At 36.4% G+C, this 128,094-nt stretch overlaps 1 protein-coding gene across 4 annotated transcripts; it reads right to left on the bottom strand.

The window, feature by feature from the left end:
* Nucleotides 1-31,899: 31,899 nt before the first annotated feature.
* On the bottom strand, nucleotides 31,900-98,855 carry gabrg2 (gamma-aminobutyric acid type A receptor subunit gamma2). 4 transcript variants are annotated; one of them, XM_038302238.1, is made up of 10 exons: nucleotides 98,353-98,855; nucleotides 81,532-81,671; nucleotides 76,700-76,767; nucleotides 68,715-68,935; nucleotides 65,840-65,922; nucleotides 64,205-64,342; nucleotides 43,250-43,402; nucleotides 40,027-40,232; nucleotides 38,851-38,874; nucleotides 31,900-35,287 (listed from the first exon to the last, which is right to left on the bottom strand). In XM_038302238.1, exons 1-10 carry the CDS (start codon nucleotides 98,496-98,498, stop codon nucleotides 35,006-35,008), a joined length of 1,461 nt encoding a protein of 486 aa, XP_038158166.1. In that variant the 5' UTR covers nucleotides 98,499-98,855; the 3' UTR covers nucleotides 31,900-35,005. The 4 variants fall into 4 exon arrangements, with proteins under 4 accessions (XP_038158166.1, XP_038158167.1, XP_038158168.1 ...); XM_038302239.1 differs by having other exon boundaries at nucleotides 31,900-35,284; XM_038302240.1 differs by lacking the exon at nucleotides 38,851-38,874 and having other exon boundaries at nucleotides 98,353-98,854.
* Between the last annotated feature and the right edge of the window lie 29,239 nt (nucleotides 98,856-128,094).

The raw sequence follows: 128,094 nt of genomic DNA, 5'->3' as shown, positions 1-128,094 counted from the left end.
CTTTTTCTTTCTTTTTTATTCGTGTTTTCGTTTTTTGCAAACTCTTCAAGAACATTCGTTTCTTTTTGCGCGTATTTTTTGGATCGTTTCCTGACGAAGAATTCAATATTCATTTTTGAAAAACTATCGAAGGAGCATAGAGACGAACTCTAACTTCTTATTGTTGAATTGTGAAAAAAAAAGAAAAAAAGGTCTTTTGTAATTTTTATGTGTTTATGATGTATTTTTTATGTTGTTATTGTTTTGTATTGACAAATTGTAATTTTTGTGGCGAGTATTGTCTTTTAAGTCTTGTTAAAGAAAAATGATTATTTTTTAGACTTTATTACAGTTAATCTTATGGCATGTGTAAAAGGTATGTTGTATACTCTCCTTTTCTCATATTTCTTATTTTGAACAAGTTTGTGAAGATAACCTTTCCTTGAACCAGATTACTAAATTTAAGTTTGTTCCTGAAAATTTATGGTGAGGCCCCCCGCATTCCACAAGCTGTCTGTGAGAGCTTATCTTGTGTTTTATGACTTTAGGAATTCTAGATGCCAGGACAAGCTTTCCGCCTTTTCTTGTTAAAACAAAGAAGCAAATGACCCCAGATGTTTGCAGTAAATAAGGGGAAGCCCTAGCAGTGTCAGAGATGGCGTTTGGTTGGAGGACAGAGGGCCAGCCCCTTTTTGAATGGATTAGATACAAGAGGATAAAGCTTTCTAAATAGAAGAAAAAGATCAGATTTGCCCTTGCAACTCTCCAAAGATGTCTCTGTACTCTTTGCTTTCTTTCCTCCTATGTCAGGTAATGGAATGTATGTCTCTGTTGTTCTGCAGTTTCTGGTGTAGGTTTGTGCATTGTCTTATTTCTAAAGTGTATGCATTGTCTTATATTGGATTAAACTCTGTAATTCTGTGACGTCAACACGCAATGTTGGTTTTATTACCAAACGCAGCTCGCCGAGTGGACCTGGGGAAGGGAAGAATCAGAAGCCAATCTTTTTCCAAAGTTAACTATGTTAGAATATTTTCTTCCTTTACAGTCTGCTGAGCATTTTTTGGTAATTTCGAGATATCTTGCTCTGGTTTTCTAATTTTATACTTGGGCTAATATTTCTATTGTGTGTTTTCTTCTATTGACATAACTGAGTTTTATGATTTTTCATGTTTGATAAGTGAAATGTATTTTTAGTTTAGTTTTTACTGGTTAAAATTTTGTGGTTCATCAGGTGAGTATTAAATTGTTGGACAGTGCAAGATACATTTGATAAGTTTAGATTATGGAGTTCAGCTTCAGACACATGTCCTGGCAGTGGACCTAGGAGGTGCTGTTTAAAAAGGGGACTGTTATAAAATTGGGCTAATGTTTTAGTTTTTTAGTATACTAAATAGTTTTTTGGTTCCTCTATTAGAAGGCTTAATCATTTTATTTGTGAGGTCTGTATGTCTCAGACCTCAAAACGGGGACTGTTAAAGAAAAATGATTATTTTTAGACTTTATTACAGTTAATCTTATGGCATGTGTAAACACTCTCACTTGAACATATTTCTTAATTTTGAACAAGGCTGTGTTAATGATTTAAAACTACTAATGGGTAAGTATTTAGAGCACCATACCATAAAATGAGTATCTCCTGGGGGCGAACATTATTTAAGCCTGCAGGAGAGATTTCTGCTTGGTTTACAGAAGGTCAAAAGTCTTCCAGAATAAACAACCAGGGATGGTGAGGCCCCCGCATTCCACAAGCTGTCTGTGAGAGCTTATCTTGTGTTTTATGACTTTAAGAATTCTAGATGCCAGGACAAGCTTTCCGCCTTTTCTTGTTAAAACAAAGAAGCAAATGACCCCAGATGTTTGCAGTAAATAAGGGGAAGCCCTAGCAGTGTCAGAGATGGCTTTTGGTTGGAGGACCGAGGGCCAGCCCTTTTTGAATGGATTAGATACAAGAGGATAAAGCTTTCTAAATAGAAGTTACAGATCAGATTTTGCTCTTGCAAACTCTCCAAAGATGTCTTGTACGTCTTTGCTTTCTTTCCTCCTATGTCAGGTAATGGAATGTATGTCTCTGTTGTTCTGCAGTTTCTGGTGTAGGTTTGTGCATTGTCTTATTTCTAAGTTTATGCATTGTCTTATATTGGATTAAACTCTGTAATTCTGTGATGTCAACACGCCTTGCTGATTTTCATATTACCAAACGCAGCTCGCCGGGTGGACCTGGAGAGGGAAGAAAATGAAAAGCCAACCTTTTTCCAAAGTTAACTATGTTAGAATATTTTCTTCCTTTACATCTCCCAAACTGATGGTTCAAAATCCTTTTTTATTGAATACCCTTGCTTGTGAACACACCGTAAGAGCTACAAAATACACAAATAAAAAACACATTAGTAACTCAGAAAGTACGTTCACTTTAAACTTTTTTGCCTCATCTATTTGCCAGGAATCATTTTTAACCTTAAATTATTAGAAACTTTTTAATCCAGACAATCCTTAGGTTTAGGGCTATCACCGTCTTTCACCATGCATATTTATTAAACCCTTTAGTATAGTATTTTATAATCAATTGTACCATGAAATAAATAAAATGAATAATAATGTAACTATCTGTGATATCACATAGCATATAGTATTGCTGAATACGCATGTAGTGGACAAAAAACGTAACTACAACAAATATAACTTAACAGCAACCTGTAAGCTCCGTGAAAGATGACTGAATATGCATTCAAAAACCAAACACTGATAAGAACCTTGTTCCCTCATCAACCAGATGCTAAGGACCTTTTGCAAATCAAAATTACTCCGTGACAATATACCTTTTCCCTTTTTTTAACTTTAGAAAACAGCTTCGCTCTGCACACCGGTGTTCACGCCACTGCTGTACAGATTGCGACAATCTATTCATGTCACTTTCCTGCTCTGGGCCTTTCACAATAAAAGCAAGGGCTGTATTACTGCTGGAGCAAAATAACAAACACTTTGGATTAATTTACGGCACAGAATATTTTATAAGGACATTTACAGTAAGTAACTTGTATGTCTTATAATGTGTGGAACAATCTCAGAGAGGAAATGGATGTTATCCCTTTCTTCAATGGCTGCAGCAAGTGAGCTGCTCTTCTCACATATGTTTGATATCCAGTCTCTTAGGTCAGTCTGGTTCTAATCAAAACAATCCACTTCATGCACTTCCTCTGTGTCTTCAGCTGGAATGATGATCGAATCTTCTGTGATCTGTATTTTTACACCTCACTGATTCCAGAGGGACTCCAAAACTAGGTCTAAGCACTGTGACTGAAGCAGGTCTGCTATTGCCCTAACAAGAAGTCTTTGACACAGTGTGACTTGTTTTTAAGGCAGTCCCACTGGCAGATTATCTTTATACAGAATGCCACATCCACACTGATAAAAGAAGGAGGAAGTTTCCTAGAGTGGTTCCCAAGTAGCACATGGGAGCATTCGTTAATGTACTTCAGATAAGGGTAAGGATTGTAGGCCTTCACTAAAGCACCACTTTTTGTATAGCAGCACCTGTACAAATCCATTTTTTAAGCCATGTTGTAATAGCATTAATGCTGTGTCTCTCTGACTGCATTTGCACAACTGGGACTGAGCAATTGTCCCCTGTCAGAACACAGTGATGTAAGAAGATGTGGCCAGGTGACTATTTGGTCTCACCAGTCTTCTCACACCTAAACCTGATGCATCATAGCAAACTACTGAGGGGCATTTTTTGGAAAGTTCTTAAAAACATGGAGTCGAGTTGGAATCCAATAGTAGCAGAAGACGTCCTCTAGTCCAATGTCTCTTATACTGCAACAGTGGGGTGTGCTGTATTTTAACAACTGTAAAGAAAAAATTGGAACTTTGTCACCTAATTCCAAATCTCTTCTCTCCTGCTTCGCTTTTCATAAGGTCGCCAAATTTGGAACATGACTTGGCTCAGGATCTCCAATATCCATTAAATCTGATGTTGTCGCTGACCTTTACACAGCTGGCTCCATCCTGCCCTCACACAGATCTTTTGAAATATGTGCACAAAGTTTTCCAGACATGAACCTCTTAGAATGACCAGAATGACAATATCAGTGTCTTGGACAGAACACTCCAGAAAAATTGGGCTGTTGACTTTTGGTTCTCTGGCACATGTAATTTTAATATGTCATTGATGCGTTGTAAAGAAGTCTTTCTAGTGTGTCAGCAGAGGCATGCCCAAACTATTAATGAAGTTTCAACAAAACATTAATTTTCTCACTTGTTCTTACTTTATCTGTTGTTGTCAATTTCTTCTTAAAGGAATAGTACTCCTGTTAGAGTGATAATTATAAAATTATTGTGTGGACATATGAAACATTGAAAGAAAGAGGATGTTACATTTCTATGCTGTGAATCAACCAGAAGGGTCATAAACTTTTATAACCTCCAGTCAGAATCACACGGTTGTGTGACTTCCATCCAGCCAGTTGGTCAATTCACACTATCTTGTTACCTGCATCCTCCTAGGCCTGCCTGTTTGATGTCATAAACTGTTAATAATAATGGCTTGGCTATGAAGTGATCTGTGTGAAAAGGTGATGGCTTTCCAAGCCAGCATCTTCTCTCCACCCAGCACACGCTGACATCACAAAACCCTGTCTCTGTGTTGATCATTTCCTTTTAATCTTTTGAACTCACATTTCTCTGGATATAACCCAATATTTTTGGTGCTGAAACTCCGGGAGTCAAGATCCAATTGTCCAGGACCGTGCGGGACCAAGGCCAAGAAACTATCGACAGCCGTCCACCCTTTGCCGGACGGAGCCAATAGGTTGGTCCAGCCCTGCCCTGGACATCCTGGTGATGACTCAAGCTGAGGACTGATCTGCACAGAAAGGGTACGCCTAAAGTTTTTTATCAAAAGTTGGTCTGGGACCATGTGCAAGCTATAACTAGTTGTAGTCGCTAGAATATTTGACGAAACCAAGTTTTGTTCACAGATCTGGGATCTGGGTATTCTGTGCGTTTGGGTCTGGGACCCTCTGTGTGAAAGCTATAACTAGTTGTAGTCGCTAGAATATTTGACGAAACCAAGTTTTGTTCACAGATCTGGGATCTGGGTATTCTGTGCGTTTGGGTCTGGGACCCTCTGTGTGAAAGCTATAACTAGTTGTAGTCGCTAGAATATTTGACAAACAGGGTTTGTTGTGATAGATCTGGGATCGGTATTCTGTGCGTTTGGGTCTGGGACCCTCTGTGTGAAAGCTATAACTGGTTGTAGTTGCAAGAATATTTGACGAAACCAAGTTTTGTTTACAGGTCTGGGATCTGGGTATTCTGTGCATTTGGGTCTGGGACCCTCTGTGTGCAAGCTATAACTAGTTGTAGTCGCTAGAATATTTGACGAAACCAAGTTTTGTTTACAGATCTGGGATCTGGGTATTCTGTGCGTTTGGGTCTGGGACCCTCTGTGTGAAAGCTATAACTAGTTGTAGTCGCTAGAATATTTGACGAAACCAAGTTTTGTTCACAGATCTGGGATCTGGGTATTCTGTGCGTTTGGGTCTGGGACCCTCTGTGTGAAAGCTATAACTAGTTGTAGTCGCTAGAATATTTGACAAACAGGGTTTGTTGTGATAGATCTGGGATCGGTATTCTGTGCGTTTGGGTCTGGGACCCTCTGTGTGAAAGCTATAACTGGTTGTAGTTGCAAGAATATTTGACGAAACCAAGTTTTGTTTACAGGTCTGGGATCTGGGTATTCTGTGCATTTGGGTCTGGGACCCTCTGTGTTCAAGTTATAACTGGTTGTAGTTGTAAGAATATTTGACGAAACCAAGTTTTGTTTACAGGTCTGGGATCTGGGTATTCTGTGCATTCGAGTCTGGGACTCTGTGTTGTAAAAAAAATAAAAAAATATTAGGCCTTAGAATAGGTGTGTGTGACTGTGTGAAAGTGTGTGAGGAAACAATCAAACCGCTGTGTTCTGTTGTTTCATACTAAAACAGCAGGAATTAATACAGTATAACTCTTGTGGATGCAGAGGCAAGAATTTCTCACCTGAAAAGATGGAAGCAGAAATTACCACAACAGTGTTTGGGTGCTGTCCTGCTGAAATAAACATCCAGTGCGTAGAATACCCTAGGTGTTTGTACTGGACTAAATTCTTTAAAAATGGGACAAGGTAGTAGTAAGAAGGAAATGCCAGGTGATGTTAGATGGATGGTGGCGTGTTGTGGTGGTGACCCAGAGTTTGCCAGAAAGTGGATTGAGAAGGAGGACTGGGATGGAAAGTTGAGAGTTGAGCCGCTGACAAAGATTCAGCAGAAGGTAGAGATGAAGTTTGTGTATAAATCAAAAAGAAAACAAGCTAAATACAGAAAAGAATTAGAAGAGTTAAATAAGTGGATTATGCAAGCAACAAATAGGGAAAACCAAATACAACAGAAGAAGGATAGAAAAAAAGCTACAACTGCTGCTGTAAAAGTTAAAGCTGATGAAGAAAATGTTGTATCCCGTATGCTTCCTCAATATCCTGACCCTAATCAAATTCAAGGGGGTGATGGGGTTCAAGCAGTGGCATCAGCTGCGCAGGAAGGTGGACATAAACCCCATCGCGGTGAATATGAACACAGCCATGCCACTGTTCCTCCTCCAGTGGCCCCACCATCGTGTGGTGATATTGGAGGAGCAGGAGCAGGCCCCCTGTCCGTGTCGTCCTCTGTGGATGGTATGGAACTCAGTGCCCCTGACCCTTGTGAGCATGAGTTGGGAGGATCAGGGGGGGATGTGAAGCTTGATTCGAAGTGTTACAGGGATGATTATCAAGTGGAGGCTTGTGGAAGGGGCCCATCTACCCCTATTTATCCAAGATTGGCTGAATTAAAAAAACAAGAACAGGACCAAGATCCTGGGGGGGGGCATGTGCTTTTCCGGTGTTGGAGGTGGCCAACCCTCAGTGTGGTCAACGCACGGGACCCAAAGATGGTTACCCACTGGATTGTGGACCCACTGTTCTTGTGTGTGGGCCATGGACAGATGCAGAGATGCAGACTGCCTGTCAAGGTTTAACTCCAGCCAGACAGAACCCAGTTAAATGGTCCGAGGATGTTAAAAATAGATTGAGAAAATTCATGGCAGAAACAGGAAAGCCATGGGCAGAAAAAGAACAAGATGACATTGACCCGCTAACTAAGTGGATGCTGAAGCTTTTCAGCGACAAAACTGTTCGGAAAACATGTAATCTGCCTAGTGCTCCTTTTGTTTCCCCACAGGAAGGCCTGAAGCCTGGAGACCGAGTGCTGATTAAAATCATCAAAAGGAAAACTTGGAAAGCTCCGAGGTGGGAAGGACCCTACATAGTGCAACTAACAACCCCCACTGCCGTGAAAATCCAGGAGAGAGACACTTGGATCCACCAGAGTCATTGTAAACTGATTAAAAACTTTCCACAGCAAGAAGCCCAATTACCTTCACAGGAACCCCATAACTAAGGTGAGGGATCTGTGGTGAAGTCCAGCTTCAAAGGGGTTTGGTTTTTTTAGGACCACTCGTCTCAACGCTGGTGAAGGAAACAACCTAACCCAGTCCTTTAAAGTCCTAGTTAATGGGTGTTTCAGAGGAAGAGCAGGATGATTTTTGATGGATCCACAGCAAGTCATCCTACAGTGCCAAGATGTGGTGGCAGCATTACAAACGCGTTGCTGAAGATTTAAACAAAACAGACTGTTATGTTTGTACTCATATTCCTACTCCTATGAAAACAATATGAATTGAAAGATGCTGATGTTTTTATGTATAAGAGGAGGGAAATGTTAGAGTGATAATTATAAAATTATTGTGTGGACATATGAAACATTGAAAGAAAGAGGATGTTACATTTCTATGCTGTGAATCAACCAGAAGGGTCATAAACTTTTATGACCTCCAGTCAGAATCACACGGTCGTGTGACTTCCATCCAGCCAGTTGGTCAATTCACACTATCTTGTTACCTGCATCCTCCCAGGCCCGCCTGTTTGATGTCATAAACTGTTAATAAAAGGCTTTGCTATGAAGGGATCTGTGTGAGAAGGTGATGGCTTTCCAAGCCAGCATCTTCTCTCCACCCGGCACACGCTGACGTCACAAAACCCTGTCTCTGTGTTGATCATTTCCTTTTAATCTTTTAAACTCACATTTCTCTGGATTAAAACCCAACAACTCCCAAAACAGGATTAGCCTTCATTTTTTACTCACCCCCATGCTGAACAACACTCTGGAGTACTTTTTTGATATCTCAAATGCATCTGGAGATCTGGGAGGCTTCTTGCTGTCTGCTGACATTCAAATAATGGAGGTCTATGGTGCCCGAGGCAGAAAGGTCCATAAAAGTCCACAAAAAATGTGTCAATATTCCTCCATACTGTTCGTCCAATGTATTCCAAATGTCCTGAGTGGGTAGAGTCCATAATTTACTCGAAACGAAGTCATTTAGAATGATTTTAGAGCATAAACAGTAGTGTATAGGATTTCCTAAAAGCGAGTTCACGAGTCTATGGAAACCGCGGCAGACCAAACCAGATGAAAGTGCGCATTCAGCGTCTGCTCTGCCGATAATGCAAGCGTAGAAGAAGAAATCTGCTGTTTACCTGTGCAAAGAAAGAAACAACGAAAGAAAAATGTCTGAGGACTTCAGTGTTGAGGAAGAGCATGAGTTCTTTGCCGAGCTGAATGCGCACTTTCATCAGGTTTGGTCTGCCGCGGTTTCCGTAGACTCGTGAACGCACTTTTAGGAAATCCTATACACTACTGTTTATGCTCTAAAAACATTCTAAATGACTTCGTTTCGAGTAAATTATGGACGCTACCCACTCAGGACACTTGGAATACATTGGACGAGCAGTATGGAGGAATATTGACACGTTTTTTGTGGACTTTTATGGACCTTTCTGCCTCGGGCGCCATAGACCTCCATTATTTGAATGTCAGCAGACAGCAAGAAGCCTCCCAGATCTCCAGGTGCATTTGAGATATCAAAAAAGTACTCCAGAGTGTTGTTCAGCATGGGGGTGAGTAGAAAAAGAAGGCTAATCATGTTTTGGGTGTACTATTCCTTTAAGCAGTAGCTATTCTCCTATCAGAGGTAGCAGCAGAGGTGCCAGCAAACACAGAGGTCTGAACCAGAATGAAAACATGATGACCAGGTGAGGGAGAGCCCTTTATATACAGACAGCGCCACAACCAATTAGATTTGGCACTTGTGTGTTACGTTCAGAGCCCACAGGGCTTACTGCCACATATAGAGCATATAGTTCGAATCAGAAATGAAAGCAGTGCAAAAACTGATTTTAACGGAACAAACCTGCACAAACAAAGCACAAAAAATGTAGACCGCTTTGTTCAGATCTTGACGAAAATGGGGGTATGGTGAACTCTGGATAACATTAACAAATATTCTTTGATATCTTCAAAATCAGGGCAGCACAAATGCTAATTTAACGGCACAAATCTGCACTAACGAAGCACTACAAAAATAGAGCACTTAAGTTCAAATTGGAGCATAATTTGGTGCTGGTGACATCAATGGACAACATTTTAATCAATTACATCTTGAACGGATTGTGCCTCTTGGACAGATCGGGTAGTGACAGCTCTAGTTATAAGTTGTATATGTGAAGTAGCTCCTCTGCAATACAAAGGTATAGCGGAGCTCGGGGCGCAGCTCTGGTGTGCCCTAAGCTGAAAGGAAGTGTATTTGCTCAGCACCTCCTGCCACAACGCAGACCTTTTGGATGACGTCATACACACTCCGCTTTGTTTTTAAAAGATATAAATATAAAAAACATAACCACGGATGTTATGAATGCTGGTGTACCATAAATGATAAATTATGAACAGTTTAGTTTGTGCTTTCAAGTGTAGGAACACGTCACTTGAATATAACCTAATGGAATATCTTCAGAACAGCTCCAAATGACACAAAACTCATATGGGTGAGTAGAACATGATGAAATAACGTAAAATCAAGGGCCCAATGTAAAAAACAAACGGCACTCCCCTTTAAACCCCATTACAGTGGGCGCTGATTGGAAATGGACACTTCACTCACGCTCCGCGTGTTTCACGTATTGTGTGAAAAACATGTGACTACTATAGCCACTAGGTGGCAGTCTGACTCCATTTCGGCGTCCCATGAGTCAGAATTACATAGGTCGAGTAGCAGACTGGAAGGGGTGTCACGGGTTGCGAGTTTATAGCGCAGAGGTTAAGCTGAGTGGTCTTTGGTTCAATAGACTGTGGGTTCAATCCCAGCTGTGGCCGAGTTGCCTTAAATGTTTTTTTTTTTTTTTATTATAATTATTATCGCTTTTTTTATAAAGTAATGAAAGTTAGAATGTAAAGTAATGAAACCAGGTTTTCTATTTTTGAAACAACAATTGGAGTTATTCGTTGGACATTCACGCATGAGCCTGTATAAAAAGAGGAGCTGACCAGCTCCTTTAGTCAGAGACACCGTGTCTGTACGTTTGTGGGCCTGCAGTCAACTGAAAAGCAGGTTTATTGGGGATCTTGGTGTGATATTGTTCTATTTTATTTTGTTTTTGATTAAAATAAAGTTAATGAATTAATTTAACATTGGGACTGCATAATCTTATTTCATGAAAATATTTATAGATAGATTGATAGTAGTTATAGATACACCTCCGATCTTATCTGAGAACTGTTATTTCTATTTATCTGCATCGCTATTATTTAATGAAAAATAAAATTAATTAAGTTGGAGCCGGGGATACGGACTGTAGCGCAACCAGAGAAAGGCGACAGAGACAGTGCTGCGGCTGGTGATGTTGAAATTAAAATCATATCCAAAGTTGATTCCTCATTAAGATAAGCCAAAGTTATTCAAAAGGGTATGTAAGAAAATATATTTTCTTTAGTTTTGTAAAATATAAGTGCCGTTGAAAGCTTTGTTTTTGTGTGTTACTTTCTTGCCGTGCAATACGTGACACCCCTCCCAGTCTGGTCAAGTAGCAGACTGGGAGGGATGTCACGTGTTGCGAACTTATAGCGCAGTGGTTAAGCTGAGTAGTGTGTAGACTAACAGCTTGTGGGTTCAATCCCAACTGTGGCCGAGTTGCCTTAAATGTTTTTTTTTTTTTTTATAAAGCATCTTAATGCACCTTTTTCCTCCCTGTTTGCACCTCCAGTAACTTCTATGCCAATATGTGACGAGTGAATTTCTCCGCTGTGAGATCAATAAAGCTCATCTAATCACATCTACTCCAATCTAAATAAATAAATAAATATACACATGTTCAATAAATAAATAAGCATTCAATTAATTACCCCCAATAAATGGTGAAATGATATGTTCTCATAATAAATCATTTATTTAAAAAATGCTGTTATGTTCCTTTTTTTTTAAATTCCTTTTAAAATGCTTAACTATTTTTATTCTTTTATTTTCTTTCAAAAAATCACTAGATTTTAAAAACACTCATAGGTTTTGAAAGGTATTATATATATATATAGAAACTAAAACGCTCGGATCTTTCTGTCATTTTGTGTGCGTGTGAAGCATCTGCAATGTTTTCGTTAAATATTCAAATAAATAAGATGGACTTTAAACTAGCAGACACGTTTGGATTTTTGCCATTTAATTTTTTTATTTAATTTTAAAAACGAAAGAAATGGAAATGGGGTTTGACAAAAACCAGAGATATGGTCTGCCTGCATTCATGAACAACTTATGTTTGTGAGACCCCCTACCCCTCAGGACCCCCGCCTAATCAGTGCAAAAAATAACGACAAATGGCTTTAGCAGGTTATTCAGAGTTGACGCGGTACTTTGCAGACAACTTACTCTCTTGTTCTCTGACAATAGAATTCAACCACCACCATTTACAGAGACCCCCTCCCCCTCACAGCTCAACTTTGTGGTTTCAACACTGCAGCGAAAGTTTCCTGATATGGGGAAGAGTGACTTGAAGGACTGCATTGATAAGATCAACGAATTTCTCCGTACAACACGCAAATCATCCCAACGACTCTCAATGTAAACCTGTTCAGTATTCATCACAATAAACACATTTTCTCTCATGCTCTTTTCCCACTTTGTGTTGTTTTAAAATCTAATCTGAAATATAGAAATAGAAATTATAGAAACAAAATGTTTCACAGCAGTTTTTTCAGGAACAGAATCAGGTTTATTGACATTGTCAGAGAAGGAGTTCACAAACTAGGGATTTTTTTATGGTACAATCGTGCAAGATGACACATATAAGGGTAAATAGAATTATAAAAATATCTAAACACTGTGGCAATATATAAGCAATATCTATACCGTATATCCAGGTCTGGGATCTGGGTCTGGGTCTGTTAGTCTACACACCACTCAGCTTAACCACTGCGCTATAAGTTCGCAACACGTGACATCCCTCCCAGTCTGCTACTTGACCAGACTGGGAGGGGTGTCACGTATTGCACGGCAAGAAAGTAACACACAAAAACAAAGCTTTCAACGGCACTTATATTTTACAAAACTAAAGAAAATATATTTTCTTACATACCCTTTTGAATAACTTTGGCTTATCTTAATGAGGAATCAACTTTGGATATGATTTTAATTTCAACATCACCAGCCGCAGCACTGTCTCTGTCGCCTTTCTCTGGTTGCGCTACAGTCCGTATCCCCGGCTCCAACTTAATTAATTTTATTTTTCATTAAATAATAGCGATGCAGATAAATAGAAATAACAGTTCTCAGATAAGATCGGAGGTGTATCTATAACTACGCAACCATTTTCATAAAATAAGATTATGCAGTCACTTGACTGCATAATCTTATGTTAAATTAATTCATTAACTTTATTTTAATCAAAAACAAAATAAAATAGCACAGTATCACACCAAGATCCCCAATAAACCTGCTTTTCAGTTGACTGCAGGCCCACAAACGTCACCCTCAGCACGGCAGAGGTCCCAAGCGCCACCTGGTGGTTGTCCGGGTACATTGCAGTTCTTTTTGAAATAAAAAAACTGGCCTCAGGAAATACAACGTGATTCACGTGGGAATCACACAGGAATCACGCAGGAAACCGTCCATTTCCAACCAGTCCCCACTGTACATTTGTAACCAGTGGCTTGCTTAGATTTTTATCATTGCATAGTTTGATTTAACCAAATTATTTTTAACCAACTAGATTGGTTGTTTTTCCAAACAATCTATTCTTAGAATATATATCCAAACTCTATCCAACTCTCCTACAAACTCCCACATCTTGACTCAACACAGAGGCTGTTTTAATGCCTGCCAACGTTCCGGGTGAGTTGAACTACTTTCCGTGGTATGGCAAGGTGTTTGATTTGTTTTTGGTATATGTATATTTTCAATTTATAGCCCTCCCTGGAGAAAACACCTCCAGCCGCCACTGGTAGTAAGTATCATCATTTACTAAGATACTTAATAGACTGGAACATTTTGCTGACCTTATTCATACACTTGAGTAGTATCAAGCTTCACTACTCTTGAGTACATATTCTTATTACCCTCTGGGATTTATTTAACTGAATAATAGACTTAACTAAAAAAACGACACATATAGTTTCTGTAGAAGTAAGAAATGGTTTTATTTAAAGGTCCGATATTGTGCAACATTTTCAAATTAAAAGATATTAACAATGAGGCCCCCAGAGAATGTTTTTGCACTATGGGAAGGAAAATTCCTCTATTAGGCCAAAAAACTCCTTATTCAGCCCTCCTCTGGACCAACTGTTTTGGCTTTCTAGGCCCTTGTCATCTTGAAGGCCATCCACAACCCGCAACCATGACAACCAGTCAGAGTTGATAAAGATAGCTAGCAGCATGGAACATTACATTAGGTGACGACCGTAGCTTGACTGATGGGCTGCTATAGAACACTCTGGACAGCTTATTCCTCTTATTACATATGGGGAATGCTCCCCAAACAAATCATTTGTGTAAAAGGTGGAGAACAGCAATGACCGAGGTAAAAGATCTTTTTAATTTGTAAAATACATACACAGGGATCAGGACAAAATTACAAAATATGACAAATATTTATGAAGTGAATTTTGCATAATATGGGACCTCCAAGCCTTTATTGTTTTGTATGTGCTAAACTAATTTAGCCTGTGACAAAGTGGTTTGGTTTGTGTTAACCACTTGTCCCTTATTCTTTTTTCTGATTTGTAATCCTTAAATTAGTTTGCAACTTTGCTTCACTTAGTATCCCGGGTTTCTTTGTGTTAGTATTATGCTGCAGTTTTCATCTATTACCATGTTTTGGTTAAAGCTATTACTTCAGGATTATTGGTTGAAATTGGATATTTTGTTTGAAAGTATATTCATGGTATTTGTTTTCCCTTTTACGCACCATTGTTTCCCCAAGTATTTCCTGTTAAATTGGCTAGAGATGTAATTGATTACCTTGCTGGGTTCTACTATTTAGAGGGTTTTCCTTAAAGTAATGCTTTGTTTGTATTATTGTTGTTGTGCTATCTCGTATCACATTGTTTATTTGGCAGACTCTTTCATTGTGTAGATGAGTTTGTAAATTAGATTCAGAATTTTATTCTTGCTTCTCTGTTTAGACTTTGTTTTTTTTCTACCTGTTTAATTGTGGCTTGGTCCACTCAAGTGCAGGTGTGTTGCCAATTGGTTATATAAGTACTGAGCTCTTGGAAGCTCAGGAATGAAAGTAAACGAGATCTGGGGAATGGTTAGAAAGATTGGGGGAATTAGAAAGGATTTTTCTTTACCTATAATTAAAGATAATCAGCGTGAAGCTATAACAAACCAGGAAAAAGCAAAAATGTTTGCTAGGTCTTTTGTGGAAGTGCATAGTTCTCAAAATGTATCCAATGAAGAATTATCATGGAGATTCAAAATGGTTGAAGATAAGAGAAATTTTAAATAGGAAAGAGAGAGATGGATGTGTTTTAGATGAAGATTTTACACTATTTGAAATGAATAGAGCTTTGATTGGAGTTAAGAATACATCTCCAGGTAAAAATGTGATATGTTATAAGATGATTGAACAGTTATCAGATGCTGCTAAAGGAATAGTTTTAAAGTTATACAATAAGATATGGGAACAAGGTGAATAGGGGGTTTTCAGTGACGTCACTGGCCAGCTCCCGGTCCGCCATCTTGGGTGGCATATTATCGTATATTAAATATATCATGTCGCGAATAGATAAGTACGCCAGCACGCTAGAGCCACCAGATCATGGAACATATCTGAGGAAATGTTCCGTGATCGACCATATGGACCCCTATGCCCTCCACGGTGCCTTGTTTAGCACTAATCCAGATGATTGGCCAAATGTAGAGCACGGTAACATAGTTCATTACCCGGTGTTCAGTGAAAACCCTCTGCACACTCTGGAGGAAATGAGAGCGTACAAGGGTCTAGAGGCTCACAACCAGTTCACATCTGGTTGGGTACGAGATGTCGAAGTGATGTACATGAAGGAAATCGCCATCATACGTGGACGGGTGAGTTTTAATAAGATGGTAAAAATGTAAACAATCCGACGCAGGGCTCGCTATGCTAGGTGGCTAACGGCCGGCGGTGCGCGAACAGTTCCAAAGCTACAAGTCCTTGGAGTCTCATGTGCAGTTTACGAATGGATGGGTTCAGGAGCTGCAGCTCATAAAGCCAGCAAACAGTGCTAACCGTTAGTGCTAACAACCACTCAGGCATGTAATGTACTTTTAACTAGCTGCTATGTGTTTCAAAGGTTTGGTTAGTAACGTTAACTGCCAAACCTCCCTAAACCCTCCGGGTTTCTCACATATTTGAGCCTTTTCCCGCTGGTTGAAATCAAGTTAAGGTGAAATTAATCAAATTAAAAAACACGGCAGAGAGAGGGAGTCCAGTACGCGGTGGTCATAGGCAGTAGTCTGAGTAGCGGCGGCGGAGACGGTCAACATTGCGGCCACGGAAAGTAATACGTCATGACGCCCAAGCCCTATTATTAATATATTCTTACATGTTTTAAATGCTTGACAGTTAATTACCTGTGACAAAGTGAGCACTGCAGACTCTGGCGTGTTCCAGCTTAACACCGTCCAAATCTGACCTGGATATCCGTGTCAGCCATAGGTGACGGCGTTGTTCAGATAGCTGTTTTGTTTTTTCACATTGATTCACGATTACGGCTGGTATGCGATAGAAAGAGCGTTGATCTCCACCTCCACGGGCCGTGCAACCAACAATTACACACGATTACACCATTTTTCACTGTCAATACTGCCTAAGGCTGCCACCCAATATGGCGGACGCGCTGAGTAGTCACGTGAGCGCGACGTCACATGAAAACCTCCTATTGCACACTAGCTGGAAACATTCAATTGTTGTACCAATAGTAAAGCCAGGTAAGGATAAAAAAGAGGTTAGACATTATAGGCCCATAGCGCTAACATCTAATTTATGTAAATTAATAGAGAGAATAATAACTGAGAGATTAATGTATGAAATAGAAAAAAGAGGCCTTTTATCTCCGTACCAGAGTGGTTTTAGGAGTGGACAGACAAGAAGTAGATCCAAATTTTTTGTTTAGAAAATGAAATAAGAAAGGCTCAGGTAAATAAAGAAATTATTTTAGCTATTTTTTTTTTATATTAAAAAGACGTATGATATGCTTTGGAAGGAGGGATTATCAATAAAGATGGATAAAATGAGAATAAAGGGAAAAATTTTTAATTGGATTAAGGATTTTTTAAAGAATAGAGCATAGTAGTAAGAGTTGGGGTAAATTATTCAAATATTTATGCTATACAAAATGGAATCCCACAAGGTAGTGTATGTTGTCCACTGCTGTTTAATATAAGGATTAATTATATTTTTGATAATATAGATTTTAGAATCAGTAAAGCATTATATGATGATGGAGCATTATGGGTGAGAGAAGGAAATATGAGTCATTTAACAAATAAAATGCAATCAGCAATTAAAACAGTTGAAAGATGGTGACATGACTGGGGGTTTCATTTGTCTCTTGAGAAAACACAAATAATGTTTTTCAAGGAAAAGGATTAATCCTACAGTAAATCTTAGATTATATGGACATAAATCATATATCGTAAGGTACCAAGGCATATGGTTTGATGTAAAACTTTAATTTAGGATACATATTCAGAAGATTATTGATAAATGTAAAAAAGGAATTAATATTTTAATATGTTTGTCAGGAAATGACTGGGGGACGACAAAGACATCTTTGGAAAGAATATATCATGTTTTAATTAGATCTGTGTTAGACTATGGATGTTTCGTTTATAAGTCAGCTGCAAATTCTTTGTTATTAGATTTGAATAGAATCCAAGCTAAAGCACTTAGGATATGTTGTGGTGCATTTAGAACCTCTCCTATTCCTGCTCTTCAGGTGATTACTGGAGAAATACCTCTGGACTTAAGGCGGATAAAGCTATCAATAAATTATTGGTTAAATTTACGAGGGCATGAGGAAAATCATCCTACTAAACAGGTAGAATATGGCCGTAACATAAGGAGTTTTGGATGGGAAGAAGAAGAAGCTAAGGAATGGCTGTCAGAGTGAAAAGTGCTGAATAAAATACTAAAGAGAAATCTGGAACCGGTGGCTGAAGCTGTTTTTTTTTTTTTTTTTTTGTTCACCTTGCAGATCCTCAACCAAACTTCTTCACACAGCCAGTTGGAGGTCAAGTACAAAAGAGATTTTTTAACAGTCAAACAGACAAGCATAGGCTTCATACCAAAATTTTATATTTTCTAGTCTAAAATAATATAACTGTTCTTAATTTATGTTTAAGTTAAATAAGATATTTTAATATTAAATCAGGTAATTTGGTAGCCTTCTTACAGACATTTTTTTATGCAGCTCTTAAGTACAATTTTAGCTATTTTAGCTGTATGTATGTTCTGCTAAAATTAAACCTTCTTTTGGTTGAGGAGAACTCTTATAGTAATCCTGAAGGTTATTTAAAAGTGGTCAGAGAGGACAGGGTTTTGAGGAAATAATGTTATGTCTTCACTTTCAGTGCCATATGTCAGCACAAAGCCTGAAGTATAAAGATAATGTGTTGGACTATTTACATTTTGAACAAAGCTATTAGGGTCTATGATAACATTTAAGGCTACACGTATGCTACAACATTTACTTTTAACACCAAATCAGATAGCAACTCTGAAAACTCATCTAAAAATCCAGAGTATGGACATGGTATACGAAAAAAAGAGGTTTTGCAATATGTATGAGGGAAACTTGGGAACACGGCTTATTGTAACACCAGCCGGTAAATGATGTGCACGAGCAAAGAAGTTCGATGCGGGCGTGAGCTGAGGAGTACGCAGGCAAGCAAAAGAGCTCTTGAGCGCTAATTGTTATCTGTGCTCATGTAGGTTGACATTCCACTCGCACGCAATGCCAAACCGAGTTTCTCTATAGCAGTGTTTAATACCATATAGATTTCTTACAAGACTGTGTTTTCTAACTAGGTGACTAATAAATTGAAATAACTAATAAATTTGGTTTTCATTTACAAAAAGTATAAAACGTTCATGATTTTTCTTTCCAGTTTGTAGTCCTATAGTGCTTTCTATATAGGTCCTTCTCAAAATATTTGCATATTGTGGTAGGGTTCATTATTTTCCATAATGTAATGACAAAACTTGAACATAAATTTATTTTAGATTCATTACACACTAACTGAAATGTTTCAGGTATTTTATTGTCTTAATATGGAGGATTTTAGCATACAGCTCATGAAAACCCAAAATTCCTATCTCACAAAATTAGAATATCATGAAAAAGGTCTGAATCAACAATTTAACTCTTAACACTTTCAAATTATTCCTGAGGCCTTTAAAACTCCAAGCCTGGGTCATCACTCAAAACCCCAATTACGGGTAAGACTGCCAACCTGACTGCTGTCCAGAAGGTCATCATGACACCCTCAAGCAGAGGGTATGACACAGAAAGATATTTCTGAATGAATATGCTGTTCCCAGAGTGTTGTATCAAGGCACCTCAGTGGGAAGGCTGTGGGAAGGAAAAAGTGGCAGAAAACCCTGCACAACGAGAAGAGGTGACCGGACCCTGAGGAAGATTGTGGAGAAGGGCCGATTCCAGACCTTGGGGGATCTGAGGAAGCAGTGGACTGAGTCTGGAGTAGAAACATCCGGAGCCACCGTGCACAAGCGTGTGCAGGAATTAGGCTACAGGTGCTGCATTCCCCAGGGTCAAGCAACCTTTGAACCAGAAAAACAGCGGCAGAGGCACCTGACCTAGGCTACAGAGAAGCAGCACTGGACTGTTAGTCAGTTTTGCATGTCATTTGGAAATCAAGGTGCCAGAGTCTGGAGGAAGACTGGGGAGAACAAAATGCCAGAATTCCAGTGTCAAGTATCCACAATCAGTGATGGTCCACTGTGTTTTATCAAGGGCAGGGTCAATGCAGCTAGCTATCAGGAGAAGCACTCCATGCTTCCATCTGCTAAAAAGCTTTATGGAAACGAAGATTTCATTTTTCAGCATGGTTTACTGACCATGGTATCACTGTGGTCAATTGGCCTACCAACTCTACTGACCTAGAAAATCTGTGGAATATTGTGAAGAGAACGTTGAGAGATGCAAGGCCCAAAACTCTGGATGAGCTAAAGGCCACTATCGAAGCATCCTGGGCCTCCATAACACCTTGGCAGTGCCACAGACCGATTGCCTCCATGCTACTCCTCATTGAAGCAGTAATTTCTGCAAAAGGATTCACGACCAAGTAGTGAATGCACAACTGTACATAATTATTTGAAGGTAGACTTTTTTGTATTAACACTTTTCCTTTATTGGCTGGATGAAATCTGCTAATTTTGTGAGATAGGAATTTTGTGTTTTCGTGAGCTGTATGCCAAAATCATCCGTATATAGACAATAAAAGACCTTTAAGATTTCAGTTAGTGTCCACTGAATCTAAAATATATGAATGTTCAAGTTTCATCATTAACTTATGGAAAATAATCAACTTTATGAAAATTTGCTTATATATTGAGAGACCTGTACAGGTATGAAAATTAAAATTGAAAAATAATATTTTTATAGGTGCAAACTCCCATTTAAATTGAGGGGTGCACAAAAAAGAAGCCCAGGGATGTAATCTAAAGAAAACAGTAATCACAGCTGAGACAAAATTAAGGTTACCATCTGTCAAGGAGTGGTCAGATGGGTCTTAATCCTGTTGGTGGGCCAAGTCACAGAGAATGTGATGAGCTTGTTTTATGGGAGAGAACTGGGAGGGAAACAGGATGATCAATGTAGTTCAAATGAAAAGTGTTGTTTTGTTTGACATAAATGTTGGTAAGAGGTGGAAGTACGTTTTTTCGAGCTAGACAGTTGCTACCATGGAAGGCACCTGAGGGAAAGTTTGTCCTTCCCCAGCTGCCTCTTGTTAATATTAAAGCTGAGTCATCTCAGGTGTGCATGTGTTTGCAAGTGCTCACAGAAATCAAGAACAAAGACAATGCTGTGTGGATGCAGATACAAAGAGAGCACATTGGGTTGTCACATAGTTACTTGGGTTTAGAAGGCAGACACCCTCTGGTCAGAGCCAAATAAAGCCTCCTCACCTGTTTATGACCTTTGAGGAAGACTGTGTGTGTCACCTCCCCAGGGAAACTGCCATGCTGACTTAAAGCTGCTGGAACAACCAGCAGACTTTACAAGGCCAGGTCAGATTAAATAGCCCCAGCACATCTTACTTCAAAATGCAGGGGAGGTTTATATAAATGCATGGGAGAGCGTGTGTATGCTGGGTAACTTAGGACAAAGGGGGATAACTTTAAAGGGTAAACATGCTGCTAGAATTGATAGACATACCAAAAACAGTCTTATTGTTTAAACGGCATGGAAAGACCAACATTTTTGTAATACCTATATTTAACCTCCAAGCAAAATAGCCCTATGCCCGATCCCTAATAACTATATGCATTTCATATAAATACATACCCAATTCCCCTTTAGGATAAACTAAAAATGTTTTATTAATTTAGCTCAACTAAATAAATTGTAAAGAACCTAGCAGGGTTGTCATAGAGATAGTATTGCAGATCCCCATAAAAATGCATATCAAATTTAAATAAAGCTTAATTAAGTGGAAAATTACAACAACATGTTTGTTAAATGATCTTGTAATGTAAAACATAAGCTTGCAAAAGCATGTACGAAAGAAGATGGCTGTTTATCAAGCAGAAGGATTTATTACATTAACTGGAAATGTTTCCAGTTGCAACTGTTGTGCGATAATAATTCATTCAATGCCGACCCAAATGGGGGTGGCAATTTAGCCATTTCATCAAGTAATATTTGGATTGTCATATATATTCCAGTATATTTGTAATAAAAGCATTCCATTATGAGAAAATTGCCACATAAAGTCCGCTTTTTACACTCAGAAAAGTTTGATCCTTAATGCTAATGCTAACCATCTTCATAATTACCCAAGCTTCCACAAATATTTCCGGTTTGTTAGGATTCTTTTCAGCCATTGATGGTCCAGTTTACACAAAGGAGTGAACAAATAACTAAAAATAAAGCTGCAGCAGTAAAACAAGTGTAAAGGTACATCTTTGTGCTTGGGCGTAATCAGTGTTGTTTTTGATTTAGTCTTAGTCTTCAGGATGAAAACTATTATTAAGCTTAATAAGCTATTATTAGTCTTGGTCGCATTTTAGTCAGTTTTAGTTGACTAAAACTTAAAATGGTCTTAGTCTAGTCTTACTCAGTTTTATGTTGCAAAAAAGTTAATTACAATTTTGATTAACAAGATTCTTTACCAAACTGACAGCTCTTGCCTAGATTCTACAATTGATAGGTATAGAATGCTGCCATGCATTTCATCATTACTGTTGAGCAGAAAATTTTGATTAATAGAATTCAAATAAAAATTTTTTTATGAATTAATGCCCTACTTTATAAAAAAATTACTATCACAAAAGCTGCGAAATTAGCAGATGTAGTTAACACACGATATTGGTAAATATATCAGATAGACAAGCTAACAAAATATACAGTTCCTTTTCACCTGGCTCTTTATCAAAAAAATAAACAGTAAGGAATCTTTTCTTTTGATATAATTTAGGGATTCCGCTTGGTAGAAATTAAAAAAAGGTTTATCACTTTTTGTGAGCTGGCAAAAATAAAATCTTAATTGGTAGACAAAGGGATTTTTTATGCTTGGCAGAAGATGATCAGCCCCATAGTTTATTAAGTAGCGAGAGCAGGAAGACCCAGAGCAGGAATGAAAAGTGCAGACTCTGAGCTCTGTGAGTGCAACGTTGCATTTCTGCACAAGTACAGCTGGAAGAACATAGTTTGTGAATTGAGCATGCAGTATCAGAAGATTCCGTGTTTTTCTCTTCCCTGCCGCTGCTGCCATGATCCATCTGTGGTCATGCAGAATGTGCAGCGCTTCACACCAGGTGGGCTAAGTGACCACACAGGATGCAGTAGCATGGCTGATACTGCTTAGCAGATTACAGTTCGATAATGCAGTTTAAACGTCTGGCGGATGCCCGCTAATTTTTATTTAGTCTTGTCTCGCTGACAAAAACTCGCACCTATGACTAGTCATGTTTTAGTCAAGATCCATGTTTAGTACAGCAGTTTTTGCTATTCATTATTTCGTCATCGTTGACGAAAACAACACTGGGCATAATGGCAGGACAATAGCCAAACAGCGTATAAGTTATGCTTGGAGTCTATGTGGTGGCATGTACTCAAAATGTAGCCAATCCTCTTTCGACAGTAGGCACCGCCAGTGGATTTTAACATTTTTTATGGGAACTGTAAGTTCAAGAATGCCAACCTTCAATTAAGTAATTTTAGATTAAAAATCCTCTTTAATACCTTTATTCTCAGAATGTGTTACTTTATTCTGGTAATATTACAACTTCATCATCTTAATGTTACATCTTTGTTCTCATTATATTACTTTATAATGCAATGTTGTTATTTAAGTATTATCATGACTTTATTCTTGTAATTCTACTACTTGCAAAACCTGTTTAAACCCGGGAAAAATCTCTTTTAGTTGAGGTGGGAACAGCTCACTGACACGTCTATACCCGGGTCAAATTACTAGGCAAGGGACTAGCATTAAAATTGGCTCGGCTCTGAACGGCATACTGTGGAAACACCAGAGCTGGGTTGACCCGCTTAATAAAGTGACACCATTGAATGCAACGTACAGACGTCAACACACTGTGCCAGTTGCTTCTGATCTATCAAGCCGAAACAACTGTTTACAGTTGATCAACTTGAAGCAGCACGTACCATGCCCTGGCTTCCTTACATGTTGCTGTCCATTGTTTACTTTCTTGATTTCTGTCGAACTGGTGACGTCATCAAAGCTAACCCAGCGTGATGGCATTGCCAGACACCCAGCTGCAGTTGGACAGAGGCCAGACAGCTGGTCAGCGAGGTGTTAGACACAGCTTTTTTGCTTGTGTGAAGGTAGCGAAATGCCGATTGTTGGTTTGAAAAAACAGTGTTAATGTGCTATTCTCAGTGGGAAAGAGGCTTAGGACAGAGGATAGATTGCAACAATTGGAGAGTAAAGACAATTAAAAAGGAAAACAGCATCCTCCTTCACCAATGACCACAGTAATATCCGCATCGACATTGGTTCCCAATATCTATGCAGAACAACAAGAAACAACAACACAAACTGAACAAGGCACAGATGAAAGAGTGCAAGTCTGCTAAGTCTTGCTAATGACTTGAATATTTTATTCATGCGTGTTGAAGCACAGAGACATCTAAAGGGTGCTGGACACTGGACCTCAAGGAATAGGACTGAATGACCCTGTGATAGGCCAATTAAAGAATAAAGGATAGTGAAGTGCTTGGAGCACAGGTCTACAATTCTGGTCACAAAGACCCCCTGACCTGTATGCTTTATTATTTATTTTTTTTCTTAAAAAACCTGACTTAAAACAATGTTAGATTAACAGGCCTCTATAGCTTTTGATGGCTGCTGAAAAGTGAATGCAATAGTTTGATTTACTGTAGGTGTTGTAGAGCAGAGATGTCTAAAATAGACATGTCAAACTCAAGTTCAGAGTCCTGCTAAGGACCTAATTATTTGATTCAGTTGTGTTAAAGCGGTGACACCTCTAAACGATGCAGGGCAATGGTCCTGAAGGACTGGAGTTGACACTTGTAATCTAAAACATTTAGGGCAGTGGGTCCTGAGACCCAGGATTAGGGTTAGACTGTACTGTACAGAGAAAAAAAATGAGTTTCTGAAGAAGCACTAAAGGAGGAAAGCACTGTGCAGCACCCCAGATTAAACATTCATTGCTTATCTTTGTGACAATAGATAAGGCACAGAATTAAGACACAAAGACCAACCTATTTATTTATATTTTATTAAGTCAGTGGTTCCATTAAATTTGTTCCAAAAAAGCATCCAGGCTGTGTTGCTAGGTTTTCCTGTATTCCGTATATTGTATGGCTATGTAGCTATTAAAAGCTTAATCTTTTATTACCCCCTTTCACCACCTTTCCTGTCAAAGCCTTTGAACACAACCTATAAAGTGCAGCAATAACAGTAAAACCTGGTTAAATCTTGATCCTGTTTTTTCTGTCTCTTTTCTCTTAGTCTGTTTTTCCTGGGTATAAAGATAGTCAGTTGCTGGTTGCCACCACAAAAAAATTTCTGACCACTATGGCAAGTCATTGTTACTATTTTTGAAGTCACATGTGCTGTGTGTGTGTGCCTGGAAACACAGCAGAGCCCAGAATGCTTGGAGCATGGAGATGACTAAGCCATTGGTGTAGATTGTAGTAAAAACTAAATCATTAGTGAAGCAGGGATGTAAGGTCACGGCCTGGTTGTCCTCCTCACCTGGTTGTTGGAATGCATTAAGACTCTTAGGGTTTAGGGTGAGAGAGGGGGCAGGGCACACTTACCCTCCCTGCAGCTTTAAATACACAGTGGTCCAACAGGCCACAACACTACAGTAGTAGCCATTCATAATGTCCCCAGTTTCCTTGATGGGTCCTTGGCTGGTCCCCTACAATTCCTTTTTAAACACCAATCTTTGTATTAAAATATTATTTCTGTCATGATTTGTGCACATTAAGATCTAAGAGCATCATCTCCTGGTCAGACCCTGTAAATCAGTGAAAGGGTGGAGTCAAGGTAAAAAAAATATGTTGGGTTCATGGAGGGTATTTTGCTGGGAGCTGCAGGGGAGTGGGCTGGCGCCTCTGCACAGCTCAGATACTCTCTCTGCAAGGATTTTTGCTCCTGTCTAAGCTGCACAGCACCGCCTTACCCTTATGGTGACCAGATCTCAAGAAAAAGAATCAGATGTTGTTCAACTGGGACACTTATGAGAGGCAATGTAGGACAAAAATGTTTTTTTCAGTTTTATTCTTTTGCGACTCACTTTTACAGTCTTGTCTTACATTGCAGTCCGCTATTATACGATTGAAAAATAACTTCTGGAAGCTTCACAAAAAGCTCTCTGAGAATCACCTGTAACTGGCTGAGTTCTTGAGCAGGGGTCTTCAATGTTTTCCAGGCATAGGATGCCAAACTGATGGCGAGATGGAGCGGGGACCCCCTAATTATATATATTGTATCAAATTGTGTTATATCAAAGTGGTCCTATATACTGGTCCAGTGAACTACTGACATGTTTTTTTTTCTCTGATTCTTTTGCCCAGTACCCCAATAAAAAACCACCCCAGCTTGCCCTACCTTGAAAAAATCTACTCTAGAATAGCCCTTATGATTTAAGTTAAGATGTTAAAGTAGCTGTAAGCATGCCTGGTTTTTCTATATCTCCCTTCAAAATAGTCTTATGTTGTACTGCCAGTATCTCCCTATTCTTCATATCTCTTATTTTAGCTTCTAATCAAAATTGTGCTCTGTAGGATTTATTTGTAGAAATTATTGTTATATAATGATATTGTCTAGCTGTTGCATAAAGTTTAGAATTTTCTAATTCAATGGTTACAGCTGAGCTACAGGAGGCAGGTGCTAAAAAGTTGGAATGGGGAAAAATAGATTAACATTACACAAACAGGCTAAAACATTTGCCCTTCAGGTGATCTAAAATATATTTGCTGGCTCGTCAGATTAACACAAAAAGTTACTCATATATCTGAAGTGATAGAAATGCTAAATTGTGAGGAATTATGCCATACATATCTATATATATAGGATCACTAAACACAGGCTATAAAAAAAACTCCAGTTTGCTATCTAGTTGCATGTGTTTTATGATAAGTCTAAACACAGTTTATTAAAGACATCCTAAATGTTAAACTTCCTCCTTTGAATTACTATATGGTCTAATATGTTGTTTCAGTTTTTCTACAAATACAGATAAATGGTGTGCAAATTACTAAAAATCAAAAGGAGTCTGTGTTGTCCTTAACATCCACACATGAATGGACTGGTGGACAGAATGAATGGTAGCATTCAGAGGGGAATACTGTCTTAACAAAGTCATAGAAAAATATAATTTTTCAGAAATGTGGTATATTTGTGAACAATGAAACGTTTCTTGACTCATAGAGCCCTGAGTAAAGTTATGGATTGCCACCCAAATACCTGAGATGAAAACCCGGATGCATGTATGTAGCAAATAGCTACCCAGCACTCCTCATATTACTTGAAATTTGTTAGACAGGTAAGTTTTCCTTCCGAAGTTCCTGAACAGTACTTAGTAGGGTTAGAGTCAATCTTTCCATTTCGTGTTAATATATGTATGACAATACATACAACACACATTCTTTCTTCTTTCCATTCCTACATCTGGCCAATGAGAAAAGTTTTGTATTTTCTTTCTCTTTTAAATAACATTACCAGTTTTATACATCATTAACATTTATTGTATCCTTCAGATAGGTGACATTGACTTTATTCTGACAAGGATTTCAGGACGTTTGATATGTATTAGCATTTTAGCTGAAATGCTTCAAGGTCTGGTAACTCAAAAACAATGTGGACAATAGTACTCTATTGGCTTCTTGAAGCACAGCTTTTATTGTTGCATTTTATATCTCTGAATATTTGTAATACATTTGTAAATATTAGGATCTGTCCTCACTTACTTCCAGGTGAGGTGATCAACTGACTCAAAATCAGTGTGGGATTATAGTAATCTATGGCTAATAGAGATACACGTCTTTATTTTTACATTTTAAAATCTGCCCATTGATTTTTTTTATAAAATTTTTATCTATAAATATTAGAGTTACTTCTCAAAAGGTTCCAGGTCATGTGATCAATTGACTCAAACTCAGTGTGGCTTTTTAGTACTCCATTTGCTTCATGGGATTTTATCTTATTAATTTTATTTTAAGTCTCTAAATATATTAATTTATTTGTATATGTAAATATTAGGATTTTTACCCATTAGCCTCCACAACAATGTCGAAATATAATACTCCAATGGCTTTATGAGAAACCTTTTATTTTTACATTTAAAATCAGCTTTTTTAAATTAATTTATATATATGATTATCAGTAATTTTGTTCAGTGTATATTATTTTTTCTCTCTCTTAATAAAGGCTGCTTTATTCATTTTGCTTGTTTAAAAAAACACATATATTAGCAGTATATTATTGGTTGGTTACCCATTGTGCATGACAAGACATGTTATAAAAAGCTAGCTTGTTAAATTCACATTAAACTTCTCTGCCTTCTCTTGCCCCCTCTTTAATTTTTATTTTAACAAACATATGAATAAACTAAGGTCTTATTCTGCCATCACTCAGTTGTGTTTTAGTTGGAACATCTGCTGGTCAAATACTTGCATACTTTAACTTCTTGTGTCTATGCTGCATTTGAAATCAAAGCAAAGGGCAAAAAGGCACCCTGCAGCACTAATGTTATTCAATTAAACACAGTTAGGCATGAGTTATTAATTTCAAAGCAGCCTAACACTTGTTTATTTTTAGCATTTGCAAAAGCAATCTATGAGTTATGGACAAACACGACATAATAATTATAATAACTTAAATAACTTATCCTCTTAATTATTTTGCATGTCCCACATGAGTTATTTGTATTAGAATAAATGTTATTTCATAATGTGAGTGCTCTGGGTACAGTGAAAGAAAAGACCAGATTGCAAATCCTATCCTAACCCTTACCCATACCTCTATACCCCTTCTACTACTCTTTCTTCCCTCTATCTCTTTGCTGTCCCCACTGACACTGACTAGGGATTTTCCTCTAGAGCAGTCATCCCCAAACTCTGTCCTCAAGGTCCCCTGTCCTGCAGGTTTTAGAGGTTTCTCTGCTTCAGCACAGCTGGTTATAATGATTGCAGTAGACCAAAAGCCTGTTAATGAGCTTTCAATTAAAATGAGCTTTCAATTAAAATCAGCTGTGCTGCAGCAAGGAAACTTCTAAAACCTGCAGGACATGGGGCCTTGAGGACCGAGTTTGGGGATGCCTGCTCTAGAGAACTTTTTGTCATATTAATGATAACTGTAACATTGTGTCTACTTTGTAAGTCGCTTTGGATAAAAGCCTCTGCAAAATGCATAAACATAAAAAATCTTATCAAACTCACATTAGCACATAGGAGAAACTCATCAGTCAAAGCTGCCTGCTTTGATTTTCTGCTTAATGCCATCAGGCCTCAGTGAATATTATATACCTGAAACACTGGTAAGTAACCATGATAATCTGATAGAAGGTGATTATCCATGTGAGTCACTTATCTGGTTTATCAGTTCAATCCACATCCAAAGACCACGGTGGAATCCAGCTGGCAGGCTGCCAAGTAGATGCAGTGGGAGCCACCCAGAGTGAACCAGATGTTGCAGTCCCAAAGGGTAAGAGGGAGTCCGAGCCAGGTCAGGGAAACAGATCAGAACAGGAAGGCTCAGAGATCCAGGAGTCGGTAGCCCAGTCAGGGGTTCCAATCAGAACAGGAACAGGCTGGGTCAGAGTTCCAGAAGTCCAACTGAGAGTTCATGCAGAATGTTGAGATGGTAACAGGCAAGCTCAGTAGTTGAGAGGCAGAACAAGGAAGGATATGAGGAACACTATGGTACGCTAAAATGCTCACGTTCCTAAGGTAAATAAAAAAAGAATACATTTTGAAAATAACACAAGTGTGAAGTTCAAACCAAACCCCAAAAATTCTTATCCTTACTTCTGCTCATCATTGAGACAAAGGGGCTCTTTTAACACCTATTCTGCACAGTGACAACAGCTGTTCCTTTTTTGATATATATTTATATATTTGATATATAGATAAGATCTGAAAATTGAATTTTGACTGTGAGATGTCTCAGGCTTTGTTAAACCTTCCTAAAGATACTAATGGCCATAATTGGCATGATACCATTCATTAGGAACGCACCACTGCCGAAGTCAGAGTACAAGTTCTGACATTTTAGCACTTGTTGATGCCAAGTACAGACTGAAGTATTAACAAAATTATGATAATAATTTCTGATATGCTCCGCAAACAAAGGTGGACTTGTACTTTAAATCTTGTAATGTTGGTCGGATTTTTTTCTGTGTGTCAATAAATGAGGGGGGGAGGGTACCCCCATCACATAAACTAAGGATCAATTTTTGACAAGTTGGGTGTAAGACTGCGTTGACTGTTTAGTGGTCACATGCTGATTTTGAAAATCATCTTGCGACCTCCTACTCTTGAGGGGAATGATCGACTTGAGGCACCAATCTGGCATATGACTAAGGTAATCCGATCTTCCAATTTATGCAGATGTCCCATATTTTTCACCTGTCCCACCATCCTATCCTGCATTGACTAGGTCAAATTAAGATCAAGAAAAAAAGAAAATATTTGCCAACCCTTTTGCCTTAATGCAGAGAGGGCAGATCTCCGATCATTTTCATAGGGCTGCGCCAGTGCACCACATCATGACTAAGCTGCTGTAACTGTCTTCTCAATAGAGTCCAGGTAAAGGATTTTAATGGAAAATAGGATGGAAACTATGCATCAACAAAAGAAACTGTGAAACGGTTTTGGCTTGGTGAGGCCAGTGACAGAAGAGAGCTTTTTGTGAAGTTTACACACTAATTTTATATTTATTACAAGGTGAATGTGATATTAAGCAACCCTGTAAAGGCTGGTCACTAAAGAACTGCTTATCCGAAATAGCCGCATCTGTTCCACATTGTCCATTATAAGCGTCCTACGTGTATTTTTGCAATTTTTTTTTTTAGATCTGGTTATTCTAGGAAGGATGCAAAAAAAAATAAAAAAACCATTGCTGTCTGTGTCTTTGTATTCATTAGATTCTCCCTAACAGAGGTAGGTGAGACAGCGTTCTGGTGCTTAGACAGGAGCAGCAGGAAAATCATTGCAAGGACACAGGCAGAAACAGAACCGGATCCATGATGAGGCGCTCTGTGCTCCTTCAATCTTCCATAGTTAGACTCTATCGCTATCTCAGGCTAGACATAGCCTAGCCTAGCTCTGGTGCTGTTTTCAAGGCAGGCTCTACAGATATAGTTCCTTATCTCTAAATATGAGCATGGCTGGCGGCTTCTCCTGGTTTGGTGGACTCTGATGTTCAAGAACAATGTCTTACCCTGCCTCTGAACCAAGGCATGCTGATGGCTTTGTTTGGCTTTCAAAAGTATAAAAAGAACTTTGATTTAACCTGTTGAATTCCTGTCCTTAATATTTTCTGAGAAATTGTCTCCTTCCTTGACAAGTCAGCATCTTAAATCTCTTGTTTTTAAGGGCTAGATTCATTCCCCCAAATATGTCAGCTACCCTACATGCAAAGAGCAATTGGGACAGCACTGCCTTTACAGGAACGCACAAACTTAGGGTTAGGGAGCAAAAGCAGTGCTAGGGGGTGTATTGGGATTGGCCCTGAGAACCCCGTGATTACAGAGCATCAGCATTTCTCCTTGGAGAGAATGGCTGCAGCCTGTCCATGATGAAGATGATGAAGGATTTTGCCGTGTGTATATATATATATATATATATAAGTCATGGGTACTTGTTGATGGTATTAAGATTATTTCTAAGAGCATTAAAAAGCATTAAATAAGAGTTACTTATATAACTGTATAAACCCTGGTATGGTAGTGGGCAGAAGAAAGCCTTTCTCAATAAGAGAAACATAGCAGCCAGTACAGCTTTCCAAAAGACCCCTGAAAGACTCAGAAAATGAGCAACAAAAATATCTGTTCCGATTGGACAATCATTGCTGTGAAGAAACCAGGCAATGTTCATCACCAAGCCAATACTATACCTTCAGCAAAGCATGGTTGGGGCTGCATCATGCTATGGGGATATTTGTTAGCTGCAGGAACTGACAGACTTATCAACATACAGATAAAAATCAATGCAGGAACAAAGACATTATGAATTAAAACATGCCCAAGAGTGCTCTTTATCTCAGATTGGAGTCATGGTTCATTTTTATCATGACAATGATCCTAAGTCTACAGCCAAGATCTGAAAGGAGGGCTTCACATTCACCTGGTGAATGTTCTGATGTTGCCAAACCAGGGTCTTGACGTTAATCCAATTAAACAGCTGTGCCCAGATGTTTCCCATTCAACCTTTGGGATCTACAGAAGAACTGCAAAGAATAAACGAAAATGTTGAGAGATAGGTATGCTAAGCTGGTGGCGTCACATTTAAGAAAGATTTTAGGTTTTGATTGGTACCAAAGGTGGAAAAGCCAAGGATTCATCAAAGGCTGTGAATACTTGTGTAAATGAGATTTCTTGGTTTTCTATTTCTAGTAAATTTCCAACAGTCAAAAATAAAAGTATGTTTTCATAACAGGGTGTTGTGTCTAGAATGTTTAATAAAGACTGTAACATAACTAATTGCTAAAAAATTACTTTCTTGATGCCAAGTGCTTTGTCAAATGTAATCATACCAGTAGCCTAAATACGTTTGAAAAATATAAAGAATGAATACGGCCAACTGCATGCAGGCAAAAGCTATCATTTTATTATAAAAAAAAAAATCACAACTATGTGCTATATCAGTGACCCTTCAACACAATAATCAGATAAAAACACAAAGCAACTTATGTTGTATGAATGAGAATCTCAACAGAATTATTTTAGCTTTGGATGTCTTTTACAAGTCCAGCATGTCCAGTGCTTCTTTTTTATTTTATAACATTGATAACAACACAAAATATCTACATGTGCTGCTCATGTACGTTGTTCTACACATTGGTCCCAAAACAGTTAACATCACATTGTAAAAAAAAAAAAAAAAAAGAGACTAACATTTATGGAAACAATGGATTAAAAGCATATGGAGGAGACCCAGTCCTTCAAAATATTTTTGAGTAATAATTCATTCAGCAAGCATGCTTCGAACTGTAAACCTGCCTCAATACATAATGCTTTAATAATTAATCTTTAAATCTCTGCATTTGGAGGTTATCAAGGGAAGTATTTGAAGCATAATATGAAAAGGTCTCTACCTTTACCTTGACATCCAAAGCACTAGACCTTTATCCTCAGGTAGAAATGTCTTCCAGTTGAACCTCTGACACTAGTTTAATTTTCTCAAGGTCTCATTTAGTCCATTTTACTTGGTTGACGTTAATTTTAAATTATACCACTGTTGAAAGAACTCGAGAGTAAACTATAACAGAAAGATTACAATTTAAGAGAACTTGAGATATAGGTCAGTTTCAAACTCCAAAGCTATTTGGTATTTTTTGGTATTAGGTATTTTTTTATACACATGTATCTCAATTTTGGCACTGTGATTATTGGTAATAAACAATCTCATGTTCCTAAAGATGTGAGAAATGGTGTATATAGAAACTAAAAAACTACTAAGTGGAACACAGCAGAATTGCCATTCCACAATTGGGAATGAAGTATGGAAAATATGATCTGTAAATCGTACACATGTAAGCTCATAGTCGCATTGAATTGGTAAAACCCATTACCAAAGCAAATAACTGAATAATAATAACTGAATAAATGTCAGTGAGAATTTTTTTTTGTCTAAACAGAATCTAAAGTTCAAAAGCAGCACAACGTGTAAGGTTGCAAGTCACTCAACAAATAGAACAGTTTGACAGGCCTTTGTGGGAGTAGTGTACATAGATCACAACATAGAAAACACAAGATAAATAGGCTCAAGTTTGATAGACACACGGAACAATTATGTCTCTTTGATATAGATGACAGCATTCTGTGTTTCTTTTATTGGGGCTATATGAGCATAAGCATTTTTTAAGAATCAAAAAATGATACCATAAACAGTATATTAATAAATAAATAAATAAATAAATAACTCATTTGCACAATCCTATCAACCCTTCCCCCATCAAGTATGTTGCATGGTCATTCACGCATAAACAATAAATATATTATAGTACTGATTGATATAGTGTAATAATGTTACAATTACAAAATATATATACCCTTTTAGAAAATGCCAAAGACTTGACAAATGTTTTTCTTCCATTTATAATTGTATGTACATAGCCATTGTTATTTACACCCGTTCTTTATGAGTTTACAAATCATATTGCAGCACAGTCATTTGCATACTGATGTTTAACAGAACTGAGTGGTATGGGGTTACAGTGCATTACATGTAGCCAAGTACAGCATTTGCTCTCATCACACATTCAAGCAAACCTTAATGGAAATAAAGACCATGGAATAAAGGCCTTTTAGAACCTCTTGAAAAATGTAATTTTGTTTGGCTGTTTGCAGAAACTCATAATCTCAATGTGATTAGCACAGAGACAAGATGATTGAAAACACATTCTACATAGTTGTTCTAAAAAAGCAGCTTGTAATAATTATAAGTACTTCACTAAAGGATGGCAAGTATATCTGCTGTTTGTTTCTAATTAGGTTGAAGCTGTCTGGACATAGATTTACATTGACACTTTACTTTTGAATGCTTAATTTGAAAACATAATCATAATTTCTGGTTGTGCAACTATCAATTGGATCAATTAGTTTCTTTGCTTTTTGATCTTTTGAGTAGTTTAAGTATACCAACAAGTTTATGTAATGAGTACCTTTAAGAACAAATAAAGATGGCCACATATTCTTGCTGAAACACTGTGCTGATCTTCTCTCCTGTTTGCAAAGGTAGTTCTTATAATAAAAATATCTTCAGAGTTTTTTAAGATTTGACGTTTTTATAGAAAAAGTCAAAATAGTTTTTTTTTTGTTTCTTTTGTAGTTACCATATTCAACAGTAGAAGACCATAAGATATGCTGGGATTGTTTGGCCTGAAAGGTGCATGCAATGGAAGCAACCCTAAATCTAACAATAGAATATATATACAGTGTTTATACAGCTGATTCTATACATAAAAATCCTTTTTGTACTCTGACTGCTCATGAAATTGTTTGCTTTAGATAATCAGTTTTTCAAAGTTAAACATAGCTCTTTTAAAGTGCCTCAGATCTGATGCCTTTGTGAATAAAAAAATAATGTGAAAAAATATTAAACTAACTGTTTCAACATGGTCATAGTCAAGACATAACTGGCTACACTGAGATCCTTTACACATTTTTTGCATTAAAATAAAAAAAAATATGTTTCACTGTAATGTTGTTTTACATCTAGTAATTGAAATAAGAGAAATTACTGTTTCACTTTATTTAAATTATCAATAAATTATGTCTTTTCACTTTCAATAAAAAAACACATTTGTTGTTTTCCATTGTATTACATAAATGTCTTACAGGAAACAGGGCCAATGGCAAATAAATTCTGCATGATTTAATTACATCTTTCAGAGGAATGCAGATACATAAAAAAAGTAAAACATAGTAATCCCTCGCAGGACCAATGCTTTTGCATCATAAGTACAATAAAACTATACCACACAAATAAAATTCAGTGCTACAGTATGTGCAATGTTTGTCAAGGTTATCTTAAAAACTTGTGAAAATTTAAAGGGACTTAACAGAAATAAAATAAAGTCAGACCAGATTTTGGGATATTTCAGTGGATCTGTTTTTTGTAAAATGTCACTTCCTGGCACTGAGCATACAGAAAATGGTGATGGATTAGCTGGGAAGACCCCATGTCTAAAGATATAGATAGGAGACCCAATAGACCAGATTGAAGAGAGCAAATGCAGTAGGGAAGAAGATGCGTGCGTATGAGTCTATCTTGGCGATTCGAATGTGCAGCCTTCCATGCCGCCAGGCTCCAGAGCGGCAATCTTCAAAACAGCAGAAGAAACTGGTGCAGTCTTTTCCATCAAGACACTCATAGCCATATTCCTCATCTCTCTCCTGCATGTGTGTGGCATTGTTCATCTGGATTGCCGTAGCCGAGCGCGGACGGATGTCCACCGTTGGTGTCTGCTTTAAGACAAACTGAGAGTTAACCACTAAAGTCATGTTATTCAAACTGTGCTGAAAGCCACTACTGACAACTTGGACTTTATTTTTTGGCAAAAATAAGCAATGTAACAAATACAATGAGACCCATAACTAACAACTTCTGTATTTAGTGAACAGCTTCTGTTGCTAATGTGAAATTAACCTTTGCTGACAACAAAAGCAGTCCCTCTTATTTACAGATCCTGCTTTTTTTTAGGCACCATCTATGTCAGTATTACCTTCCAACAACTTTTTATAATTTTTTTTTTTTTTAGCCCTGTGATATTCATTTAGCTCTTCTGGAAGTAAAAATTAGTAGTGGTAGCAAATTTTGAAATATTTAAAATTAGTATCTAATTGGTCATGAATTTGTAAGTAAACAAACAAACAAAAAAACCCCAACAACATTACACTAGTTTTGTTTTGCTGAAGAACATAAAGAATTGTTAGAAAAATCTAGTTCAACAATGGATGTCTGAGAACAGCAGCTGGCTTTTAGTTATATAAGTAAACCCAGGGTTGCTGACTCTGGATATGTGCACATTCATGTTAAACAGGATGAGTTCTTATAGGAGCACCGATCACAATGAAAAGGCAGGAAAAAAGCTTATGGACAGACAAAATAACATCATTATTGAAGCAAAATTAATAAAGTAAAACATGAATGTATATCACATTTTGTCAGTGCATTTCCCTGATTAGAACAGTGCAACTGTCACCTTTTGGACACTAGAAAAATGTCTGACTATATTGATTCATGAGCAACTATCAAGACTACTTTAACATTTGCCTTGACCTAAATGATTGACAAAGGAAAAAACAATATTTTTTAACTTTCTGTCTCCCATATTCTATAATAAAAAGGTTTTGTTATCATAGCGTGTTCGGTAAGTATGCCAATGCCCTCACTAAATAATAACTTTTCCCATCATAGGCATTATAACAAAAAAATACTATTTATGGTAATTTTCAAATCTCAAACTTCTAACAAAAAGTTATAAGTAGAGTAATCAGACTCTACGATTAGATAAAAAAAGATAAAAAAAACTCATCTGGAAATGTTTAGAACCTGATAAGTTCTGGAGCAGTTTGAATTTTAAATACAGATTGTCAAGGTAATAGTACCGAGTATGAAGTAAACCAACTGTATGACACTAAAAGCACAGGAAAAAATACCTCAGTAAGCCACAAATGCTGCATTCTCTGGTTATTGTATTTTTATTTTGCAACTTCACACTTTTCTTTATAGTTATAAAAAAGAGATATTTGGTGTTCTTAACCTTTTTCATTAACTTAAATATTTGATGCAGAGAGGTTTTTGTTTTATGATGGGCCCCCATATGTTTTGTTATTTTCACCTGTTTTGTGTTTTCTTTTTCGTGGTGCACCTGAAGTACCAGTCGTAACATTTGCAAGGGCCTAGTGCCTTCTGCTGCATGAAAAAGTTGCTTTCCTGTGCATATTTCCCCGCACTGTTCTGCTCAATCCACCTGCTTCTCACTGCAATAATAGCCATCAGCCACTAATTGACTTGACTGCTTGAGCTGGCTCAATAAAAAGTTTTGTTTTTTTTAGATTTGTGTCTTCTTTTCTTAATGAACAGGCAATACTAAAGTCAGGGTGGTCTGTTCTTTGGCCAAATTGCATTTGTTCAGTTTTTTTCTTGTGGTGTAGTGAGTCATTGGGCATAGAATTGTTTCACAAACTTTGCTGATTATCCATTATAACAATCTAGTCACAGTTTTAGTATTAGTTTGCTAGCTAGAAGAATGCACAATGATTATTATTTATTTTCCCTATGGTATCAAGAATGCATTTTTAAATGGAATTGACTGGCACATTTTCAATCCTGCCTACAATCTCCTGAAAACTAATCCTCTGTTGTGCAGATAGGCCACATGTCATTAATAAAGCCCCAATAGAGCTTTCAGACTCTATGGTGCTTCCTAGATATGCTAATACCATGATCAGGTATCACTATATTGTCAAATTGGAAGTTTTGTGCATGTCTGATAACTCTCACATTTGGGTGTAAAGGGGAAAGAGTTATGGTGCATCTACTACCCTGCTGTCTAACATCCATCATAAACCATTGACGATCTGTTTGTATTTCTAATGTTGTAGTGCAAATTTTATCTAGTGTGAAGACAGCCTTTACAACTTTCCTTATAAAATAGAAATTCCAAAACAAGGTAGAATAAACTTGATTATTTCCTGTATATAATTTGTTCATTATCTTTACACAAACATGACTGTAAAAGAAAATAAATAAGATTAATAGAGGGCATTGCTATATATTTAACACATATGCTTCTAATATATTTAAGGTTTAAATATATTAGATGCAAGCATCACCTGAATACTATTTAACTCTCTGAAACTTCTCATTATGCCCAGTCAAAAACCTGCTCTCCCTTTGAAAACTGTACATAACCACAAAAGTAAGCAAAGAAGTAAGTAATAAAAAGCACAGTAACTTAAGGCATCTATGTCCTGATTAAGGGAAAACATTGTGGTACGTTAATGAAGGGTAGCAGTACTAGTCTATGACAGAGTTTTAAAAGCGGGTTGCTGAGGGAAAAGTTGTGGGAACTCAAGCAGGAGAAACAGCAACACTGTCCTGCTGTATGACCTGGTCAAGCTGGGATAGGCTGCGTAGGTGTTTGCAAAATGAGAAAAAGTAAAAAAATAGAACCAGCGTAGTGGCACCGACAGCTTTAACCGGCTGAAAGTCACAACCCGCTTGAGATAATAAAACCAGGAACAAGCTCAGAATTGAAGAAAACATAATTTTACGCACTACATGATTCACAAATGATGTTTACTTTATGTTTTTATCTTTTAGAAAGATTGGACAAAGTTCATGCATTCTAATTATATCCCTTTGAGTTTAATAGAAGATGTAGAAGCTATTGAAAAAGAGTAGAATTTTCTTGTACTCACATGCTTTAGGTCATTTTTATATAGATTTAAACTTTTACTTCAGTATTTCCTCCAAATCAAAGTACCATTATACAGTGCATGGGTTGTCTGTTTCAGTCTGTTAAGGCTCTGCTGACTCTTTAGGAAGTGTCAGGTTAAGAAGCCCAATGAGCACACTGAAAAATTGACTGACAGAAAAAGGAAAAGAGAAAATAGGAAGCTCTTGGTTTGGCTGCTTGTTCACCATGGTAACAACAACAAAGAGTGAAACAGGACAGAGGAAGCCAGAATTTGTCCACATGGGGCTCTTTACTAAAACATTTTTGACCACAGGATATGTGATATGCCTGTTAGTGTTTCATAAGAAAACAAACAAAAAAAGAAACTGCATAAGTATGTCTGGCTGGCTGCCTCCGCACTGTGCACTGCTAAGCGCCCCTTTCATTGTAACCTTCAATACCCATTTAGTAAATGAGGAGGTGCACAGTTAGTTGGAATGCAGATATATGTGGCAATAGAGAGAGGCGTATCTGCTGTTGCGCAGAGAGAAAAGCAGTGAGGTGCCAGGGGCCCAAAAAACTTGAAATGCAGCAGACACATGCAGTTGGACACAGGCAATATACCTTAGAGGAAAAGAGCCGGAGGAGCTTTTGTCCATATGGGAGAAACAAAGCAAAATGAAACAAAGGGATGTATATACACATATTTTTAAAACAGAGAATTATAGAACAGTTAGAAGGGAAATAAAGGGGGACACAAATATAATAAGAGACACAGCTTAGATATTTTACAGGTCTTATGGAAATGACATACACTGCAGAAAGACAGATTTAAAATTGACGATCCATCTTGATTAGTATGAATCTAACTTTTTTTCTACTCAGGAGAAAAGAACTCAGAAAAAATAAGACAGATTTAGTTCATTTGGTAAAAATCAAACATTTATACTTGAGATGTACCAAGTTCTGAGCTTGTTGTGAAGCCTCGAACTTTCAATAGTGATTTTAGCTGATTTCTGTTGCACTTTGCAAACTACAGCTAATACTGCCCAATATATTTTCCAAGCCTCCTGGGTATTTCTGTGCTCATTGACTATCTATACTAGGAACTAAGGCAACATCAGAACTTGTGTGAGAGAGAGTCTTTGTAAGTTAGGGTTATACATTTATTTTTAAGTCACGAAAAAATATTAATAAGCCTCTGCATTATGCATTAATTTATTTCTCCCTTTCTACCATTAAAGATGGTAGACCACTTAAGAAAACTTTAAAAGGAGTACAAAAATACATGGGCTCTACCTTGTGCCTATTTCTCTCTCTTTCCTACTCAGAACATCTGTACCCCAATCAGCTATACAAGCATAAAGCATTCATTCTTTAAGTTTCAAATTGCTGCCTTTAAATAAATATTATTCATATCCTTTGCATATAGACTTAATAATAGGGGGGAGATTAAAGATCTTTGTAAAATATTTGACAAGAGCTTAAACCTTCATTTTGACATGATCTCTTGAGGGATTTAGAGCTCATTTAAGGCCAACACATACCACATGACCCTGGTCTAAAATCCAACTGTTACAGATGTGTGATGGATTATGAAAATTTAGTATTCACCTAACCTACTGAGTGCAGCTTTAGAGAAAGACCAATGCATTGGAAAAAGTGTATAATAATTCTTTAAAGCCTATTCAAATTATTATATGTAAGGGAAGAAAGAAAACAAAACAAAAATAACAATACACATTCCTCAATATCAATTTAGAAATACAAATCTACTGCTAGCTTTTAGAAGGAACTCACCGGGTTTTTCTTCTTCTTGTCCTTTTTGGCACTTGGCTTCCTATTGCTGACAAAGTAATGCAGCGTGCCATACTCTATGAGTGCAGCAAAGACGAAAATAAAGCAGACGGACACAAACAGGTCCATTGCAGTCACGTATGACACTTTAGGAAGAGATTTCCTGGCAATGGTACTAAGTGTGGTCATAGTCAGCACAGTGGTGATGCCTGGCAAAGACAGCAAGGAGAAATCATATTTTTTAATACAATGGCACTAAACAACTTTCCAAAATCTTTTAACCCCATTACCATTCACACTTATTACATCAGTAAAAACCCTCACCAAATGATTAATGGTTAATTTAATAAGCCATCAAGATAATTAAAGTGAAAAAATAAAAAAACATTTAGCCAAAAAAATGCTTTTCAAAACAAAATACAAGGAATCAAAATTAAACAGCTTTTGTTACCCACATATTTGATCATCCATATGGACATATTTAGCTTTCTCATACATACATTTAAACCTCACATATTAATAACCTTTTGCATTTATTATAGGATATTGTATTTATAACTAGGGTTGTCAAAAGTATCAATACTCAAAAAAACTATCGATACTGAAACGTTGTATCCGGATACAATACTCGTTTTTAAAAGTATCGATACAGTGCCACCACCAGTGGCACCTAAGCAGTCATTTATCTAAAGTGCAGAATAGAGGACAATGCACTTTCAGAACACTGTGTGATTGAATAATTCTGTGTATTTTTCAGTTTCAGACATTTTTTTGTAAGAGGTGCAGCTGCTGAGAATTATTTTTGTTTCTTAACTGGTTTGGCTAGTGTCATTGTTGTATGTGCAAAGCATAGCCAAGGAAGGAACACTTGATTTTAATTTTGTAAGTTTTTTATCAAGCATGTTTAATACTGTTCTTATTGTTTATTGTATTTATTTATTGTATTTTAATTATTCATCAAAATATTTCTGTTGAAATTTGGAGTTTTTATTCTTGTGGTATCGAAAATGGTATCGAGTATCGAATATTTTTCTTAGTATCGGTATCGAGTTGAAAAGTTTAGTATCGTGACAACCCTATTTATAACAGGAACGAAAATATGTATTTCAGAAAGGCAGAAAAAAAAATTATGGCTTCAACAGACCCTAAAATCAATGGTCAATTTAGTCAGTTAAATTTTGTTTATTTTAGTCATATTTATTTGGGGCAGTTAAAAAATAGATAGGTAATTTGAAAGGGGGTCAAAATTATGAACACCACATCCAAAATATGAAACAGAAGCTAAATAGGTATAATATATGTGTAAACATTAACACAACTTACAAACATCTCTCTTCAATTAAATACAAATTTAGAGGCATTTTAAACTCCTTTAGCCTTCTTCCAAAATGTATTTAATTTCGCATAGAGGGGTTTCTTCTTCTTCTATCAACAATAAACATGTATATTTTTATTAGGTTTAATCAAATAATTGGTGATTTCAAACAGCAGTATGATGACTCACAGGGTACTGGTATCTCTCTAAATTGGCCAATGGGCAACACTTTGCATCTGCAAAAGGCCAATAAAGTCAAAAACAGGGCAACACAGTGTTCTATGTGTTTTTTAATAAATGTACATTTAGAAAAGTTATTACACTTTTATGTGTTTGTACCAAAATGCCTCTGTGAGACCCATTTTAATTAATTAACCGTTTAGAAAACCTTCCTGTATGAGCTATAAAAGACGGTAAATATAAACTTAGAACTAATTTTCACTCTTTTCTTTAATGTTTGTTTTTTTTTACATGTAATGGTTTTATGGATGAGAAAAACTGCAACATTTACAGATAACCTGTTTATACAGCATATACAGTGCATTGGTAGTCCTATGAAACATGGTGTGTGGAGAATATAAAAATTTAAAGTACTTCACTTGTAATATGTGTATTCCTTTGTATTTGTAAGGTATTATCCTGAGCATTTAAAGTATCTATTTAGGTTGTTCATTCCAATTAGTAAAGACTACATCACACTTGCCACTGTTTTTTGTTTTACTCTTGCAAAGCTGTTTTGAAAACTTTTTTTTTCTGTACCAGTCTTTATTGATGATCTTGATAGAGGCAGAGGTTGTTGCATGAAAAGTAAATGTTTAAATAGACATTTATAAGTGATTATGCCACAGCCGCTGTATCAACAGCCAAGCATAACACCATCTCTTCCATGTAAGAAATGCTTGATATTTATTGAAGAGGATTTATTTATAAAATTAATGTGATCTTAGCGAAATCCCTCTGTGTTAAGATTAACGCAGTAGCATTTTGTTTGAACTGATATATTTTTAGATTGGCATTGAAGGATTAAGAGTTATGTCATATGTGTTAATGTGCTTTGAAATAGACAAGCATTATGTACCTCCTACATCATCTTTTAATAGCCAAAGATAATGATTGATTTGTTTTCTTACTATTATATTACTACAAGCACAATGTGTCTAAAGGTGGACGGGTAAAAATAAAGGTTTAGAAGGATATAATGCAGCAGTTAGAAAAAGGTAGAGTATGGATTTTTTTGTTTTAAAGCACATAGGGTTTTAATGTTTAGATTAATTTAATTACCTCCTGGATTTGACAATAAAAAAAACTTTATGGGACTAATTAAAGAGTTGACAAAGGGATGTGTTTGCATGTGAATCACAAGCTGCATCTTAGGATGTCAAGGACATGTTTAAAAGCTGGCAATTTTCCATGAGCATGTCATTTTTGTCCTATATTTCTTTCCATCCTGTGTACACTTAAACAACCTGCAAATAAGTCACCTGTATTTGCTGAAGGAGCAGCTCCACATTTCTCAACTTCTATTGCATAATTAATGCCTAATTAAGCCATGTATGCAAACATATGTCTCAGAATGTGCTCGTCTTCGCAGGATACAAAATATTTCTAAAATGCTGCACTGTCCCAAAGGGGGAAAAAAAAGGAGAAGGGATTTTGAAAATAAGAAAGAAGGGAACAAGGTGAAGAGAGCTGCAGGAATATTGAATTATAAATGCTACATTACTCTTGAAGCATTTCAAAGAAGGGGTTATTAAGGCCAAGATAGACTCCCCCCCCCCCCCAATGTAATAATAGAATATTACATTGGACTTTAAGGTTTTAACACTTGGTAAACAAAGAGAAAATTACACATTATCTAAGTTTGACTTCCACAGCTAATGCGGTCAGCGAGCATTTATCTTGTTTAAATACCTAGTGAGGTCCTTGCAGGTACTGCATCTTTGTTGATCCAGAAAGAGACCCAGGAGAGGACAACAATAAGTGTGCATGGGATGTAGGTCTGGATGGTAAAGTAGCCCATTCTCCTGCTCAGGTCAAAAAAGACAGTCAGCACTACATAGTCTCCTGAAAAAAGATAAAAACAACAAGATACTGGGTGTCACTGAAGAATTGGTTATGTGGATGAGTCAATCAAATGTTTTTTTTTTTTTTTTTAGATTGAAGGGCAATTCAACTGTAATAAAAACAACAACAAAACATCAGTGAGGCTTTTAACCTAGCATAACAACTGTTAAGCATTGGGCTGCAACCATCTTGTGACCGTCTATAGCCGCATTTACATTACTTACAGTGCTCGGACCAATCTCAGCACGGTTTCAAAAGGGTAGTGTAAATGGGGCTTATGTTACTGCTAGTGGTGCTTGTATATTGCACAAAAACAAAGCACGATCAGCATTGCTATTCTTTGTCACCACAAATAAGAGCAAAACATAATATATGTGTGTATATATATATATATATATATATATATATATATATATATATATATATATATATATATATATATATCCATCTGAAACCATGAATCTAATTACCTGTTTGAAAAATAACACATTCAAGAGTTAAAAAAAACAACCTAAAACTGTATGTACTGAACTTCCATATTTCCCAAGATATTGGAAATGTTCTCTCTTCAGAATTTTATTCAAAGTCCTTCCTCAAATGAAAGCTTCCAAAAAAACAAGATTTCACAGGATCTGCTATGGTCATTAAAAAGCTTTTAAAACATAAACAACAAACACATCTTGGGCATTCAGTTAATTATGCTTTGCAACCAAAACTCTTTACTGGTCATTAGCTTGGGGCAACCTTGGATAAAAAAAAAAACAGGCGAGTCATTCAGTGAACTGGAGCTGAACTTGAGAAGATGCACAATCAAACCCTATTCACTTGCCAGGGGTTAGCAAAAACATAAACAACAGCAGCCAGCAGAAGATGAGCAGTCCAGGCGTTGGCTGGTCAACCCGAGCAGATGGTAGGTGTTCAGAGATCTGAGTTTAACTGAGCCAAGAAACACCTCACCCTGGCAATATAGATCAACTGGCTTGCCTATTTAAAATGTATGGGAAACATAAATGCCAAGTACACATTAAACATGTTCCTTTATAAGGTTCTGATATAAGAGGCTTGAGGAAATCAAAAGCATGTATTGCATTACTTGGAACAAAAATTAAAACTGTATGATTTTTTTTCTATTTTCAACTAAAACAATGACTGCTACATTTGTTAAAATAATACAACAAATTAATCTTAACTTTTTTTTTTATCATGTACTCTGTTTAAAGCAGAAAAAAGCAGCAATCACAGTTTTGCTTTTTATAATAGCCTACACCATATTGATCTTTACAGTTCGAAAATGTTTTTTCTATCTCTGTATCTAAAAAGTACAGATAAATTAATGTATAATTTTCAAGTGTATATTAAGCACATTTATTCATTACATTTATTGCAAGTATTGTGTTTTTACAGATACCGGCTGCTTAATAGACATATTGTAATGGCCTCTGGGGTTTTGCTGTTTTTCTGGTGTGAGTGAGCTTCCTGTCACCGAGGATCTTTGCTGGTGGCTGAGCTGACCAGTGTGACTGCACATCTGAGAACATTTCTCAAAGAAGATGAGTAGCGTGTAAATAAGGCGGCAAAGGATCATCTCTCTTCACCAAATTATTACCCCTGACGACAGCCAGTGAACCTCAGTTCTTCTCCGATCTTCATGGAGAAGGTCTTACCTGTCCGCATCAGTTCTCTATCTTCATCACCTGCCTGCCTGCATCACCATCACTCTATAACACCAACTGAATCAAACCCCTACAGATCCATGCTACCTTCCCTTCATCTCTCAAGGAAATAAATCAATCAGTCATCAGTTGTCATCAACCATCTCCTTCCTGATCAGTCTGCTTTCTCCCCTCAAACCAACCAGTAAGTTCAACTGATGTCCTGCAGTTCTCCGTTTCTAGATTCTTGTTGCTTTTGTAAATACAAATTAAAAGTCCATGGTTCTCTATGTGATTGTGCCTGTGGGTGAAAAAAAAATACAAACCAAAATAACACACAATGCATGTAGCTTGATAACTACAGTTTTCAAACAAGATTACCTTAATATCTGTCACAGGTAATGCTTATTTATTTCTGCCCGATGCTTGCTGTAAAAATCCTTTAAAAAATATCCAAAAAGCCGAGTTTATTTTTCCTATAAGCCAAAAAAGGGCAGTAGTCTTCTTTCTGCCAGCTGACTGTCAGGGAGGAGCAACAATGTATAAAAATATTAGATTAGAATGCTAGAATGTTTAGTTTTAGTATACATTGACACAAGTTACAATCACATATAAAGTTGCAGAAACTAAAAAATAAATACATTTTTGGATAGAAATTTACATTAAATAAAACATAACTTTTATACTTTCATAGAAGAGACACCCATTTCCATTCTATCGTCGTTCAGCTTGAAAATTAAACATTGCTTGCCAAAAGTTACTATCACCTTCATCTGTTAACCAGAATCCTTGTTTGTTTTTGTGAACACTCATTATTGCTCCTGACAGTGCCATCCCTGACATTAAACAGCACCTGGGTGATCTATGTTCCTCAGCCAAATCCAGTCTGCGTAATCTTGGAGTGATTTTCGATGAGGGGATGTCCCTTGCGCTACACTCAAAACAACTGCTCAGCAACTGTTACTTCCATCTGCGCAATATCTCCAAGGTAAGGAAAATCCTCTCTCACGAAGATTTGGAGAGAATCATCCATGCCTTCGTCTCTTCAAGACTGGATTACTGTAACAGCCTGTTTACCTGTCTGAGCAAGGTCGGTCCGTAGTCTACGGTCTACAGGTCAAAACCTGCTTATGGTTCCTCGGACCCGTTTTAAAACCTGAGGAGACCGGTCCTTTAAAGCGGTGGCACCCCGTCTTTGGAATGAACTCCCCCTGTCCCTGCGCTCTCTGGACTCAGTGGACATCTTTAAAAAACAGCTAAAAACACACATGTTTTCACTAGCCTTCCAAAGCACATAGCCTGTTGTTTTATTCCCTTATTTATTATAGCTTTTATTGCCTTTTATCTGTTTTTACTTGTGTTGTTTTTATGTTATCATGTGAAGCACTTTGTGACTTTGTCTGTGAAAAGTGCTATACAAATAAAGTTTACTTACTTACTTACTTACTTACTTTATGACAGAACACTTATGGCCCCTAGCTCATTCAGATGTCTTCTAATTGATTAACACCACGCAATTAACAGTGTCAGAAACCTCTGCTGGATTCCTTCCAAAGTAAGTAACCTTCAGGGCAAAAGCGGACTGTTTCTATGAGATGCATATGTGTATCTGTGTGAGAGGATGCGTGCATTTAGGCATCCATAAGCACTAAACAAAATGTCTGCAGCTGGAAAATGAGCAGCTGGTTATAATTTTTCTCATGGGAAAGGACAAACTGTATGAAAAAATGGACAACATCTGTCCCTTTTTGTGGGTAACGAGAGGCAGGGAAGTAGATTAAGCTGTCAGAACTTGTTTGGCTTTAACTATGCAGAATTATATTCATGTTTTCTGTACCAGGACCAGGGTAGGGTGATGCTGCTTCACATGCAACTTTTTCATTCAGCTTTGATAGCATCATTTAATAAACCACAAGCAATAACCTCAGCAACCAAAATTATTGCTGTTCATATCACCATGTGTGCTTTCTGCTGATGGAGGCAGGTGCATGGGATATTACAGTGCACTGCTTTGGTGTGTAGGAGTGCAGGAGACACATGAAAGTTGCTCTCAGAGGTCCAGCAGCCCACTATTTTGTGTTTATTAACATGCCATTAGCTGGAATTCAATGCCAAGACCCCCTGACAGCTGAAAAACTGCAGCTGAATACATTTATTTATAGCTTGGTCAGCAAAATAATGTCTCCTTTACAATTCTTCACTCTTAATTATAATGGACTTTTCACCACAGGGGTGATGTTGGTTTCCAGCAATTCATTTCACTTGTTCTAGCTGCGCTTTTCACTGTGGCTTATGCCAATAGAAGTATTTTTTTTTTTACGAATATGCACCAGTATGTCTCTCAAAGTACTGCTTTAGAAGTAGGTCGTCTTACTTTACCACTTGCTGCAAGCTTATTTTTGTTGTTTTTAACAGATTTTTAACTATAGCCAAAACTAAATATTTTCCCTCAGGCATTAAGGAAAATTTTAAATAAGGCCCTTCTGATACCAGATTCTCATGTGCTCCAGATGAACAATTATGATGACGGTGTAAACTAATTTAATCCATGAGATTGTTTCATATAGCAATGATGTTCACAAAGGAAAATGTTCAGCAGAAACCTGTTTGAGATATCCACTTTAGGTCTGTGGAAGCAGAGACACATTTAAGGGCAGGTAAACACTGTATGATATTTTCTTGTACTCAGTTACCGCTCAAATGAAACAACGAAACCGCAGGTTTTAAAAGTTCACGGCTGATGATATCTGTTCAAACAGTGTATGGCGCCTGGTGGTCTGATGCGATCTGACTGAGAGAGCTGGTGCTGGTCGGACTTATGTATTTGGAAGTGAAGTCACAGAAGAAAAATATTTTCCTTTCTTGCACAGTAGATGCTCGTAGCTCTGGCTCAATAGTAGGATACGTTCATGATCTCCTCACAATAGTGAATTAAATTTCAAACATGTCTGATTTTCCTCCCATTGTACGATTCCTGATTGGGAGATGGTTGTGAAAGGCTATTCGCCCGTTGTCACTCCATGTATACTAGACCATGTGTACTACTTCATTATGCAGAATACACAATCAACATGAAACCTGGCCTGGTACAAAAAAAATAAAAAATCTCGCACAACTGTAGAAAATCAGCCCATAAGGGCCAAAAAAGTAGTATGATGTATGGCGACCATAAAAGGAGCAGGTAACCAGGTGTACTAGGGTTAATTAAAGATCCTTGTTCTATAGAGACTCACGTAGGCAAAACCGAGCAAGCAAGCACACAATTTAGCAAAGCCCAGCAGTTTACCAACAATTTCCTGGATCAATAACTGCCTGACAGTCTTGTAAAACCGAGGTCCTGTCAACATGTAGCTTGGTTTGTGAATGTATGCCAGTCGTCCTCTTCTGATAGAGGGTCTCATCAACATGAAGTGCCCCATAATACTAACTATATCTACTTGCCCTTTAAGGCCACCTCCTCCATAGCAGCTATGACTGGAGCGCTCTAACTGCTAATCTGGCTACAAACTGGCAAGCTTGTTTATGTGTGATGGCATAGGCCTTTCCTCTTAACATTGATCCAGTAATACACCAACAACTATAACATTAGCGAAATTCAGAGTTGCAGTTGTGTTTTAGGAGCTATTCAGTTTTAAATGCTCATGCAAATTATCATTCATCCAGGTCATGGCTACCACCAAACAGGCCTAAATTGAAGTCAACTGAACTTTTGCTCAGTTTGTCCAAGAATGTTTGACGGCTATCCTGGAGTCTTTGTTATATTATTAGCTTGTACTAGAGCAAATTGTAGTGTTGATGTTTTTAAGCATAGTCCAAAAAAAGCCTCACATATATATTTTTTGACCTAACACTAGTCACCGTTCACTCCAGTTTCCTTCCATTCAATCCTCATTTGTTTTGATGTGCATTGTCTTTTCTTTCTTTTTTCAATTGCATAAGGTTTTCTGTCTTGATGCTTTGATGTCTTCATGGTCTGCCAGTCTGTTTAACAACCTTCCCATGTCGTTTTGTTTTTGGTCCAGATGTGACACGCATCTGACTGTGAACAACCAACATCTTTTGCAACATTTACGCTCTTTGAAGAGTTTGATAATCCTCTCCTTTGCTTCAGTTGACATCTCTCTTGTTGGAGCCGTGATTCATGTGCGTCCACTTGGTGCAGCAGCTCTCCAAGGTGGTAGTTTTGGGGATTGAAATTTACAGGGCGGTTCCATAATTATTTTCTCATAATTGAGTGATTCTATATTTTTGTTTAAAAAAAGGAACTGTCTACCACTTTCTACCAAGTGACTACCACTTTCTTTATTGATTTCTTTTGGTGTTTCTTAAATCCTGACACTTGCCATTTAAATTGCTTTTTGTGTCATGTCTGATATCTGTTTTTTTATCTTTCTACAAAATTAAACAACTGAATAAACATCCTCTGAGGTCGGGGATTCAATAGTTTTTACCAGGGGTTGTAGAGATGGACACAAGGGGGTTGAAAATGATCTGACTCAGCACAAATCTCGCTTTTGTAATGTAAAATAGCAATTTATATTCCCTGTACACTTGAAGGAATCACATTCTCCTGTCCCAAACTAGTAAAGAAAATACATATTTTAGTCAGTGAAAGCACCCGTCCTATTTCCCCTGCTCACTCTCACAGGAACAGGATTTTATTTTCAGCCTGGTATACTCCTGTCCTACTTTTGTTACTCCCTTCCCCCAGCTCTGGCTTCTCTACCTCTCCTCGTTTTTCTGTCCTTTTTAAGCATAATAAGCTAGTAATTAACACCTGAAAGCAGAGCAAAAATCAAAGACATAGAGAGTGCTTTGGGTAAACAAAGCACTTGTTTTCCATCTCATCAACCACTGCCTGCATATAAAGTGAGACTACTGAGTGCAAAATCTAAGGAGTTTATAAAAATATGAAATGCTGGATTTAGATGGTGGAAAGAGAACAAAATTTATACAACAGGAATTTTATAAAATGTTATTACCCACCATTCCCTGAATTGTATTAAGTTTTATTGATGAAAATTTATCTTGATACAGCACCAATCAAGCTGCAAGTGTTAAAGCATTAAGTAGGACAACTAAATGCAGAAATACAACAACATAAAAGTAATATTATTTGTAAGATAGGAGGAAACAAAAACAATAAAGCGTACAGTACTAGTGACTGATTTTGACTAGAATGCTAGGATGCAAAAAAGGAGATCACAATGAAAATAATAAAGGAAAGAGGTTCAATAACTTTTTGGGAGAAAAAAAAATAGAAAAGATGTTCCAACAAAGAGCTTTTAGGTTGTTTTAGAGGTTTTTTGTTTTATTTAAAAAGGACATGTCACATAGAAACAGAGTATTTAATTGGGTAGTATGTTTACAGAAAGATCAGGTTCAGGTAGTTAGTTAAGATTTCATCACTAAGAAGGTATAAGACATTTTGTGACAAGCTTATCTCTTGTACCATCTTGGATAGTACCCATTCTGCATTGTCTGACACCGTTTCAGATACAATAATTTAAATGTTATAGCTTGTTTTTGAAGAAGAAATCACTTCTAACCCTGGCTTTGTCATGTTAAAACATGTATGTGATATACTTTGGTTAAAACCTAACAGAAAGTCTGGAGTGCGAGGATGGCATGGCTTTTTAATTTGGCCTTGTTGTGCAAATCAGAAAACCCCACAAAACTCCAGAAAGCATGATTTTTGTGCTCCTCTTGTATTGACGTCAATACTGGAAGTGCGCTTGCTATTACCATTCCTGTCTCTATGCCAGCGAAATGGGGAGATTCTAACAATCACGGACTCACCATCAGGCAGTCGGTAAGTGTTCATCTAACTAATCACCTATTGTGTAATGGACTAATAATGGTGAACAAACCACTGCAATCTTCTAATATTTCTAATGCTAAATCCACACTAATGCACATACATACTAGTCAAATTCTTCTCTTGCCCTGGCAATAACTTTACTTTTTTCTTTCTGTTTTTCATTTTTCCTCAATTTCTATCCACCTAAAACTGAACATTTAAACATGTTAACAATTTAAATAATTATTTCAGGTCTTGGTCTAAATTTGGGCCAGAAATTAAGTTTAAGAGATTGACTTTTCATGACTTTCAGGTTTTTCTTCATAAATGAGTCATCACCCAGAAATCAGACTTGGTTATGTTAAGACATGTCTGTTCGCGTTTGGCTTCAATTAAAATCTGCCAAGAAATCTGGAGTGGGAAAGTGGCTTGGTTTTGTGTAAGGGACTGTCAAGCAATGGTAAACGAAATTGCTAAAGTTGGTACTTCTATATTAATGGGAATGGATTGGTCAGAATTAGCTCTGTTTATTCTTTTTCCTTCTAGAAGCAACTAAATATGAATGTAAAGACAATTTACATAGAGCTGTATAAATATACTACTAGTTTACGACTCCTTTAAAAGTAAGGAGTGCAAGGGAAGCAGATAGGCAGGGCCAGCTCTGGAGCTCACTGAAAGAACAGCAAGAGATTGAAGAAGGAAATTTATGATTCATATTTTTTGCTGGCAGATTTTGACATGTTATATTGGTACTAAACTTAAACTTTCACCATACTTGAGACAATGTTTTAGTGGAGTTTATTAGAGTACTCTCACTTTTCCTTGTTGATGGAAAAAAAAAAAACATCCTTCTTCTGGCTTTTCCTGTAAACCTGACTGTAACCCCTCTGTGTTTACATTCCTCTTCATTTTTGATGGTTGAAGAAATGATAAAGAAATGCCAGCTAATTTGCAGTGCCTGTCTTCCAGACAGACCATATCACCTTTTCTGATTATAAGACATGCAGTGTTGAGCTGCAAAATTTCAGACTTTCAAAATCTAGCATTAGATTTGAAAACATTCAACAAGAGAGGAAATCCATCCAGGAAAATTCAAAAATTTGCATTTTGCCAATTTGTAAATGGAGAGATAAGATCAGGACAAAACCCAATCAAGATTAAAGCAACACTCTACATGGATGCTCCTTTTGGGCTACCCTATTTAAAAATTTGGCCAAATTTGTTACTTGAAAGGATCAGACCAATCAATAAATGAATAGAATATGTCACCTGCAGCTCCATTTTATGTCAAACTGAGCTTCTTTTAAACAGGAGAGCTAACTTCACTAATAGTTGTTAAAGCAACAAAACAGACATGACACTTGTTTAGGCACATTTTGGTTTGTAAGATTTAATCTAGGGGATGGTGAATGTGGCCTTGTTTTTACAAGTAACTCCATGACTTCTCAATCTGCTGCTTCAAAGTGGTCTCCTACCAGAATTCTAAACACAGATTGAAACTGTTCAATTTTGCGACAGTACAGTGTCACCAGTTGCTTTCTGGGGAGCTAAACCTAGAAGTTTCTAGAATGTACACAGTGTCGCTTTAAAATAGTTTTTTTGTGGGGAAGTTAAAATCTAGGAGTGGAAATGGCAGTTTATCTAATGTTGTTCAGTGTTGTTAAAGCTATTTTTTCTTTTTTAAATATGTAGCACATTTCAGAAATCTGTTAAATGAAAAATACTGGATGACATAGTTTGTGCAGTATTGAATTAATAACACAAAATAAATGTGGCCATAAGCCAGGAAAAACATACATTTTGTCATCATTTTAAATTGTTCCTTCCTGTGCCACTAACAAAAAAAAATTGACAGACTCACATTTTAGATTATTAAATTTGTCGTAAGCAGCTTGGACAGCTTTTTTGTCATAAAACCTTTAAAAACCCTTGCACAAGAATTTGAGCCTAATATAGTGTATAAAGGCAGGATAATTATCTGCCCCACTTCACTGTAGACACAGCACTAACAACTAAGCAGTCAGTATTAGACTCTTTTTTTGCTGTACAATCATGTGGCTGTGCTGCTTCAGTTACTGTGGCAATGCTTTCTTTATTATTATTATTATTATTTTTTAGATACTTTAGAGGTGGATACTTTATCTTGCCCACCTCTATGTAGTAGAAATACCTGGTAGCAGTCTTGTGGAGAGACAATGCTAGGCTTTACTGACTGGGTAATCACTCACATGTAGCCTTTGGCCACATTGTGAAAAGTGGTGACTTGCATTCTGTTTCTGCATTGTTTATCTTGGCAACCAGTTATCAGCAACAAACACAAACATGCACACTTGCACACACATATACAATAACAGGCAATGTCACCTCTTATTTACATGACAATCGACAGGAGAGGAGCTCAACGAGAGAAACTGTCAGCACTTCTTCAATGTGTCTTGCTTGTCTCCCTTCACTGGATGGTCAGCATGTGCCTCAGGTCTCCCCTGTCCATCTATATCCACAGCAATTTCCAGACGTGCTACTAGCTCAGTGATATTTTTATCTGGAAGTTTTTTTTTTCTCTTTTACAATCTTCCTAAAATTACATATTCTGTAATGTACTTAAAATATTATATTTATAAATTATTATACTTATATATATTATAATTATTCAAATCCCAATATGCATGAAAATGAACAAGACAAAAAACATTAAATAAAATTAGGAAGGATGTATGTTGACCTTGAAAGATCAAGAAGTAAGTTTAATAAATTGTATACTCACTTAAAATTGCTTACATCTAGAGCCTATTTATCTAAGATCAGAGACATTCACTTTGCATTTGGCAGCTGAATTATAAATACTATACAACCTATGGGACAATTTTAAATTTTAAAATCTGAAGTTGAATTTGAGCAGTTTACAATTTTGTTTATTCAAATAAACACAATTTTAGTTAATTTTTATTAATTTTGTTTATGTTCATGCTTCTTTTTACCCTCCACCTCAGTTGCTCCCACCTGTGATGTAAGCAGAGGAGGAAGGAGATTCAAGGACAGACGAGTCAAGAGAAAAGAAATTTAACAAAATGAGACATCCTTACCTCTAAGCTATTAAATTGTGGTATATTAAACACGACATGCCATATCGAGGCAGTGTTTGTCCTTTGTTTTGTTACTGCCTATAGGTGTATTATACGATATTTGGCAGTTATTAATGGTTCGAAGTAGTGTATTGATTTGTGGTATTTTAAGTTGTAATATAAGTGATAAACCTTTTAGACATCACTTTAAAAATGACATTGACAAATGGTATATTTGTGAACACGCTTATGTAATAAATTTTCCAGGCTGGAAGCAGGGGGAAAATACAAAGCAAGCAAATGTTGGAGGGCATACATTCGTAACAGAAAACCTATGAGTTTTCTGTCTGTGTTTATTCCATCTTGTTAGGTCTAGCTTTTGGGATAGTTTTTTTGTCGGGTAAATTTTCTATACATGTTACAGTTGTTTTCAGTTAGGATCTAGATTTACCCTGATCATACATCACAATGAAATATACTTAATATAAAATGCATTATTCCAGGAAAAAAGCATTAATGTTTTTATGCCTATTTAAGGTTATCATTATTAATATGCATTATAATACAAAACACGTATTATTGTTCTTATTTTTTATGCTGCATATTGTAATAAGTAGCTGCAAAAACACTAGGAAACTTTTGAGCAAATAATATGAATACACAAACAACTAAAACTAATCCACAAATTCAGTAACTTAGGTTTTCTTAAGAAGGAATATTAGGATCAAGCTAAGAGAGCTACTCCCATGTGCAGTCACCTCCAGCTTCCCAAACCTAGAATTATACAAAAGGCTATAATTAGTGTTGCGCCGATGCCATTTTTTGGCCCCGATACCGACACCCGATACCTGCCTGTGCAGTATTGGCCAATACCGATACCATCTGTTTAAAATTGATGTGTGGGTCTGTATATATGAAGAACTGTATACTACTTGGGTGTAAAATTATTAGCATCATGACTTTGTCAAGCTGCTGCCTACCTTTGTGAAGCAGGAAAACGATTAATACGAAGTGAATCCATTAGAACTTTTTATTGCCTACCTGGAATGGGTGACAATAGTTGAATAAACTTTTGGCTCTCGAAATGGTATCGGTACACTATTTGACGGTACTCGCTGATACTGATAACGGAATCAGAATCAGAATCAGAAATACTTTAATAATCCCAGAGGGAAATTACTTTTGTTACACGCTCCAGTTACAGTTTTATATAATATATACACACATCCAACAATACAGTATAATAAAGATAAAAAAAAAAGAATAAAAAGAGATATATATATATATATCTGTACGTATATCTATGCATATGTAAAAACTAAATCCAAATAAAGCGAAAATCCAAGTAAAGTGATAAATCCAAGTAAAGTGATACGTGGCGTGCAAAAATAGTGCATAAATGTCAATTACGGGGGGGCTGAATCACTTGATGGAGGCGTTATAGAGATTAATGACCACAGGTAGGAATGATTTCCTGTGGTGCTCTGTGGTCACAGCATTTTAGAGCAGTATCGGGGCCCCGCCTGATACTGGTATCGGTATTGGTGCAACACTAGCTATAATATACAAGTATGAGGGATCTTTTTTCTCCCTCAATGTTAATGAAGTTATTTTCATCCTTTTATATTTTGCTTTTTTTCCTAACACTTGTAGATGAAAATACACCATATTTTTATTTAGTATCATCATTACTACATCTCAAGTAATTATCAATATTACATTCAAATACATGACTTGGACTCGTTCTTTTACGGCCTCTCGAAAACTTCTCGTATCACAAAAAATCTGTTTCTTTTACTACAGCAGAACCAGACTGGTTTGCACATCTTACCATTTGTGCGAGCAATCTTTGTAGATCATTCACAATGTGCCCACTTATTACACATGCAGAACAAAATTGCACATGCAATTTATCTTGCCTTATTTGGAATCTGACGTTCAGCTCCATAACCCCCCCTTGGTCCTTTTGTTTATATGTGTATAAATGCCAGGTCCAGACCAAGAACCCAATTATTGAGTCTTCCAGACTATGGTGAGGTTTGCTCAAGGTATGAATACAAACTGACCTCAGTCCGAGGCAAATACAGAAAGCATATTCCCTTTGGATTTAGCAAACCAATTTAATACTACAGCTAGATCCCAATAGTTCCCTAGCCTAAAACCACTAGCCCTTACTTGCTACCACTGTGCTGTGTGACTACTGTGCTGTGGTTAGCACAGTTCTGCAGTGCAAGTGCAACAACTACTATGTAATCTTCCCTTAGCTCTCTACAGTGCAGATATTTTTATATCTAAGGGAAACATATTCCGGGACATTACAACTTTTTTTCTAGTTTTTTTATGATTTTTGTACTATATACACTCTTTTTATACTGTCTGTTCTATTTTTTATCTTTAATGGTATCTTGCTTTAACTCTTTGTACTCTATATAATAATTTCCATAATTTCCCTGAAGGAGTTATCCCAAGGGATAAATAAAGTTGAGTCGAAGTCTAAGTCTAGCCCTCAAACACTACCAACACACCCACAATGAATTGAAGCCACAATGGTCAGGGCTTCATCATCTTCACTAGCAATTAGGCCAACCCACGCTGCATTGTAGTTGTTTGGGTACTTAAGCGACTGCATGCTCACGTATGCACATACGCAGAATATGTCCAACAATAAGAGAGGAGAAGATTTTATTAATCAAAAGGAAGATATGGAAAATAATGCTGACAAAAGTGGGGAATGCTCTTAAGAGGTGTTCTATTTTATCCCTAAAAGATGTGTTTCTTTGTCCTCCAGCACAGACACCGAAAAGCTAACACCTTCTCTCCCTTGTGCCCTGTCTGCCCAAAAGGCTCCTCTCATTTTTTCACTGTGCTCTTTCTACCTCATGCAGTGAGCCTCTAAAGGCTAGCCCCGGTCAGCTGTAGCCTCTTCATGCTCTGACTCCCTGGCAGACTTCTCTGATGTACCACTGGCCACCTGTAGCCTCTCCCCAACCTTCACCGCTCTATCTGCCTGACGGTCTTCTTTGGGTGCAAGAAGAGGAAATCTTGCTCTCAAAATGAAAATGTGGGCTCTTGATTTTTCGCTGGAAAAATGCCTCCTCAAATATCCTGCTGTCGTTCCTTAGCTCCAAAGGGGGGAAACGGTTTGCTGCCTTGTCTAGGTACTGGTGCTGTTTTAGATTTCCTGCTGCTCCTGTCTGAACTCAAGAAAGCCGTCTAACCTTACCTCTGTTGTGCAGTAAAATCTGGTGACCCCAGTGATGATTGGTAAGGCAAGTCAAGGCAAGTTTATTTGTATAGCACAATTCAGTACAAAGACATTGCAAAGTGCTTTACATGATTTAAATATAAGAAAATAAAACAGAATCAAAGCAAGTAGGAAAAAAAAAAGAAAAATAATAATAATATATATATATATATATAAAAATGCAGACTCCAACAATGACGTCTTTACCAACTTCTGTCAACCCTGTTGACTTTATAGGTCCAGGACCTATTTATTTCAAACACAACGTTGATTTTTCAAACCACGAGATCCCTGATCTTGACACAATATGATACCCAATATAATCCTTAACCTTACACCACAAGATCCCTGACCTTGACATAATATGATACCCACAATCCCTTATCTTGACACAGTGTAACAGCCAAAAAAAACGCAGAAACAAAAAAGAATATTAAAAACAGTTGGACTAAAAAAAATAAAAAGTTGAACTAATAATGTTTTAGTGGAACTGTTTAACTAGAACAGTCGAAGGCAATCCTAAACATATGTGTTTTTAGTCTTGATTTAAAGGAACTCAGGCTTGGTGGGGGATCAGTGCAAGTATGCCCCAATTGATGTCATCAGAGCTACTGTATGTGTATGTCTCGAATGTTGTGTTTTGGAAGGGTTGACTCTTTCTTAATCAAGTAACAATTTAAATAAAAATCAATTCTAAAAAAATCCATAAAATACTCTATTAGCTTGGATAATGCTTGATGCGAAGAAATATTTGGGCCAAGTACATAATGTTTATTTTAGAGGGCAGCTTTTAGCTTCCCAATCAAGATAAGGTAGGAAAGCTAGACCTGCTTTCTGATATTTAGAAATTGAACTCAAGAAAGACATATGTCCCTTTTTGGTATAAACAGGATAATTTAAACAGTGCAGCTACTATTTGATATTTGAATCTATTTAATCAAATGTTGTCATTGGTGATTTTTTGTGAACTGCTCTGTGGATTTTTTTTACTAAAATTATTTTCCACAGTATGCTAGAGTTTGCACGGCTTATTTGATAAGGGATTCGGAGTCTCTATAACAATAATGGACCACTGGCATTTTGGTTTATTGCTTTTTCTCCTCCTTCATCTTTTCATGATTAAAGCAGGGAACCAGCAACAAATCCCCCTGTCTCTATGGCATCATTTATCTTAAGAAATTAAATCACAGTCTTCAATAATTGTCTTTGTATTTCTTTTTTTTTTACTTTTGTACCACGGCTATAATAATACAAATCATTAAGGAATTGGGTACAAGGACAATAATGTCCACGTTTTCCCCCATTAAAATTAAATAAAATTTCACAGCTTGAGTAAAATCAGGCAATGCATTCATTAATCTAGTCCATAGTTATACAAATAAATAAAGGTAATTTTACTTATGTAAAAACTAAATGTTAGAAATCAAATGTTTATTGAAAATTTTAACTGCTCTTTAAATTAGATTAAAAAAGGTGTGTAACTTCAAAAGTTTTATTTTCATTTTTCAATCAGCTTATCATTTAAAGATACTTCTTAGGAATAATACAGTGCTTATAAGCATAATATTTTAAGTCAGTATTTCCTAACCCTGGTCCTGAGGCACCTCAGCCTTGCATGTTTTGGATATCTCTGATCTAGAATATCTGATTCAAATGATAACTCTTCCTCCTCTATATCCCATCAAGTGCAACAGATGCCTGTCATTTATCCATATTTGTCAGAAGTTGGTTCTTCAGGAGCAAGGTTTGTACCACTTCTCAAAGTCAAATTAATAATTGCAAGTTTGTCAAACACAAAATTTATTTTAAACGTTTGGCATAAAAGCATAGCTGTCACAAAAATGCAATTCCAATTTAAACAAAATATATTAGATTGGTAGCAAGTGAATGAATAAGGTTACCCCAACTTAATTTGTGTACATTAAAAGGTGTCAAGTTCAACCATTGTAAATAAGTTGTTGTGTAAATTTCATACAATGACTTGTTTGCAATTAAAGCATCCACTTAAGTCAGAGGTCTAATCTCTTTTTCGAGTGTATTCAGTGTTTACTGGAAATTTAAATTTGGTACTAAATAATCCCAGAAAGTAAGAAAATGTTGAATCAAGTTAGTGTCTTAAAAGACTCTGCAGTGATGATCTGGATGTGCTCTTGTGATCTTTACAAATAAAAGCTTGCTCTTTCCGACTGGCAATATACAGTGCTCTGTGAAAGAATTAAAAGCCCTTATTTGATGTCATAACTACAAACTTCTTGAATGTATTTATAGCTTTTTCTAGTGTAAATAAACACAAAATAGTGTATAATTATAATTTAGTTAATGAAAAATACAGAAATGATAACCCTTCCTTCTCACTTTACATTTTCTTTTTTCTAGAATTGTATAAAATTCACAATAATGTGCTACTTTTGTAATAGTTTCATCCTATACTTTATCCTATAATTTAAGGCCCATTACAGTTTGTGGGTGTAATGTGAGAAAATGTGATGTTCAAGCGTTATAACAATAGTACAACATTTCATGCAGAAATCTCACAAATTTCATATAGAGCATATTACCAAAAAGAAAATGGTAAAAATGATTTCAGACATGTTATACTATGTTAGCATTAGGTTGGGGATATGTATTTATCACAACTATTTGTTTAGTGAGAACTCCCACTGTCCAGGTTTGTAAAACAATGGTTATGCATCTGGGAAATTCTTATGGGGCCCTACTAATACCACTGGGGATGTATAAATGAAATCAAATCATGCTTTTACAGTTTATCAGGGTAATATATAAAGCTTCTTAGACTTAGACAACACTTATTTTCATTTTGTATGCACAGTGTAAACAAAACGAAATTTTGTTTTGTACAGCTCTCATGACATTTCCATTTTCTTAAAGTGCAGCAGTGATCAAATCACAAGTGCATTTATTTGAACGCAAAATCAGCATTATTTTTTATTTTTTTTTGTTGTGTTTTTATCATTTTCATGCAGCATAGGCAGTCACAGTGCATCCAGATTTGCCCCATCAAAGAATCATGTGGAGCCTAGGAAGCTCCATAATCACAAGAAGGCTGCTGTAGTGTCTCTGGGCTTTCTGCTCTCAAACTAAATCATACAGGCGGCCGAACACAGACAACAGAGCTGCGTGGCATGGCTTTTGAAATGTCACTCTAAGAATAGCTTCTGATATGTAAAGGGAGCCCCTATCCAACACAAAAAGCACTTGTTAAAATGTGCAGGGAAGCAAATGGACATTAAAGCATGCAATAATTTATGGATGGAGGCACATACCAAAGCACTTTTGCTATTAAAAATACTTATAGACATTACTCTACAACTTATTGATGGACATCTGGAAATTTTTTTCTTGGTTAAAAGGACAGAAAACCAATAAATCTTGCTGATATCTAATCCGTGGATGGTGCCGGCTGAGAAATTTGACCATAATTTCAAAAGCAAGTGGCAGTAGATCAGTCTGCTTAAAGCTTAGAGTAAAATCCCTCCTGCTCCTATAAAATATGGGCTACATGCTCATTTCTACAATTATTATACAAGTTGCCCATTGGGGGTCATTCACTAGAACTGATCAAACCCTTTAATATTTGCACTGGTTTTGTTTTTTTTATTTTGTTTTACTATATGTCCTATCAAATGAGCTTCACAAATAAATGACTTATTACCTATTTATTTACTTAAATGCCAATCACACTTTTCTTTATCTGTTTTTTATGCACTTGACATTATAGTAAAAGACATATTTGATCACCAGATAAGCAAGGTTTCAAAATTTGTATGCATATCTAAAGAAATATCTGCAAAAATAGCACATCAGCTATCTCATGCACTCTATCAAGCACATGCAAGCCACTGCAGTAGCAATTCTTCAACTGATATTCATATTAGTATTCATAGCAATGAAGTACTAATATAATAACTTGATCTCAGACAATATAATGCTATCTGCACACATGATTTTCACTTAATTTGGCAGATGCCCGATAAAACTAATGGCTTTACCAACTGTTATTATTTTTGACAAATAATCTTACATCTTGAATACTTTTTTTTATTTTAAGTCTTCATTAGCCTGAGGTAAATGGGCACACAAAGGCTAGCTGGCTAAAAAAATTAAGTGTGCATGTTAGCAAAGACTGGGGACAACCGTGACCCAACCTCTTTCAAAACTAAAACTACACAAATTAAAAACAAACTATATTTTCATCTGTTAAGGTCAAAATAACAGTTTTAGAATTGAGCCAGAGTAAAAAGGTCATTTATTCTAAGAGCAAACTCACATGAGAAAATTCCTCCAAACCTCCATCTTGAGTATAAAAAAAAACATTCCATCAAGACTGTTTAATTGAATATTCACTTGTGGGTTTAACATTTCATGTTAAACCCACAGAAACCCAAAGAATTAGTAATAAAAAATGATTATGAAGTATCTACACACAAAAAAGGGAACAGGCTTTGGTTATCCTTTGTTTCGGATGAGGAAATTGTAAGCATTGACGCAAAATAGTGGAATTGATAACTAATAAATTAATAAATGTGTGTGTATATGTATATATATATATATATATATATATATATATATATATATATATATATATATAGATAGATAGATAGATAGATATAGAAACATTTTTACTTGCTTTTTTTATTTTTACGTAAGAGTAAGATATCATTACATTTGAACTTTATGTATTGCAGTGTGACGGCCTGGTACAAGAAACTGTCTTTTTAGCAGTTTTTTTTTTTTTTCCCAATTTGCACTTTTCCAGCTGTGTGCGACGACGTGCTGCGCTGCGAACCTCTCTGCCCTCCTAATTTACATTAAGTCCTTTTCGCCACTGTGTGATATCAACAGGAGCTCCAAGAAGCATGTGCAGAGCGCTTGTTCATCAATCTCATAAATATGAATCCCCCCATTATTGTAGCTCATTTCTATTTAGGAAATTCAGCCCAAAGCCAGATGATGCTTATATAAAAATGATGTAATCAAAGAATTTAGACAAAATTACAAGGATAGGTGACAGGACTCAAACTCAAAGATATTATATTTTCCACCATATCTATTTCGATAGCTTCTTGCTCATATACTGCCACCTCTTCAGAATGGATTTTCTTGTTTTAATAGATATTTTAAATAATGCCAAATTTTAATGTAATCTTGTCAGGTAATTGGTTCTTAAAATACTGAAAGAGTAAAATGGTGTGTAACTGTTTAAAATGTGTTTACAGCAAAAGAAAAATGTAATAATATTGCCAGTAATAATAATCATTAGAAAATCCATGTTGTGCTTGTAACATTTTAACTAACCATATCATGGTGCACAGTTCATTGCCTGGTGTTTATTTGGGATGGCTAAGTAATTATAATGCCCCGACTGACTGCTGTTGAGACAGATGTTGTGTTCACAAATCTTGAAGCAGGTCAGTTCCCAAACTGCCTGGAAAATGAGGCGAGAGGTCTCTCAGCCACAGTCAAGGTTCTTTGCTCTGACAAGGGAGCAGATGGTGGTTTGTGGAAATAACAAACCAGATCAAAAGGAGAGAAACTGAGGACCCCGTGATTTCTCAACACATGCTTATTCCCTCATAGATTCCCTTTTAAGATGCAGCATAATATATTAGAAAACTGGGAAAACGAAAAAGTGCAGGCAACTTTGAATTCCAAACACTTGTGTGTACACATTTTAGTCTGGCATTACATATACACAGTGCTGCTCCTGTACGGTTTTTTTGCCTTAAAGTAAAACTGCAATGACATTTACTTTAGCCTGACAAATTAGCTAATTTTGTATGAGACAAACATTATTTAAAAGTACTAAAACAGTGTAATATATATTTTTTTGTTATTGCTGTACCACTTATACTAAAGTGTTTTTTTTTTTTTTATATAATGCAACAGAAATCAGTAACACCAAATAAAGCACCAAATGGTTAAGCCAAGTTGCTGTCTGTCTATACCCACAATAAAAATAAAACCTTTTAGTCAGTTCTGGGTTTTATTTATAATTACAAGGGAGTTTATTCCATAAGCCCAAATTAGCTTTTTATATATGGCATGGTGTTATGTCAGGCTGACTGTATTTTTATACCAACTATTCTGCACAATAATTGCACTCTATGAGGATGATACAAATTGCTAATTGAAATCCGTCTCTCTCTGTCTGTCCATCCATACATTTATTCATCCACATTTGTGCGTTTCTGTGTGTATTTCATTTTATATTTATAACTGAATATAAATTTAAGGATTTATGTATATTTTAAGGGGGTCACCAATGTGTTGCATTATTATTTTTGGAGTCACAGACTGAAATGTTTGGGAACCTCTGCTTTATATTTCACACAGCTGCAGCAAGTTGGCATTCTTGAGCTTGAACGACGGTGTGTGGTGCTTTGTTGGGGAGGGGTGTTCACAGCATATGCATTAGCTGACTGACAATGTTAAGACATTGCCTCTGGCTCTGATTGGTTGTTTCTGACCTTGAGCGATGTTTGCTTGCAAAAGGCAGTAGGGCCACTGGGAGGAAAAAGGAATCTTTTTTTTTCACAGATTTTATCACTTATTTTACTGTCAGGAGCAAACAGGGAAAACATTTGTTTTTCATACCTACTGCACCTTCAATATGCAAGTCAGCCTAGTTTTTTTTATCATCTAACATGCCAGCACTCTCTAGGGAAGCCAGCCTACCTCCCTCTCATGATTTCTGCATAGTGAAGAAAGAAGGATTTTTAAAAGATAAGGCACCTCCCGATTTCCAAATTTTGAAGTTTTGTAAAGCAGCAGACCTCCATTTGTTGCTGCTGCCTGAATTACAATGCAGTGCCTTGCAAAGTTATGCATGCCCTTCAAACTTTTGCAAATCTTGTTCAAAGCATTTATTGCATTTTTTTTTTACAAATCAACCCAAAGAAGAGCAACATAAATTCTAACGTCCCATATTGACAATTTCTTTTGCAGGTAACAATAACATATTGCCACAGTAGCTGCAAATGCAATATGCAGGTGCGCTTCTGTTTGGGCTGTTTTAAATCTTACCTGACACTGTCTTGACAGTTTCAGTGGTGTTTCGCAATCCAACAAAGGAAAACTGGTAAAGCCTCCATGAGCGAATGTCCCCAACCTCAACTGAGCTCCTTTTCCACCTGTATGTAATCTCCTCCTTAGGGTAGCCATCTGAAAATAAGAGAACATTTGCTTAGTCATATTCTTTATAAACCTATGAAAGAGCGACTATAAAAAGCTAATGTTTACTGTTGAATGAACAATAAAGCCATTAAGATTGCAAACACTAAAATCAGGATACAGAAATCCTGGTATAACTGAGTCATGTCCTTATGTTGAGAAGATATTTGCTCCATTTTTAGGAAAACATTTTATTTTCCACAAACTACTTAACTGACCTAGAGGTACAATAATACATCATTGATTTAAGACTATGGCTGGGTGGGCTTTCGGTAATTTCATTCTACCCTTGCACACTCTGTAGTTCCTTTAATGAAAACAGTTATCTCACTTGTCTAAAACAGATTCACTTGGCTGAGCAATTGGATTATCATAATATAGTCATGTTTGTGAGTATTGAATTTCTGTGGAGTTTGGTAAAACAAGCCTACAATAAAAAGCTATTGCTTTGCTGAATGTTCCCAAGCACACTATTATTACAACTGTGCACAGTCAAAGTCTAGAGATGAGAATTATGCAGAGGAACTTCCTTTAGTGCAAACCTAAGTGCTCTCAGACATCCAATAATGCTGGTCTTTAAAGTAACACATCATTTCCATCCAAGATAGCCTCCTGCTGTTTTGCTTCTAGTACATCTGAGACATATAATAGATTGAGTCTCCTTCTGGGAAGTTGAAACAAGACAGATAAAAAAAATCAATGTCAGCAGTTTATCTTCCATTCTGGGTATTGCAGGAATAAAAACTAAAAAGTATTTTTTTAACCGAAAGAAAACGTGTTATCAAATACTCAGCTAACATTTAACTAGAGTCATAAACTGCAAAAGACGATGAAATCACTAAACGTTGTCGCTTTTGGACACATGACATAGTAATTTGCCCCATGATAAATAATCCCATGTGTTTCTGCCTACAGCTTCTGAGACCTGACTTGAGTGGGGTATGTCAAGCAACTTTGATAATATCCATAGCTCTCATTAAATTGAAATGAATGCATGTGCTCTAGTTTTGGCCTTGCTAACCTCTCTGCTTGACATCTCTTGGAGAGAACTTCTTCTAGAAGAGCATCTTAAAGTATCTAACTGCAGAGCTTTGGCAGTCTCATTAGCATAACTTACCTATCCCCTCCCCACACTGCCTACATTGGAATGTCAGGTAGTATAAGCTCTTGTTGGGTGTTTTTAGCTTTTGTTACTTAAAATAAAAAAAGTCTGAAGTGATATATATATAAAAAATATCCCAAGGGCTATACAAAAGTGCAGATTAGTCTTCCAAAGGTTTGCTAAAAACTCTTTTTGCTTCTAGAGTTCAGCTAATTAATTTCTTACCATATCGAGAAATGATTCAAATTAGGACATTAGACTATAGAGATTAGAAATCCCTGCCATACATTGTGATGACCTATTTCACAATAGTTGATCAATATGCATATGATAAAAAAAAGGAAAAAAAAATCTGGATCTGTATATGAGAATATCAATAAACTTACAACTTGAAAACTCAAGGGGACAGGAATGCTTATCCATTGGAAAGTTGTTTAGTTTAAGCTGACACTCAGCATCAATGGTTAACCTGCAGAAACAAAAACATTGCATTTAATCACCAAAAATAAACAAACAAGTTTCGGTTTTAAGTACTATATGAATACTCAGGTAATTTATCTAACAACATAACCATGCTCTTTCCATTAAAGAAGAACAAAAAATTCAAAATTCTTTCTTGATGTCAACTTAAATAAATTTGACATCAAGAAAATTCTCTTTTCCTTTACCCCTAAAGAACAGCAAAGTGATTAAACATCTGCTTAATGATGGAATGACCTTAAATTGTTTTACCCACCCATGCATTATCTATTGTCATTTATAGCCATGCTTGGAATCATAGCGCCATCGTAATTCTCCATTGCTGAAGTCATGAGTTACCCAACAAATTAATGAAGTGAAAATCTAGCGTTCTGCTCATGAGAACATCAATCACGGCTTGATTGAATCAGAAAGACTTTACTCTGTCTCCTATTATTACAGATAACGCAGTTTGGAGTAAGTGCAAATGTCTGCTGTAGTTATGTTGGACTGTAAAAATGGCAGTTTAAAATTAGATGTTTTCACTTTTTCGATGCATTATAAAGTGCATATCTTTTTTCTCCAAAACATAATAATGTCTTATGTGCAATTAAAATGTCTGCAAGAATCCCAAGAAAACTTGATAAAATTAAATGTATGTAAGAACCCCAATAATTTTATGCTTTAATACAATTTTAACTTTAACCTGAAATTCTTTTATAATTATTAGGCAATATAAACATCCTTCCAATGAAAGCTTTTGTTTGTTGTGCTTTGTATTTGGATTTTCTTTCTTCAAGGTACATGGTAATATACATTTAAATTCAATTTTGAGGAAGAGATTTTTATTTTTTATTTCAAGTTTATCACAGATATTTATAGGCTATAAACAATTTTAAATTGCCACTATATTTTGCATCAGTTTACTACGGCAAATGCCATGATTGACTCAAGGAGATGAAATCATGTTTTGATCATTTTCTTTTCTTTTTGAGCTGATTCTTGCTGAGATAAAGCTTTGGTTCAATCATTACTAGTTTGGTGAATGCTTACTATGCTCTAGTATAAAAATTAGGACTGGGATCTGCTTTGTTTTTTTACTTAAGTTGAGAAGTGCAAAATAAACCAAAATAAAATAAAACAGATAACAATAGGCCAATGCCACAGCAGGGGGGTATGATTGAAAGTGAGGGGGAGAAATAATAACAGGATAAAAAAAAAATAAGTCTATTTTAAAGTGCTGCCTACAGTGTCAATAAGGCTTTATCAAAAATTAGATTTTTCTTAATCATTTGTGGACCTTTCGTCTGTATTTTCAGAGGTACATATGAGTCTTTCAGGGTTAGGCATGTTGGTCTTCTTGAATATACCACAGTCAATCATTAAAAGTAAAGGATGCAATAAAGAAACTGTAAGAGGCAAGAATTTGTCGATAGGCAGAAAATAATCATTTGGTTAAATATGCATTTCATGTTTTTGAGCTTGTAGCTTAAAAAAAAAGAATAATTTCAAAACAATTATATTGTAGGAGTTTGTAGACTTGGCATCATAATGCAATAATTTTGTACAGGCATCTGCTGTGGACTTTCTTGGCAGTTTCATCTTGTTTTTACTGACGAAATCAAATAAATGTATCGTCCAATAAGTTTTGGCCATATCATCCAGCCCTTTGTTACACTATTGATATGGTCATTCATGTTATGGAAGTTTTTAGCTAACATCTAAAGGTTTCTAAATTAGTATACTCTACTATTTGACTAGTGCTCTTCTTGACATGTTCAGTGTTTTGTACAAGCCATTCTGTTTATCCTTTTTAAAATAATATATAATAAATACCTTAGACAATAGTGTGACTGAGTATTTCCTTGTAGTTATTTAATGATCTACAATCGAATATGATCTGTCTCTTAAACCATGTTACTTTTTTAACCTTGCCACTATAGATTCAATCCTGTTACCGTATCAACACATTAAAATAATCTAAAATTACATTCTTAGGTAATAAGACTTTAGGCTATTTTCCTTCTGATAGAATATATAAGTTTAGTCAATTATGCATTTGGGCACATGTTTAAGTTAGAAAATAAAAGGGAGTCTGAGATTTATGTCGCTTAAAGTGATACAAAATGGAATATTAGACATAACTTCCTATAATGAATTATACAGATTTTTCTAAATATTTTTGATAGTATGTTTTTTCATGATCCTTAAATTCTGGAAACACCCAGTTAGAAGAAAGAAAAATACATAAATCAAAATGTAAATGCTATCTATCTCCATTATTCAACATATCATACACCAGGAAAAACATTTGCAAAAAGATGCATCTGCCTCAAAGTCATTTAGGAGCCATTTCAAAGCATCGAATGAACACAGCTCACAAAGATTCAGGTTTTTCTGTAGGTCATTCCAGCTACAGGGAGTAGCAAAACTAAAAGCCTTCTTCCCAAGCTCTGTCCTGACCCCTGGGAAAAACAGTAATATGGTCCTGAGAGTATTTTTTGTGCAATATATTTTTATAACTCCGTACTATAACAGTAACCAGAACTTTTTAATGACATGAACATTTTGGACACTCTTCATGATTCCCATATGTGTGAAAAACAATTATTCCTGCAATGAATGAATCCTAGATATGTAACATACTTTGACTAAACAGATTTTATAAACTTGATTATTCATCATGTGTGTATTTTTATGTGTATTTGTAAGTTTAAACTAAATTTTTGATACACAAATTGGGTCTTAAGAGATCCTGATACTGATATTTCTGATTTCTGCCATCAATCAGTGTTGACTTACCTAAGCGTGTAGAGTATTCTTCCATCATTCCAGATCCTAAGCATGCGATTAGGTGTTGTAATCCAGTGGGCATCAGCTTTCTTTGAGTTGCGAAAAAAAGTGTCTGGGATCCAGATCTTTCCAACCATGTTGCTGTTGAGACGAAGAACCTTCATTGTACTGTTGAACTTTAACCTCCTGTCGTACCAGGTCTGTGCAAAAAATATGTCGATGGTGTATTCCTGACATAAACATAAAATACATTGACAAGTTAATGCTCGATTCATGAAGTAAATTGCAACATGGTACATTCAGCAGTATTTATTAACTGATCTTAATTTATAATCTCTATCTCTTGTTAGAAATGCATAATTTAAGCCGTGAGATGTTTAAATTGGATTGTTTGTTTTTCATCTACGGCTAGTTACACTGAAAATCAAGAATCTTAATAATAGTAAGATTTTGTTGAAAAATCTGGGTCATAATGCAAATATACAGTAGCAGCCATTAAAATGGCCCTTCCCAGTGAAACTGTTGCCATTCGGCAGAAATTTTAAATGGCTACTACTGTAGTTCAAAGACAGGAATTAAAAAACTAGGGATGCCCCGTTCCGATATCGGAAATGGGTCAGATATCAGTGCAGTAATGAATATCGGTTTATGTCGGTCAGCATCTAAAATTTCCCATTTAAGAAAGCTGATAGATACACTCTACTTCTGTTAAAACTTAATGCAACAAATTGGTTAATATTCAGCTGTTTTCATATAAGCGGTAGTTCACTTTTGTTCTCTATTTGAGTAATATTGTTTCATCAACCAATTTCTAACATTCCACGGCACAAAATGATTAATAAAAGTATATATGATATATGCTGTAATATACTGCATCAATATTCAAAGATGCAATATATGAATTGTATTGTAAATAATTAAATTAAATAAATAAACTAAAAAAATGATGGACAAAAAAAGCAACCTTAAAGGAAACCATTAGAAACCCTTAGAAAAAAAAAAAAAAATTCTAACACCCTTTGAGAAAAGTTGGTGCCTTTAGAATACATAAATAATCCTAAGAATAAAAAAAATACATGATAATTTAGTATGTATTTAGACAAAATGCAGCTATGCTAGTTCATACAACGTGAAGACTTATTCAAAACATAACACCATAACATGTTTAAGGATCAAGAATGGAAAAGTGTTTGATGATTTGTGTGTTAATATGCAGAAAAAACAGCTTTGTCTAAATACATGTCATGCATGTCAAAACATATATTTAATATTTGCTTTTTTTTGCTTGTGTTGAAGCCAAAGTGAAACTTAGAGAAAAAATATATTCCTTAAATAACTGGAATTACCTCCTTCAACTCATTACACCACTCATTTGACCTAATATGGCACAAAACAAGGTACTAATCTGAAAAAACATAACTGTACTTTATGCAGAATATTGAGGGGGAAAAAAAATCCCTTTTTAACGCAAGTTAGGGATGTGCCTTCCCTGAGTCCTTTTAAAGGCTCTGTGACTGTTGTTCCCCGGTGGCTGCAATATTTTTTTTTTCTTTATAAACATGCTACAATTATTTTTGGTTTAATTTCCACTAAATTCATTGTGGCAGGACTCCATACTTTTTTCTTTTTTTTTTTCTTTTTACAATAATATCATTCTACCACTTTTATTTTAGACAGTCCAAATAATTGTACATGCACACAGACTCTCTATATATATTCTATCATGGTAATAATGCCTACTTTTTGAACACATTTATCAAAGACAATTTACACGTGGGTGTGCTTTTAAATGTGAAAAATCTAGGCACAAAAACGACAAACGCAATAAACTGTAATGCAACCAAACGTCTGCGCACACACAAAAAAGCTACAATTAGAAAAGTATAATTCAATAAAAAGATTCTACTAAAAGATAGCTGATCACGAGGACTCATTGACTCTTTGCAAACCCTCACACCAAGCATGCATATAGCGGCAACAGAGAGGAAAATTCCCTTTTAACAGAAATAAACATGCAGCGGAACCAGGCTCATTGTGACCGGCCATTTGCCAAGGCTCACTGGGGTTTAAAGAGATGGAAGCTGAGAATGGCATAAGTGAAACAAGTTATTTCGCACTCAGGTCCTGGCAGAAGACTTTGATGCCGTGAATCAAAATTCGCTTGAATGAATAACCTAGAAAAAGGATTAGAGTAGTCTTCTCCCTGGGGCCCAGACACTGGTGGTGGAATAACCCAGAGGGTGAGTGGACTAAGAATAGTCTGAGAGGCATATGGATTAGATGGGATGGAGGTGGGTGAAATTTTGCTTAAGTGCGGGAGAGTGAAGCTAGGCGGGAAGATAAATAGAGGGAATCTTGAAAGATGATTGGCTTTGGAGAAGGTTGATATATTGATTAGCTTGAACTGAACAAGGGACATCACAGGTGGTTCAGGTGAAGTTGATAGGAGTCTTCCTGATGAGTTTTTGCTTAAGCTCCTTATTTGAAAAATGCATCATATGGAGGAGGTGTCTGAGGTACCTAGGGAATGTGCAATGTTTGGGGGGATGGAGTTGGGGATGTGTGGTCTTGACTATAATTAAAAGATGATATAACAGTATTGGACAGTGATAGTGAGAACAGTTTCTATGTGGCAAGTTGAAGTTAGCATTTAAGTTTAAAGGATATATATAGACCAGAGTATCTACAAAACTTACATAAATAGGGGCAACCAGACTTTCACTCAGTTCTCTTTTAAAAGCTTTCTGACACCTATCTTGGAGCCTTTGTCAATTCTGTAGGCTTGCACTAGAGGTATCTGTGGTCTTAGTGGTGATATTTTAGGCACATCTTCATTCACATTCAAAGTCAGTTGCATATCAATTATGTTTTTAAAAAAAAGTGAACAAATGTTATGGCACCTCAAATTCAAGGTTGTCCTGCCAAGACCCGGATGTCTGAGAATTTGCTGAGGCATTAGTGTAAACTACAGTTTGCATCTCAACTCATTTCAACTCAATATGGAGACAGACCTCGTTATTTTTCAAAGGTATGTTCAAGTTTCTTTGACACCAAACTCGAAACCTGCTAAATTTTGACAGTTTTGTCTGCTTTTGCTCATCTTGAAATTCACCTAACTTGCAAAAAGCAATTTGCATGGCCAGTAAAAGGCTTGCACGTCATTGAGTGTACTGATTGTTGGTTTCATCTCAACACGGCTAACAGGCATTTACAGTAACAAGAAGTTCCCTTTTTACGTTTGAAAGCCAAAGAAAGCTATCAGTGTCCCTGCGTTCACCATATTCTCCGGAGAAAGAATCAGTATGGAGAATATATTCACCTCATCTAAAAGCTATGTCTGGTAGACAGTCACTTTCAAGGTATTTCTGCCTTTTTAGCCAGTGTGGGACCCTGATGTCCTGCATTGGGAGATAAATCACTGGGACAACAGAGGGAAGGTGAGGCGGCATTCTAGAGCCCAGACAAGAGCAGCAGGAAATCAGTGCGAGAACACCGGCAAAGGGAGAGCCAAAACTGGGACAAGGCAATCAGTTGTGCCTGCCTCTGAAGTTAAGGAACCACCGTACAAGATTGGTGGAGCCGGAAAAACGGAGCCAAGCTAGGAGAGGTTGTGGCTGTACGGGGCTAGCTATAGAGGCTAAATGGAGAAGGTTAAAAGAGCACAGCTGTAGACTGGATAAGTCCACCGGGGCGCCAGTGCTACTGAAGGCGGGAATGAGACTATGGCTCACCAGGGCTAGCCTTTAGAGACTAATTGCAGGCAGACAGAAGAGGGGAAAGAAGGAGGCAATTATCTGCGCTTGAGGTAGGATGACAAAACAGTCCTCCTAGGGCCAAATTAAAATGGCTTTTTTAAAAACCACCTACAGGCCTTTGGAGAGCAATCCGCACGTCATCCTGTCAACATTTTCACTACCTCCAATTTGATTTTAAAAAGCTTGTCTTCACTGACTCCGAAAGTGTAGCTTACAACCACATGTAGTTCCTGATCAGATTTCGTGACACAAATGCAACAAAACATTTCCCATTTTTTTAAGTCCTGCAAACATTGCCTCACTTAGTTTGTAGGTGTGGCAGCAATCACATTTTCCCTAAGTCATCAAAATTGCACCATTCAGCATACTAAATGTGCCACCTTTGTCTCACTGAGCTTTGCTTCGCTATGCTTCAGAGCTGCCCTTTTGCAGACGCATTAAAAAAATTAAAATAAAAAAACAAATTTCGGGGTGAGTTTCCCTTGATAGTGCTTAATTATCACATAGACTAGAAAGCATTTTATTTGAGATGGAACAGAGGACACACTAATGAAATAACGTGTGAATGATTAATTTTTCAACCTCACCTATAGCCATTAGTTGAAACCTTTAACCTATTGTCTTCCCCTGTATTCTGCACTTTTAAAGTTTACGGTTTTCATTTGTTTGTCACAGGGTGACAATGGATGTGTAGTGGAAGATAAGTAAATAATGTTCAAGTTGAATAAAATGACTACATATCACATATAAGTGACACAAATCTATTTATAATACATGGGCTGCTAGGTGAAAAAATTAAGTGTGCTGCTCTGACTCTACTAAAAAGTAAGATAGTTGCATATGGGCCAAAATATGTGGTTGCTGTTGGGCTAAAAAATATAGGCTAAAAAAAACATAGGCTAAAAAAACTCACTGAAGCTTACAAGTTGCTGGGCATCAAGGCCATAGAGCACTGTTGTTAGAAATGTTATTTAAAAAAGGAAAACACTGTTGCCTTTAGAAATTCTTAACAGAGCAGGTGCAATTTTAAATTCTTTTACAAAGGGATTACCACAAAATCCCTCAACCTGGCCCTCTGGCAGCATTTTATCCTGTTGATTCGTTTCAAATGTTTTAGTAAAAAATGTTGGATCATGGTCAGATCATCAGATGGTGTGACGGCAGGTGTGGTATATAAGAAAAAGGTATTAATTATGCTGTCTCTTTAAAAGAGAAAAAGAGACAAACTGAGCTTTAAGTTTAAAGATAGGTTCAGTAGAGGAAGGGGTGAAAAATTGGTATTTGTGTGGAAGAGAACATAGGGGTATAGCAGACAGATATGTCAAAATTCAAGTAAAAAGGTTTCCAAATAGAAAAATGTAAAAATAATCTTTCCAGACAAAATTCTTTTCACCCAAGGGACATAAATATTGTTATTGTTATCATTATTGTTAAAAATAGTAATGACCGAAAGTCGGAATAATAACAGATCAATGATAGAGTATAAAGAATCATTAAGATGGCTCAGTTAAACGTGCAGGGATTTCTAAAGAGTAATTTTCTTTTTTATGCTCAAATTGCTGGATGTATTCAAGAGCAACTAAGCCACTTCAAGCTTCAGCAGGTATAGAACTGAAGTTCCTAATTCTTGATCTTCTTCAAACATAAACCTCTTTCTTTTCAATCGCTCAGCCAATTCCTTCCCCTGCCCCCCTCTATTATTCACATGGGGTGGGCTTGCCATATCTTAGAAATTCCTTCTGTAAAGCAAAATAAGGAAATAAATCGCAATTGCATGGATAACTGCTACAGATGCATACCCCCACACTATCTACTTTTATTTCCTCGCAAGCATTACCACTCTTGTCATTTCATTTTAGGCATGTTCTCTCCAAGTACCAAGCATTACAACCAAATGTAAAGCCATCATTCAACCTTTCATGTAAACAAAGTGCCCCCTTTATGCAAATTTTCTTGTGCAGTCAATACAATTGTATTGTGAAAACCTAATGTAAGTCCAAACACTTGGTTCAAACTGAACACATCATTACATCTAACTGCACTTATGGAGACATCATCATGCTTTATGTTGTAGTCTTCTGCATATAAATATAGATCTGCATAACAATTTAGTCTGTGTTTTGCTGACTTCACATTTGTAGCTTTTCTATGCTGATTAAAGACAAATATAAAACTAAAGAAACATCACAATACAATTAATTTGTTTTTAAAATAAAACGGTTTCATTGCGTTGCAGATTTATTGATATAAAGATGTAAATCCCTGAAAATTGGGGTTTCATGTTGAAACATGTTTGCTGGGTCTTAGTTAAAATCTACCGAAAAATCTTTTTTGTTTTGTTTTTTTGGGTGTTGGCTCTGTTCAAACAAGACAAACCCAGGAAGATGTTTTTGCCACAAAACAAGATTTTGGGCCTCCTCTTTGATTTATGTAATTTATAGAAAGTTGATACCTAAGCCATTTTTACTATCACCAAGCCCCTCTCATTTCCACCAAAAGGGGTGATTCCAACGATCAGGAACCTGCAATGCAGTTGGAAAGTGTTGCTACTTTTGTTGTGTGAGAGACCAATTAACTTTGAAACCAATGCTTTAATTCTCCATGGAGAATTTAATTTCAGTATTTGATATTGAAATTTAGTTTTTGATGCTACTGGTTTCAACTCTGTGATGGTCACATGGTCAGTAATCCCACACACAACCACTTTTCCTTTTAAGTTTTAACAAACACACAGTAGGATAAATATATTGGTTTGTTTGTTAAATTATTTTGACAGAAATAACATTAGTTCCAATTGTAGCATGTGCATTTGGGTAACTGTTGCATAATTAATTTTGTCAAATGCTTAATATTGTTTGCAGATTTTCTGGTGTTGTAGATAGTACCTTCAACTGGGAGAATGCAAAGGACTCTGGCTGGCACACTCATTGACTGATTGGGTGGTACCATCTGGAGTTCCACTATGACCTCTTTTTAGGACCCTTTAATTTTTTGTTTAGATTATTATTACTTTAAGCAAACAAAACCCATTTTTCTTGATAATCACAACTGTGTCCTCATGCTTGGCTGGCTCAGTCCCTCACATGCCCATAAGATAGATCCGAAACCAGTGTTACTGAGGTAATTCATTGTGTTTGAGTGACCAGCAAAAACCTCTGGGGGTTGGTTTGGCTGTCATTTTTAAAGGGGAGGCTGGTGTGACTACAGTTATGAACCTGTCTTCTGCCAAGTGTTAATTTTATATATTTATTATTTAATCCATGCTAGAAATAAAATTCTATAATATTCTCCGGCTTGTGTGAATCTTTTATTGATATGGTGGTTTTGTTGACCCATTTGTACAAATCCCCGAATTTGCATGATCTCACACAACATTTGCACGATCTTGCAAAAGCAAGGCTCTCGCAAAAGTAACACATAATACATTTACCTTTTTTATATCCTTTTGGGGACTAAGTACTATGTTACAAAAACAAAAGTTTAGGAAGATCGTAAATTAAATGAATATGAACAGAAGTGTTGTGCAACATTGCGTTAACAGCTTTACATTACATTTTGAGAAACTTGACCTGAAAAAAACAATACTCATACCCAACAGCCTTTGCCAATGATGGATCACCACAATATTTACCTCCCTGACGAAAATCATACAGCCGAACTGAATTAATAAAAATGCTCTAGTTATGAAATGCTAAAAAATATGATTGATTACTTATATTTAATACAGCTTCAACATTCAATATTTGTTAGTTATTTTCTGGTAGTTTGGGTTATGATTATACAATAATGATTTCAAGGGAAAATGACAAATCCTGTTTGCACTCACTGAATGGTGAAAAGCGAAATCAGAAGATTTATCTATTTTTAGTCAAAACTATAAAATTCTTAATGAAAGCAAATACTAAGAGAATTAAGCACATGCTAGAACATGGCCTTAACCATGTGCCATTTGTGAATAAACAATTTATGTTTTTAAGAAATATTTCAGAATAAATATGAAAAAATTAAGATAGAGAGATTAAGTGAATTCAAAATAGTTTAATGTGTATTAACAAAAATCAATAGTTTTTTTATCCTGCTTAATCAAATGTAGTTATTGTTCTTGTAAAGCATGGACTGGCACAGCATTGGGCGTGGCAGCATTTTTTGAATGGATAAATAAAGCTCCTAAAATATTTATAATATAATCTTCTAAAATTATTGTGACAAATTTGCATAGAATTTCATTTTTTTACTTACCATATTGATGGCATTTACTGGACCGATGCTGTTGACAAACATGTCGGTATGGATTACTGTTGGTTTGACTGTGAAGAAGAAGAGGAAATTAGACCTTGGGGAATAGTTATCTATTAGAGACTCACAGAAATAGGTTAAAACCATGATTGCTTTACATCTGCCTAAGTATACCGAGTCTTAAATGTTGACAGAAGTTTACAATGAAAAAAAATAAGAAAGAAAAGGGCTTTATTGAGTTGTACCATTTATTTATTAGTTTATATCAAAGAAATAAATGTCCTCCATCCTTCATAATGTCCAAGTCATTGAATATCTTACCCACCACCATGACCAGTGCAGAATAGACTAATGAAAGACAATGAGGAAACAAAACGGGCTGGTATAAAATTGGCAGTTTTGCTTTTCAGCCTGGCTCAAAGGCTTAACTTCATTTGCTAAAGTTTATAGATCACAAGATGTCATGTTTGAGTGGAATAAAAAGGGTTACATACTCAATTTCAAAGCTATTTGACATATGCCGAAGAACAAGAAGATTGCATTATTGCATCTATTCTCATCAAACAAATGTACTCTTTAGCTCTGGCCTTTAACAATTACCCTATCCATAAAAAAATATATGTCACCTAAAATATACAATCAAAGACATGGTGAGAAAATTTGTATAAAAATGCAAATACCATTTCATCAATTAAAAGCAAACCATTTTTAATTGGAATGCCAATGGATCTTATTTAGAAAAACATACCTTAAATAACAAAAATAAATAAAATGCTTTAAATGCTTTGCAATATTTAAACCTTCACAGTCACATACCACACGGAATTCAAAGCAACCCTAATGATGATAAGAGACAATTAAATTAGCCTTTAGATCAAAACAGCAATCTCTTACAAACCACATTCACCACTATCATTCCACAGAACAAATAATACATTACTTCATATCATGGTTGGACCTATCTGTCAGTCCATTCACTGTCTACCATTTATCTAAAATTGATTTGCCGGGTTGAGAATGGAAACCCAGACAAGAGGGCAGCCTATATATATATATATATATATATATATATATATATATATATATATATATATATATATATATATATATATATATATATATATATATATATATATATATATATATATATATATATATGAGTTCAAGGTCTGCCCTAAGTACTTAACTCTAAACAATGAGGTGTGCTGATCTTATACTTGAACCACTTCAGCTTTTACTGTAGGGGAACAGTAGCTCTAATTGTCATAGAGCTATGGACCAATTTTTTTTTTTACACTGCCATTCACAAGGTGTCATGATGATTTTTTTTTCATCCTTATGCATACAGGATGTGTATTTCAAGAAGATTCGTGACTATGCTGAGGTATTTTGTTAGGACACCATGGTCACTAGCAGGCACTACATCAGTTTGCAGCAGATTTTGAAAACGTTGGGTGAAGAGTTAGTTTGTCTGAGCAAGAGGCCCTGGTTACCAACATAAAAAGGTGAACTGCTTCCTTTGGGCAGGGGAGTTAGACTTTGTCTCAACCAGAGGAGTTTATGTATCTTGGTGTCTTAAGGGCGGATTATACTTCTGCAACCGCACACATCAAATGTCACTTACGTTTGGTCGCGAACCAGTTTTGCTGGTATGCTTCTGCAACGTCGGTCTGAAATTTCTAGGGACGCACAGCAGTTTCTGTGGGAGCCTATTCCAGAACTCGCAAAAACTTTAGCGGATGGTCACGAAAACTTCTTCGGTGGTGCCGGCGGGAGTGTTAATTTTCCAAAACAACATGTCTGAGGCATCGTACAAGTGGTTGTACTTCCGAACCTCCTTGATCAACCTTTCGTCGTGGTTATCCATTACTCGGTTTTTAAAAATGGTGCGCACTGGCACCGAATCAAGAAGGACAACCACACAGAAAGCCTGAAAGGCATACCAAGGACCAATCACAGCTGCTGTTTGTCTGCGCACTTCCGCTTGAGTTTTGCGCGGGTTTGCGACCATCCGACGTGTAGTCAGGATTTTTTTTGAGAGCACAAAAACAGATTTGATGGTTGCGGAGGCTATGCGTCAGAAGTATAAATTAGAAGTATAAATCCAAAAGTGATCATACATGTAAGGTGAAATGATGAAAGAGACAAAAAAAGCAAAGCTTCTGATTTAGAGCTTTGTCCATGATCCTTGATCTCCTGGTCCGTCCTTGATGTATGGATCATTACTGTAAGAACAAGGTCTTGAATACTCTCTAATCCTCTTAAGACAAGATTTAAACCATCCTAGTGCTGTTCATATATATACTAAGGGAACAACACCATAACAGATTTCAGTTCTTATTCACTTTAATGTTAAATGTTTCTCATGCTCCCAGGTTACCTGTGGAGTAACAAAGGGATCAGTGCTAGGGCAAATTCTCTTTACTATATATCTATATATTTGAATTTAATAAAATTATCAAACCGCATGGGATTAACTTCCACTGTTTTGCTGATTATATTCAACTATACTTGTCCATGAATCCTGATTAAACTAATCCATTACACAGACTATGTACTTGTCTTTAAGACATAAAAACCTGGATGACTCTGCTTCTGAAGAGTCATCCTGACTTTCTGCTTATGAATACAGACAAAACGGAAGTTATTGTCTTAGAACCAGAGTCTCTAAAAAAGTGTCTATTTATTTAGTCACTTAATTTTGATGGCAATAAATTTGACTGAGATAATAATGTAAAAAAAACCCTGGTGTTATTTTTGATCAGGACTTGTTATTTAAATCCAATTTTAAACAGATTTCGACAGTTTCCTTTGTTCATCTCCATAATGCAACTTTTATAAATCTATTTTCCAGAAGCTGGAAAGTAGTCTACGCATTTGTAATCTGAAGGCTGGATGATTGTGAGTCCACTAAATTTAGCAACTTTAAGATGAACATTAAAAAGAGATATATTTCTCCTATTTAACCTTCCCCTCGCTACCTTCCTATTAAATCCAGAAGTGAATGGAAACCACTCTTTCTACTGTAAAGCCCAAGAAAACAAGCTCTCTCTTATATCAGATAACTGATCGTTCCTTATGTACCTAACAGAGGACTTCGCTCTCAATCTGCAGGTTTACTAGTGGTTCCTAGAATTTCTGAAAGTAGAATAGGAGACACATATATCTATAAGGCCACTTTCCTATGTAACCACCAACCAGTTTTAGTCCTTCAGACAGATACTCGGTCTACATAAAAAATTCCTTTTTTACAAAGCTCCTGGTTGCCTAGGTTGTCTGCTGCTATCTCTATAGTTATGTTGCTATAGGCTAAGGCTGCTTTCAGCTTTTACTCTGGCTAACTGTATATGCTCTTGTTCATCCCTTTTCACCTATAAGTCAGCTCATAGCTCGTCTGCTTAACTGGTACATTTTCCAACATAGCAAGTTTTTAACAGATTATTGCTTCTATGTTACTTTTGTATGTCTGCCTCTGTCACCTTGATCCCCCAGCTGGCCTCGGCTCTTAAGCCTGAGGCTCATTCTGCAGAGATTTCTTACTGTAAAAGGAGTTTTTCCTCTCCACTGTCCCTGCATGCAAGCTTGGTGTGAGGGCCTGCTGCAGACTCAACACAATGCAGGGAAACGTCTACTGTTGCCAAACGATCATCCATGAGGAGTGAATCCTGAAAAGTAATTTAATTAATGCAATCAGCTGACAGAAACCTTAACAGGTCTGTCTCCATGACTCAACTAAATTATGTCTGTAAATTGCCTTGGGATGACATGTTGAAAATTGCGCTATTCAAATAAACTGAATTAAATTTAATAAGGGGGAAACAAGTCTTACAATGGAAATGCTTAATTCGCTGTTAGCTTTATGATGGCAGGGCTTCATCATTATAGGACAGTATGTGACAGCTCCTGATTTTAGCCAGATTTCCCAGGAATGCTGTCTCATGAATCAAGCATTCAACAGTACTCTGTATCTCCCTGTACTGCGCTCGCAGATGGATGTGATAGGCATATGCAGACAAGCAAGTCCTCCCCAGCTGTCTGTCAAAGAGGATGGAGTAAGTACCTTGTCTCCGGGCTTACGGGCATATGATGAATAGCTTTGCTTGGCATAATACACACAAGTACATTAACCTACTAAATATATTTTATAAATAGCAAGAATACCAGTCAAAAATTTTTACATTCTGTGATATCTGGAGCCTGCACAAATACAAAATACCCATAGAATGTAGCCACAAATGATTTTTGTTAAAATGTATTGTGACTCAATCTTAATCCTTTTTGTAATTCATTAAAGAAAATTGGAAATAAAAATTTTGAAATTCAGAAATACAAGTTGTTTAGAACAAACTAATCTGTAGCCCATATTAGGAGCTGTGAAAGTTTTAAAACCTCCTTGAGACATTGCTTAAAAACTAACCAGACATGTGTCACCAGTAACTATATCTCTTTCCTTGGGTCTGTTCACATAATTTATGTGATTTTTTTTGTTATTTGCATCTTATCTGTTTGTGTCTACTCTCTTCTCTCCTGTAGTGTCTTCTTTAATGTTTACTGTTCATATCTGCCTTAGGGCACCGGATGCAATTTAGCTGTTGTGCTAATTCTGGCATATTTACATTGATGCATTACGCTGACATGTTGATGAATGTGCATTGTCCTAATTCAAATAAATAAATAAATTAAATTAAATGCAATTGAGAAGCTTTTTAATTAGTCCCTTTCCACTCCTTAATTTATGGCTATAAGATATTTCTTGTCATTCACGGTAACAATTTTTTAATGATTCCCTGGAAAAATCAATCAACTGCGAAAATAGGAAAAAAATCAATTTGTACCTCCAATGTCAGGTCTGAGCTTGTTATCGTAACTATCTAGTAGGCTGTTGAGGATGTGTGTAACGTCGCTCTCGTAGACTTTTGGAGTCAGCACCCATGTCTTGTTAGACACCTCATCATCGTCATCGTTCTGGAGGGAGCTGCAAAGAGGAAAAAGGCAAACATACACATAACTATTAATTGCACCAATAATACAAACATATAAACTATCCATTCCATTGTAGGCTATGCTTTTACCAGCATCAAATCATTATTTTTACCCTTTTGTAAGCTTTGCATACTTTTGTCTACCGAAATAGATTATCTTGTAAAATAATAGAAATAAAGTTATATACAGTATAGTTGATTTAAAAACATATCTTAAATAAATTCCAGTAAGGACATCTACTGGATGTGAAATCAGATTTGTTTAAAACTGGTTTCCTACCGCTAACAAAATTCTTTATTTTGTGCACAAATTATTTTTGCAAATTGTCAAGCTTGTCATAATTAGGTTGATAAAAATAAATACTATATATGATCAGATAATAGACAGGGAATCATTATTCATCTGAAATTCTGTGGGAATGAAAAGGAAAATTGTGTTTTGACTGAAAACGTCTGTGATATTACCTAAATCCAACAGAATAATTGTTAGCTTGTATGACACATCATATTATTCACATATGCATATTGTGTAGAAGTTTGGACATATGCTTATAATTATTGTAAACAGATGCAATGGGAATTGTTACCAAAAACCCTTATGTTCCAATAAACTGCTTATTTAATAATACAAATGGCCTGGAGCTTAGGATAAGCAGATTTTCCTATTTTTCCAATAATGTTTGAAGTTAACAACAGCCTTCCAAGCAAAGTCCAGAGTCAGAGACTCGGAGAACATTTGTGGCTGGTCCAGGGTATCTCTAGGTCCTGGACTGTTGGCAGTGGCCTCACCTTGCTGGCTCAGGTTCTTTTAGTAAGCTCAAGCTCAGCTGTGCAACTGCTCTGTAGGGGCTCACTTGTTTTGTCTTTGAGGATTCCTGGTCATCCCTAAAACTCTAAGGGTTCCTAAAATGCTGTTTTTTCAAGCCAAATCGGCTGATGGCCTATGTCTCTCTGGATCAGTCTGATATTTTAAGATATGATTCCAAGCCTACTGTTTTTCTGTTTGGAAGTTTTGGACGTGCATGCATGGCTTCTCTTACCACACTCCAAAAAACAAGACTTTAATATTTGCTGGTGACTCTGAATTGCCCTAATGCGAGAGTGTGTTAACATTGCTATTAGTCTCTGTTTTGCCTTGCAATCAAATGGTAACCCTGTCTAGGTACCATGCTATTCAACAGTGCTTCTTGTAAGAGTTGTCATAAAATACAACTTTATTCTCATAATTTTGGGAATGTTCTTATTGTGACTTTTTTCTCGTAATATTATGACATTATTCTTCTAATAATACGACTTAATTCTCATAATTTTACAACTTTATTCTTGTAATTTTAAAACTTTATTTCTCGTGGTGTTACGACTTTACTCTCATAATTTTATGAGTTTATTCTCCTAATGTCACCACTTTATTCTCATAATTTTACGATTTTATTCTCATAATTTTTTACTTTATTCTCATGTTTCAACATTATTCTCGTAATTTTATGACTTTATTCTTGTAATGTTACCACTTTATGGTCGAAATAGAAAAAAAAAAAACTCTAACCAGACCCTAACACTCCGTCATAAAAATTATTATTATTTTGATCTTATTCTTCTTATTTGTAAGATAGTTGCCAATCAAGCTGCAAAATACACAAGTGACTCAAGGGAACATCTCTTGTAACAAATGTTATTAATGGCCGTTTTTTTTAGGTAGAATTGTGAGTATGCACACTCTTTTAATTCGGTGCAACCCCAGTCATGGACTCTATCGTGATGCTTTATTAATGGTGAGACCCAGTACTAATTATAGCATATCCTCTCTGGCTAATTTATTTAAAATTTTTAATTTAAATGAAGTTGTTTTTTTTTTATTTTCAACCGCCTAACAGTCTATTATAAAAAACTTCTAAATAAAGTCTGCTTTCCAATCATGTGATTCTTTCACAGTGGGAGTTTTCTTTGTTTGCTTTTGTTGATTTTTATTTTCCATCACAAGCACGTCTTATAGAGGGTGGAGCAACATACAATACCATAACATACATTGAAAAATAAAAAGGAAAAAACTATTCTGGTAATCCTAACAGCAAAAACATTTTAAATTAACTGACAGAATATAAAGTGTCCTACCAGAGACTACAAGATAGCTCTGCCTAGTGACAAAGTGAAGCAAAGCATTACCTGAAGCTTTTAATGAGTCATTTTGTCTAATCAGCAAACCTTATGATGAAAACAAGCATTTATCTCCACATCAAGTCATTACAGATCAAGAATGTACCAATGTACAACCCCCTGCTTTTCACTGGCAGAGAAAGAATAAGAAGGGACACGTTCACGGCTCACAATGAGTTTACCTGGCGATTTTTTTTTGCAATTACAAAAGCAGGTTAATGAATACAGATCACAATGGAGAAGATCAAAAATCTGAAAAATATTGCTACAAAAAATATATTCTGGTTTTATATTAAAGCATATGCCAGCACATTGCATGGGCACATTTTATTACCACATGTGTGGATGCCTGCCAATTGGGGGGACAATCAGGTAAGTTGTCCCAGGTCCATGGTAGAGCAGGGGGCTAGGGTTGTACCGATTTATCAGCCTCAATTTTCTTAATTTTTGATGATTGGTAAACGGCAGATACTTAGATGTAAAGCGGACCTTTTCCACCAATCTAATCCATCTCTGTAAAAGTCTGAAAACCACCCACTATCAATGCCTTAAACTTTAATTCTCAATCTGAGAGCAGTTATTTCAGAAGTTTATATTGTTTCAAAGACAATGGTAAATGGTTATTTTCAGTACTACTAGATTAAGATATCTTGTCTCTGTGATCTTTTAAAAGCTGAAAGTATAGGTTATACAAATAAATCAGTCAAAATCAGAATCTGCAATGTCAGTCTTTTTATAAATATTTCTAAAACTATCAGGTTTGATATTTAACATATATAAATTTTTATGCTATCAAAAGCAATTTGCAGTATTGGGGAAATACCCCCCTCCCAATCCTTCAAAACTGTTTGGCTGCTGATGCTTAATGAAGCTGCTCTAGTAAAATACATAACATTCGCTGTGCTGCAGGTAGAGACAGGAATATATGAGGCCTGAATTTTCCTCTCCATCTGTGTCATGCAGTGGCTCTAGAAATTTTATGAGGAAACGGAAAATCGGAACAGGGCTCGAGGTGAGAACGGGCTGTGATAATGTAAGGAGCTCTACATGCAGCTATGATAGTCAATAATAAATAATAAGTCAGAAAAGATGGGCATCACAAAAAATTATTTCTAGATGACCATTTAGATTATGTAGAACAATGCAAACTAGGGCTGCAACAACGAATCGATAAAATCGATAAAAATCGACTTTTAAAAGCGTTGGCAACGAATTTCATCATCGATTAGTTGTGTCGCGCGATTATTGCGTCATCCGCCGCGCCGTCATCACTGCCTCTTGACTGAAAGAGGAAGAAAAAAAAATATGGCAGAGCGTGTCAGCGCCGCAGGAGCAGTGTTGCCAACTCAGCGACTTTTCAGACCCCTCCAGCGACTATTTTTCAAAAAAGCGACTAGCGACAAATCTGGCGACTTTTTTTGGTTTCACTGGCGGCTTTTGGAGACTCTAACGTGAAAGCATGTATCGTTCCTACTCTGCCGTGGGGCGCCTCCCCCCACTCCCGCAGGAGTCCCTCTCAGCTGCAGTCAGAGCCTCAGCTTCCAGACTGCAAATGAAGCGCGCATGCACCGGGATTGACGGCGCAAATTGATCACAATAATTAAAATAGCCTGCGCTTTGTAAAGTGAAAAAAGTGATAACATGCAACTTTTTTCAAAAGAAATTAACATGGCGCGGAACCACCATGTTTGTTTGGTTTTAAAGTGGGGAAACGTAACGTTAGTTTCTCAGGTAGCTCATCTGATGCTTTCCTTACCGTGTTAGTAGGTTACAGACAGTGATAAGGTTGGCTACTTATTTTACTTTTAATTTCATTTGAATTAGCTTAAGCAGCGTTTACATTTACTTTATAAATAAATTAACTTGCAAATTATGAGGGCAAGGCTTTTAAAGTTTAAATCTTCTGGCAAAGATAAAGTAAAGAAGATCCTGCAATTTATGGAAGTAAAGCAGAATAAAATCCTGCAAGATCAGTAATATGTCAATTAATTATATGCCACATTCCCATGTAAATTGGAGTCTTTGGAGGATGTGTTTTTTAGCACCCCTAGTTCTCTCATTTTTATTCCAAATACAATTTATAATTTGAATCACAGGGCTATTTTTATCTCTATGGTTCAGTATTTTCTCAAGTAGCAACTTTAACTGCTATACTTTCCTGTCTTAAAAGGCAGAACTCTTCTAGTCTAAAAAAACTAATTTGTTGAAATGGGGGGCCTATTGTTTGAACCCCTTAGGGGCTTTTAAAAACAAAAATGTCTTTTTTTGCGCTTTATGAAACAAAGTAGCCTATATTTTGTGGATGTACAGCTACATTTCTCATGTAAGTTTGCGTAGTTTTAACACAAACATTTATTTTTCATATTGCACCAGTACAGTTAATGAGCAACCTGTACTTGTGTGCTTGTTTGTTCTGTCTAAAATGTTTATTTTGGAATAAAGAGGTTAATATAAAAAATATTTTTTGTCCGATTCATCGATTAATCGAAAAAATAATCGTCCGATTCATCGATTTTTAAAATAATCGTTAGTTGCAGCCCTAATGCAAACACTTTTAGACTTCTTTAACTTCTTCCCACTATGTATATAAAGTTTATATTTTTGAATAAGTGATCCCTTGCCCAGTACTGGTCTGTATGTCCTTTGGTAATGAAACGCATAAAAAGCATTAACAAACTTTGATAATTTCCAATTTATTTATTTCCCGAGTCTAAATGATATTTAATATTTCCTCTATTACATCCATCCATGACTTACTCTTGATGTATCTTAGCCACAACACCGTAGGTCACTTAATTCCTCCTGCTGCAAATCCCTACTGTACCATCTCGTTGGAGCAAAACAATCTAAGGGCTCCCACTAATTCACCGAACTTGTGAATAGTAGGTAGGCTGTTTTAATGCAAGTTATTTTTGTGATGGGTTATTTTAAGACATTAAACGTTAAGACGTTTATGTTACCATAGAAACCAGAGAGTTCTACTGCTACAGACCAATCTGTGGCGCAAAAAAAAAAAAAAAGTTGGGAGCCACTACTGTAGAATATATGTATCCATATTTCTGCCCTTTAGAAAGACTTGAACATTCTCTAGTAGGTACAGTAAGAGAATTTAATCAAGCTGGTTTAGTTCTGTGACAGGTTTCAATTTGTTCATGTTAATAATAAATCTTCCACATCCTCCAGGATTACCTGTGGAATACCAAAGGTATCAGTGCTAGGACCACATCTCTTTACAATGTATATCCTCCCAATTGGTAGAATAATTAGATGCTTGGTATTAACTTTCACTGCTATGCTGATGATCCTCAGCTATATTGGTCCATAAATCCTGTTGATACTAAACCTTTATATAGACTACAGGCATGCATTAAAGACAAAACCCAGATAACTTTCTGCTTCTGAATGCAGGCTAAATAGAAATTATTGTGTTTTAGACCAGTCTTTGAAAAAAGAATTGGATTAGCCAGTCAATTTATCTGAATTTAATTAAATTGGTCAAAAATTATAAACTAACACATCTTGGTGTTACCCAGACTTGTCACCTTAATCCCATATCAAAGAGATTTCCTCCTTTCATCTCCAGAATATTGCAAAGATCAGAAATATATTGCCCAGGGTTGATGCTGAGAAGCTAGTCCATATACATGTTGCTTCAAGGCTGGACTATTGTAATTCTTTACTATCAAGAAGTCTACAAATTGTAGTTTAAAGCCTCCAGCGGATCCAAAATGATACAGCCAGTAGTAGTAGTAGTAGTAGTAGTAGAGTTCTGATGAAAATTCAAAAGAGAGATCATATTTCTTCTATCCTAGCTTCTCTTCATTGGCTTCCTGTTAAATCCAGAATAGAATTCAAACTCCTCCTCTTCTCCTATAAGCCTTAAATGACCATGCTCCTTCTTATATCAGGGATCGGATCATTCCTTATGTTCCTAACAGAGCACTTTGCTTACAAGCTGCAGGCTTACTAGTGGTTCCAAGAGTGTCTTAAAGTAGAATGGAAAGATCATCCAAAATAACTAGTTTTAGTCTATGAGTCTTCCTTCTCTATTCTTACATTCTCCAGAATTTGCTACTTCAACCCCTGACTTTATGTTCTTTCTGCTTTTTTTTCATCTTAGTAGCTTCATCTGGTTTGTTCCTGTTTGGCTGTCATGTCAACATGGAGATACATATCAGCTGGGCTGCTGCCACCTTAGATTGTAAACGATAGAGTTATACCTGTTTTTCAGTGCTTAGTCCTTTTTCTCTCCTAGACATCACAATGGGCTCAGCTTTTACTCTAACAGTATGAGCTCTTTCATTGTCAGTGAAAACTCTCACAGACAGAGCCCCTTGTTTACTATTTCCTTTTCTGTCATAAACTACAATCATTCCAAATATCTGTTTTGGATATTTATGTTTTCATCACAGCTTCAAAACCACTCTCAATGTCTACAGCAGCTCATTTAAAGCAGATTTGAGAAGTTTAATTCTAACTTTGGGACAGTGTTGGAGAATGCATAATGCAAGCAGAGAGATCTGGTGCCGTTTCGGCAGCACAGCACATTGACTACTTTGGTGGTTTGCTTTGTCACAAGTTATGCATGCTTTCTGTATTTGTGTTGGATCGAGGCAAGTTTGTATTCATATCTAAAATGGACTGCACCTTTTCAAAACTAGAATAGAAAAATTGAGCATCTATTGAGTTATCTGTACAGGTTCATTGGACTTTAATCACACCTACATAAAAGGTCCATACCAAGGGGAAGTGAACATTGGTCCAAAAACTCTAACCGAATGCGGCAGGTATGAATATACCCATTAACTCTCTACAAGTCTTCCAAGCTACCCCTTTCAATTTTTCACTTTAAGATCTCTTTAAATGTTTAAGGTGTTTCTTGAATAACTTATTCTTAGTGAATTAATTCTAGATTTATTTTATAATATGACATCAGTAACATTTACTTTAAGTTAAGATTCTTGATAAATGTTGGCCCTGATCTTGTCTCCTGTTTGATAAACTGCAACAAATTGAAATGTATTTAATTTGCTCGGAAACTGTATTTTAACTGCCTTAAGAGCTATTAATTTGTGAATTTGCTCTATATACAGTAGATAACCTGAATTTAAAATGACTTTTCTAAGGCTCTTCTTACTGTGATAAGCCAGAGGAAGTACATCTTTATATGAACTCTCTGTACCTATCTATGAGATGCTACAGGCTATTTATGACAATTAAGAATGAGAATACTTTAATGATAACATGGCACTGTATGCAATATAGGGTAAATGCTTTACTGCCAGTTGGTAGTGTACCTAAAACCTGATTTGCTTAAGGCAGCAAAAGAATAGATAAAATACAGTGTGTAAAGTTATTTGAGACACAAAATGCATTTCCAATAAAAAAATTTGTTTCTTTTTTTTCAATTGTCATCCAGGATTTAATGTTAATTTTTTAAGTTAGAAAACTCTCGGTCAGCCCTGGAGTTCTGCATTTTACTTTATAGGGCTGCACTCCAAGTATATCAGTGAAACAATTACATTACAAATGTTTCGCACAATGTTCTCCACTTTTCTGTCATCAGACAAGGGTGTCATTACATCCTCCCCTTCCTGGCAGATGAGCAATTTTTGTTGAAAACCTGATGCTGCTCTACCATGCAGCAGAACAGAATGGGTTCTATTTAGCTGATAACTAAATGAGCTTGTTGGGTGTTTTAATTTACAAACAGAACCACATAAAGTAGATTTTGCATCCCAACACTTTAAAATAATTTGGTATTTTTCTGTATGAACATCTTTTGAATTGGCTTGGGCAGTCCTTCACATTTTTGGAAAAGCCCCAAAAGTACTGAAGAAAAAGAGTTCATTTTCATTCATCCAGAACTTCATCTTAGTGACAGTCGGATTCTTCTATACTTCCTTGTAAATCTACCCACACAGAAAGCAAAAATGCTGGGTATTGGGCAGTGACAGACCAGGGCTGTGCTGGAGGTAAGGGAGGGTGATGAACAGTCCTTGTAGAACCAAATTAAAATGTCAACCAGTGCCTGATTGGTTTACGTTTCACTATTTCATAGAAAAGTCCAGCTCGTTTTAACTTCAGCGGGGATGTTATCAAATAATCTCATGGAACAAATCTTAATGTGATAAACCATATATCTCAACACTTAATCATAAGTCCGTTATTTGTTTGCAGCTCTGATAACAAACAGATGCTGTTTTTACAACCAGGCTCAGCTTATTATTGTATCAAAAAATTATTTAAAATAATACTTCTGTTATATTTCCCAAATGACAGATTACTTGAATAGGAGGTGGTAGAAGCAAAAAGAAGAGAGAGATGGAGTAAATTCAAGCGCTCTCTCCCATCAGTTATTGCATCATAGACATCTTTGATTAACAATATTATACCAGAATATTGGAAATTCGGTATCTTTAACTTTGGCCTGTATCAGGGAACATGGCTGCAGGATCACATCTTCCACTCCAGTAACTCTCTGTCAGGCTTTCTGACCATATAAGCTGATAGAGATTTTTATTTTGGTAACCAATTACTTTCCACCATAACCTGTTGCAACACCGAATATCATTTAATTAGCTCAGCTGTTGCTAAGCTATAAACAAAAAACTCCAGAGCATTTGTGGCAATATCTGGTGATTTCAATTGTACATCATTTTCTGCACTTCTGTTATGACACTTACAATGTCATAACACATTGCCCTACCATAGAAAATAAAACTCTGCACTTGGTTCAGTCTATTATCAAGAACTAACTACAAATCTGATCTAAATCTTATATTTTGTGCTTAGAATATAATTCCCCTTTTCAGAGACAAACGGTAAGAAAAAAATGATAATCTGAAGATGAAAAAGCCCTGCAGAGTTGTTTATAGGCTACTACCAGGGATTCAATCTGCCAAGTCTTTTAAAAGGATATCATTGCCTTGAGTAAAGGTGTGCTACATAAACTTCAAAGTAGATAACAAGTACTCCTCACTAGAATACTGAGATGCTTTCCCAGTAAAAAAAAATCACAGATCCCAGGTGAAATAGATAAACTTCGAAAAAGAGCCTTAAAGAAGGGAGATAGTGAATGATTCCGAAAAATACAGAAGCAACTAAGAGTCAAGGTAATCCATATATGGAATGGAGACCAAGCTTCTGCAAAACAGTATAAGAGATGTGTGATCAGGATTAGGAGACTTCATGCTTATAGCTGGAAGATTGAAACCTGGAAAAAGCCAATAAACTGCACACATTGTTTAGTAGGTTCAGTTCTGGAACAGGGTATATATCCTTCTATTTTACAGTCAAGCAAACTTTCCAAGTCCTTTGACTCAAAACTTCTCTGTCCCACCTTAAATGTTCCATCTTCCTTCTCAGCCACAGCCCCTTTTGTTTTTATATGTTTGTTTCTTAGGGAATAAGACAATTGTAAAGCTTACTTTAGTTCCCCTACCTCATATCCCTAGAAGTCATGAGAATGGGACATATGTGTCACCATATCTGTGATATTTTACAGCAATTCTGAAATTTTAGCCTTGATTCAGGATATAGTTCCAGTATTCTGAAAGACCTCTTGTATTGTTTTAGTAGCAAATAAAACTTAGTTCTCAATGACTATACAACTGTTGCCCTGACATCTCTAATCTTGTAGGTCCTAGAAAGATGCCTATTGGCTCAACTGAAAAACCAAACTAACACCTATCAGGACCCCCTACAATTTACTTATTATTGTGAAGTTGAAGGTACTATCATACACCTGCTTCAACATACCCACTCTCATTTGGACAAGGCAAAGAAAAACCTTTAAGAATCCTGTTATCTAATTTCTAGAACATATTTAACAGAATTCAGCCTGATTAACTATTTTGAAAACTTTAGAAGATTCAAGTGGAGGCAACAATATTGCCTGGATCAGAGGCTACCTAACAAACGTTTTTTGTGATTAAATAGTAAAAGGACTTAGATTCAACTTTATTTACAGCCCTTGGGATTACTCCTTCAGGAAAATTCTGGTTCCAGTAGCTTATATAGAGTACAAAGAGTTAAAGCAAGATGCCTTTAAAGATACAAATAACACAGACAATATAAAAAGAGTGTATATAGTACCAAAAAAGCACAAACGAAAAAAGTTGTAATGTTCTGAAATATGTTTCCCTTAGATTTAAACACATCTGCACAGTAGAGAGCTAAGGGAAGAATACAAAATAGTTGACTTGGGTTATTGCACTTGCACTGCAGAATTGTACTGACCATATAAATAAGTGAAAGTTAAACATTATACAGTTTCCGAGATGGTGTCTTTCAGCCTGACATACTGTGGCCTGTCTGTGAGGTAGCTAGAGATCCATGCCACCAGGCAGGGGTGGACTCCCATTCTATTTATTTTGTCTCGAAACAGGGAGGGCTGGATGGTGTTGAATGCATTCTCTTATCCAGGTGGGAGTGGACTCGGTGTAGTAGGAAGATGATGGTGTCCTCCACTCCTACACCTGGCTGATATGCAAACTGCAGGCGGTCCAGGGCTTCTTGTACTTGAGGTCTGAAAAGATATAGGATGATCCCCTCCATTGTCTTCATCAGATGTGAAGTGAGTGCCACAGGCCCAAAATCATTCAGCTCTCTGGGCCGGGTCTTTTTAGGAACTGGTGTCATGCAGGATTTCTTCCATAGGGTAGGCACTCTTCCTAGCTGCAGGCTAAGGTTGAAGACCCATTGTACTGGTTCCCCGAGTTCAGTAGAACACATTTTCAGTAGCCGTGGACACAACTTGTCTAGGCATGCTGCTTTCTTGTGTAGAAGTCTCCTCAGCTGTTCCCTGACCTGGTCTGTGGTGATGTGAGGCAGAGAAGGTATTGATATGGGTTGGGCTTCAGGAGCAGAGTAGGATGGCGGTGCTGTGATAGCTAAGGTGGGGGGACAGGTGAAGGCTGGGGGTTGAGGTGCTGTTTCTGAGAGGAGGTGAATTGTGGGGGGAGGGGGAGATTGCTGTAGCAGCAGGGTAGGGTTCACAGGCTTGTCAAACCTGCTGAAGAACTTGTCCATTTCATTTGCCCTCTCCATTGTCCCTTCAACTGCTGGTATTTGTGTTGTGGCCTATGATGCTTCTCACACCTTCCCAGATGGCTCTCATCGGCTCTTATCCAAGTAGTCAGAAACACAGACGACTACTCAGGGATTGTTGTCTCTTTATCCCTTTTTTCGAGGCTTTATACATTAGCCCAACAGAAGGTGCCTACAAAGCCCCAGACTCAATGCTATTTCTGACATTTTGAGAGCTTCCTGGATGGGAAGCAAAACATCTTTTAACTTGGAAACAAAGTCCAGTGGATTGTTTTTTTTTTATTATTATCTTTTTTGGAATGAGTATGACCTGGATGACTGAGAATCTTCACCAGCAAAACGAGGGTTATTTTAGGAATAAAAGAATAGATCCAACACTATCACCAACATGCAAGAAGAAGTGAAGATGGTGGAGTATAGATAGCTTGGTATGCATCTGAACAACAGACTGGACTGGAGATGCAATTGTGAAGCCATCTACAAGAAGAGGCAAAGCAGCCTGTGTTTCTTGAGGAATTTGAGGTACTTCAGTGTGTTCATGTTTAAAAAAACACTCAAGGACACAGTTGCATCTTCTATGATCTATTGGCTAGCAGCATCAAAGCCGTTGACTTGAACTGGCTAATAAAGAAGGCAGGCTTTGTTCTGGAATTGTTTTTTTAGAACATCTGGATATTATTTAAGAATTAATTCTACATAACATGAAGAATATTACAAACCACTCTAAGCATGCTTATATTCAAACTGTCAAGCATCAACAAAAGGTTTTCAGGCAAAGGCATATCCACTGTAAGACAGACTGCTACAAGAAATCCTTTCTTTTCTTCTTTTTAACTTGGAAAAAGTCCTTAAAACACAAGTTAAAACAATATTATTTTTCTTTATTTCGGTTAAGTATTGTATTTTTGTTTGTATCAAATAATAATAAACCTGGAATTTGCAAAACTGTCTCCAAAGAATAGCACAGAGGCAAATGGCTTTCTTGTGTTATGAACTAGGTATAAAAGATGAAGTATGTTGAACTAGGTCTGAAGATAAAGTGTGTTGCTCAGTTATCTTCCTTAGACTGTAATGAATGTAATTAACAGTTTTTCATCTCCACCATTAATTGAATGCCTAAAATGTTAAATCCTTTTTTAATATAAACAAGGAGAGGCAGAGAGAAGATAGGATAGCAATGTGAGTTAGAAAAAAGTGTTTTTTTTTTCCAAAAAGCTGGACTGCTTTTTTAAACATATTGAATTATGTCTTTCCCTGTATGAACACATTTCAGATAAAAAAAATAGCCTTATGTTCTGTAGTGCAGACTAGGCTTGTTCCGATCCACGTATCGGATCGGACGCCGATATTGGCAAAAAAATGCGTATCGGCAAAGCATGTAAAAATGCCGATCCAATTTAAAAAAAAAATCCGGTCCGTATTTTCCAGTTTCACCTATTGAAACAATCCATTCCACTATTTTGCGCCAGTGTTCCCCGAATCCGGTCCGTATTTTCCAGAACACCTTCAAAACACCCACAAGTCTTTTTGGGTCTGTCTCCCAGCCTAACCATTAAAACAGGTGAATTGGAAGATAGCGGGGAAAATGTCAGCTGTGTGGGATTATTTTATCCTGCAGGATGTATAGATGGAGACTAGGTGTGGAGGAGATTGGGGAGTATAAGGCATTTTTGTGTAATAGTTCCCTATTATTTGCACTGATTTTTTTTTTTAAGCAGTGTCTTTTTTCAAGAGTAGAGTCCTGATTCTTAGTTAATAGAGTATTTTCCATATTCTGTTTTGCATTTTTATTAAAACTTACAGTAATACTTGCACCTTTAACTGTTTACGGTTTTACTGTTCACTGTGCAATTTCAGATTGCTATTCATAATTTTGTCCAGTTTGTGTTTATCTCTTAATAAACAGGTAAGTTTGTTGTTACCAATCATTGTTTTTTATTCAATCTCACCTAATTCAGCTGGCTAGATGTTATCAAGAGTACTAAAAGCCTTTTCAACATGAGTCTTACAACTAAGGCTAAATACTTTAACTTAAACTTAAATACATGCTCGGATAGGCTGGTATCGGCCAGTATTGGTATCGGATCGGAAGTCCAAAAACAATATCGGTATCGGATCGGAAGTGCAAAAACCTGGATCGGGACATCTCTAGTGCAGACAGCATTAAGAGTCTTCCTATTAATTTAATACCTAAAGACTTGAAGTATTAGATGAAAATAGGACTACATCATATAAGTGGAAGTTTAAGTTATATGAGTATTTGTGTTTTTATTTATGCATATGTCAGTAATTGTTTGTAGACATAAGAATAAAAACACTAAGGTTGAATCAAAGCAAATGGAAAAACTAAAAAAGCAAATGCAGCTCATCATATTTACAAGAGGATATTAATTACAATGATAAAAAAAAAAATAACGCCTGAGACATCAACATAGTAGTATCTTAGGCTATCTCCTTTTCACCAATATATACTGTAGCTAATAAACAAGTAGAGTATTGTCTCGTGGTTTTTCAAGAACAATACATTAACAACATTAAATTGTTATGTCAGAGATCAGAAAACAATTGGCAGACTGGTTTAAGATCAAATAAACATAACAGTAGCTTTCAACATGTTAGTCAAATTTTGTCTAAATATTAAACCAATACCCAGTTGTGCAAAGCATACTAACATAAATGGGCAGTGAAGTGTTACATTTTATCTCTGCTCCATTTCACTGAAACACTTTTATAGTCAGCTTAGTTTTGGTTTGTTTTCTGTTTAAAACAGATCAAATAGATCTGAAATTTAATTTTTCTGACAGTGAAGTTTTGTCAGTTTTACCTTCAGCACTAACACATGGAGATGATAAACTATTTTAGACAATGAACTGTGACATTAGTGAAATAAAATGAGTGGCTGATCAAAAAATGTAAGATACAAAAGGGAGAAAAAATAAATCTATCCCATCTTACCCGACAAAAGACTTATCATCGATTAGAACCTTTATTGTATAGTGTAAGTGTGCCTTGTTAATGTAGAAGAAAAAAAATATATATCCATTCCTTTCCCTGCCAGACAACATAGAAACAATTGATACTGAACATAGTGCTATTTAGCTATACCTGATTCAACTGTGACTTTTTCTAGTGACTGGTAAGGAAGGCCCAGTAGAAATTTTAGGAAAACATGAACAATTTTGTTTTGTTAGCTTGAAGTTTGTTAAGCAGGAGAAAGAAAAGAAAAACCATCAATAAGGAAGCAAACACAAAATTCAAATTCTTCATTTCTACTCTTCATATTTTTAGGGCAACTATGCTACCACTTACTGTGTGTTAAAATAAAAAATATGGAAAGTACTGATGGCAAAGTTTTCAATATTACTGTTATGACAAATAACCCCTTTCCTAACAAATTTCAGGAATGTTTCTCTGTTTCAGGGACACACTTATATTGTAACATTTCCAACAAGTAGCATATAACCAAGACTCCCCCTCCATAAAAAGATGCACCAATGGCAACAGAATGGGAAGATACTTCTTTTCAGTACAAAAAGTAACCCACTGGTAAGAGAAGATATATCATGCACCACTAATAAAAACATAAACAATACATTTTTCTATGGTCATCCATCCTCCAAGTCTTCCTTAATGAAAGTCTTTTTTTTTTTTTGCACTGGAAGATTTAAAACAGCTGTTGGTCCCAGCTTAGGTTAAAGGTTTGGTACTGTATAACCTGGGCAAGTGGACATGCAACCACAAAAGCACACTCACACTACAGTCATGTCTTTGGATGGTGGCAAGAAGTTCAATGTTCCCAGGACTACTTCCTGGATGTCAACTTCTTATTTATCTTGAATGTTAAATGGTCTTCATGTCAAGCTCCCACTGAATAAAGTCACTACTGCCATAATCACATTAACAACAAAATACACTAAGACAAGACAAGTATGATAGATAGATAGATAGATAGATAGATAGATAGATAGATAGATAGATAGATAGATAGATAGATAGATAGATAGATAGATAGATAGATAGATAGATAGATAGATAGATAGATAGATAGATAGATAGATAAAGCAAGCATATATCTATATCTGGCAGTACACTCAGGTCCATGTATCCTAATGAAGTCTGACATCAATGCACATAGCAGATGTCAGTGAGTCACAAAGTAGCATAGATCACACTGAAAGCATGTAGAGAACTTGGGAAATATGTTATGTAAGAGTTTTCATAAATTAATAATAATTGACTTTCAGAGCAAAGATTAGGTCCTACTAGTGATACGACTGCAGTCTTATTTTAATAATACAGTCTGCAGGACCTATATTATGCATATATAATAATGTTTATATAACATGAACAACTTCAGTTTAAAAACAATCATTTCATCTATCAGACCATTAAGATTAACTGGAGAAATATGTTGTCTCATTTGCAGTAGTAGTCAATGATTGTTTATACTCAATAGGTATAAAGATCTCAACTGAAATATCTTAGCTGGAAATGGAAAGAATGCAGTGTTTTCTCAAGCACATTGGGGCATTAATTGGGTATACAATTAGAAATTATCAGACCTCACAAAGGAAAGGTGAGACAATGAGCCCTGTCTTTGGATTAACGTGCTGAAAACTGATTTATCTGTCTCCATTTTCCACTCTTGAAGCAATACATTAGGAAACGATGGGAGGAGGGGGGGTAGACATCAGCTGTTTTTAATCTCAACTCAATGGAATGGTCTTCCCAAAGGAACACAGCTTTTATCCTATACAAAAAAAAATCACCTACACCTTAAGCACAGTACAAACTGCAATGAAAACCATTGAGGTTTATTCTGTGCTGTCTTAGACCACAGTGTGCTTTAATCTGGTGTTCTCTGTGTGGTTGTCTGCCATTTTGAAATTCTTCCTATTTCAGATCAAACACATGCTCTAAATTATACCCAAGCTGTCAAATAAAACCCACAGTTTTCCAATATATTACCTGAGGCTTAATCCTACACAAGTTTATTAAGGAAGCTTTGACTCCTGAAATAGACTTGATCCTTGAAGAGAGATTATGTAGCTTTAGCTTCCTCCAACTTAGCCACTATGCTATTTCTAACCAGAGACATACTGAGAGGGAATCTGAACGAAGCATCTAACGGCAGGGTTCTGTCTAATAATAAATAGGGGGAAAAATATACAACATCTTCTTTGGGGTGTGTGGGTATTTGTTCTTATCTGTATAAATAATTTGATATAAGTGTTGTTGTGTTTTAAAATAATTTAATTTAGAGTCAATGGTGAAACAGGCATTTATTCGGGTGTATAGCCTATTTCTTATCAAATGTAGAAAAAAAAAATCTAAAAATAGCTGGGTGGTATTAGATGGGAGGACGCTTCGCATCGCTTTGTGCAATTACAACAGAATAACAAATATGCTGTCTCGCAGAGCTGACACATATTTACAGTATGAAAGGAAATATGGATATTTATTGCTTACCTTTGAGAGAGACTAAAAACAATAAAAACCCATAGCATCCGCTTCAGTGGGAGGGAAGGTTTCGCCATTGCTATTGAGCACCTGAATATTGACTTCGGTGAAGCCGTCATCATCATCTTCGTTTCCTTTTTTCTGCAGATGGACATGTCCGTCTTACTGTGTTTCCTCTTTAAGATACATTACGCACGCCGGCAGTAAAGGCTCAGCGATTCTTCACCTTAGACAGACAGACCGACGGACTGACGTGAGTCGAAGTGCGATCAGGCAGAGCTGAATTAATGAAAGTCAGAAAGCTCGATATTAAACAGCTCGCCTGTGTCCTGTTCGATTGTCAGGAAGATGCCTAAAATACCTTCCAAAGATGACTAAGGTTCCAGTATCAAAACACTCATGCAACGAGCGTTTGAGAAGAAAAGCTTTAAAACCTCAGAGTGAATGCAGATTAACGCTGAGGTTGGAAAGGAACCGATGCACGTTGCTGCAGCACAGATACACATGCGCGGTCTTACAAAGCGGAAGTGTATCTAGCTGAAATATATATATATATATATATATATATATATATATATATATATATATATATATATATATATATATATATATATATATATATATATATATATATATATATATATATATATATATATATATATATATATACACATACACCGTTATATATATATAAGTAAAGTGTACAGAGTTTAACAAAGCATTGCTACTCAGTGACTTTTCTTTCCAGATCAGCACCATGGACAGCTCATGACGCGACATTTCAGCTCTTACTGTATCTACCCCGAAAGCTTATTCACAACTTCATTAGCGCGTTAGTGGTGATAAATGAGCATCCCAAGCGCATTTGTTGGAATACGGAAGAGCTTTGAAAACAATTGCCCAACAAAAGATATAGGAGTGCAATTCTCCATAAACCCCCGAGTTTCAATATGATGACCACCGGTTGTTTGAGTGAATAAAACAAACGGGAAACGGTTTAAAAGTGATTAGGAAACAAATATATAAGTCCCCACCCCACAGCCACCACCATCACCATTCCTCTCCTTAGCAGCTAATGTGGAGCGAAATTATCATTAAACTTAGAAAGGAGTAAACAAATAATGCTTTGAGCTCCTACAAATGTAGACAAATATTTCTACATGTAATTATTGAATTTAATTGAAAATTTAAGTTTTTAAATGCAGTGAGAGAAGAACTGCTCTTTAGAACAGATTATTATTGCGTTGTACTGTACATGCCAAAAACTTCTTGAGTTCAACAAACTTATAATAGACTTGCTGTATCTGCCTGCACAAATTTTCCTTGAGAGACCGTGTGAATTGGTGCTCATTAAAACTCAAACCTATACTGGGAGTCGAGGTTCTTGTGGTCACACTTGTTTCATTATTCTTTTTCAAAGTCATCACTAGTCTTATCCACAACAGATGCTATCACCTCCCCTCGGCCCTTCCCTATGTTCTCATCAACCAAAGACCACTGTCAAGAAAAGCATTCTAAAATAACTTAACATAATTTACACGTCTTACTAATGCACTCCTTCTACATAGGTTTAACATCAGTTTCACTTGGTTGTTTTACCAAATATTAGACCATGTCACCTTCCACTTTCTGTCCTGATTTTTTTCTCTCCTCATTTTTTCCCACCCTCACAGATGAAAGAGGTTATTGTTGTTAAAAGGTGTTTTATTTATATATATATATATATATATATATATATATATATATATATATATATATATATATATATATATATATATATATATATACAGCTGACAAACCCAAATCAACATGAAGTCATGAATTTTGGTAATTTCCTTGTCGGACTTCAGTTATTGACTGGTATCTGATTTGACTTATAAGATACAAAATAATAGCATTGCAGTTTTATATCTGAGTGATGTGAAACCAGCTCCCATTTATATTTAAGAGTATTACTCACAACTTGTATGACTATCTGCTTCATGATTCACTATGTAACCATTATTACTGTCAATATAACCACAAACAACTTCCTCTGTTAGATTGAATGTTTTTTTTTCTTGCTTTTATTTTTTTGTTTGTTTGTTTTCTGTCATAATTTGTTATATTTCAAATACTGACCACTGTGACCTGTCATTTTATCCATAGTAGCTTTAGGTAAACTGAGTATTTAAAAGTGCTTTTAATATACTGGCAAAATTTAAATTTCCTTAACTATAAGACATCTTTGTTCTCTAATAATTGAACGCAATCAATAAAAGCTTCAAACACACATAGACAACTTTACTTAAAAAAAAAATACGGCCTCATCTTTCCCTCTATTCTCTCTGCTTTTATTATATGCAAAATCCCTAATTCAGAGTAAATTAAAGAAAAAATACTTTCTCCAAGTAAATAGTAAAATAAAGAAATATCAAGTCCCTCAAATGTTATAGCTGCTGTGAACCCCAAATGCTACATAGCTATACAAGCAGGGCAAAGGATGTGAGCTATATAAAAAGCGCAGAAATATGTTAAGCTTAAGGTTAAACAAAATAGTATTGTAAGGACAACCATAGATTCTGCTGTAGAAAATTTAGCTTCCTAAGCCAGAATTAATCTTGGTAGATGAAGATCTAGACAAAACTTTCCCACTTTTATAAAATTCTGTCTTGCACAGGGACAAAGGTCTAATTAGATTCCTTCATTCAGTGCTCACAGAAAAAAAAAACACACAATTAAAACACACTAATTAAAACATTAATTAAAACATCATGACATATACACGGTTCCAAAATTCCAGTTACAATTTTTAAAAGGTAACTACATAGTTTTAATAAAACACAGACAGTAATCTTACAACTACAGCTTATATAACAATAACCAAACCAAACAATTTGTCTAAATGAGAGCAAGTGCAAAATATATTTCGGTTTCTGTTGATAAACATACGGATCACATGAAAGGAAGTAAAGACTTTCCCTTTAAAGACTTGTATCTGTTCTCATAAACATAATCAGCTGTGATCTCATCTCTGTTAGCAACCATTGTATCTGCACACAAAATCATGAGTTGGTCAGAAACAATATCTTGTGTCATCTTTAAATAACAGTTGAGGGAGGTATTGTCCTTTTTAATGGCAATGGTGAATGCACAGATGCCCAGTCCCCCCATCATTCCAACTTTACAACCCACACACATAACACTGCAGCCTTACTCTGTTAGCATCAAGCTGTGGGAGCAGAATGATCTCTCGTATTGGCTATTGGATATGAAAAACAGTCTGGCATTCAATCCAAAGAGATGAAATATCAGAAGCAAAATGTTAATATGGATACCGAAAGTGCACCGCACACTCTGGGAAATTTAAATGTACTATTGAACTATTGAATTGGAATAAAATAGAGATACAAAATAAATTTTAATTATTCAAAAATAATGTTGGTTAAGGAATTTGGTCCATTTATTAAACCTGGCCAATAAATACAACTTTTGGAGGCAAACATGAGAAAGGTCTCTCTGGTCTGTGTTGCTATAAGTCACCCTGTCATAAGCAGTAGTGCAAGTTCTATAAAATGTATCTGTATTCAAAACATTTTAACTATGAAAGTGTAATGCTGTGTTATTTGGTTTTCTACATGACAAAGAATCTAATGAACTTTTGCTATATTGAAACTTACAAACACAGTCATAGTAACTTACATAAAAAAAACAAAAAGCAAATTATGGGTGGGATAAGAATTTGACCCACATGGGAACCGTTCTAAGAAAATAAAAATGTTTTCAATTATGTAGACTACTTTAGTTTTCATGTGTTTTAATATATCTTTAAATTAATACATTTAATTTATGTACAACAAATAAATGTCCGATTAAAAGACTGATTCAAAAAGTAATATACAATATGTTTATATAAGACAATATTAAACAGCTCAATATTCCATTAAATTCTGAAAAGCAGAATTATTATATTATTAAGTATCCAATTATATGATGAAGTATACCATCTTAAAGGGTTAAACAGAATACTCAAATATCATATTTTAAAAATACATTTAATTATATAAACTCTCTATATTTATTTGTGAAAGAAATCTGACGAATAATTTTTGGGTATTATGATCTGAATTGTTTGGGAATCCCTGTTTCCTGGTTTTATCCTCAGGATTATTTTGCAACTCAAAGGTCAACATTAACAGACTCAACAATTCACAAGCTTTTAAAGGTTTTTGTCCTAGGCTATCTAGCTAGATTGATCAACTTGGACCAGTTTAACTGTCTCTTCTGAAGAAAAGCTCCCTAACCTACCAGGTGTGGTCAGATCGCTGTGCAGTGATGTTTTCATCAATATGTCTATCCATTCATCCTTCTGTCCATCTTGTCCTTCTTAATCAGTCGGGATTGGCGCTGGTGCCTGTCTCCACCAGTCCATGGGTGAAAGGCAGGGTACACCCTGGACAGGTCGTCAATCCATCACATACTGATGTTTCCCCCACATAGCAAATCCCAGTTTGGCCAAAAAATAAGTATTGGTCTTATCTTACCTAAGCTCTTTCCTTCCTACATATGTAAGCTGTTCCCTACATTACTTTTTGCCGAACTGTAAAAATAAAAAATAAATAAAACAAAAGAGGATGGCTTCCATCTTGCAACTTTGGTTTGATTTTATTTATGGAGTGCAATACTAATAGTTTTCCTTTGGGCGGATTCTCCTTTCTCAGCCTCACACCTCTGCAGTGCCTTTAAAGATGACCTAAGGCTGTTGGCTGCTGATCTGATTAATGCTCATCTTGCCCAGCAGGGATGTTTATATTAATGACCAGGTTTTCTTATATATAGATGATATCTTTTCATAAACTAACTCTAAACTAGCTAGCTCTAAACTTATCCACAATTTATTTGACCTGTCTGATGTGTTCATTTATCTTTAATGTTGCATTTATACAGAAGGCTAAGTACACATAGCTAAACTATTTACTAATGAAGTGACTTCTAAGTTTGCATTTTGTGAAACATTTAATGTTATCAGGGATATTTGGGAAAAAATGTTTAACCCTATCTAGGAGGGAGTGCCCAGCAGCCCTGCAGAGGAAACTCGTTTCAGCATCTTATAATTGGGATTTCGCTCTGTCGGTCATAATACAGATTTAATTTGGCCAAATTTATTAGTGCTCAAAACTCCAAAAGTGTCATTGTTTTGGTTATTGTTAGGTTTTCTTTTGAGTTCTCATTTGTGTTATTTCCATATTGTGATATTCTAGTTGTTTTTGGTTGTATTAAGCTCTTATGTATTCGTTGTTTACCCTCTGTTGCCCTCTTGTGTCAGTCTCCTTTTCCTAGCTCCCTTTTAGATTCTTCTGTCCACACCTGCTCCTCTTCTGCTAATTACTCCTTACAATGTTTCTGTTTCTGATATATACACCTCCTGTTCAGTTGATTTTTGTTGTTTCCTCATCATTTCTTGATCCTTGTGTGTATTTTCAGTGAGGGCTTCTAGTCTTTGGTTTCTTGTATTTTTTTTGTTTGCCTCAGTCGCCACCTACAGTAGTTGCCAATTATTACATCTGCAAGAAATAATTTCAGCTTCCATCTCTGCATTGGGTTCCTCTAAAAACCTCCACCCAACCTGATTAACCACAACAGACCGGTACAGTGCACACTTCACAGCAGACGCCGTACCAATCTGCCTATCGATCTCCCACTCCATCTTCCCCTCATTCGTGAACAAGACCCCAAGATACTTAAACTCCTCCACTAGGGGCAGTACATCCTCACCAACCCAGAGAAGGTACCCTTCTCCGGCTCAAGACCATGGTCTCCGATTTGGAGGGGCACTGATCCTCATTTCGGCCGCTTCACACTCAGCTGCAAACCGCTCGAGTGAGAGCTGTAGATGAAGCCAATAGAACCACATCATCTGTGAATAACAGAGATGCAATCCTAAGGCCAACAAAAACAGATCCCTTTTACCTTCTAATATTCTTTATTTTCTGTTCTACTGACTAAGTAATAAAAACAATAAATAATCTTGTTTGGTCTAATGTAACTCTTTTCTGGTAGCTATTGCGTTAAGGCTCAATAAGTCATTTGTTTTATTTTTAGAAAAGACACACATAAACGCGTTTACATTCCTCCTATGAGCTTTCCACATTGTTTTCTAGATTGCTGATTTGTGAGGCCCATGACTCACAGCTCTACTATGATGATTAGAAAGATCTTAGTGGTGATTTCATTGTCTATTTATGTAATTATTGGGAATGCTTATAGTGAAGCAGTTTGATCTCTACTTCTGAGGATAGATGGACACAAATTTTAAGGTTTAGCTCTGGTTTGATTTCTGAGGCTTTTATGGTTGTTTTAGGGTACAATATTAAACAAAACACAAATCATAAAAGATTCCAAAAATTCCTGAAGCAGCAAGGTTGGACAAAAAAACGAAGATGTATTTTCTGTTATATGCAGAAAAACAAAAGGGAAGAAGGACATTTAATTTGTGAAGTCTTTTAGAATATTTCTTTTTTCAATTCAAGTCGGTTTTAATTAAATTCAATTCACAACACACGTCCTCTAAAGGCACTTTACAGAAACAATTTAACCAGATCATATAGTCAAATTGATTCAAAGTTTTTTATCCAAGGAAAACCAGTTGATTGCATCAAATAATTTACTCAAAGGCAATCCCTTACACCAAGCATGCTTGTAGCAGCAGTGGAGAGGAAAATCTCCCTTTTAACAGGAAAAAACCTCCAGCAGGACCAGGCTCAGTATGAAGGGCCATCTGCAGAGGCCGACTGGGGTTCAAGGAGACCGAAGCAGACATACAGAAATAAGCAGAGATACATAAGGAACTTGTCAACCAGCACCTCAGGTGGCCCCGTCCAGCAAACACACAGCCAGGCAGACAAGCTCCGAGCCAGGCTCCACGTCAGAGGACGAAAAGAGGCCAAGCTCCAACATCTATAAACAAAGGTGTTGATGGCAGCAGCACAGCTGATTTTTCTCTCCAGGATGGTGTCACAGTCAAACGGGAACAGTCCAGATGAAGCTACTATGAGAAAAAGCAGAGAGAGAGCATAACGTTACAGATTGAACTAACAAATTCTGCAGAGTGGGAGAATAGAGATGGAATGAATCAGAATGACAAAAAAGAGATCCCTATGTCCTCCAGCAGTCTAAGCCTTTAACAGCATAACTATTGACCTTGCTCAGGATAACCTGAGCCACTCTATAAGCTTTATCAAAAAAGGAACATTTTGAGCCTACTCTTATTTAACCAATCTATCTGCATCAACACATACACTCAATTGCTGGAGAATAAGAAGAATATCAGTTTGCTATTGTCATAAATCGGGACAGATGGACCAGGTATTCAAGGTGAGACAGCCAGTAGGAAAGTTCAAAAAGTTTATTAAAATGAAAACAGACAGAAACATAACTGAAGCAGACGTGGTTGCAGGAGGGAGGCGGGGGCACCGCCAAATCACCTACACTCTGGTTTAACAGTTCAGTCCACTTAGGAATGGACAGATCCGGGTTCCAAGAATCCATCAGAGCGTGAAGGCAGGTTCAGAGTCCAGTATGACAGGACACTAACAGAAGGCAAACAGGGAACAAACAGAAAGCAAACAATGATCTGGCCACGATAGCTGGGCTGGGCCGAATATAAGGCAGAACCTAGGTACAGGTGGATGAGATCAGAGATGATTAAGAACTGGGCAGAACTAGACAGGTGAGTGAAATGAGCAATTAAGGCCAGCTATCAGAGCAGATCATGACAGCTGTCCTCTTAGAGGTTTACGATCAAGCCATGCATCAGAAGGTTTATTGTAATCACCACCCATTACTACTTTATCTTTCAAACAAATATTGGGAAAGTAAGATAACTTGTCAGTACTGACAAATACTTTTTATTTTTATAAGTGATCTCACTTAGAAAAAAAGAAAATAACTCAAACATTACGGCAAGAAATTTACAGATTTTAGCCTGATTTAGCTTCAATGTGTTATTTTTATTAAAACAAGAATTGTTTTGCTAAATTGATCAGATAATCTGAACTTACCTTCCTTAAGATTTTTGATTACTTTGAATTTGATTCATCGCATAGGAGAGATTTATTTTTTCCAAAACTCATCTTTTCAGCTCATTGAGAACATCAGGGACATTGGCCACTCACAGCAGTGGTTGACATTTTACTGAGTGCTTTGCTCATAATAGAGAAGGCCTTCAGTTTTGTCTTATACCAAAAGCAAACATAGGTTTAAATGCCATCTACTGTCATCTGTGATGATTTGTAATTTTCCCACAAAATAATAAAAGAAAAATAGTAGCTGTTTAACAAATCTAAAATATATTCAAACTTTATATTATTGACATGTCTTTTATAGTAAAGAAAGAAATTAACAAGTGAAAATCATTGATTTATCTTCTGCTTTACATTTAATCTATGGCAATCAGTTAGTGTATGCCATCAACCATGCATTGTCTATACGAGCTAATAATTGTAGGGTCAATGGGCAGCTGGTGTAGACTGAACAATAGGCAGAAACATACTGGGCAAGTCCTGGCAACGCGTTTTCATTCATTTTTGTTTGTGACAACACGTTTTACAACACTAAATATTTTTAAATCAGTTTATTTATTTATTTATTTTTTTAGAAAGATCTTTATTTCAAATTGCTTAGGTAGAAGTGTAGGCTGAATTGTGAGTGCTCTTTTTACAAAAGCTATGCCAATGTATAACAACTATATATATTCTGATAAATAGTTTTAATGGTTACCATTTAATTTGCATCAAAATAAAAGAAAGCTGCCTTTCTAAGAAGACATTTTTATTACAACAAATCCTCCCAATAAAGACATAATCCATCTTGGAAATGTACAACTTTTTTCAGCAGGCCGATGAACAGGGATGAAAATGATCAAACACGAAAAAGTACAAAAGAAATTAGCCAGGTATATTTTAAGTAAAATTAATAAAAAAGCAATCTGTACCCTGCCTGTCACATTGTGCCTAATGGAGACAGAAAAAGGCCCCTTATTTTCTTATGTTGAGAATTTTTTAAATAAGAGTGTCAATACATAAGGTTTAAGAAGGATGCCATTGCATGCAGAAACTGAGGAGCCACGTGTTGGGTTTAAATGATTTATTGACAAAGTTAAAGCATGGAACACAGGCAGGGACTGAAGCAATACACAATTCTGTATCAAATGTGTTGCAAAGGTAAAGTATCAAAGTTATAGCACACTCTTGCTGTAGTTAAATTCCTTCTGCTTACCTCAAAGATAATCCCGCACTAACCTTTACAGTGACAAATATGAAACTGAGCTAAACTTGAGGTTTATTGATTGTAAATCATGCAGATAATTTTTTATAGAGATCAGCACAGAGGCTGTTATAAGATTACCATTGGGCCAAAGAATGAACAGAGCCCCCAAAGTTTTATTTCAGTAGCTTTTTTTGCACCCACTGGGGGGGTTGTGTACTACATCAAATGTCAGCAGAATATGTCACAATTTTGGTGTTTATCGAACAGGCTGTGTAATAGCTGGTGTCCAAAACTTGATCAAGTGTTGCTGCAGAATTCTAATCAACCCTGTTACAGACTGTTCCATTAAAAATTCCAAACCCTTGGAAGAGTAACTGTCTCAGACATAATGTCTCTTAAGTGCTTTGAACTGATCGAGTCATTTTTGCTCAAAAACCTTCTGGAATGTACCAGAGATGGAATTAATAACTGAAATTATTATTTGCTTATACAACTTTTAAAATCACAGTAATTTAGTTGCAGTGAATTTTGTTATTTTTTTGTTAATCTTTTGGCAACCATGGGCCAAAAAGCTCTCCCTATCTATCTATCTATCTATCTATCTATCTATCTATCTATCTATCTATCTATCTATCTATCTATCTATCTATCTATCTATCTATCTATCTATCTATCTATCTATCTATCTATCTATCTATCTATCTATCTATCTATCTATCTATCTATCTATCTATCTATCTATCTATCTATCTATCTATCTATCTATCTATCTATAAATACATACATACATTTTTTATGTATTTATTACTGTTTTCAAGGCTGCACTATAAAAAAATGAAAATGTCTTTTTTAAACGAAATTTCTTTTTGTACACACTCGTATACACATATACAAAATGACAAAATAAATCTGTCTAAGTCTAAGTCTCTAAGTATTCACATAGTTTACCGGTCATTTTCAAGTAGTGCACTTCTGGGGGATAAAGATTGTCAATATATATCCTTATTATAGGACAATATGTATGATATGATGCATGTCCTTGCTTGTGTAAGGCTTTGGTTGTGAAAGGCAGCTCTAACACTAACTAATCAGTTAGCTCTGCTTTAAAAGTCTAACTAGATTCTATGTTCATTTATATCTTATATATGTTCAATTATCCAGTTCTTTCCTTTGATAGGCGTCATGTTGAGGTCAATTTGGACTGCACACATTGCAGGTTTAAGTCATTCATTAGGTGCAGCACACTCATTTTTCTTACTTACAGATGAACAAATGAGGACTAATGTGGTCTGCCTACAGAACATCATAAATCCTGATTTGTATGACACTGTGTTATAAATGTTTCTAAATTATGTATAAGGCTATATTACATTTTATCCACATAAATCTCAAATAACGTTAAGAGGATTTTTTATGTGATTGAACTCACACATTAAATAGTGTATATAGTACTCACGTTTCAATCTTTATTAACTTATAACTTGTGATGTTCAATTCCTTCCTTGTGTCAAATTGCTGAGTGTAGCAGAGATGACCCAGTAGTTTCTACTTAAAAAGCTACATGTTATTGTATTTTCAGTATTGTAAAGTTTTATTTTCAATTTTCAAATCATTGCTAGTCCAACTTTTTTTTCTAATTTATAGTGATACAGGTTGAAAACCTTAAAACCAGGGAAATACAAACAAATTTCATTGAAAGGCACTTTAATCCTTGTCTCTTAGAGCTGTAAATTAGGGTAAGCATTGTAAAGCATGCAACTATGTCCTCATACAGAAATAAAAAGTAAACAATCAATAAAACATAATTAAATCAGTCTGATTATGTTGAAATGAGACAAGATTTGTGTGTTTTACAGAGGCAGTGGGATTATTAGTCCTGCTGTTAATATAGAGTAGGGTTTGAATCTGACCATATCACTGTCTTCTAATTCCTAACAGCATTCATTTGTCACAACAGTAACTCATAGAGGAAGGAATGGGATAAATCCATCTATACATTCTCTATGAATCACCCTTAAAAGAAGAGCTTTTGCCTTTTCTCTAATAGATAATTTTCATCAATCACTCAGATCACTTTCTTAATCTGCAGGTTTACTAGGGGTTCCTAGAATTTCAAAGAGTAGAATGCGAGGCAGATCTTTTAGTTATCAGGCTCCTCTCCTGTGGAAGCAGCTACCAGTTCTAGTCTGTGAGGCAGACACGCTGTCTATTGTTAAGGCTAGTCTTAAAACTTTCCTTTTTGATAAAGCTTGTAGTTAGAGTTGCTCAGTTTAGCCTGAACTATCTCTATAGGGACCACTGTTCAGTGTTCTGCTTCATTCTATCTCTATTCTCCCTTTCTGCAGTATTTGTTAGTTCAATCTAACATTATGCTCTCTCTACTTTTTCTCATCATAGTAGTGTCATCTGGTCTGTTACTGTTAGGCTGTGACACCATCCTGGAGAGAAATATCAGCTGTGCTGCTGCCATCAACAACTTTGTATATAGATGGTGAAGCTTGGCCTGTTTTTCAGTGTAGTCCTGTTTCGTTTACTGTGACTAACTGGATGTGCTCTTTTACACCTTCTGAAGTGGGAGCAGGGTTGGAGCTCACCTGCCTTGCTGTGTGTTTCCTGGACGAGGTACGTGTGGAGCTGTTTGACAGTTGCCTTTTGTATCTCTGCATCTTTCTCGATGTCTGCTTCTGTCTCCATGAACCTCAGTCAGCCTTGGCAGATGGACACTCACGGTGAGTCTAGTTCTGCTGGAGGATTCTTCCTGTTAAAAGGTAGTTTTTCCTCTCCACTGTTGCTACAAGCATGCTTGGTGTCAGTGATTGCTTTCGAGTCAATGAGTTGATCTATTCAGCTGGTTTTCCTTAGATAGAAATCTTACTCTATGATCTGGTTGAATTGTCTCTGTAAATTGGCTTGGGATGACGTGTTGTTAATTGGCGTTATATAAATAAACTGAATTTAATTTAATTTCTCCAGCAATAGGTGATTGTCCTTCATCAGATTACTTTAGTGCAGAGTAGAAACCAACAGGACAAAGCACTATGCATGGGCACATTAATAATAAGGGAAATTTAGAGGGTGATTAACATCTGACTTCTACAGGTGTTTCTATCACCTGTAGTTCTTGTTTGTAATAACTTTATTTTATTTTTATTTACTTTTGATCTCATTCTTTGAAACATCAGACGTTGCAAATAACATATTGTAGTTTGTTGGGGCAGCAGGAGTTAGTTTTCCCAGCACTGAGCAGCATGTTGCGTATTAGAAACTACCAGTTAATGTCAACCTTTACAGGTTATAGAGTTACATTTATATCGGACTCTGTATCGGTATGTCTGTTATACCATCTGAGTTTCTGTTCCAATGTTTTCCCACACCATAAATCTGTTAGTTAGAACTGTTAATAAGCTCCCATCAGCATGTTTAAAATGGAGACTGTTCACTAAACAAGGGTGTGTCTTCCAGGGTCGTGCTTTGTACTTGGCACAGAAGCGGCCATTAAACTGATGTCATCTCTCTTACTGATTATTGAAATAGCAACCTACTCACCTGTTACAATATGATGTGTAATTTCACTTCATTTTTGAAATATCAGTTGTGTCCATGAGCAGTAAGTAGTTTTTTTACCAAGTATTGAGTAGACTTTTTACCAAATACTTTTTACTCTTTAGTAATTTCTTGAATGGCTACATTTTACTCATACTTGAGTGAACCCAAAGTAGTCTGGATTAGGAGTCCCACACAAAATTAAAGTGGAAGATTACACTACAGGCTGATCCAACTTTGATATAATGTCCTTAAAACAGGTCAAAGGAGGCTCAGTATTTTGTGTGGCCTCCATGGGCCGGTAGGATCTCCCTACAATTCCAAGGCATGCTCCTGATGAGGTGACGGCTGGTCTCCTGTGGGATTCCCTCCCAGACCTGGACTAAAGCATCCGCCAACTCCTGGACAGTCTGTGGTGCAATGTGATGTTGGTGGATGGATAGACACACAATGTCCCAGATGTGCTTAGTCGGATTTAACTTGGGAACAGGAGGGCCAATCTGTAGCTTCAATACATTTTTCAGGAACTGCTGACACACACAGCCACATAGCATCTAGCATCATCCTAGGAGTAACCCAGGGCCAACTGCACCAGCATATGATCTCACAAGGGGCCTGAGTATCTCATCTTGGTAACTAAGGGCTCTCATGCTAGCTCTGGCAAGCACAAAGAGGGCTGTGCAGCCCTCCAAAGAAATTCCAGGCCACAACATTACTGACCCACTGCCAAACCAATCATACTAAAGAATGTTGCAGGTATCAGATCACTTTCCAATGTGTCTCCAGACTCTGTCACATCTGTCACATGTGCTCAGTCTCAGCCTGCTTTCATCTGTGAAGAACCCTACACTGCTTTGCAGAATATAGCTCCCTATGGAAAGAGACTTTATAAAGTCATTGATGCATTTGATACAATCAGTCAACTTGTTCTTTCAGAAAAGCTTGAGCATTTATGGAACAGCATCAGGTAGTTTTAAATATTGTTTGTCTGACAGATTTAATTTGTTCATGTTACCAATAAATCGCATTCAAGGTCGAGGGTCACCTGTGGAGTATGGCAGGAATTAGTGCTAGGGTCAGTTCTCTTCACTGTTTATATATATATATGTATGTATGTATGTATGTATGTATGTATGTATGTATGTATGTATGTATGTATGTATGTATGTATGTATGTATGTATGTATGTATGTATGTGTGTGTGTGTGTGTGTGTGTGTGTGTGTGTGTTTATGCTCCCATTTCTAGAATTATCACATGGCATGGGATTACCTTCAGTTGTTAAGCTGATGAAACTCAGCTATACATATCCATAAATCCTGATGAAACTAACCCATTTCAAACAGTACAGGCATGTCACAAAGACATAAAGACCTGAATGATTCTAAACGTTCTGCTTTTGAATACAGACTTACCAGAAGTTTCTGTCTTCGAAGCATGATCTTTGAAAGCTGATTAGTCAGTTGCTTCATCTGAATGAAATTAAACTGATCTCTGATAAATTTGAAAAAAAAAAAAAAAAAAAACTTGGTATCACTTTGAATCAGGACCTGTCATTTAAATCCCATATCAAGTTCCTTCTTTCATCTCAGGAATATTGCAAAAGGTAGAAATACATTGTCCAGGGGTGATGCTGAAGAACTAGTCCATGCATTTGTTACTTCAAGGATGGACTATTGTAATCCTTTACTATCAAAACGTCCACAAACTGTAGTTAAAAGCCTTCAGCTGATCCAAAATGCTTCAGCCAAAGATCTGATTAAAATATAAAAAGAGTGATCACATCATTCCTAGGGCTGCTTAGTGGAGCAGTGGGTAGCACTTCTGCCTTGAGTTAAGACGGTTCTGGGTTCAATTCCCAGCCTGAGGTCTCTCTGCATGGAGTCTGCATGTTTTCCCTGAGCATGTGTGGGTTCTCTCCGGGTACTCAGGCTTCCTCCCACAGTCCAAAAACATGGATGTTAAGTTAAGTGACTTCTCTAAATTCCCCTTAGGTGTGAGTGTGTGCTTGAATGGTTGTTTGTCATCTTTGTCTCTGTGTTGCCCTGCGATGGACTGGCAACTTGTACTCCACCAGACCCTACAAGCAATCCTGCTTGGGATAAGCATAATGGAAAATGGATGGATGGATATCTCTCCTATTCTGCCTTCCCTTCATTGGCTACCTGTATTAAGAATAGAATTAAAAATTTCCAAAAGTCGAATGGGAGTCAGATCTTTTTGTTATCAGGCTCCTCTCCTACGGAACCAACTAGTGGTTTATTCTGTGAGGCAAACTCACTTTTAAGACAAAAACTTTTCTTTTTCATAAAGAATATAGTTGGAGTGGCTAAAAGGTAACCAAGCTTCTCTGTAGTTATGCTGCATTTGGCTTAGAGTCCTGCAGGACATTGGGACCACTCATAAGTATGCTTTATTCCCTTTCTATTTTCTAATTCTGCATAATTTGTTTTTTTTCTGTCTTTCCCAGACAGAGCCTTGTTTCTATGTTCATTTTTGTATTTTGGCTTCTGACTAATTGTAGCCCCAGTCGGCCTTGGCAGAAGGCCGTTCGCACTAAGCCTGGTTCTGCTGAAGGTTACTTTTGGTTAAAAGTAAGTTCATGCCCGGGAGGCAGTCCTCATGCAACACCAGGAGGCTTTTCAATATCATCACTTCCCCTAATACTACAATCCCTGAAGTCGTTGTGTCCCTCGACGCCGAGAAGGCCTTCGACAGGGTTGAATGGAGCTTTTTGTACAAGGTACTGACAAAATTTGGATTAGGCAAGACCTTTGTTGATTGGGTAACACTTCTGTACTCTTCACCAAAAGCTTCAGTACGGACTAATGATGTTATCTCTTCCCCTTTTCCTTTAAGCCGGGGTACCAGACAGGGCTGTCCCCTGTCTCCACTCTTGTTTATTTTAGTGATCGAGCCCCTAGCCCTCTGGCTGCGTGCGGAGGCCTCCTTTAAGGGCATAACAAGATTTGATATAGTCAATAAAGTTTCGTTATATGCAGATGACCTTTTGTTGTATGTTTCAGATCCTATTTCTTCCATCCCCGCCGTCCTACACATTCTTAACGATTTTGGCACCATATCAGGATACAAACTTAATTATCAAAAAAGCGAACTTTTGCCTATTAATGATGCCGCTAAAAAAACTCCCTCCCTCAACAGTACCGTTTCGCTGGTCTAATAATGGTTTCCGATACTTGGGTATTCAAATTGTGCTATCTCTTCCCGACCTATATAGAGTTAACCTTACTCCTTTGGTGGAGAGGACAGAAGCTGACTTCACTCGCTGGTCAACTTTACCTATCTCGCTCGCTGGCCGAATAAGCTTAGTGAAGATGGTGGTTCTTCCCAAATTTCTTTATATGTTCCAACATCTTCCACTTTTTCTAAATAAGTCATTTTTTGCAAAATTGGACACAATGATTTCAAGTTTTTTATGGGCTGGGAGGCCTGCCAGAATTCGTAGATCGGTTTTACAGTCCCCCAGGGAGAAAGGAGGATTTGCCCTCCCAGTTTTTAGATATTACTATTGGGCTGCAAATGCACAGAAGTTGCTGTTTTGGATAAAGGAGGAGGACCCCTTGCCAGTCTGGGTACAGTTGGAGAGGAAATCCTGCCCGTTCTCACTCCGTTCAGTCTTGTGCTCACAACTCCCTTTACAACGTTTAACTACTTGCCCTGTCGCGTCCACTTCTTTGAAAATATGGAATCAGTTTAGGAAACAGCTTGGTCTCTCAAACCCATCCGCCCTGACATCATTGTTTAAAAACTGTATGTTTGAACCGTCCCGAGATTTAGGATATAAAATCTGGCATGACAGTGGTATCAAGTCAATAGCAGATCTCTATTCTGAAAACATTTTCTCCTCTTTTGAACAGTTGTCTGTCAAATACAATCTTCCAAAACACCACTTTTTTCGCTTTTTCCAGGTTCGTGACTATGTTAAGAAGTTGTTCCCTTATTTTCCAAATCGCCCTCCAGAAACCCTATTAGACTCTCTTCTCGTAATTGATCCTAATCTTAGAGGATGCATTTCGACACTTTATAAGCTTATCTGGTCAGAAACCTCAGCACCCGCAAACGCAGTTAAAACAGCTTGGGAAGAGAGTCTTAACATTGTATTCACAGAACAACAATGGACATCTGCACTGTCTTTAGTTCACTCATCTTCTATCTGTGCCCGTCATAGACTTATTCAATGCAAAGTTGTTTACAGGGCTCATTACACTAACTCACGACTAGCAAAAATTTATTCTTCTGTAAATGAAGCCTGTGGCAGATGTAAACTCTCGCCTGCCAATCATTCACACATGTTTTGGTCATGTCCCGAGTTGATACCATTCTGGAGAGGGATTTTTGATTCACTGTCTGAAGCATATGGTTCTCTGGTTATCCCCAATCCACTGTCTGCAATCTTTGGTATCCCCCCTACCTCTAACCTGCCTAAAGGAATGAACCGGGCTATAGCATTTACCACGCTTTTAGCTCGTAGGCTGATCCTACTTAACTGGAAGGACCCACAACCCCCTTCACATACCCGCTGGATTCGAGAGGTGCTTTACAATCTCAAAATAGAGAAACTGAGGTTTTCTCTCAGAGGCTTCACCAAGCCATTTCAAGCTACATGGGACCCTTTTTGTAGATATTTTGACTCCTTGAATCTTCTTGACCCTGACGACAATTGAATATCTTACATGCTCTCTAATTACCTATTTATATATACATTCATGTCTCCTCCCCCCCTTTCTTTTTTTTTTATTTTATTTATTTTATTTTTTTTTTTAAAACCTGTTTTTCTCTTTATAATTCTTATTATTTATACTTTTATTTATTTATTATTATTTATTTATTATTTTTTTTACTTTTTATTTTTTAATTTATTTGTTTATTGATTTATTTTCTGGCCTGTGGGTGGGGTGGGTGGTCAGGGGGTTTGGGGGTTGACAGACCGTGACATTGAGTTTGTATTGATGCTTTACCTGTTCCAACAATGTCTGTCCTAAGTTTAAAATGTTCAATAAATAAAGTTTGAAAAAAAAAAAAAGTAAGTTTAATTAACCGATCTTTGTATTTGAGTTCCAATAACGTCTTCCTAATAAGGACTGTATAGGGTGACCAGATGTCCTTATTAGACAGTCCCATATTTTTCACTTCCATCCCGATCTCTTATAAATTAAGTAAATGTGCTGCATTTGACTGGGTCAAATTGGTTAAATGTAAAAAAAGAAAGAAAAAATTTGAAGAAAACAGACCGACAGTCACTGAAAGAGCTGCACCACCGCCTTGCGTCATGACCAAAAATTGTAAAGGATTTCAATACAAATTTAATACAAATTATGATGGAAAGTATGTTTAAAGAAAAGAAAGTGTACCAAAAACAAAAACTGCAAAACGTTTAATAACTGAACGGGTCCAGTCACAGGTGATTGTCAGAGAGCTTTATGTGAAATATGCCAAAGTTGTTTCTTTAATTTGTAATGATTGGAGTGTGATATAAAGCAACACTCTTAAAATTAGTCATAATAGATATACACAGCTGAAAAAGCAGCGTATGTCCTGCTTGCCCTTCATATGCATGAAGTTGTCTCATATGTGCTATTTTTGAGATCTGATAACCTTAATTCTGTATGAGACATATTGCAAGGAAATGCTACAAAAAAACATATTAAAACATTTATTTTGCATACATCTCTGCCCTCATTGCTATATTTTGTAGTAAAACCCTAGCTATTTTTGGATCAATAGATTATCTCAAACTTGAAGCATTTTCTCTTAATGAAACCAAAAAAAAGTTAAATATTTAATTTGAATTTCAGAAAAGTATCATCCCTTCCTTGCAGTTTACTATGAAAAAAGTCACAGTTCGTTTTCAGTTGCCATGAAAAATCTGTAAGCTGTGCTGGCGGAAATGCAGACAATCAATAAATCATGACTAAATGTGGTCATGTCATAAGAACTATCGCTGCCAACTGTGCTGTTGTTTGTGTTGTTTCTGCTTTGTTACACTTCATTTTATCACAGAATAAAACTGGTAACTCCTCATCTTAGTGAGTATTAAATCATCAGAACTCATCATCCGATTCATACTTCATTTTAAGCCTGTCGCATTACCAATCCCTTCACTCAGACAGATGGGGCAGGGTAAATGAGTATTATGGGGGTTGAAGTAGGATGTAGTTTTTCTACTGTGAGAACAATTATCTAGATGCATGATATGATTTAGAGCTATGAAGCTGCTACATCCTGTGAGCCATTATAGATTTATCTAAGTAACTTCTTAATGTCTTTTCTGGATAGCATTCAAAAACCTCTATTGATGTTTATATTGCTCTTTGTCTTCTGACTTTTTTGCAATAATAGGTCTTCTAACTGTAGGTCTTCCTTGGTACTAGCACAAAGAATGTATCAGAAAACACTTGAAACATACAAAATAATCCTCCTATAATACATGAACGTATAACCAACGTGTCTTTTTTCCGTCAATCTGGTTAAAAACACAGTATAAAGTTCTACTGCTTTATAGCAATGATGGCGAATGCATCAAAGAGAGATAATAAAATGGACAAGGTCTTTAATATATGGCTTATAAAAATAGGAGCAAAAGTAAAAAAATTAGTAGAGATGACTTATTCATTGTACTTTTTATTAGTATTGTGCATTCCACTAAATAAATTATTCACATGTTCACTTATATCATTGTTAGAAACTATATAATTTATAAAGCATTTGGTTTTTATCATTGATCATTATTCCTAATAAGTGACCTGTATAACAAGAGTGATTCCAACCTATAACAAGAGTGTCAAGTATAAAAAAAACACTGCAGACTGTGTTTTAGTTTAGAGAAATGTTTTCTGTTGCACTAATTTCACAATTTGGCAATGAAAAAGACAGAGAAAAATCACCTTCTCATAAAAAAGAGCATATTCATGAGTGCTGCATTCATAAATTATTTCAATTTCCAAAATAATTTTTGCAAGCAAATTTTCCACTAGAACTCAGGATTGTGATGAGTATACAGCAAAAGTACTATATGAATGTACAAGTGAGAGATGAAATGGAGGCCCTCCCCAACCTCTAAAATAAATCCAGCAACACAGGTCAGGACAACTAAGACAAAATACAAGACAACAACAAGATGACTTGATTAAGTCTATCAAAAATACTGCCACTTGAGCGATACCTAAACAATGACTTCCAAATTCCTAGATGTATTCCTCTTATTAAGATGAATTTAGATAAAACTGCAGAGTTTGCAAAGGAAGTTATTTTTACAGATGGAAATCACCTGGAGTTGTGGGTCTATATTATATATATTTGCTGTAATTCTGACATGAAAATCCAGGCTTATGACTGGCAAAGTACATATCTCTGCTTTATTCCTATGGGGCAGGGTATTTGAAAATTGATTGAAAAGTCTCACACTAATTCTCACACTACTTGAGAATTGTCCCAAAAAAAGCATATAGTGTATGCCCGGCCTTAAGCCTTACACTGTATGAGTTTTTGCCCTTTTTTTTTTGCTGTGTGAGAATTTTTTGGATCGGCCGAGTTTCAGCCTCATAATGCGTCCTGCATTGTGTAGTATTTAGAGGGTAATGAGGCGTGATTAACCTCCAACCACCACCTCCTATACAGGCATCATAAGGTCATGAGATCAAACATTTTGCAAATTTAGTCGGCCCTCATGAGGTGTTCATGGGCAAATCATGCTGTTGAAGCAGAGCTACGGGCAACTACAGTACGAGCCGATTTACAGGAATGTGCACTGAGCATGTGCAAACAAGGGAGCTGTTCCTCTTCTTCTACTTCTTCCAGATTGACGAGTCCGACTAGCACCATCTCTTGGCGCTGAGTCTAATGGTTTTTGGATATACAGTGTGAACAGTTAGATTAGATTGATACAGTGTAAGTACATTTATCGTGAGCTTTGAACTTTTAAGTCCTGCGGTTTTGTTGTACAGTTTGAGCTGTAGCTGAGTACAATGATTGAAGATATTGTACAGTTTACGCCCAGCTCTAGTTATGTATCGGCTTTATCGATTGACAGAAATTCACATGTTTTAAAGCAAAATATAATTTTTTTAGGACAAATTAAGTCCAGGTAAACTTTTGGATTGTTGAAGATACATTTCTTTAAAAATCTCAAGTACACTTGCAAGAAAATTAAATGTGGGTTAGGAATAAATCGTGGATTGTTCTGTACTGGACACCAATCATAAGACTTAAACACTGAAAATCCTTGGGATTTAAAGAAGTCAGTCACAGTTGGAAACTTAAGCAATGCAGATATTAAGGCTTTTCACATGAGTAAAGGGTAAACATATAAACTGAAATGTTTAACTCACTTTTAGGCACTCAGTGGAAGTGTAGTTTGCTGCTTTTAGTAACTATTTTATGTCCACATTATGTATTTTGATGTATGTCTTTGATTTTAATTGATTGATTCTATCTGTAAATTCCAAAATAATGGTGATATGGTGCATATAGTTTTCAGCCGATTTATCCATAAAGAATAGGTAAATGCAACTGGCCTAAAGGAAATTAACATTTGCTGTAAGAGATACACTATATTGCCAAAAGTATTTGCTCACCCATCCAAATTATTGGAATCAGGTGTTCCAATCACTTCCATGGCCACAGGTGTATAAATTCAAGCACCTAGGCATGCAGACTGTTTTTACAAACATTTGTGAAAGAATGGGTCGCTCTCAGGAGCTCAGTGAATTCCAGCGTGGAACTGTGATAGGATGCCACCTGTGCAACAAATCCAGTCGTGAAATTTCCTCGCTCCTAAATATTCCACAGTCAACTGTCAGCTGTATTATAAGAAAATGGAAGTGTTTGGGAACGACAGCAACTCAGCCACGAAGTGGTAGGCCACGTAAACTGACGGAGCGGGGTCAGCGGATGCTGAAGCGCATAGTGCGAAGAGGTCGCCAACTTTCTGCAGAGTCAATCACTACAGACCTCCAAACTTCATGTGGCCTTCAGATTAGCTCAAGAACAGTGCGCAGAGAGCTTCATGGAATGGGTTTCCATGGTCGAGCAGCTGCATCCAAGCCATACATCACCAAGTGCAATGCAAAGCGTCGGATGCGGTGGTGTAAAGCACGCCGCCACTGGACTCTAGAGCAGTGGAGACGCGTTCTCTGGAGTGACGAATCGCGCTTCTCCATCTGGCAATCTGATGGACGGGTCTGGGTTTGGCGGTTGCCAGGAGAACGGTACTTGTCTGACTGCATTGTGCCAAGTGTAAAGTTTGGTGGAGGGGGGATTATGGTGTGGGGTTGTTTTTCAGGAGCTGGGCTTGGCCCCTTAGTTCCAGTGAAAGGAACTCTGAATGCTTCAGCATACCAAGACATTTTGGACAATTCCATGCTCCCAACTTTGTGGGAACAGTTTGGAGCTGGCCCCTTCCTCTTCCAACATGACTGTGCACCAGTGCACAAAGCAAGGTCCATAAAGACATGGATGACAGAGTCTGGTGTGGATGAACTTGACTGGCCTGCACAGAGTCCTGACCTCAACCCGATAGAACACCTTTGGGATGAATTAGAGCGGAGACTGAGAGCCAGGCCTTCTCGTCCAACATCAGTGTGCGACCTCACAAATGTGCTTCTGGAAGAATGGTCAAAAATTCCCATAAACACACTCCTAAACCTTGTGGACAGCCTTCCCAGAAGAGTTGAAGCTGTTCTAGCTGCAAAGGGTGGACCGACGTCATATTGAACCCTATGGATTAGGAACGGGATGTCACTTAAGCTCATATGTGAGTCAAGGCAGGTGAGCAAATACTTTTGGCAATATAGTGTAGTTGGTCTTACAAATAATCTGAAATGATAAAAAAGGCTTGTAAAGCACTAAAGCAGGGAACTGGAAAATAAACAAACAAATACATCAATGTTTGAATAGTATACACAGAGAGGGATGGCGGAAGTGTTCAATTCACTTTTCTCTAGAACCCCCACTTACATTTTCGGGTTCAGAGAAAATAAGTAAACATTACTTTCTGTTTACTTATAATCCTTGCTAGGTTTTGTAAGAATTATCCGCTAAAGATTATGTGATTGAGGCAACATTCTGTCTAGATCCAATATTCCTTCATACTCCTCTCTGATCTTTGAATGTGAATGTTTGTGAATCTTCTACTGTCTTTCTTTAAAACATGCAAAATGTAATCTTCACCCAAGTGAGGGGAGGCTTCCCATGGTTTATAAAAGCTAATTTTCTGCCCTGGTTATCATGTACATTCCCTTCAACACACTTAGAGACATAACGAGAGAGGACACATCAAAAATGCAATACAAAAAAAAAGGTAACAACAGCTTCATAAGGTTATCACTAGGACTCAGAAGCTTTATCTACTTTCGATGAGGGATTACAGACACAGTTGTATATTGTTTAATGTGATGCTAAATGAGATACTTTAGCTAGGATGACTGTATAACAGCAAGGCACTCATCACCAAACATTGCAACACTTCCCCCTGCTGGATCTACTGCAGTGAGATGAGCAGATGAATAATTGAGGTTCTCTATGTTTCTCTGTCACAGTCATTCACTTCAACATTCATGTAAAGTGTGATTTATTTGTTTTTCCCGTTTGTCTCTCAAGTTAAAATACCAGATGACAAAATGTTTATGATTTACATGGAGGTAAAAGCTTAAGAATTATGCCTGAAGACTGGGAAAATGTCAACATTAATCAGCTAAATTTGTATTTGAAAATTTAGTTAAATAAATAAAAAGCACATTTGGAAAATTGTTGTGAATTGCAGCATAATATGTATGAGTTGTATGCAAATGTATATTTTTAAACTTGTATTACGTGAGATGTTTGCATGAGCGAAAACACAGAACATAAAGTAACATAAACATTTTCTTGTTTCCTGACATTGGGAAACTGTAATGTCTTTTCAAAGATAGAAAGAAGTAAGAAAGATATAGATACACTAAGACAAGATAGATAGATAGATAGATAGATAGATAGATAGATAGATAGATAGATAGATAGATAGATAGATAGATAGATAGATAGATAGATAGATAGATAGATAGATAGATAGATAGATAGATAGATAGAAACCTTTATATATCAACATATCTTGGTATTCTTGGTTATTTTTGCCATTTTCTGTTTTATTATATTTTCTGCACTGATCTTTTGTTCAGCATTTTACGCTGAAGCAGACTATTTAAGAAATTCTACATAAACAAAGAGTTGCCTACCTAAAGATTACAGAAAGTGAGAAAAAGAAAAAGTATCACCTATAAGTGCCTTACTTCTCAAAGCATGCAGGTATAAGGAAAAGAGCATGCACATTTAGCCTTTTCCTAAATTTTGGGTATTTTTTTACTTGCCTTTTTGTATGTATCAACACTTTGATTTATGTAATGTAATTAAAGTCAGGTAGCAGTTAAAATGGGCATTTATATTTCTGTTACCAGGTGCAAGATATAACCATGGGGATATCAACACAGGAGCTCTGAGGGATTACTGGTAGACTGTGAGCCAAGCAGCAAAGCAGGTGACAGGTTGTATAGCAGTGTGAGCACTGGCATTCTAGTACAGACATAAGAAGACTTTCAATGAAGAAAATAAATATCGAGTGCGTGTTTGTTTGTCTGGTGGGTGGTGGTGGTGGTGGTGGGGGGGGGGGTGGGTTGTTCCGAAACTGATGCTATAAGTCCTTTATTTCAATCAGTTCTTAATTATCTACTGGTCATTACTGATTAAAAACAAAAACGACAACCTGTACGCTGTGAATATTGATCAATTAAATTTAAAATAAAAATCCACCGATTATCAGTATTATGTTTTATTTGGAAAAATCCTATGGTTATCTCTGGGAGTCTATTGAGGAGAGTGGCTGATTTACCCAGACCACGCATGCACAGGGATAACATGCTAACTCCTTGCACAAAGACCCTCAGGCTGGGAATTGTACCTGGAACCTTCTTGCTGCAAGGCAACAGCGCTACACACTGCACCATGGTTCAGCCTGCAATTATAAATAGATCCAATAATTTTAGAGATGTAGCTCATACGAACTTCACATGACTATACAAGATAGGCTCCATTCAAAGATTGAACTATGCAATATTACCTAAGTATTGCACAAAAACTGACTAAATTGCAGTGACGTGCGGTCAGGGGAGGCAGGTGAGGCAGTGCCTCACCAGCCATCATGGAAAGAAAGAAAATATATAATCATAAAGTAATTTAAATTGTTATATTCATCCGGTGGTTTGTACTAAAAAATATTCATTTTTCATGTAGCTTCACCAATTTCGATTTTTATTTGTTCAAAATCGCTGAATTTTCTTATTTTCCCATTCAAATGCTTGGAAGCGATGCCGGTGAGGCAGCAGCGAGCTCTGCCTCACCTTGGATTGCGCAACCCCTGGCTCTGCGCTGGCTGCAAAGCGGAGAGAGCATGTTGCTGTACGGCGTCAATAAAATGGTTTAAACAAATGTAATATGTGAACTTATTTCTAATAATTTGGCTTATGTATATAATGTACAGAGCTTTTTGTCACCAACTGTGTTTGTGTAACGTGTTTCGTGTAATGAGCGATTATAAACGGCAGAGAACAAGTTCGAGGTGAGGCAGGCAGTTCTCTTGCCTCATGGCAGGGGGTGCTCAAGAGACTGAAAACATAAGGCAGGAACAGGACGGATCAAGGAAGGCTTTCTTCCCTGGCAGTGATCTCCATTGAGACAGAGAGACTTTTAAAACTGAAGGAAGATAAGGAGGACTTCTATTCATTTATAAGTAAAGGTAAGACAGTAATAACATTTATTTTGTTTTGTTTTTTAAGGAAATGTGTGTTTTGTGAGCTACAGTTTGTATGTGTAAGGATGCAGAAGTGAAACATAACCTGTAAACTGCTGTCAATCTATGCATCTATTTGCAAATCTGATTCTGATGACGTCAGTGCCTCACCAGCTATGAACCTCACCGCACGTCACTGCTAAATTGTAGAGTATAATGAGTAACTGACTATTTATTTACAGAAACCTGTCATTGAATGAAAGAGCACTGTTAGCATATGTTTTGCTATTCAAAGATGGTGATGGTGATGACACCACTCCTGCTGGTGCTTCAGGAGAAGTAGAGTATCTGGGAAAAGGTACAGAACCATTTCTACAGTAGAGCAACAACATGCACCAAATGACATGAACACCACCACACATTACCATTAGACAGAAATGGCTCTCAGCTGTAATTCTGGCTTTCTTGGTACTACAGCATTATTCTCTTAAGTGATTGTGTTGTTGGATTTTCCGTCTGTTGCTGATTTGCAGTTACGTATCCCATCTCAAATATATAAGTTTGTGTATTCCAACCTTGGATTTATTTTAGGTCAGGGTTTATTAATATGATGACTTGCCATTGAGGCGTTATATGACATGTTATAAATATGTATAGCTCTAACATTGACACTACTTATTATTTAAAATCTTTATTATCTTAGTACTATTGTAATTACAGCTGTAAAGTTACTGTTTATTCAAACCTAAGAAATTAGGGTAGGTCTCAGTGTTTCCCAACCTTTTTTGACTTGTGTTCCCCTTTGGGCAATTTTTTTGTTCCATGAGCCCCCTTTCAGTCAAAAGTATTGATGATTGACCAGAAGTGGAACATACAATAACTGAAATAAAGACCATTTTATATAATCTTTTAATTTGAGCATTTAATTTTTATATATTTATGCTTTCCTTGTCAAATGATAAAAAAAAAAACTATGTAAAAATGTTGCCTGAAAGTTAGTAAGGAATCATAATAAATACAAAATCAAATCATTTCATAAACCTGTATTTATAAAAATGCCTTATAATCACATTTAAAGTTGATGAATTGGGAACAAAAAATATAGTCAGACTGACTAAGCTGCTTTGGTGAGCTCCAATAGCTAAGTGTTCCTCTGCTTGGTTTAATGTGCGTCAAAGATGAAGGTGAACTCAAATATATAAGAAAAACTTACTTTTTGGTTGATAAAAGCTTGTTTATCTTTTTCAGTTGATTCACACAAAGCAAATGAAGCAAAATTGAGAATATAAGTGGTTCATTATTTGTGACTCACGAGACACAGTTTGTTTACTTGTATTCAACAATTTGAAGAGGTTTTTTGTCATGGTGAAAGGAGTAAAGTTTCTACAATTATATAACTGAGGCTTTATTTTGTTGTTTGTCAAGGAGATATTGAATATTGATATTGGCTTTTACAATATAAAAAAAAAATCAATATCTACAATACATTCGATTAATGGAAAGAGCAATGTGTAGCCTTGATATTTGCAAACATTTGTAAGCAAGTTTTTACTGTTTTATTGCTCCTTCTGTGTATTACATACAATATAAGTTGAGAATGCTGGATCGAGAGGAATGACTGAAGTGAATGCCTATGTGGCTGTGAGTGGAGACCCTCGACTTGAAAAGCACTATACAGGTAACCATTAAAGAAAGTTTTTCTCCTAAGAAACTTTTAATATATTGGAAAATAAGAGGAATCATATGTCCAATATGTTCCATTTAGTCTTTTTGTTCAGTGTATTAAACTGCTACTCTCAACCAAAAAAACCTGGCAGTCGTGACATTAGTCGATTAAAGGAAAGTAGGATGGGTCTTTCCAATGCAGGACCCCGTCAGTCTGAGTGTGCTGCTTAATACATGACATTGTAGCTTCTATCGCCTGTTCCTAGCTCTTATCCCTTCACCTTTCAGTACCAACACTATCCAGGGTAGGAATGGAACTTTGGACTTCTGTACCTAATCTGGGTAGCCTTTAGCCATACTGACGTTATTACATGATGGGGATGTTGATGATGCTTGCCAAACAAGGTCAGCAAAAAACAAAAAAAAAACAATTAAAGAAAAACCTAAGTGACACAAATGTAGCAAATAACTGAAGCGGCACCTGCCTCATATGTTGAGATTTTAGCCAATCACAGCAGCGATTGCAGCTGTTGTGTATCACATTCTTAATTTGTTTCAAATCTAACAGAGTTAACAGATAAATCAAACTCTTACCAGATCTGGTCGAGAGGAACAGGCAAAAAAGCAAAAATCTCATGCTTTTGCTTGATTAGCAAAAATAAACAGCAGTTATTCCAACTTCAAACATTCCGGCAATCTTTGTTTTGCTTCAGCCTTTCAGCTCTGCTTGACGCATAGACATCAAGCCCATCACCACATTTCATTGGTCTGAAACATTTCTGCATTGAGGCTAATGCATCATTTTGCTTCTGGCAAGATATATTTTCATGAGTTTGTGAATTCACATATCTTCCGAAAATTCATCTATCTTGCAAGGTAACAGAATGCCTGTAAAGGAAAAGAGGAATTTGAAGCTACTTTCATAGGCTGACATTATAAAAAACAACTTTGCTTCTTTATCAGCCATTTTTCTATTCCCCTCAGCACAGCAATAATCTAAAGGCCTTTCTGGCAAACCGAGAAAAGTTGTCGTCAAACACACAACTGAACAGTAACAATGTCCTCATAGAATATTACAAATGTAATAGTATAGGCTATAGTAACAACTTTAAAATAATTTAAGTAATTAAATATATAAAACATTTACAATAGCAGCTTCTCTTAAGATCTTAATGTCAACAAATCATGACAGAAAGAATATTTTAGTACAAATATTGATGTTTAAAAAGGAATTGTGGGGAACCAGCCAAGGGCCTATCAAGGAAAGTGGGGAAATTGTGAATTGCTACTACTGTATAAGTGGTTTTTAGACTGATTAAAAGCACCAAAACATATAGAAGTAGATTGAATAACTCACTGGCTTCTGATTTGTGTTATAAAGACAGATAGATATCAAATCCATAATGAAGTTAGACGTTCTTTTATCCCCAGCAGAAGCAGACATTGCACAGAATGAATCATGGTTGTAACCTACATGATACTGCTTCTATGAAACCAAGTTGAGGCTAAACTAGGCCAAGATATCCGGAAAATTTTGACTTTTTCCCCAATACCTGGTTATATGAAATATGTCTCTGGATGCAAGCCAATTTGAATAAATTGTCTAAATAAAATGTGGGATTAGAAGTTATTTGTGAGTCAAATAGAGACAATGCCACATTTTCCGTGTTGACAAACATGGTTACATATTACACATTTCAGTGAGACTGGGGTGTGTTCAAAAGTAGGACATTAGTAAGATGGAAGAAGACATATATTGGTAATCTGTAAGAGTACTAGCAAATAAAAAATATTTGTTTGTCGTGTCATTTACTAACATATTACCTCAATTGTCTCCACAAGCTACACTGCTTCCCCTTTATTTTTCTCTCTAGAATTTTCATCCCTTTTCATTTGCCTTCCATTCAACCTTTCTTTTCTCACTTATCCTCCCTCTTATGCCTTTCTAAGTCTGACTCTCCCGATGGTGCCGCATACGTCCTTGTTGATCATTTTCTTCTTTTCTTTAATCTATCATCGAAAATACCCTTGTGCACTCTCTGACATCCCAACACTTCCCCTCAGCTCAAATGCACTTGTCACTCAATTCAGGTTCTCACTCTTTCTTTTCTCTCTGCCTGTTCTCAGGCTCAGCAAAAGGCAATTCTTCCTGCAATAATGATATTTGCACTGTATGAGTCACCTTTAAACCACTGGAAAGATGAGAAGAGGGATAAATTCTTTTTTTTATTTTTTTTTATTTGGAAAATACGGTTGTCCTTGTTTATTTTTCTTTTGTGGTCAGAAAGGTGCAAATATTGTGTAACTAGATGACTTCACAACAACTTAAAAAGGTCCTGAGAACTCAAAAAATCGTCTAGTGAAAACAAAACTTAAACTAAGAGACAACATCTAAAAATAGGCAAAGAAAAAATGCTAGGAGGACCAAAAACAAGTGCAAGTTAAGAACAGGAATTACTGTAAAAAGGGGCAGCAAGGTGTAAACATTATGTAAACCCGGAACCAAATGAATGATGCTAA

The sequence above is a fragment of the Cyprinodon tularosa genome, unplaced genomic scaffold (assembly GCF_016077235.1).
Source record: "Cyprinodon tularosa strain WSP-4 unplaced genomic scaffold, ASM1607723v1 ctg484, whole genome shotgun sequence".
Classification (NCBI taxonomy): domain Eukaryota; kingdom Metazoa; phylum Chordata; class Actinopteri; order Cyprinodontiformes; family Cyprinodontidae; genus Cyprinodon; species Cyprinodon tularosa.
This window is presented reverse-complemented; position numbering and strand designations above follow the sequence as displayed.

Coding starts and splice junctions, on each gene's coding strand:
- gabrg2 (XM_038302238.1), bottom strand. CDS start 98,498: ATGTCCATCTGCAGAAAAAAGGAAACGAAGATGATGATGACGGCTTCA. Junction 43,403..64,204: donor AACTGTCAAGACAGTGTCAG/GTAAGATTTAAA, acceptor ATCTTTTTTCAG/GAGACTATGTAGTGCTGACT. Junction 38,875..40,026: donor ACAAGAAGAAGAAAAACCCG/GTGAGTTCCTTC, acceptor TATGGACAAAAG/CTCCTCCGGCTCTTTTCCTC.